This window comes from Diplotaxodon limnothrissa, linkage group LG11, assembly GCF_057381915.1.
Source record: "Diplotaxodon limnothrissa isolate DT_005_m linkage group LG11, D_limnothrissa_male_GT1.1, whole genome shotgun sequence".
In the NCBI taxonomy this organism is placed as follows: domain Eukaryota; kingdom Metazoa; phylum Chordata; class Actinopteri; order Cichliformes; family Cichlidae; genus Diplotaxodon; species Diplotaxodon limnothrissa.
Genome location: NC_140606.1, coordinates 14048503 through 14190123, shown reverse-complemented (window position 1 = coordinate 14190123; position 141621 = coordinate 14048503). Strand labels below are relative to the sequence as shown.

The 141621-nt window shown below is 41.1% G+C and overlaps 10 protein-coding genes, 1 non-coding gene and 1 pseudogene across 13 annotated transcripts in view; 7 read left to right on the top strand and 5 right to left on the bottom strand.

The window, feature by feature from the left end:
• LOC146622474 (basic helix-loop-helix transcription factor scleraxis-like) overlaps nt 1–6349 on the bottom strand; it is an 11517-nt gene extending 5168 nt beyond the window's left edge. Inside the window, exons 1-2 of the mRNA XM_085365162.1 lie at nt 5383–6349; nt 4895–5111 (exon numbers count right to left, since the gene is read on the bottom strand). Of these exons, the coding sequence (XP_085221288.1) occupies nt 4895–5111; nt 5383–5777 (612 nt within the window). The 5' untranslated portion in view covers nt 5778–6349. The remainder of the gene's footprint in view (nt 1–4894; nt 5112–5382) is intronic.
• A 20611-nt stretch (nt 6350–26960) lies between these two features.
• On the top strand, nt 26961–37414 carry LOC146622473 (sialic acid-binding Ig-like lectin 10). The gene is made up of 17 exons (XM_085365161.1): nt 26961–27009; nt 27712–27810; nt 27953–28064; nt 28171–28316; nt 28386–28506; nt 28910–29046; nt 31729–31851; nt 32105–32251; nt 32755–32860; nt 33434–33597; nt 33735–33884; nt 34035–34166; nt 35688–35769; nt 35986–36034; nt 36172–36258; nt 36380–36513; nt 37312–37414. Exons 1-17 carry the CDS (start codon nt 26961–26963, stop codon nt 37412–37414), a joined length of 1941 nt encoding a protein of 646 aa, XP_085221287.1.
• A 3052-nt stretch (nt 37415–40466) lies between these two features.
• LOC146622472 (B-cell receptor CD22-like) lies at nt 40467–45340 on the top strand. The gene is made up of 10 exons (XM_085365160.1): nt 40467–40506; nt 40621–40959; nt 41035–41259; nt 41866–42144; nt 43207–43497; nt 43677–43755; nt 44344–44374; nt 44538–44699; nt 44786–44895; nt 45218–45340. The coding sequence occupies exons 1-10, from the start codon at nt 40467–40469 to the stop codon at nt 45276–45278; spliced, it is 1617 nt and encodes a 538-aa protein (XP_085221286.1). The 3' UTR covers nt 45279–45340.
• A 285-nt stretch (nt 45341–45625) lies between these two features.
• hpn (hepsin) lies at nt 45626–68015 on the bottom strand. Of its 3 annotated transcripts, none has more exons than XM_085366227.1 (13): nt 67072–67613; nt 59075–65281; nt 56869–56976; nt 56647–56688; nt 56314–56443; nt 56108–56227; nt 55878–55918; nt 55426–55591; nt 54924–55114; nt 53976–54071; nt 53575–53717; nt 53227–53391; nt 45626–47433 (listed from the first exon to the last, which is right to left on the bottom strand). In XM_085366227.1, the coding sequence occupies exons 3-13, from the start codon at nt 56906–56908 to the stop codon at nt 47389–47391; spliced, it is 1179 nt and encodes a 392-aa protein (XP_085222353.1). In that variant the 5' UTR covers nt 56909–56976; nt 59075–65281; nt 67072–67613; the 3' UTR covers nt 45626–47388. The 3 variants fall into 3 exon arrangements, with proteins under 3 accessions (XP_085222353.1, XP_085222352.1, XP_085222351.1); XM_085366226.1 differs by lacking the exon at nt 67072–67613 and adding an exon at nt 67795–68015 and having other exon boundaries at nt 45627–47433; nt 65139–65281; XM_085366225.1 differs by having other exon boundaries at nt 45627–47433; nt 65139–65281.
• LOC146622471 (uncharacterized protein C14orf93-like) lies at nt 49171–50829 on the top strand. The gene is made up of 7 exons (XM_085366229.1): nt 49171–49365; nt 49560–49621; nt 49721–49818; nt 49900–50018; nt 50149–50466; nt 50573–50631; nt 50721–50829. The coding sequence occupies exons 1-7, from the start codon at nt 49282–49284 to the stop codon at nt 50827–50829; spliced, it is 849 nt and encodes a 282-aa protein (XP_085222355.1). The 5' UTR covers nt 49171–49281.
• Nucleotides 67738–72937, top strand: LOC146622469 (protein amalgam-like). Its single transcript, XM_085366228.1, has 9 exons — nt 67738–67977; nt 68082–68224; nt 68457–68539; nt 68638–68843; nt 70467–70727; nt 71144–71455; nt 71616–71715; nt 72508–72571; nt 72919–72937. Exons 1-8 carry the CDS (start codon nt 67923–67925, stop codon nt 72566–72568), a joined length of 1221 nt encoding a protein of 406 aa, XP_085222354.1. The 5' UTR covers nt 67738–67922; the 3' UTR covers nt 72569–72571; nt 72919–72937.
• Nucleotides 72938–76252: 3315 nt separating this feature from the next.
• Nucleotides 76253–79038, bottom strand: LOC146622468 (cell adhesion molecule CEACAM6-like). Its single transcript, XM_085365159.1, has 7 exons — nt 78999–79038; nt 77483–77833; nt 77165–77386; nt 76804–77076; nt 76535–76616; nt 76401–76434; nt 76253–76296 (listed from the first exon to the last, which is right to left on the bottom strand). Exons 1-7 carry the CDS (start codon nt 79036–79038, stop codon nt 76261–76263), a joined length of 1038 nt encoding a protein of 345 aa, XP_085221285.1. The 3' UTR covers nt 76253–76260.
• Nucleotides 79039–80442: 1404 nt separating this feature from the next.
• Nucleotides 80443–83283, top strand: LOC146622467 (uncharacterized). Its single transcript, XM_085365158.1, has 5 exons — nt 80443–80527; nt 80906–81132; nt 81621–81768; nt 82989–83111; nt 83201–83283. The coding sequence occupies exons 1-5, from the start codon at nt 80443–80445 to the stop codon at nt 83281–83283; spliced, it is 666 nt and encodes a 221-aa protein (XP_085221284.1).
• A 2924-nt stretch (nt 83284–86207) lies between these two features.
• On the bottom strand, nt 86208–86279 carry trnaa-ugc (transfer RNA alanine (anticodon UGC)). The gene has a single exon. It is a non-coding gene; the product is annotated as a tRNA-Ala (tRNA).
• Nucleotides 86280–100487: 14208 nt separating this feature from the next.
• fxyd3 (FXYD domain containing ion transport regulator 3) lies at nt 100488–111905 on the top strand. The gene is made up of 8 exons (XM_085366224.1): nt 100488–100627; nt 106610–106643; nt 108191–108223; nt 108408–108431; nt 108679–108753; nt 108864–108900; nt 109346–109389; nt 111138–111905. The coding sequence occupies exons 2-8, from the start codon at nt 106610–106612 to the stop codon at nt 111155–111157; spliced, it is 267 nt and encodes an 88-aa protein (XP_085222350.1). The 5' UTR covers nt 100488–100627; the 3' UTR covers nt 111158–111905.
• Nucleotides 111906–114304: 2399 nt separating this feature from the next.
• LOC146622464 (uncharacterized) lies at nt 114305–131999 on the top strand. The gene is made up of 4 exons (XM_085366223.1): nt 114305–114385; nt 114491–114626; nt 115085–115405; nt 128993–131999. The coding sequence occupies exons 2-4, from the start codon at nt 114501–114503 to the stop codon at nt 129149–129151; spliced, it is 606 nt and encodes a 201-aa protein (XP_085222349.1). The 5' UTR covers nt 114305–114385; nt 114491–114500; the 3' UTR covers nt 129152–131999.
• Nucleotides 132000–137508: 5509 nt separating this feature from the next.
• Nucleotides 137509–140213, bottom strand: LOC146622463 (uncharacterized; annotated as a pseudogene).
• Nucleotides 140214–141621: the final 1408 nt, after the last annotated feature.

Sequence of the window (141621 nt, the reverse complement as noted above, 5' to 3'; positions counted from 1 at the left end):
GTCTAGAAGTGGTGAACGGCTGTCTGGTTGGAAAGACTAGGAGGTAGGGTGAAATGCTTTTGATAAAAGTGTCTGAGTGCGGTGGTGTGCTGTGCGCCCACATGTGTGTGTATATATATGTGTGATTGGTGTGGGCGTGAGCGTAAGCAGGGAGGGCGTTTCACAGTGAGTGGTTTCCAGGCTCCTTTAACATCACCATCAAAGCCCAACGTCAATGTGTTTCTAATAGCAGCCGCTGAATTAAACACTGGCTGTATGGCCTCAGCAGAGGATAAATCATTTACAGAACAATTAGCTCATTTGTTGCTCCGCTCTGTGCTGCCAATGACTTCCAGACACAGAGAGCCAGCCAGTGTGTGTGTGTGTGTGTGTATCTGTCTGTGAGTGTGTTTGCAAGGTTGCTGCTTAAGACACATTAAAAAATTCACTCTAGATGTGTCACTCACATCCGTCTCATGCAAAAACAAATGCAAGTGGTCCTCGCCCTCACACCAGCAGAGAAGAGGTGTTTCCAGTTGCACAGTGAGATTTTAGTGCCCCCGTCTCTCCATCCACATACAAAAATCACCATGCGTAGTTGTGCTGCAGCCGAGATATAAATCAGAACCGTTTGCGATATCAAAGGCAGAATGCATTGTCTACTTACGTTTGCTTTTTGATTTCCAGAAATTCCAAATAAATGACCTCCGTTGAGTGCGAGTAAAACTCTGGGCCGTGCCTTAAAATGCTTGTAAACGCATCTAAATTTAACCATTTCAAAAGAAGCGCTGGTCTATTTACACCAACCACACCATAAGCACCAGAGCAGTTATATTTTCACCAAATTTTTCTTTCATTTTTTTAAAAATTTTGTTTCCGAACATAAGATGTTGCTTTTAATTAATCAGACGAGCTTCTTCGAAATTCAAATGATGGAAAACGCTTGGGCACGTCACATCCAGCTAGAAAGGAGAATGCAGTGTGATTGCTCTTATTGGCAGACGAACTGCTATTTCTATTTACTTTAGCCCTTTGAATTGAATTAACCCGCTCTCTGTTTCGGGCCAAAAGAAATAGGCCACAGTTGAACGCTGCGGACTAGAGACAGATAGATTAGCACATTTTAAAAGATGTTTGTTTTGAATCACGTTTTGCATAAATTCAGATTGTAAAATAACTGCAGCAGACAACCACCTCAGCACTTTCACCATCACTGAAGGTGACCTCTACCAGATATTGACTTAAGACAATAAAGAGCTGATGATTATAAAAGCTGCCACTGTGAGCTTCTCCTGTCACATGTTGAGTCCAGGCATCTGACAGTTGCACTGACAGCAAAGAGCCTTTGCACAGGATAGCTGCATCAATCAAGTAGACAGCACGGGGATTTGAGCCGTGCTCGGCTCACCTCAGTCGTCTGTCCTCAGTATTGTACATCTCATTTACAGATGTAGCCATCAAGCATGTCCCCCCCCTTTTTTAAATCCAAGTATCAAAGGCACCAGCATGCAAGAGCTGCTATCCACTTTGTCTTTGCCAAACTGCGTGGGCTCCACCCCTTACACATCAGATTTTTGCTGTGATATATATGAACATTCAAGGAGGTATTTGGCATCAAAACAAAAAAGATACTGAGAGTAAATTTCACAAAGTAGCTTTTCATGCTTCACCTGACACTTTAGGGCATCAAGAGAGAGATTTTGTTCTTTATGTTGGCATAAAAAATTAAAAATAGATACATTTTTTTTCCTGACAAGCCTCTACTAAACCTCTCGAATTTTTCAGACGACTTGAAGGTGGGTGAAAATTTTTAACCTAAAATCTGACAAAAAAAAAAAAAGACCCGTCATTCATCAAACGGCTGACATTTGACGACGCAGCGATATTGAGAGGGTTTTAATCATGTTCTGTATCATTTTCAGGAAACTCACCGTAAATGAGTGAAATTCATTTTAAAGCTCCTTAAGACATGTGTATAAAGAACCGACACATAATGAAATCCCATCACTATTCCTCCGACTCTGTAAGATGTAAAGCGTAGCACTCCGTGTGCAGTAGTCATTACTAACAACACTGTTTGTTTTGAAACAGTTATACAGTATTCACACACATAATAAGAGGAAATGAGCGTATACTTTTCTCACTTTCGCCCTCTTCGACGCTGGAAAGAAGTGAACCTCAATGACCATAAAAACATACAAAGAGAGCACTCAGGACACAAAGTCTCATTTTACCTTCACAATCGTTTCCTCTCTGTAATCACCAGCACCGACTCTGCTCTTTAGCCCAGTTAGACCCACTGTAGCCACTTTTCCAGAGAAAACGAAATGCTCTCAGGTTCTGCCAATCAGAGGAGGCCAAATGAACCTCATTTTTCTCCTAAAATATATTTTAGATAATTGCATCAATTTACACACACACACACACACACACACACACACACACACACACACACACACACACACACACACACACACACACCAGGCTGCTGCCCCCGCGACCCGGCCTCGGATAAAGCGGATGAAGATGGATGGATGGATGGATGGATGCATCAATTTAATTTGGAAATCGCACAATAAACATTCAGCGTGGATACATGAGCCTCTTTGCACTGCGTGTGCCGATATGATGGCGAGGAGGAGCACTGGAGCCTGGTGGAGTGATATTATTATGACTCCACCGGGCCTTTGTTGAAGGGTCCAGCTAACAAGTCCTGTTCTTGTATCCAAAGCCCAGCTCAGCTTATTCCTGTGTGCCAATACAGCTTAACTTTAAACATAGCCACACAGTGTATGCTGTACTTGTACCCACACAACATCCTGCTGCTAACCATCTAACTAACCAAGTGAAGATTAATCCACCACTGAAATTAGACCAAGAAAGTGCACCATTTAACATTTTTTACTGGTTGTATGCAGTAAAAGAAAATGCAATATAGAGTTAAAAAAAAAAAGATCTTCACATTGTGATACTGATAAGCTACTAAATTCACTTTAAGCAGAACTGCAAAGACATTATAGTTGTTTGTGTGTGATTCATAAAACTGTTTGCATAAACCAAAACTAAGCAACCATTTCTACACCCTTGTGCTAACTCATCTTCTGTCTTCTCGCTTGCGATTCTTCTGGATTCGTTTGGGGAAGTCAGCCAAGTACGCTTGATGCAACGTACACAGCACACAGGGGAGAATAATGAGACTTTTCATTGAGCTACCGGGAAACATCATAACGTGACTGACAGTGTGTAACACAGAGTAAGCTGAAGTGTCTGCGCTCGAGTGTTTTGACATGAGAAATAGTTTTCTACCCAGCATGCATTTACAGGTCAGTCATGCAACCACAGCAGCGAGCTGACAGCAGCAGATAGTATTACAAAGCTCCTACTGGCAGCTCTGACCTCCATCAGGTCGATCGATATGCACAAAGGTGGTGGTGGTGGTGTTTGAGGGGAGCCGGGGTGCACATGTTGAAGGTGAAGAAATGAAACAGAATGAGATGTTTGCGAGGACAAAGGAGGAAGTGAAGGAGGAAGTGAAGGAGTCAGCGAGGACAGACAGGTTAAAAAAGAAGGGACGGGGTACAGGTTTCAGGCGAGTTATCTGCGAGCTGAGGACGTCTGGGTTTGGACGCTCAGGACGTCTAGTTTTTCACTCGCAGAAGTTTGGAGGGGTGGGGGGGACACTAAGACTGCTGAGTCTCAGGTTATCCCCCAGCTAAAGGGTCTCTGGGTTGAGACACTGAGGAGGGTATTAGCTTTCACACACTGCTGGGGTAACGGCGGAGTCTGCCAGATGTCAGCCCCTTACCCATAAATCCTGCTAAATGGGCGGCAGCTATGGGCTGGGGGGGGGGGAAGTCAACTCTTTATCATCTTCTGTAGCATTTGTCAAAATCAGAACTGGGGTCATATATATTTAACTTCACTCAGCTGATCCCTCATTTTCTGTATTTTCTCATCAAGCTGATGATTTTCGTCTGCGAGAGTGGCTTTGATTATGTTAATTTCCCGCGATGACTCAATCAAATATGAGCAGAAACAGGTTCGCCCTAAGGTGTAGCTTATCCATTTTAATAGTTGTAGAGAAATGTAGATTTTTATCAAGATTATTGACAAAAGTGGAGAAGAAAAGTTGGTTGTTTTGGTTTTTTTGCTCTAAAATGTTATCGATTCTCCACCTACATTTTGTCCTGTGACTGTGACTTTCACTGGAACAAAGTAATTGCCAGTTACCAATTTGTATCTCTCAGGTCAATCTCGAGAAGTTATGATTAAAACCTTCTCGTATTCGGGCTGACGTCAATGCATTCTTGAAATTATACGCATGGTTTTGGACGGATTTCACGGGCTCCTGGTCATAAATCTCAGTCACTGCATAAATACCCTTGTAAACTCTAAATTCATATTTTTTAAAAAGAGAGCACAAACAACACCATAGATGGGTTTAGACACAACACTCGTACACATTTAGTCTGGAAAAAGCCTGCGTGCTGTTTGAACCCAGCTCTTGGAGAGAAAAACAACCACTGCTGTGGACTGTAATGCTCAGAGATTTTCAGAAACCACCTGCTTAATTAAAACTAACCCCCGATGATACAATAACACTGAGTCCTTTAAAAAGTGGTTTTGCTTTTACAGTCCCTCTGGGCCAATCTGGTTTATGGGCACATTCACTGATCTCAGGTCAGCTGTCCTAAACCACCACACAGTGTCTCTGACCGCACTGGTCTTCAGCTAAATCTCTATCATTTGTATTTTGGAAAATTTAACAAAGATAAATAAAGAAAACAAGACTTTTCTTTTTAACTTCCCGCCATTTAGTTTTAGAGGATTTTTAAGCAAAACGCACTTTTAACTTAATGTTTTCCCGGATTTCCCTCTTCTTCTTTAACTGACTGAGAGTTCGTTATCCGCTCACCATTTTCCTCTGGTTACTGAGGCAGAAGGTACAGATGTGCTTGGGCTGCGCTGATTGGTCGGATCCTCGGTTGGGGGAGGAGCTGACATGGAAAAACGGCGGTGAGGGAGCGTGGCAGGGCTGTCCGTCATGAAGCCCTTCGCCCAGGAGCAGCACGTTACCCAGATGGCTTATGTAGCTGCTGGCCAAACGCAGCGTCTCGATCTTTGACAACTTCCTGCAATCATGAAAACAGTTGTGGTGTTGACAGAGGAAAAAAAGAAATTTGGAGGGTAACGTAAAGATATCTGCCTCATAGGATATGTTCAAACCTGCAAGAGAATGATGCTAGATGCTAGAATTTTTCTTCCCTGTTCGAGTTTGGAGAGTTTCAGATTAAAGGCCTAAATATAAAACCATCATTTATTTGGCTCTCCAGGTGGAAATCATTCTGTCCCTGTCTTATTTGTGCATGATGTCACAAAACAGTAACTCATGCAGGTCTTTACCTGTCTGCAGGCTCGGTGGGGATGAGTGTGCGCAGCGCTGTAAATGCTGTGTTGACAGAATTGGTGCGATCTCTCTCCCGCGCGTTGGCCGCGTTCCTCTGGCGATATTCCTTAGGTGGAGATGAGTCCGGGGGGACCAGTCTCGCGGCCATGCCCCCTACTTCTATCCCTCCGCCTCCTCCCCCGCACAGCTTCCTCTTCCTGTTCACCTTGATGTGAAAGGCAGATGGGGAAGACGAGGACAAGCGAAAGGCGGCGTTGGAGGAATTGCTGGTACGCTCCTCGGAGCCCGAGCCCTCGCTGCCGTTCTCGTCATCGTCTTCGGAGAGAAGGGCGATGTCGCCGTACAGGAAGCGGCCCGCGGGGGGTGCCGTGCGCAGCATGGCGAATGTCATCTTGGGCGCAACAGCGTGACAGTTACCGGTCAGTCTTGTGGGGGCTTCCTCAAGGCAAGGTTGAGCTGATGAAGCTTGTTGGCTGAAGCTGGCTGAAGGTGTCCACCAGAGATATTTCCCCCAAAACTTCTCTTCTTCACAAAATAAATTAAGCCAGGAGAATCGGATGTTTCCCTTGCGAGTCTAATTTGCCTCAACTTGTAATCTCCCCTTATTGAAGTTGATCCTAAAGCAGGTTAAGAGGTCACGACAACTTGACCTCAGAGCACTCGGGTCATGGACAGCTGCAGGTTCCAAGTCCTTCTTGTTCTTTCTGGATCTATTCACATGCACTTCACATCCCAAAGATCTGTGTCTCCTGCAGCTATCACTTCAAAATAAGAATCAAAAAATCAGTTTATACTTGCATGTTGAAGCAAAAATTGGTCTCGTTTCTCATTGCTTCTCTGCGCGTCTTTCTTTGCCCTTCGTTTCTATATTTGCCCGTTTCAATTCCAGGAACGACTCTGCGCCAGCCGCCTCACTCTCTCGTGCTCTCTGTCCTTTCTCCCTCTCTGTGTGTCTCTGCTCCACATGTGCCTGCAGTCTGAGTGTTTCCGTCTGTCTCTGGTCTTAAAGCCAGTGGGAGGGCAAAAGGACTGCACTGCTCCTCCCTCTGAGCACTGAGGGTCCCTTGGCTGCTCTCTAGAAGCAGGCCGGAGAGACCGGAGGCAAGAGGCAAACCATCCGCAGGAGTTTGTTTTGGCTGCATGCTGATATGTTCCAGGGGAAATCCACCCTAAAACAGATCTTGCATCACCCACGGGGCCCTCTAAAATTTAAGAAATACGGTCGATGTGTTGGATAAAATGCTGTCATGTGGCATTAGTAATAAAGCTGTTATCTTGGACGGTACAATCAGATGTCAGGTTGATCTATTTCTCTATATTTATTTTCTTTTTTCCACAGAAATGTGTCCAGAATCAAATTTACCAAACTGTCTTTTGAATAACGACTGAATATCTTAAAAGAATTTCTGTTGTGTTAACTTGTTTTCAGTTTCTCACGTGATATGTTCTTCCTGGTTTCTGTCATTAGTCTGACAGGGCACGCTACCAGCAAGAGGTACAACTGGGTTTTGCGTTTGCAGGAAAAAAAAATCATGTTTCGTTCAACCACTTCCTCGACTGCAGTAAGCTGTGAAGACAGAGTGGCGAGTGTGAGTGTTTTTTCTTTCCCTCCGTCTACATCTCTGATTTCATCCCGGGACAGCTGGCCGGGAGGCATCGCTGAGCTCATGGATGACGCCAAAATGTAGGTTTATCCGACCGCAAGACTTTTATCTGTACGAGCTGTGGCACTAAAGAGCTTTGCAATGTATCTATCCTCATGGGACTCAGACATTTAACGTGAATTTAAGGTTCATGCGATTGGAGATTGTAGTAGGAGAGCTGCGACTTTAAACTGCCTTCATCTATCTGTCATCCTCTCTTCGAGAAGGAAGTTAATAGTTCAAAACGAGGTACAGCAAAGGAAGCAGAGACAGAGGCGAGAAGACAGACACAAGTGGGAGTAAATTAGCAAGAGACAAGGCAAGACAGGAGCGTCAAAGTCTAATTGTGTTTTCTGCTTAAACTCTTTGTGATATTATTAGTCATGATCGCGCAGCTTAACTCTTATTGCCAAGAGACTGTGTGACCTTTATGTGTTTCTTCCTACTTTAAATGTACAGCGGTTAAAGGTTGACAACCTATGTAAAGCTCAGCTATGAAGTCTGTAATCCTCAGCAGTACCTCAGTGAAAACTCTAAACCCAACTGCCATTACTGGTATGCCTCTTTTGTGTAGATTGGCAAGAGTAAGCTGCTGCTGAAAACTAATAGCACAATGAATAATCTGTCAGAGTTACACAATGTTACAGTCGGCATTCATCACTCTCGATTTCTCTGTCTTTTTCCCTCTTCTGCCCATATTTCTCCCTGACTCCCCTCCCCTCGGTGTCCATCCCTGCCCTTCAATCTTAGTCGTGGTGTTTATGCTGTGGTGTTGAGTGAATGAACCAAAGCCAACGCTGGTTGCAGCGGTTGATTGCAGTACATACAGGAAGCACAGAAAAGTGCAGCATAGGTGGGAATTAAACTCCAGTCGGACTACTATAATGAAAACAAAATGTGCTGCTCTTCCTACATACGAGTGCTTCACAGAAGCAGAGAAGCATTAAGTTTTGGCACTGATCGGTTCCTCCTGAAGGTGCAATCAAACAATGCGGTTCTGCTCCTACAGTTCACGTTACACCACCTTTGCAGAGTTCACACTGCTACCATGAATAAATCTCCTTAAGAAAAATAAATAAATAAATAAAAAATAATCTTCAGCTGCAGGACGTAATGGAAACAAGGAAGAAAGCAAGGGAAACACCCCCCAAGTGTAACAATTTTACATTTTGTTGGAAAAAACCTTTTCCACTTCCCTTCAACTCTTATTGAACACATCCGTTCATGAGATCAGGCCAACTTCCAATCAATGTTTTAGATTAAAAGAAAAAGAACCTTTAATGATGCTCTTGTAGCTATTTAAACTTTTCCTAATGCCGAAAAACTAAATAAAAGTGGACCAAAAATAACAAAATCCCTCAGTGAAAACAAACTTTGTCTTTCAGGAGCCAGCGCTGTATCCGACAGCTCATCGCTCTTGCGAGGGAGAAAACTAGGACAGTATGTGGTAAACAGTTGGGTTTGGGTTGGAGAACATTTTGGATCTCTTCTAAATATTATTGCTTTGGCATATATGCCTTTAATTGATAGCTGCGGCAGAGATGGACAGAAAATGTGGTATGTGTGTGTGTGTGAAGGAGGGGGGGCATGCAACAAAAGGTCAGGAGTTGCGGTAATGTGGCATGTTAGTATTGTCAATGCTTGAAGAATCCTGCGATGATTTACAGCCCTGGAGTTAGAGAGAGATGAAGACATGATCTTTGAAACGACTTGTTCTGCGCTGTGCTCTGCCTATCTGCATATTTTTGACTGACCGCTAAAATGTGGAGGTGTATTTCCAAACCAGCTGCGCTCTCTCTGCGGCCCATCATTACATTGCATTAGCATGATCTTCCCCTAGTTTGCATATCCCAGGAGCGTGTGGCTGGTCTAATACAGTATCCATTTCTCTCTGAATCACTGCCAGAACCCATTCGACTGGGTATATCCACTATTTATAATCACGTATGTTTGCCAAGTGAATGTTGCATAAGAAGAAAGGAGTCGCATTACAATTCAGTAATGGCAACATTTACATTTAAACTACATAAAAATATTGACCAATATTCCTCGATGCAGACTGTGCATTACACAGTGATGCTGAATGTTCCTGTGTCAGATATTATCGTTGTACTGAACTGCAGACCCAATTTGCAGTGTAACACTTACAGTTTTACACTTAAGTTGTACATGTATGATGCATGATTTGCATAGTGCAAATAATGAAAACGGTGACATTTGACATGCCGTGTTATATGACAGAGTCCTACCAGAATGTGGGAATTGCATCTTGTATAAACTTAGCATTAGGTTTTGAGGCTTTGCACCAACCAAGTGCCAAATGGCCATATCGTGCACTGGTGAACGCATACTTAAAAGCAAGTATATGTTCAGACTTGGAGCTTTTTCACTGGAAACAGCTGCGCGACGCAGCTCAAAGCGGAGCCAGAAGAAAAAGGCAGTTTCAAAAGTTCTTTTATTTGTGAATGAACAGGTAGCCACTCATGGTATTTTTAAGAGGTGTTGATTGTACCGAGGATGTAATTTCCCGAGCACACACCTTCTGGACCGTGGACTTATGGCATTTGTCAGGCTGAAGCAAGTGATTTAGTACGAGCTGGCAAAGAGAGTTTGGCAAATTCATTTTAGAGAATCCCATGAACCAACATCACAGAAAAAAAGGCCAATAGGATTGATTATTGAAAAATGAGCAGTGAACTTTATGTTCGACTTGCATCGCTCTTTCTTCTCACACTGGGACTTTGGAAGTTCTTTTTTTTAATGACAGTTTTAGATTTATTTATTTTTTGTGTGTGTTTTTTAATCACGCATTTTGAAATTGAGTGGTGTTCTCCTTTAAAGACACAGCAGCAGTAGTGGTGGCAGCAGCACAGTAGTAGAGCACCATCTGATAGTCATTACCCCTCCCCTCTCCTCCCCCATCCCTTCTCCTCCTCTTCTCCTCTCGCTTGATACTCTTTGCTCAGCTCAGACGTATTATTCATTAGTCTGATGAAAAACACCCACCATCTTAGTAGGGCCCAGCCTCGCGCGCACACACACACACACACACACACACACACACACACACACACACACACACACACACACACACACACACTCTCTCTCAGTCAGAATAAGTGAAGTGAACAACTCTGGCACAGGTCAGGGACCTGTCAAAACTCGGAAGCAGGTCTGGACTCGATACCGTACCAGAGAGCAGGCGTCTAGCAGGGGAAAGACACTCCAAGGAACTGAGCTATTTATTGTAGTCCTCGGATAATCGTTTCTATAGCCTCCACCGAAACTGATAGAAAGAGGGAAAAGGGGAAGATCTCTGTTATGATGCCACTAAGCAGACGTCTGGACTGGGTCATTACCAAAAGTAAGTGTGTGCTCTCCGCAGCAGGGAGCGCACAAATAATGACAATGGGAAGAAGAGTAGGGATAGAGAGAAAAGAAGGTGGGAAGGTGGAAAGCAGGACAAGGAAGAAAAGTAGGATGGAAAAGGGGGAAGTGAATGGGGGGGGGGGTGTCAAAGAAGACGAAGAGGAGAGAGCTGGTGGCAGCCTGCCAGCGCTCCGGACTGCAAAGTGTATTGTATGGGGAAAATGGTCGGAAGTGCTCGCCCCCCCAACTTGCAGCCCCCACCACCACTAGCCCCAATTTCAGCCTCATTCAGCCTCAGCGCCAGCCACACTCTACTGTGTTTCCCAAGAGAGCCAGACTCTACAGCTGGCCTTATTAAACTGAGAGAGGCAGAGAGACAGAAAAAAGACCGGGAAGGAAAGAGAGGTCACACAACTGGAAGACATCAGTCGAAACTGCGCTCGTTCTCTTAGTTTTTTCCGTTCATATCCCGTTTTATGATAGAGTTTCTCACAAACACGCTTGCGGTGCACTGGGTTCAAGCGTGTAGTAAAAAGCTATTGTTTGATTTGACATCCCTCAGAACGCTGTAAAACAATGAAAGAAATGCTGGGAAATTAAAGTCTGTGTGACTTTTATCTCGTTTGTCTGAGTGCGTCTGAAGGCTGTCGTCATACATCTGAGCCCTGCTGTATGAGCATGTCTCCTTTTAGTTTGTGAACACAGTGGGCCAATAAAAGAAACTTTGAGAGACGGAAATCTGCTTCTAATCCTTTATCTTGTGGTCGTTTTGAATTTGCTTCATTTCTACTGCATTCTGAGTTTCTGTTCCACCTTGACGGGGTTTTCATCAGATGCCTTTACTTTAAAATAAAGAAATTAGGTTAATTCACACATGCACTGTGTTTTTTCCACAAGCAGCTTCTGGTCACTGATCTACTCCTATGGGAAAACCGAGGATAAAGTCCACCTCCACTGCATAATGAGAGTCTGCAAAGGGATACACACTCCATTTATGTCTGCCTTTAAATGCTTGATCAGTGGAACACCTATATGTCAAGTATACACTGCTTTGTCTTTTGTGATATTGGTAATTGATCAGAGTATTAGTTGGATGAGCAATTAAAGGCTTTCATGCCTGCACCAATTACCTCCTGACACCAAGCACATAGCTGGGAACCATTTGGGATGCTATTTGTGGTGAGTTGGATGCAATAAATTTAAAAACTAAGCATCGTCTTTGAATAGAAAGTCTTTATTTTGGTTTTAAAGTATGAATTCATATGGGAACAATGGGTTCATTTAACATCATAACTCAAGAAAAGTGCAGAAAGGTCCAAATGTAATGCCCAGTTACTAGGGTAAAAACAAAAATTACCAGAATTTATCAATTTCAGTTTGTTTTGTTGGTTGGTTACTAAAAAAAAGAGAATTGTTGGAACAACTCAATGATATTATGTGAACTGGTAACACATTTAATTAAGTTATTTTAAAACAACTTATTTCAGCAAGTCAGAACCTTCCAACAGATTTAAGTTACAAGCAACAGATAATAAGTAAGACTTAACTTGCACGCTTCACTTAAGAGAAATTAAGGGAAGAAGTTGTGATTTCAAGTTGATAGAAACCCCCAAAATTTTCAATGGTAACTCAGCTGCAACACTTTTTACAGGTTTGGTTTGTATTTTTTAAGATTGCTTCCAAGGAGTCCTACTCTTACCTTTTGCCAGTGGTGTTCCATAAGGACAAGCAAGGCAAGCAGTGCTTTCCAGAAACCAGCGTGTGACGCGAGCTGGCGCTTTCACTGCTCTGAGATCAGTTAGATCCATGTCTTCTTATTGAAACACAGCTAGCATTAGCAAGCAAACTAGCTTCAGTGATTTATTATTGTAACAGTTCAGTTTCATCTTGCTAACGGTGTATGTCGAGAAGATGGAGTTTGAAAAACCTGTTAAAAACGTATTTAATAAGCTGGCAACGATGGAGAGAGGACAGTTCTCACCATGTCCGTTCTAATAAAACTGGTAAGCTAAGCAGGTGCAGGATCAGCAGCACTTTCAGATTAATTTATGATTATGTTTATGAGCTCATGAACAACTGAGATTCTCACAGGACAGCGACCACAAGCCCGATTTTCTATAATATAATGCTTGTCATTAAACAGAATATATTTACAATGATCTCAACCTTAAACACATGCAGCAGTAATCCATGTAACACTGATTTCTAGGATGGCAACTCTGCTTACCTCTTAGTAAAAGTCACTGCATTGGACTGCATTTTAACATTAAACTTCAATGGACAAGCCCAAAATCAACATGTCAGGAATCTAAGTGAGGGCGTGTTGTATGGTCACTTTTATTTATTTATTTATTTTAATTCATTATGGACTGTGAATTAATCCACAAAGGTCAGAGTGTCGAGCACAGCTGTTACATCCTGATGTGGGAAAGCGTTTGGCAGAAACACCCATTGCAGTGATGTGTGCCATTGTGCCAGATTTTTTTTGCCACATCAGCACAATTTCTTTCAACCTACGTACCAGATTTGGCGCCCCATGGCTCCATTTTCTTCCCCAAAGTCTGACATATGAGGAGATCCAGTACGCGTCACAGACACACAAGGGAAATGCTCAGACGGACTTCAAGGACTCATCACAGCAGAGCAGCTCCACTGAACGCGGTGTAGTCCTGCCAAGGAGACAATCAAAATCAAAGCTGGTGCATAGTCCAGGAGCCCAGAGACATAGTTACTGCATATCTTTGAGGAGCCTGTAACCAGACTGGCACGAGGTTAAAAGTTCTTATTGCCATATTGAGACTTGCACCCAAACAATCTTCTGGTTCTCCTCCACACAACAAAGGTTTCCCTAAAAGACAGCCAAATGGCACTTTAAAATGGCTTCCTGCCACTGCAAACTACAATCAGTGGAAATGAAAAGCACATGCAAGCAAAGAATGAGCGACACAACTGAAGTCACTTGTTACAGTGCACAACTGGCTCTGTAATAGGTGCTGGACATCTCTGATAAAGTTTAAAATCAAGTCAACACTTAAGTAGCCCTCCTTAAATAAATGAATAAAAACACAGGAGACTTAAACAGCCATGAAGGCTAACCTTTAATAAAAACCCAGCAGCAACCCAGAAAAGTGATGCTGGAAATAAAACTGAACTGGCAAAGCAGCCTTGGCTGCATAGAGAAGCCGACCCCACTCAGTATCAGGCAAACAAGACTGAACCATGTTGTTCCTCATCTTCAAAAGAAAGACCATGGAGTGGAGGTGGTCAACACATGACTTGTGTGTCAATTCCAAACAGGTCAATTCCAGGTGGGCGGAGCCAACATAACCCAGCTGGTTACACATTAACTTTAACCCACACATTTTGTTCCAGTGTAAATCAAAGTCCTGCTACATTTCAAGAACAGCCTTCTTCTGATTATCGGGCTTATATTTCTTGTTGAGTTAATGCTGTATGCAGAAAATGAGCACAATCACACACACAAACAAGTAGTGGGTTTGTTTCTGAATTGAAACCCAGTTTGGAAGCACTGCTGCTCACCTGTGAGATATTTGCTTTGTTGCTACATAAACGTCCTTGAAATCTCTCTATAGGCATTAATGTGAGCCAAATCCTCAGGAGAAACCGTTAAAGACTCTGCTTCAACTAAATCAGTTGAATACAGACAGCTGCAGCTGCTCTGCAGCGTATTCATGACGGGGAATAAATCTAACATTAAAAAATCAAATCTCAAAAAAAAAAAAAAAAAAGACGGCTTCACCAATCACGGTGGATCCTGCCTCCTTTTCTACTTTCTCTGAGTTATTGACGACATAAAAGTGGCTCCCCAGACTCTGCCGTTAAAGACTGGCCAGTAGCAGCTCTGTTAACAGAGGAGTGGCGGAGCAGTAGTAGCGGACCAAAAGAGGAATCAGCTGTGATGTCATCGCCACTAATGAGGTGGCAGGAACGATTTGACCACCTGACTCACTCACCACCTCAGCTCTCTCTCTCTGTATTTTTAACTTTCTCTAAATGTCTCTCAGTCACTTTCTCACCCACTTTTTCTTCCCCTCCCATGTGCCACCATCTCTGCCGTCCCCCCTCTTTTTTTTCTTTTTCCTGGGCTGTGTGTTTTCCCCCACTGGTTATATGAGCTTAGTCGGCTCTGCTGGTTCACTTCAATCATTTCCAGTGCCACACTTGAATGGAAGAGTTGGGCAGCTATCACTGGTATAAACTAAAACCTCGCTAAACCTTTGATCAAGTCTCTTATGAAACAAATCATTTATGCAAACAGGATTGTTTGTAATAAATGAGTGGTAACTAAAAGGTAATAATAAATAAAACATTACACATTGGTTTTCCAAACTCCTGAAGCTCTGGTTGGCTCCAATACGTTCCATGGTGTAATGACTGGCTGCCTCAAATGCCAGGGAGCTCACATCACTAAGAGAGCGAGAGAAAGGGGGGACAAAGAAAGGGCAGCTTGGAGCGCAACAGAGAGAAAGAGAGAAAGGGGTATGGACTATCTATAGCCTATCAGCAGCAACTTGCTACTGAGTGTGAAATCCATGAGTGAGCTTTGAGAGGTACTGGAAGAAACACAGACATAACACAGAAACATTTATTTAGCATTGTTTAAAATGAGAAACGGGATCTGCTTACTTGAGGTTTTGAGATTAATTTATTTTTGGCAGGTTTTGTAGTTTTTCAGAAAGAACAACAACCACCAAGAAAAATAAATTCAATTCATTTCAGTTTTATTTATATAGCACCAAATCACATCAGCAGTAGCCTGAAGGCACTTTATATTGTAAAGTAAAAACCCTACAATAATACAGCAAAAACCCCAATAATCAAGTACTTGGCGAGAGTGGGAGGGAAAAACTCCCATTTAACAGGAAGAACCGTCAGGGAGGGGCAACCAAACAGACAAAACATGCTGTGAAGTAGAGCCAGAGATTATTCATAACCAGTGATTAAATGCAGAGTGGTGTGTAAGCACATAAGACAAAAAAGGTGAACAAGAATAATTAACAAGTGCTTGAGAACACAATCAAGTTATAGCCTTAAACTTTAGCTCATTACACTTACCCTTTTTACAGAGCATATTCTAGGTGGCAGTTTGCAATTTTGTTTTTTTGTTGTTGTTTTTCCGTTTTTTGCTCTCCTTTATTTACATTCCAATACTGTGTGTCATTACCCTTTTGTCCTCTCTCCTGTCTGTCCTCTTTCTCCCTTTGCCTTCTCCCAGGCATCTCTGGTTCTGGAGCTCCAGTTACTGACCTTACTTGCCTTCCAGGTATTGTTATTTTGCACGTTGTCTCCCTGTGGTCTTGTTTTGTCTCTTTCTTGGGTGCTGTTGAGTTTCTTTTTATCTAAGGTCTTTACTTCACAACGTAAAGTGCCCTGTGATGACGGCTAATAAAACAGAGCTGAATAAAATATGTTGAAAAAACACACTAGAAGTATTTTTCACTATTGCACTGCAACAGAAATTTTTCATTGTGAGGTTTTTCTATATTCCTGCATAACTCCCATGATATGCTGGGAGTTCTTCCAGGGTGCACCCTGCTTCTCACACAGTCAGTACCAAGGCTCCAACCCCACCTTGCAAATCTATACTCTCACATCTTGGAAAATAGCCTTGTTTTGTGCAATAGACATGCAGGCGTACCATTATTTTCTGACTACATAAATGTACCCAGGACCACTTTGCAGACTCCTTCCAAAGTTCTGCTTTTGAAACGTTAATGCAGAGGTGTGATGAAAATAAATATAAAGTGCAAAGGGAGTTTTATGGCAGGTCAAGTACAAACATTTCATACTTCATACTACATTTTATGACAGTTCTACTGTGTTGCAGCAGTCAAGCAGCTTTCACCCATCAGACCTTGGAGAGTGAAAAATAATCCCTCTTTAAAAGTGACACTGAAATTATTGGGTGGCAGGGGTTGAAGAGAACCTTTCTGCACGTTGTGCTCCTGGCGGCTCAGAGATCATGGTCACCTCTGGTGCTACACCTATTGGTGTATAGCTCATATTTAAAGATATTTTAATGTTGCTCAAAAGCTCAAAAGCAGCAGCGCGTTGACAACTCTTGTTTAATTGCAGGTGATTATCATGTGAGTTATCCCATTATAAACAATAGGAAACTGCACTGCATACACAACATATTAAACAGAAAAAAGGGAACACATTCATATATATAATATGTATATTTATATTTCATGTCACAGGGCGAGTGTGAGAGAGAGAAGGTCAGCGGCATGTCAGGAATGGAAGAAATGAGAAGCGTTCATTTGATGAACTTGTTAAAGCAGGCTGACGGTGTAAGGGAAAGATGTGTGAAGTCGAGCCCTTGTGTTAAGTGTGTGTGTGTACGTGTGTGTGTTTGATGTTAGAGTCTTGTAAAGGAGCAGCTGGAGTGGGCTGTCCCCTGAGAACCACCACAGCCCTCTAGTAAACCACACACACATACACATACTGACACGCACAAACGCAGCCTTTAATAAAGCTATTGCTCGGTAAAACAGACCAGACTCGACCAATCCGAAGCTCTTTTAAGGCGAGAGTGACACGGTCACGCTCGCGTTCATATAGATTCAGGCAGTTAATGGGTCAGTACAGGACAGCCTTATTCCTCAGACCAGAAGGAGGGAAAAAAGAACACATAACCTAAAATGATGGTCTATTTTGAACATTGTGTTTTGTTTTGTTTTCTTTAGGTGATGTGCGCAATTATAAGTATTTTGCCTGCATATGGTTCTACCGTAAAGCCGTGAATGTACTGTAGAACTCCCTCATCCAGATGTGGGGTTAGTAATACAAGCCACAGCAGGGGGACACCCAGTGATTGCTATGAAGTCAGTAGTTCAGTGAAACTCATTAGAAAAGTGGAACACCTGGAAGAACCTGAGAAACAGCAGACTGAGGTGCTTTTTTTTCATGTGCACTGTATAAAGTCTTTAGTTTTTCACATGTATCAAATATACTGACAGTTCACATGGTTTGCATATTTTTTGTTTCGAATAATAAGGGACAGGTGCTCCGGTTAAAGCAACATGTTTTTCTGTTTATGGCACGTCTCTGTTTAGACAAACATCAGCTGCAGACAGAGCTCAAAATTAGTCTGCACCACAAAAATCTCCTTATTTAAGGAAACCACCGTTCTTTGCACATTCACATGTCATCAGATATCCCTTTTTTTCCTTGATTGTTTGAATTATATTGGATGACATCATGCTGCAGCTGACTGGGAGCAAACACTCCTATTTTAGAGCTGTGGACCGTTTCCAGGGCGATGATATAACTTGGTCCAGATGAGCCCCTCCAAGGATTGTCTCATTATCACAAACGCCGCAGCTGCACACGACCACTGTTTATAGGAGTGACTGCGTGCACACGCTGCATGCGTATGTGCCTGTGACCATTTAAACTCTACTTGCAGTCAATTACCAGAAAATGACTTGTGCGGACAGTTTTCCCTCCGAAAAGCTAATTATAGGGTTTAGGTTAAAGTTAGGATTGGGGTTGGGATTGAAGGAAAGTCCTGGACTGAGATTGTTCCATGTGGAAGATGTGAAACCAGGGGCGTAGCCAAAGGGCTGCCAGGGTGGGACTGAACATTGGACAAATCTGATGACTCCCCCTCTGGACTAACCCCAAACTATAGAGTCTATAGAATATACTTATTATTTTTTAGATTTATTGGTATCAAAATATTTGGTAGTGACATACAAACTGACAACAGCAAGAGAAAACTAAAATGTTCTAACAACAGTTTTTAACTTTCAAGTCATTTGCAGCATGCAAATGTATTATATGCATACACATTATAAAGACAAAGTTCCTGGCAGCATGCATAGCAGAGTTTTCCTGTCCAGTCTTCAATCAGGAGGAAGAGGAAGAGGAGGAGGTAATAGCAGAAGGAGTGTTTCCGACGGTAGCCCAGATCTGACAGGTTCCTTCACATCCGACTTCATTCAGCCTCATGCAGCGACTCTGCACATGGTAAAACTATCACAGACACACACATATGCACTCCCACACACTGCCTTGCTCTCACACACAGGAGACGTGCACGTTTCACTCAAGCTCAACCAGGAAATGGCTTTTATTTTTAATTCAAATAAAAAAAGTGCAGGGAGACAGACGGAGAGACGTTTGGCTCGCAGCAGAAAATTTGTGCCATTGCTGTCTCGGATCAAGATTCCCAGCTGGGAATATCTGGATAGTAGAAATGAACAAGGTGTGCCTTTCTCTTCCTCACACAGCGAACCCTGGATTTCCAGAACCACTTTAAGCTGCACAAAGTGTTTCCATCGAAACAGCCGAATGAATTTTCTGCGTTGCCTGGAACTGATTGGAACACACTGACCAGCCACATGAAAACAATTTGCAAAAACCTGAATTGTGTAATATGAATGTAAAAAGCTAACTACCTCTCTCATGGTATTGAGCTATGGTTAAAAATGGCTGCTGTGTTATCTTGGGAACTACAGTCAGCTGCCACTTTATTAGGTACACCTGTGCAGCTGTTCGTTAGCGCAAAATATCCAGTCAGCCAATCACTTGACCTGCTGAAGTTCAAACCAAGGTCCTGAATCATGTTGGAAGGGGATTTAAGTGACTTTGATGGTGGCATGGTTTTTGGTGCCAGACAGGCTGGTTTGAGTGGTTCAGAAACTGCCGATCTGCTGGGATTTTCCCACACAACCATCTCTATGGTTTACAGAGAAAGGTCTGAAAAATAGAAAATATCCAGTGTGCAGCAGTTCCCTGGGTAAAAATGTCAGGAGTCACAGACTCTTCGAGCTGATGAGAAGGCAGCAGCAAGTCAAATCAAAGTTTATTTCTATTGCACATCTAAACCGACTTCAGTTGACCAAAGTGCTGTACATGTTAAACAAAATGTACACTATACATGACAGTCACTACATTTACAATCAATATACACAAAAAAATCATTTAAAAAAAAGTAAATAAAACTGTGCTTGCATGATAACACACCCTGCTCAACTGAAAGCAATGGTTGTCTGTGTTAGTACAGCGACAGGCTCGCGACTTGTCCAAGGTGGACACCACCTCTCGTCCTATGGTAGCTGGGATAGGGTCCAGTCTCCCCGCCCCCCTGTACTAGAGAAACGGATGAGAATGAATGGATGGATTATCTATCTTATTATTATCTTAATTTTTATTATGAATGTATGGATGGTCAGAATTTGGTGTCCATAACATGAAAGCGTGGATTTCTTGGCACACATTGGCTCCTTACTACCAATTGAACAGCAGGATAATGGGCCATGTCACAAAACTCACATCGCCTTAAGCTGATTTCTTGACAATGTGTTCCCTGTTCTCAGATGGCCTCCACAGTCACCAGATCTCAGTACAACAAAGCATCTTTGGGATGTGGTGGAACAGAAGATTGTACAGCCGACAAATCTGCAGCACTTATGTGATGCTGTCACATGAAGCTGAGAAATATTTCCAGCTCCTTGTTGAGTCTGTGCCGTGAAGAATTAAGGCAGGCCTGAGGGTAAAAGGTGTGTCCAACCCAATATAATTACTTGCTTTCTTCCCGAGAGGTAGATGAAAAGATTTCGCTCTCACGTCCGTGTGGTATAAAGGAAGCTACAACCAACAACTAGCAGAGTTGGCAAAAGTACAGACATTCTGTAGAAGTACAGATACCAATCTCCAAAGGTTGATTCTGTTCATCTGACTGGGGAAACCTGCAGTCAGCTGAGACTGAAGAAGTCACTTGGATGAGTGATGAAATGTTTCTCCCACTGAAACAACTATGTCCAGATGAACAGAATCAACCTTTGGAGATTTACTTACCTGGATGATTGAGAATGCATCAAGATACAGATAGTAGTGTTAAAAATACTCCAGTAAAAGTTGACGTACTGATTCAGCTACCTTACTCAAGTAAAAGTTAAAAAGTAAAGGCTCTGAAATGTACTCAAAGTAAGAAAGTAAAAAGTAGCTGCTTGGAGGAATTAGTGCAAAGCTAACTGAGCCTCATGCTTTTAGAACATTAGTAGACAGGAATACAAACTTTATTTTAGTCTAAAGTTTAAATCTAATTGTACTCAGCTTGACTCAGAAGAAGAATATATCTCTGTTTTTTGTTGCCTACATTGCAGAGGGTAACTTTGCCTCTAAACAGGAAATGAATAGTTTAAAGAGGGATTCAGCACTTAGTGGGACCCTAAAATTTGTAGTAATTGCTCAGTGTGGGAAAAAGAATCACAACTCACAATTATTTCTAATCAGAGCTCCAATAGAGCGGATCTAAGCTACTGCTGCTCTGAGGTTTAAATATAACCTCTCTTCTTCCTCTCCTGTCTTTCTTATCTTTCTCCATCTCTGAGTGAAGTTAGCTCTTTCTTTTCTCTCTCTGTTAAGTACAGCAGCTGGACCTTTAGTCAGCAACAGACTTCACACAAACAGTTTGTGTGTTCGCTTATGTTTCCTGAGCTGATAGAAACACTGCGTTTGAAATTACCTGAAACAACATGCTATTTCCTTTATTCTCGCTCGTGTTCTGTACAGCTAGCTAGATGCTGAAGTGCCACCATCACCACTTACTGGCACCTGCAGTTGTTCCGGTGTTGTGACAGATACACAAAATGCCAGCCCACTTTAACTCCTGAGTGTGGCACACGTCATCTCTTTTTATGCAACATCCCCTGGTGATTAATACGTGAACAGGACTAACTTTCATTTGTTACGGTTTAGGTTTAAATCGATTTGATATTTAAAGGCTCGCAGTGACGAATTTACTCACTTTAAATGTGTTGAACCAAAAGTAACAAACCCGTTTTGAAAATGCAAGGAGTAGAAAGTACAAATATTTGTGTTAATATGTAGAGAATATAAGTAAAATATGTCATAAAAAAGCTACTCAAGTAAAATACAGATACCTCAAAATTCTACTTAAGTACAGTAACAAAGTATTTGTTCTTCATTACTTCCCAACTCTGGCAACTAGTTTGCTGAAAATGGGGAAACAGCAAGCTTGCAGCTCTCTCTCACTAATAAACACAAACAAGCAGCACATTGCAACATGTACCGTTTCCAAGGCATCATCAGTCTGGAAATACTCGTGCTGAAATTTCAAGGGCACAAGTGGTTCAGGCTTATTTCAGAGGCCGCAGGCCAAACACCAAAAAGTCATGTTTAATTTGTCTGAAATCTTCACAATAGGGACAGAGCTTCCTACTTCCATGATGTGTTAGCACATTTTGTGAAGCTCCAAAAGTTGATTCTGTTCATCTGGACGTAGCGTTTTCAGTGGGGGGAACGTTTCGTCATTCATCCAAGTGACTTCTTCAGTCTCAGCTGACTGCAGGTTTCCCCAATCTTATAAACAGTACATTTGCATAATGACTGAAACCAGCCCACTGGTTCAATCAGCTGGTTTCAGTCATTATGCAAATGTACTGTTTATAAGATTTACTTACCTGGATGATTGGGAATGCATCAAGACGTTTTTGTGAAGCTGTTATAGACAGTACAAACAGTGTGCCTGCTTTCAAGTTTTCAGTAACAAGTTTAAGTAACTGCTCCCCTTTGTTTGGGCCCCCAAAACATTCCAAAATGCTCACCATGATACTGATCACCACCTCTATTCAGCTTCAAATTTACTTTACCATCCTCGATCAGCTTTCTGCACACAATTCCCTCAACATGAAGTTAAAACAACAATTTATTCTTATGCCACTAACCAAAAATGTGCACTTAACTCATCTAGTCTGGTCAAATGAAAACCTGATCTTAGTCAGCTTGGTTGGACAAGGCTCAAAAGCAGATGTAATTTTGTCTGCTGCCACTAGACGGGGCGAGAGCCGGGACGGGGGGGGGGGGGGGAGCAAACGCCTGCCCATAATAACCACCAGACATGACTCATTCAGCGTGGAATACCACAGCAGCCACAGACAGGTCTCTGGCAGACATGGAACAGAAATCCGACCCCACAGCAGAGTTTGTGAATGGGACCGGAATGAGCAAAACCAGGGTAAATTTAATAGGCCTTCAATAAGTTTCAAAGATTTAGGAGTTTTAAGAAATCACCAAGTGTTTGGATTGGCTTTTTCCTTCTTTTTTTTGTTAAAAGTCAAGTGTGTGAACGAGTAAATTCTGTGTGTTTTATTGATAACATGAATGAGGTAGGCTAAGGAGAAAAGCTTTTCTGTTTCTCTTTTGTTCTTTTCTTTAATTCCCCATCGATTCAGTGATTCTCTTGGCTGAAATCCTGCTCATCAAGTCATCACTTAGAGCTCCTAAAAGACAGCGCAGGAACAACATATCACCTTGTCAGATATGATTGCAGCTCTGATCATCTTGCCCTGACTCCCCCTGCGGAGAGCACCACTCAATATGAAGACTAACACATGTTGGACAGTCGAATGATTATTTGCTTATGTGGAGTTCGTCCAAGGCTGGAGGGCCTGCAGAGCCAAGAGTCTAATCTGTGGGCATAAGGAAAAACATAGAAATAACATATTGGACAACTTAAAGTATGGCAGGGGAGCAAACTGTGAGCGGTCACATTACATGAACACAGCAGGCAGGAAGTGTTTTGCAACAGTGGAAAATCTTCAGGTCCAGTCTGACCACCAGACAGTCACACTTCATCTGGCCTGGAGGCTGCGGTCAGCGGATGGATATCTTCCCTACCGTCAGGGCAGGATACGCTGTCATGCATTTGTCTGTTGCTCCCGCTCACACTCTTTTCCATTTCTCTGACAAATGTAACACTTCTCTACTTTTCAGCCTCGTCCCCCCTTTTCTCTTTTATATTCTGCTCAGCTTTCTGGGCCTCTCTAAGCTCCATCTTCTGTATATCCTTTATTTCTTTCTCTTATGCCTTTGTCTTTATCCCCCCTTCCTCTGCTACCTTCCCTTCAAATTTTCTCATTCCTCCCTTTCTTGTCCTCTTTCTCTCTCTGTTTGTGGTCAGTCACACTTAATCTAGCTCCATCCATCTGTTTCTCTTCATTCATTTAGTCCCCTCTGTTTTCGATTAAGATTACATCAGGCTTTGACCTATTAGTGTGCCGTGATCCTTTTGAAGTCATTCTGTGGTTACAGGTTAAGCTCAAAGCCCACCAATCTTCTTACTCAACATAATACAGACAGTATTTGGAGGGGAGAGGAAAAAAATCAGTGTAGGTTCTAAAAACTTTTCAGCCAGCGACCAAAATGACTTTTTTACGCTGGGATCCAGGATCATTAAATCATACAAGACTTCTTGTCATGTGGAGGCTCAGTAGAGTGGGGTCCAACTCATAATCCAACCAAGCAATCTGTGAACTGGAGTAGATTGTTCGTTTAACCTCATATCCTGAAAACTTTCATTATGTTCTCAAGGTAACTTTCCCAACCAGAGACATTCTGTTCCTGATTAAAGCTGCTTTTTAAAGTTGAGCTTTCCCACTAAACTTAGTGCAGATCCCTTGAACAAAATTCTCTTCTTAGGAACCCAAACTGGGAGCATATGGAGTGTCATTAACCTAACACTCCACCAATATATTTGTATTAATAAATGACAACTATTCTCATTTTTCCCTGAAGCCCAACAAAAGCTAGACCTACAGATGCTGAAATCTTGCAGCGTATAAATTGGATATAATCGGACAGCATTCCCTTTGTCGCCCACCCGCCATCATTTTCATGATCAGCTGGCTAGAAAGCAAAATATCAAGCTTCATTTCCAGATGGTGATCAATATCATCTCTGAAACTTTGAACTCCCCCCCACACACTTTATTCTACTCTATGCCCATGAATGAAGATTGACTTATATGTTAAACTGTACATCATCATTACTCCTCGGTCAAAGCTGGAGTAAGTAGCCAATTGGCCGAGCCGTGACGCTAAACTGACATCTATTGGCCAAGCTGTGGCAGGCTAGGATGTTAAAGTCATTTAGACTCATCAGCCTAAGTGGACACAGTTGACTGAGAGGTCTCGTACCTCCCCACGTCTGGTTGTGGGTAGATTCAGTGCCAACAATTCTCAATTAGAGCAGTGGATGAGAGGACATCTGGGCTGCTGAGTCAATGTCTACTTGACTAATGTATATTAATGTACGCCAACAGGCCTGGTCTTGTTTCATAAATTAACCGTGCATGCGCATCAGTCAATCGGGATGGTCAGAGTTCCACCAGTCTGTGACAATGTCAGTGTCGTTTACACTGCAGTCAATTAGATCAGTAATTCTGCATTTCTGCAGGATTAACATGCTGCATTGATCTTATTTCAACAAACTGGTTAAATATGTATCCATGGAAGGTGTTGCTCATGCAGACAGCTCACACAGATTCATCACTATTCTTATTAGCGCTCCTTCTTCTTCTTTTCTCTAGAAATCTCTGATGAACTCACAGTAGATTACCTGCTCAACACAAAACATAAAGATGGCAAAACTTACCATAGAGGTAGATTGGTAGATACCAAGATAAAAACTGGAAATAGTCTCTACTCTGTTTTAATATTTTATTAATGAGCCGTTTGTTTCTGTACATTGCTTTGAAGTGCACTTGCCAGCAGGAACAGCAGGAACTGAGGTGAAGGCTGAGGTTATACTTCCTTGCTGACGCACATGGACAGCTGCAGATACCGCAGACGAGCTGTTCTTATTATACTGCTTTTTAGTCTGCTTGAAGGAAGTGTGTGCAGTTGGCCCTCACAGTGAAGTGGTCGCAACAAATTGGATAGTACATAGACAATTTATGTCATTTGGAACCAACTGGAGTCAACTCTTGGACCCAATCTCAGTTTTGTTCCCAGTGAAGAAAAAAGGCATAAAAAACGGTTCAGTAAAGCTTCTGGGTTAGAAGCCTGACTCTTCTAACCCAAAAGGACATAAGCATAGTTGTTTAAACATTGCAACATGCAAAAAGCATAGTAAACACTTATTAGACTTATTTTACCCATTTTACACTGTAATTGCAGTACCATGTGACAGTCTGGCTGGCCCTTTGGAAGCAAAATTTAAAAATAAAATTCAATTTCACAGACTGTTAATTTATAAAGTGATCTTGAGCAGTAGTTTTCCAGGCTATCTGAAGGACTTTCAAATTTTTTCTTTGAACACTGGCTGCTCAAGTTCAGTCCAGTCCTAACACCTGACCATTTTCAGAAGAATGGGGTTTTTTTTGGGTTTTTTTTTGAACCACTTAACACTGACCTGTGAATAAAGCATAAAAAGCACCTAATTCAAGAGATTAATCAGTGCCGTGTCGCCACATGACAGACAACTTAGCAAAGAACCAATTTTAAATTGGTAAATTGGTAAATTGCATTTTTAGGCATTTTGTTGCAACAGCAGATCATTTATTCCCATATCTTTGATTGAATCCATGAAAAATGTCAAATGCCTTAAAAAGTGGTGTTAGGCATCTTTTCAAAACTGATGGAATTATAAATACAGAAACATTGCTTCCCATTTCCACCCACTAGTACAGCATCTGATTGGAAAGGGCTTCATTCTTCAGTTTAACAATAATCCCAAATACACTGCCAGGGGAGTAAAAGCATACCTGGATAGAAAAAACACAGTGGGACACTATCATAGATTGGTCTCCCCAGAGTCCTAACCTCAACTTTACTGACAGACCAAAAGGAAGCCAACATCCAAAGAAGAGCTTTGGATGTCCTTCGTGAAGAGCTATCCCTGAAATAAAGGTGGTCATGGCAAATATTTGACTTTCAAGCTTATTAGTTTTACAAACCTCTTTTCTGCCTTGTATGCTGTATTTCCATGTATGATTGCATTTGTTTCACACAGTTCCCATTTGCCTTTTTAAAAATATTTGAAAAAAATGAGTGATAGCTCAAGACTTTTTCATAATGCTATAACTACAGAGAATTAAAAACAATTTAGAAAATCGAGGGAGACGTGTTACAGCAACAGCCTGCGACCAGATATGAAAAAATTAATGGTCAGTATGCCCCAATTTTGTGCGTATTTAAACCACTTTCAATCAAAGATCTTGGTAGTTCTTTATCACTTCTTTAGTTTGGCTATACTACGAACTGATTGACCACCTATTTGTACGTACCACCGGTCAATGACATTTAACCTGCAGTAAGAATAATTGCAACATTGCCAAGTGAGATGATCACAAGGATGTCACATTTTCACAGCCACACAAAATAGGAACTGTAAGTCACCAGAGGAGTGACCTTAAAAAAGCTATGGGAGTAAAAGTGAAAATGCTTCAAGATGAAGACAGAGGAGAAATCAGAGGTTACTTTTTTACTTATACTTCCTCTTCTTCTTCCTCCTCCTCCTGCCCCTTCCGCTCCTCCTGCCAGCCGATTCAGATCACCATGCAACTCTCACCACTATAAAAATCACCTCCATCACTATCAGGGGTAGCAAACATCCCACAACTCTGTTTGACTGGCCGAGGTGAAAGTAAACCCTCTGAGAGGTGAGTACTTCAGATCTAATTGACTCGATGACTTTTTTTAAAAATTTGACTGATGTGATCTTTAGCGCTCCGTCTGCCCGTGTTTTTCTCCGTCTCCGGTGACATTCCAGCGCTCGTGTCAGCGGAGATGTTGGCAGGTGCGTTAGTTCTGGGCACCATCCTTACAGCTTTACCAGGTAAGAGAAATCACAGAGAGATCAAAGTATGACATTTTTCTTTCCATTTTGTGCATCAAACAAGAAGCAAACTAAACCTTTGTGCATTCTTTGAGATTAATTACTAGATGTGTGGGTTGTTTGTTTTTTTTTAATCAAAGATTAAACTGATTTTTATTGAAAAGTATATCACATGCAAAAGGATTTACATGACAGGAGTAAAAAAAACAACAACAGTTTTTACAGATGTATTGTGCACCAAGGCTTCTGCAGCCAGGTGTCCTTGCCTTTACGCTCAGGTTATTTATAAGTATTGATTGCCTTTTGTGCAACGTAGTCAGCCGAGGCAGGCTGTTAGGCGCACAGGAAGTCACAATGGCTGCTCATCAAGCCTCATTTACACTGCTTCACTTTTATGTGTCCCTCTGAACGGAGCAGTGAGAGCTGTGGTTTGACAGCTTTCCCTCCGAGGAGTCACTCTAACTTGTGGGTTGTTGAGATTTATTCTTTTACTTCCCAAATATGTATTCATTGACCCTGGTGGAGCCTGTATTATAAGATGACGTGATGAGATGGTGAATCATACACATGTGGTTTTTGTAGGCTTTCTTTTAACTGTGTGTGTGTGTGTGTGTGTGTGTGTGTGTGTGTGTGTGTGTGTGTGTGTGTGTGTGCGTGTGTTCTTCAATATTTCTGTCTTATACCTGTTTGTGCCCCCTGCAGGCATCCAGAGCAGGTGGAGTGTCTCATTTTCTAGGAAGCAGATCTGTGTGTGGGCAGGAACGACCGTCACTCTGCCCTGTCGATATGACTACCCATCAGGTACAGAAGATGGGTATGGTAGATGGGTTCTGTACTATCAGATAAACACTGGATAGTAAGAAATAGTATAAAAATGTAAAGCGTTAAAGAAAGATGAAATTTGCAGTTTTTGTTTGTATGTTTGTTTTTATGATCTTCACAGGTCACACTGTAAAGCGGGTCATGTGGTTCCGTGTGTCTGCTGAGGGTCGCAGGGAGTTCACCCACCACACCGACCCAAACCAGATCAGCCTGTCATACCGCGGACGCACACGGTGGGACCACCCGCACATCACAGATGCATTAAAGTGAAAGTTTGGTTGTGAAAGTTCTTTTAACACTTCTAGAAATAATGTGTTTTAATATAAATCTATCTTCCAGTTATACTGGGGGTAGCTACTCCAGCTGTTCAGTCCAGATTCGCGGTGTAAAGCTGAGTGATGCAGGTCAGTATCACTTCAGATTTGAGACAGATCAGCCCCTGGGGAGATGGACCTCCCCGGACACCATCACTCTGGATGTAACAGGTAGGTTCACACTAATGAAAGTTGCTATGACTGCTATTATGTAATAAGGTCTTAACAGCTGTGCTTCAGACCTCCAGGTCCAGCTGCATCCAGCCAGGCCTGGCAACATGTTCGGCTTCGGAGACACTGTGTTTGTGGGCTGCCAGGCCAGAGGATGTGCTGCTCCAGGAAGGAGCCTTGCGCTCTACAGGTGCGTGAGTGTGCATGTACACAGTACACACCGTACATGTCTCTCAGCTGTTATTAGAGTAAAGTTAGAATTATGTTGTTTGTTGTTGGTGGCTGTAGCTCAGGAGGTAGAGGAGGTCATCAGCTAATGTGAAGGCTGGTTGTTTGATCTCTGGCTGCTCCAGCCTGCATGCCAAAGTATACTTGGGCAAGATACTGAGACCCTAGTTGCTCTCCAATGCATCCATCGGTGTGTGAATGCTAGACAGAAAGCACTTAAGCATAGAAAAGTGCTTGAGTGAATGGGTGTGAATGAGGCATGTTGTGTAAAATGCTTCGAGTGTTAGAAAAAAGAACCAGTCTGTTGAGCATTTATAAAAACAGTCCATGTTAAGTGTAGATTTTCTGTGCTGTTGTGCACGCAGGAATGGTCTAAACCTCGGCTCTTATGAGAAATGGATGATCATTAACCGCTTTGACCAGCAGCATGCCGGAGCATACACCTGTCGACCGATCCCACCCCAGAACGTACAGTCTCCATCACTCTCACTGGCACTGGGACGTAAGCAACCTCAGGCAACCAAACCTGAAAGCTTTTCATATCTTCTAGTTTATCTCTTCATGTCATGTTCACAGGCATGTAGGAGGATATTCCTGGAATAGCTGGAAAATGTAACTGCTGGAAAGATCAGCAATTAAATTTTCAGATTTTACTGAACTTCACACATATAGGGCATATATGCATGTTACTGGCCCTGATAAACGTTAAATTGTGTACAAACCCATTAGGATGCTGTGCACAATGTAAATCTACACATAACGATTTATTTAGAAATCAATTAAATTTTATATTTAATTCAAAATCATACAAAGACTACATAAGTATGTTACACTAATTTTTTTTAACCTCTGGGGGGTCCTAGAAAAATGCATACACTATCGGACCTAGAGCCACAAATCGACCACGCCCAAAAAAGTGCTATAAAAAATTTATATATTAATATTTTATTCCACTTTAAATTAGCCAATCTTTTAAAACTACTTCTCCCTGAACTATCCATGTAAAGTTTTAATTATATTTCGGGGGTTTTAACCCTTTTAATCGCAGTTTAATTACATGAGCGCACCGTTTTTTTTAGCCCCCCAAAACAAAACGAAATATTTTTAAAAAAAAAACATTTGAAGTAATATTTGATTGTTATTATAATTAGGCCTTTAGATGGACTAAAGATTGGCACCAACCTTCATTTCGATCGCCTTTTTTTTTTTTTTTCAGGACCAGAAAATGGTCTCCAGGCGGCAAATGCTCCTCCTCTAGGCCGAAATCAGTGCATCCTCCCGGGTTAACTCCCGACGATGACATATCACCTTCCCTATCCCTCCTAAAGGGAAAGAAGTCCAATTTAAAATCTTGAATAAAATTTACCCGACAAATAGACTCCTTAGTGATAGATTCAAAATAGAAACGGGTAATTGTGTATTTTGTGAAACAGAAGAGGAGGATTTGGACCATCTATTCTTTTTGTGCAATTTTATACAAATATTTTGGTTGGATTTTCATACCTGGCTTTATTCCAGTGGGATTCAAATTACCCCATTTACCTTAAATATGATAATGTTTGGAGTGTTTTTGAAAGAAAAGAAAGCTAATTATGGTGTTAATGTGTTATTAATCTTGTGTAAGTATTTTATACATAAATGTCGCTTTTTTAAGATTAAACCAACACTGGCTCACTGGAAAAACGACCTAAACCTGTTGGTTAAATCTTTGACTTTAGTTAAAAAGAAAAAGGCTGCTTTTTTTGTTTCCTTTGTAGAAGATTTTGATTTAGTGAGTTAATAATCTGTTAATTTATGTGACCCCATCTTTATATTTTATTTTCACTATATATGAAAGTTGCTAATATGTAAGAAATGTTTATTCTCTGAATCTGTAATATATGGTGCATTTTGTTTGTATGTTTATATTACTAATAAAAGAAAAAAAAAAAAAAAAAAAAAAAAAAAAAAACCTCCCGACGATGACCGGGGCATGTTGCGTCGGACCCCTTTTTCCAACACACACGTCCGGTACCACGTCACAACAAATACGTCATTTCCTGTTGATTAAAAAAAAAATGCACCCTCAAACGGTCCTAGGGGCCGAAAATGGTCCCGCCCGATCAGCGGGCGAAGCCGCTGCTGCACGCCGGAAATGAGGCTTCGTTTCCCGCAGGTCTGTTTAAGCAGCCCGCTGTTTTCCAGCCCGGGGTCAAATGTGGAGCAAGGGCGCCACCCGGTGGACAAATAAAAAAATTACAACTCTAAGGCCAGTACTGCAAACGGAAACGGAAACATAACCGATCACGATCGATTTGACCGTAATTTTTTTGCCGTGAAAAATAGCGTTTATAATGGGTTTCAATGGGGCACAAATCGACCACTAGGACCGATAGTGTAAGTTTGTCTGTAGCTTAGCCACTGAAGCTAATTTCCGGAAGTCATACTGAAATTTTAACAGTAAATGTGACCGAACTTTTTTTTGCAGACTTTCGCTATATTCCATTCAACACAGTGCAAATGGCGTATAAATGAACAATGAAAAATGGCACAAATCGACCCAAGACCACCCAGAGGTTAATCATGTCATAGCTAATGAGGTTACCAAGTAATGTGCAGAAAAAGGTCCTTTCAGAATAAAATATAGTGTGGCTAAACAGTTCAATAATTCCACAATGAAGTCTTCAGTATCCAGAGAAAATATCCGAACCTTCAGGGACAAGGTTGAAAACCAACACTGATTGCCCTCCAAAGAACATTTGCAAAAACTATCCTGAGGTCTGACCAACCAAATTAACTTTAATCGTCTTTCTTATTACAGTGAAACAATGCCAAACTACATTCTAAATGTACAGCATGGATTTGTAGAAAAATTGAAATAGAAACATTTTGAACTCCACAGAACAAAAATACAACAGAGTTGCCCCTAAACTGCTGTGCTTCTGCAATCCAAAATCAACCAATTCAAAAAAGCAACAACAACATCTGCTCTCCTCAGATCACAAACATAAAATATACTGCACACATGCTCTTGTTACCAAATTCGCAATGAGCATATTCAATAAAATTCGACTAGTTCAGCACTTGATATGTTGTCTGTACTGTTTTCTGTTAAATACAGGGTTTTCATTTTGTTATACTTACTCATCTTCTCAGATTTTTGGTAATGGGGTTGTCCCTCTTTGCTCTTTCTCATGCTCACCAGATGGTCCTCGCTTCACCTCCATCACAGTCTTTCCAGTAGGAGAGGTGTCAGAGGGCAGCTCCGTCACTCTGACCTGCAGCAGCGATGCAGCTCCGCCTGTCGAGAGCTTTGCTTGGTTCAAAGGTACCGGACTCACCTCTGTTCATTGTATTTAAATTATATGTGATACATCCACGTCCACCTGATTGAGATGGATGGACTAACTGGTTGATGACAGTTACACATAAGTAGACATAATAATGAATAATTTGTAGAAATAAAAAAATCTAAACTAACTGAAGTTTTGGAAACAGTGTACTATAGAAGAAAACATATTTCTTGGATTATGACCACACTTAAATTTTATGCCTGCACTAATCCTTTGTGTGTTTTCCAGACATGGAGAGTGGGAGCATCCCAGATAGTTTCAGGCCTCAGCTCCACCTGTCCAACCTCAAATACACAGACAGAGGAGAGTATTTCTGTGTAGCCCGTAACTCACTTGGAACGGATCGCTCCAAAGCGCTTCTACTCAATGTCACTTGTAAGTTTGTTGCATGTTTTTATTAATATCACAGAGACAATCTGCCCCCAATTAAACCAATCAAAATCATGTGTTTAGTAATAGATTGGTGTCATTTTCTGTAAATGGTTATTCTAGTCGGGGTTTTATTCTAGTTCTTATTGTGTAAATCTGTCAAAGGGCAGTCTGGGTTAAACTGATTAAGCAACGACTCTGTTTTAAGCGAGATATGAAGCGAGTACTCAAATAAATGTCATATGGATAAAGGAACAGGAAGTGATACAACCTCAGCTCAGACAGTTTTTTTTTCATACTGTTCCACACAGATTAAGTTTAATAATCAAATAAAAAAGCTCTTTTGGCTGCTCTCTTACCACAAGGGTTTGTCACAGTGTTTAGCTCTGTGTGTTTGATTTGGAAATTTATGCTGGACGTCCTTACTGACGCAACCTGACCAATTTGCATAATCATTATAAATAATAGCATCTTTTTTTTCTTTTTTGACTGTCTGTCCGCTTCTTTAGACTCTCCAAAGAACACTCATGTGCTGGTGAGTCCTCGAGGGGATATGAGAGAGGGCTCATTTGCAAACCTGAGCTGTGTCAGCCACGCAAACCCTCCTGCCAACAGGTATGAGGGTACAGCAACAACCAAGTTTAATTCTACTACGTATTTTTTCCTTGTCTTGGTGTTTTTCCTCGTCAGTATCATGATTCTCTCATGGCTTTTCACCACATTAAAATTATGTAAATTCAAACTTCAGTCTTGTTTCTCATTTAAAACTGGATATTTTGCAAGTCCTGAATTATTTTATTATTTCTTCACCGAAAACCCCCCAGCACTATCAGTCATTAAAAATATAAGTAAGTAAAGTTTATTTAGTTAGCACATTTTGTGGCCATAAAAGGCACAGAGTGCTGTACAGCAATTAAGACACTTTTATTAACATCAATAGAGAAACATCTTAAAACAGAATTTAAAAAAAAATACTTAAAGACAAATGAATGTCAACAGCAGGCCTGATTATACCTGTTAAAGGGTCTGGGTGCCACAGACTAAAAGCCCCTGTCCCCCCTAATCTTCAGTCTTCTACCAGGGAAAACTAACAAAAAATGATTGCTTCATGTTTGCCCAGTCCCATGAATCATTTTCACCCTAATCATCATCATCATCCCCACCCCCATAATCACCTCTCTGCTACAGGTATGCTTGGTATCGTATCATTGGTGACCAGGTGATTGCTAAAGGTGCCTTTCAGAACCTGACATTGTCGTCTGTGCGTGCTCACCATGCTGGTCAGTACTACTGCAGAGCTTCAAACGGATTAGGATACCAAACGTCACCTGTTGCTACTCTCACTGTGCTGTGTAAGTAATGAATGTGTTGGCTGGCTTCGTGTCGTTTAGCAGTTTTGTCTCAGTTTCTGCTCTGCTTGTACTCCTGTGGCTTTTCTTCATAGAGTAAAGTTTGAAGCTGTCTTAATTCTTTCTTATTCTCTCTCAAGATCCCCCTAAGAACACTTCAGTTCTGGCTCGTCCCTCCAGTGTTGTGGATGCTGGCAGACCTTTGACCTTGACCTGCAGCAGTCAGGCGAACCCAGCAGTGGACAACTTCACATGGCACCGATTAGCTCTGGATGGAGGGGCTGTGCAATGTCAGCATATAAAAACTAACTAATACATTTTAAAGCATTTATACAAAGGCAACATTTCCATCTGTAGGATCCTCCACAGGAAGTATGTTATATGAATTTGTGTTGTGGCATGCATAAGAAGAATCTCCTTTCCTGTGCTCTGACATGCAGCTTGGGTCACCAAGTCTGGTCCTGTCTTTACCATCTCTGAGGTTGGCCCGAGTGCAAGCGGTCAGTACTACTGTGAGGCCAGGAATCGAATTGGAGCCCACAGCTCTCCAGTCCTCACCGTAAGAGTCAGAGGTACAAACACATTCACATTTGTTACATGTCTGTCAACAGGATGTTATCAAGCAGTTTTTTTGTTAGTTTATAAAAATATGGCTGTAATTTTTAACCACAGTGCAACTTTAAAGAAGGACATGTTGTTTGGTCTGCCCGCCACTTTGGCTGAGACTGAAATATCTGAACAAAGATGAAATTACGTAGGGACATGAATATTCTTAAAGAGGATCCAAACACTGATTAACTAGCAACACCTACAGACTATAAAAATATATATATATAAAGATGTGCATGGTTTGAAGCCTCAAGTTTAGTGTATTTGTTGTTATATGCAGCCAAAACTGATTATGACAGAGTGGAGTGCTAAGTTACCAGCTAACGCCTCCTGCTGTGGTTAGCAAAGTGCTTCTGCAAACAGACACATATCCCTGCTAATTAGAGCTAACATGAAAATAAAATGATACTAGAATACTGTTCACCAAATGTGTGTGAAACAAGCTATAGTTAAAAAGCACAGTTAATAAGAAAAAATGAAGGATATTCATTATATAATTGCTTTAAAAATGCTACCACAGGCACAATTCCTTCTTATTCTTATTAGCTGAAGCAATACATAGCTAATAGCTAAAGCGCTATCAGAGAGCAGAAAAGCAGTTTAGCAGTTGGTTTTAGCCAAACCTTACCAGCATAGGTAGTTTTAGCTAGAAAAACTCCCCCCAAAAACATTAATAATAACATAAATATCCGCACAGTTTTCAATAAAGAGGTATGTTAGCACCATAGACCAAAGCTTTGTTGGTCTAATTCTGCCCAAGTTTAGATTGACTCACTTTTGGCACTAGCTAGCGCCAATGTCCAGTTTCAGAACTTCAGTTTTTGGTACTTTCCTCCCAGGATATTGCTCTTTGGAAGCAGCAAGAGATCATCAAAATGAAAGCTCAAAAATCATTGGAAAGTTTTTAAACTTTGTCCTCACATACACAATGTACACATTTCCTCCGGATAAACTGTAGTAATTTGGGGGATCTCTTCACTTTTTACACACTCACACTCAATCAGGCGCAGACTCAACAAGGCTTCGAGTATTTATCTGCAATTTTTTACCATAGGAGATGTTTGGATAGATTTTCCTTTGTCTGAATGGTGATGAAACCTTCCTGTCAGTATCGCAGGCTCTGGTCTTCATTGTATATGGTCTCATGATTTCTGACTGTTTTTGTATGAGTCATGGTGAGTCACTTAAAGCCCTCTCTCTACAAGGGGGGAGGAGGAGGTGATGAGGTGCTGTGGAAAACGACTCTGTGAGTCTAGACAGCCGAAGAAGTGGAGCTGGGTTTGGAAATCAGGACTGGAAACACAAGACTAAAGTCTAGACAGCGGCTAACTAATGCCGTGCTCTTTCCCTCTTTAGTCACATACACTTTCTATTTTTATTTCTGATCTTTTTTTAGCTTGCGGCACTTCTGTACTCCATCATTTCATCTCCTTTCTTCCCCCCTCTAGTCACACTGATAACCCTTGTAATCCTTCCATTGGCAGGTCGTTTAAAGGTCATTGCCTTGGCCTCAGCAGTGGGTGTTTCTGCTGGACTCATCACACTGACAGTGGCTGTTATGATCAGGTGACAGGAAGTACACTGCTATTTATCCATTACTACTCCTGGGCTATTTCTGTGATCTTACGCAGACATAAAAAAAGCACAATTTCTTCCTCTGTTTTAAGGAGGAACATATGACAGTTTTGTCAGTTGCTCGTTTTTCTTCCCTTTGGCTTATTTGTATTAGTGTTGTTAGAGGGGTTGTCACTTGCTAACAATCCCTTTTCTTTACCTTCCCAGTAAAAACATGCACAGAGTAGACACAGAGTCAGTAGACGTGACAAACAAGGTACAGTGATCTTTGTTTAATTGGTTTTGATCAGTTATGGAATTGCTCTATCTCTTCATTTCTTGCTGTAGTTTTGCTGTAAGTCTAATTCTCAGTTTTCTCTGCTGTGTGTGTGTTTTCGTGCGTTTCCCCCACAGTGTCCATCAGTGACAGCTGACACTATGTTTTATGAGTCAGCTGAACATATCTACCCAGTGAGGAAGGGCAAGATGTCCGACATACCGGTGAGAAAATATTTACGAGGCATTCATGGCTATGGATGAGAAATGCAGTTTTTGCATTTGTGTGTGTGTGTGTGTGTGTGTGTGTGTGTGTGTGTGTGTGTGTGTGTGTGTGTGTGTGCAGGAGGAGCCAGAGGATTTGAGTGACAGCTCCCATCCCTCCATTGTTCCTCTGAAGGATGCTCCACCAATCACAGAAGGTCAAAGTTGCAGCCTTGCCTCCAACTACATCACTGTGCACTACTCCAGGTTGTCCAGGTACGGCACACCTGCATATCTTTTTCCCATATTACGCAAACTACAAACCTTCCCCATCCCAAAGGTCCCACCCAATATATAAAAAAATTTTAATTTAAAAAACATACACTCAAAATTAGCCTAGTGCAATTGTGTTCAAGCAGTTAAAATAAATGATAAACAGCTGCCACATGTACAAGAACTTATTAGCATTCCCTCTGAGCCTGAATTAGTTTTTTCACAGTTTAAAAAAAAACATCTTTCAGCCAAAGTGATGTAGCTGGAGGGTGAGGACAGCAAAATTCTACATCAACACTGAAGTAAATGCAAAAACATCCATCAGCTTACGACTAAGGTTTAGAGTGGAATCCTCAGAGACCAAAAATGGAAACTAGTGGATGAGATTTCAGCGCAACGATCAAAACATGCGCAAGCACCTCAAAATAAAAAGTCCAGCATGACTGAGCTGGTAAAAAACATGCAAGTTAAATCACGGGCAGAGGTATTAAAAGGATGCCGGGATGTGTTTTAGATCGTCTTGATTTTTACAAATGCAATCTGTATACAGTCTTAACCTGAATAAGGGCGAGTCTTTTTCATGAGGGTGAGGAATTCTGCCAATTACTTTTCCCCAGTAATCGTCCCCAAATTTAAGACCCACTTCCTGTTTCACTGTCGATTTGTTTCTCCAACGTTTAGGTCCACAGTACTATTGTTACTTTTGCTGTTTTCTACTATTGCTTTATGTTGTGTTGACCTGTTACTTTTATGATATGATGTGAGATGAACTAATGTGGTTCCTGTTTGCTGTCCGTGCAGCACAGATCAGGTGCAGGTGCACAACCGGCCACTGGGTGCTGATAAAAAACCAAAGGATTCCTCCAAAGTTGTTTACACTTTACTGCCCCAGCCTCGTCACTAACCAGGAGGAAGCAGCTTCAGGTAAGTCACTTACAGCTGCTCGTGTCAAAAACAGCAACAGCACTGTGATGTAGGTTTGTTGTTGCTTTTCTTACCTGGACACGCTCCCTGTTTAAGTGCAGGTTTTATATTTTATTCTCTTCTCCTGTTTTCTTTCTTAGCTGAATGGCACATCAGCTTTCCTCATTTGAGCTAATCACTTTGCTTCTGTCCACTCAAGGGACAGGAAACTCACCCTGGTGACACCGTACACCGTTCTGGATCAGACACTCGGATTGTGTCACATTATGGATTCACTAAGAGAGAAGCATGTGTTCTTTCCTGGAGTCCAGCTCCTAACTTTGCTGTTTCTTTCTGTGCACCTGAACAGCAATAACACTGAATGCCTTTTTGCTTGCACTCCACGTTGCAGGTTGCCATATTTCTAGTGTTGCCTGTTTGTTGATACTTAACAGTGGAATTTTTGATGACCAATTATTAGCGGTTGCTACTTTATCATTTGCAGTGATGATTTGTATGAAAATAAGAGCTTGATATCTGAGGGAGAAATCGTGTAGAATCATTTTTGACATGCATAAAGGATATACAGCACTTCACATTGATGAGTTCCCGCACTGATTGATCTTCTCCACTAAATTTAGATGTTTGTGCAGTTGATAGAGCTTGTATTATATCCAATCAATGCAAATGAGCTGTCAATAAAATAAAATAAAATCAATCAGTTGTGCATGTCTGTTTTTCTTTGCTGCTGATTTTAAAATATCATCTAATTCATTTGTAATAAAATAATAAATATTTCAAACAATTAACTCTCACAAGAATCTTATGTATTTATCTATGACTGTGTACTTTGTGCACGGTTTTCACCGGACATTTGAGACTTTCCACAGTGACATGGATCGACTCAAGAACGTCTTGCTTCTTGTGGTGATCCACGTCTTGTTTTGCAACACTTTAGATTTTAAGCCTGAAAAGGAAAAATAAGCACATATTGGGTCTCATTCACTAACCTAAATGTTCTTATTGCGCAAAAAAAGAAAGAAAGTGAAACCTCAAACATGAACCAGTATTGTCCCAGTTATCACCGCGTTTGTTGGATTCACTCTCAACTACTCCTGACTGCTACCATAATCTCCATACCACACCCTCTTTTCTCTATATAAAGAAATCTCTTTATCTTGAAATTAATGGAAATAAATTCATAAATGAAGTCTGACTGAGGCTACTGAAACTATAGTCTCTGAAGAAAAAGTGCATTTTTACTCTAAAGTGATTGTTTCCCTTTTTTTAAGCAGAAAACACCAGGCTTGGGCTGGAATATATCTAAATTGATATTGGGGAAAAAAAGTTGAGGACAAGGATGTGTCAGCCTCAGATGAGAAACTGCACTGCAGTTATTGAAAAACATCCACTATCACGAGCAAAGCTGGGACAGTGTGGAGAAATGAAACTATACTCTTCATCTTCCATACTTGCTGGATGGAAATGAAGAATATTTTAAGATGAGATAAGATTAGACACCACAATGCCTTTGTTAGCTGTTATATGCTTATTAATAAAAAGGTTAAAAGTGTTCACATTTGTCACATATTTCATTCTAATTCTGAGCACTTTAAGCTTTTAGTGTTTTGGAAACCTTTGAATGATGAAGAAACTTATAATAACCAGTATTAGTAATAGAATTAGTAGTTGTAGTGTTCAGTTTAAAGATGTGTGACTAAATTTTCTAAGACATCCGGGCTTTTATCATTTGTTCATATGTTCTGAAGCGCTTCTACATTTGCTCGTAGAGTACGAACAAATTCAAGAAAGTATTGATGAGTCCCAGATTTGTACACAAATTTCTTTAGAGGCTCACTCACTCTTTCTGAAAGAGTCTACATATTTGACCTGATGCAGAACTTCATCCTATAGCTTCAAACTTTCAAAGTTTAGAAAATGTTTTTGCCTATAAATGTGTCACTAATGCGCTGTTTGTAACATTTCCTTTCTTTTGCAGCAATTGCAATATTTCGTGGGGCAATGTGTCCAGAAAAGACAACGTTAAGAAATCAGTCATGACAAATCATGATGTTACAATCATCCTGTTGGACGCACGATATAAAAGTACCTTAATAATGCCTTAGTTAAATACAGCGGAGAGGAGAGGAAATCACATGGTGATTGTTCCTTTGAGAACAGGCTCTTCCTGTTCATGGACACCAACCACAGTGCACAGCATAATTCACTTATGTTGGATACAAGAACCACAAACCTGAATGAGTCATGAAACATGCTCTTAAAATCCATTGCTTTTGATACTTAAACGCCTGCGAGATCCAAAACACAAAACAATCCATTGCCACAGCGTTAGAGTGACAGCTGCACACAGAGGTATCACATGAAAATACGTTAAGACGATCACAGCGCTGCACTTTGAGCAAAAAATATCTATGAAGACACCGGTGGGTTCTCCAGCTTCACTTAAATAGAGCGGTAGCCCCACCTGGTGGAAAAATATATTTCAGGTCGTCTACAAGCCCTTCCTACATCCTTGACTCCTTTCCTCGGCAAAAAAAAGGCGATGAGCTAGAACAGCGGGCATTCAACAAATGAGAAATCCTTAATTAAGAACAGTCATTTTAAAGTGATGTTAGTCGAAGTCAGAGTTGATCATCTTAAATAAATAAAACATCTTCATTAGATGTAAGCTGTATCAATTAGTTGTCTTTTTTTTAAATACAATTATTAGATAATGCTTGTTTAATAGAGTATGGAAACATTTTAATAGGTTAATTATAAATTGAAATATTTGTGTTGATATCCGTTTTTAAAAAAAATGAAACTATAACTTTTCATAATCATTCTGAAAGTGTGACATTAGAGGAAGCAACGAAAGGATGTGTGCCTACTTCTGCTTTTTGCACCACAAAAATGAAGAATGTGTAAAGCAATAAGCCACTTTGCTTCAGCCGGTGAGTACTTCTGATCACTAACTCATGGTTTCTTTATTTTTTGGGACAGCTGGTGTATATTGACCTGTGTCATGATTGTTGCAGGTAAAACTTCAAATAATGGAAAGCTGGAGCCTGATCATTCTGGTAATAACGCCAGGTGAGGAGATTTATTTTTTTAATCTAATAAACAGGATATGTGATGACTAAAATGGAACTGCAGCGCTAATTCTGGAAATACATTTTTCTTCATTTTCTGCATTTTTGTCCAAAGGTGTCTGGAGCAGAGACTGGAGTGTGACGTCTGAAAATCAGTGTGCTTTGAAAGGAACATCAGTGTTGATCAACTGCAAATATGACTACCCTGTAGGTCACTTTGTTACTTCTGTCAGCTGGTTTAAAAACTTGTATGCATCTGGCAGATGGGGACTTTTTCCTCTTCATAAACTTACTTCAAGTCTGGACCACTTTAAATATTTGGGAAACTTCCGCGGCGACTGCAGTCTGAAGGTCAATGATGTACAACACACTGATGAAGGAGCTTACTATTTTCGTTTTACCACAACATTCAACAGATGGATGAGCATAAAACCGATGTACTTGTCTGTGGGAGGTAACAACTAATTACGAGAACATTTCTGTTTCGATGAGTTTAGCAAACATTTATTGATTTATGTTTCTTTATCAGAGCTGACCACAGTCATCGAGCCGAGCACTGTGACAGAGGGAGGTCATGTCGCGCTGACCTGTATGTCAGGCTGTCCTGAGCCTAAAGACATTGTCTGGTTCAGAGATGGGCAACCTGTGTCAAATCCAGTCTTCCAGGCCAGGAGAGAGGATGCTGGGGACTACTATTGTGCAGTCCATGGACAGGAATCAGTCAGATCCGCACCTGTGGCTCTGAATGTTCAATGTGAGTAGAGGGTTAAGAAAGCATACCACAGAATTCAAGTTACAGGCCCCGCTCTATTCACATGCTACATGAATATATGATTAACTTTATTATATATGACTGTGTTTTTCTTTCTGTCTCCTGTGAGGAAGACCAATTGTTACAGGAGTACACTTGAATCTCATCATAATATTTCAATAACTTTGATCATGTGAATTATTAGAATCATTTTTGGACAATTGTGTCCAGAAATTGGCTCAAGTTGTACTTTTACATATCCTCACTTGGACATCACAATATATCACCTTTACTCTGGGAAATTAGGTTAAAGGCTGCTTGAAGTTTGATCTAAGTGTGAAATAAGGTCAGATAAGGTTATGTTTTATCCAGCATGAGCACCATTGTTGTGGCCCATGCCGATGAGATAAGAGACAGCAGGATGACAGAGGAGTTTTTTTGTGGCTTGTAAAAATTAGTTTTAAAAACAGAAAAGGGGAAGTAAAATACTGAAATTTTCCTTCATTGTATTTTATTTTTGTTGCATGTATTGACACTTTTAATGACTCCATCATTACGATCAGGATTTATCATCCATGTGGCTACACTTCCTTATCTCCTCTCAAGCAGACGCTCCCAGAGAAGTGACACTATCAGTGAGTCCATGGGGAGACATCCGCAGGGGAGGGACAGCGACTTTGACCTGCAGCAGCGATGCCAACCCTCCTGTGGCACACAGCGGATACAGCCTGTATAAGGATGGACAGCTTCTCAGTTCAGGGCAGAATTACATCATCTCTGACATCCTCCCCAGCGACAGAGGATGGTACTACTGCCAGGCATGGAATAACATCAGCTGGAGGGGCATCGACTTGATCAACTCGACAGAGGTTCACCTTGACGTTAGATGTGAGTGTGTCTGGTTACTTGGAAGCTATCTAGGAGGGCAAATAGACACATGGTCATGAGTACAGTGTCAGACATTTCAAAGGCAATCCTCAACTGACTGATATCACAACTTCCTGATGATTGCTACAGTCTGTCTGTTTGCTGTCACAATGTGTCAAAAAGTTCAGTCTGGAGGAAGTGATATTAAAATATCCATGCTGATGCATCATTTTTTAACTTTTTACAGTAAAGCACACATGTCGTCTAACTGGTTTCACCATCTACTTAAAAAGGAAATTTTCTAAGACCTGATTATTCACAAGTTAACAAGTTCTTTAGTGTTGTCCATAGGGAGAAGAGACTGATGAATGAAAGGACCAGAAACACATTTTTAAAAAATCTAATTGTTGCAGTCTAAGGTGACCCCCTTAGACTGTTTTTTAGTGTTTAGGTGGGTTTATGTGGGTTCTAAAAACTTTTATTTTAAACATTTATTTCCTAAATTGAGCTTCACGGAAAGAGTTAAATCTATAACAGTTTTTTAGGGCTCCATGGTCCAAATTAGTCCTACATGCCCACTTTAATTTAGAGATCACTTCTGGAAGACAAAGTCTGTCCTGTCCTAACAAATACGTGATGAAATTAGAGTTTAACTGATACTCTTAAGGTTTATTCATTCAAAGAATTAATCTTTAACAAGATTCCAACAAATGTAACATTTTCCACTGAAGTTAGGCATCAAAGTTAGATGCAAGATTACATGCAACCAAATTAATTAAAGTCAGCAGCTTTTGTGTGTGTGTGTGTGTGTGTGTGTGTGTGCCGGGGGGGGGGGGGGCGGGGTGTCATCCTTTTTTTTTAATTTACATTTTGGATCTTAAAGCTATTGAGAAGTGTATCTCTTCTGTTTTTATTAGGAAGACAAGAGAGCACATTTAAATGTAATTATTTTAGTTGTAATGTGTCTCTTCAGATTTTAGCACTCAAAGAAGAAGAGGTTGTGAACAGCTGATCACTTATCACCATTTTTCCTGTCTTTTTATAACAAATCTGTTAACAATCGTGATGTTTGGGCTTTTTCAGACCCTCCAACGAACATTTCCATTTCAGTGGATCCACAGCTGTTTGATGAGGGCAGCAGTGTCAATCTGACCTGCAGCGGTGTGGCTAACCCCGCAGCAGACAGCTACATATGGTACAAAATGGTTGACTCTGACGCCACCAGCTCCATGCTGCAGGTGGGCTCAGGACAGCTGCTCTCCCTTCCCTCTGTGGAAGAGTCCCACAGTGGAGTGTACCTCTGCAAGGTCAGGAACAGTCTCGGGGAGAGCAACTCAACTCAGGTGCTGCTGTCCATGCAGAGAAAGCAGGATGGTAGGAGCCAATACTTACAGATGCTCGTTGTATCCTCAAAAGGCAATCTGTGCCAAATACCACAACCTCTTAATCTGATATGAAAAATAAATCTTAAGTTGCCTCAATTCCTTTATTGAAATTTATTGAGCTAATTGACTATATGTTATTTCCAAGCTGAGTGTGTGCTTTCCCCTCAGAAGGGCAGTCCCTCCCAGTCTTGGCTGGAATTGGAGTTTCTCTTCTTGTGACACTAGTGGTGGCGCTTCTTCTGTTCCGGTGAGTCAGTAAGAGATGGAGAGTGAGGCTTTAGTGAGGCTGACTCATGTCATTTTTTGCACTTAAACACTTACTTAAATGTGCATATTTCTTATGTCACTGTATTTTTTTTCACGTGTTGCAGAACTTTTAAAAACGTGTCTTACCTAATGCTGTAATGAGTGTTAACATGCACCGTGTGTGTCATCTGAATTTCCATTCTGCTGCTGCCATTTTTAACACATCAGTCACCGCAGCATATTTCTACACTGACAGTCGGTATCTTGGCATTTAGTAGGGAGGGGAGCATTCATTGCTAGGGTCCATATCAGCACAGAAGGTCACTACTATACATAAAACGACTTTCATGGATTCTTTATAGATTGTGTCTGTACATTTAGTTAGTTTTGATATATTAAGAAACTCCTAGAAGGCAGTATTTTAGCATGTAAGCTGCCTGTGTTTGCTAGTATTACATAACAGCTTCCCTTAAACATTAGGAAACGTGACTGAGCAAAGAAGAACGTTCTGTCCTGGCTGAGTTGGCACAACTTTTGACATATTTAACTCTTGATTTATTTATCTTTTTAAATTTTGTTGTCATGGCAGGAAGAAACAGAAGACTAGCGCAGACAAGAAAGTGAGTACATGCAAAAAAATCTTTAAATAAGCCATATCTGTCAGTTACACACAGGTTTGGGAAGTATCCCGCTGAAGAGCATGCACACACACACACACACACACACAGATAGCAGACCAAATATTCTAGTGGAGTGATGATTTTGATGTGTCCACTCTGGCAGAGAGTGTTTGACTCCAGGCTCATCAGAACAAGATCAAGATCTTCAGCCGCCGAAGATCCACCTGACACCACTTATGCTAACATCCACCCGCTTCCATCCTCGACTCCCTCTGTCCCTCCTCAGGCCATTTCTACGGCTTCACAGAGGAGCTCACACCGGGATGTAAGTAATGATCCACAGTCGTAACTGTTCAGCATTTCTGCTAAACACAACACACTCATATTACATCAACTTCTTCTTTCTCTTAGGATACCACTTCTTATGAAGATGAGGTTACCTATTCCACAGTGACCATCAGGCCCAAAGACCCCAGTTTTCCACATCACCTGAACTCCAACAGACGGCCACAGCACTCCTGGTATGCTTCCTCTCCAAACTCTGACATGTTCACAGCACAGCATTGTAGGGTTTCCACACACGTCTCCAACTAAAGCAAAATAACTGAAATCATCACAGATAAAAAAATTAAGATTTATCTTTATAACAATGGCTAAAGCCTGCACATTTCTAGAAACGTTACTAAAGGAGACACAACCACACTCCATGATAACAAAACTGATCTTAAACTGCCTCAGTGTTGCTATCGGTGTGTCATCATAAAGGTTATCACAGAAGTGACACCTGACACAGCTTCAGACTGCGACCCAACCACATTGTTCATTCCACTGTTTTCTCCTCAGGTCCGAAGCAAGAGAAAACAACGACTCTGTGATCTACGCCTCTGTGTTTAAATCCAGCTGAGTCTCTGCATTTTGTCATGTGCCCTCTTCCTCTCAAGAAAATAAGCAAGTTTAAAGCTCAGTGTACCGTCATCTTAAGGCAAACCTGTTTTCAGGAGTGTTAAAACGTTTGAAAACTAAATGTTTTTTATTGAAATAATTTTAATTATTTATAGCAATCATGTTGTTGCACTGTTTATGTTGTAAAAACACAACTGATCAAATTAATAGCATGTGAAATTTAAAATATGTTTTAAAGGATGGCAGGGAGAAAAAATGACATTTCTGTCATTCCATCAGCTAAGAGGTAATGAGACTGGTTCAGCTTGTGAATTAATTTGTTAATGGGATTGATTAATATATTATAAACAGATATGAGTCACAATTTTAGCTGACAGGGAGGAGGAGATTGGCGCTTTAGGAATTTCTTCAAGAATAATATTTTACTATTTACAGACAGGACAAAGTGTGACTTTCTCAAGAAACATCACAAACGAATCCAGGTCTCGATATTCTTCCTGTGGGTGCAGGGGTGTACGCTGTGCAGTGGCAGAGTACTCGTGTTATTTCTGTTAAGTCTGGGTTACTGTAAAACTGCTCTGTACTGTTATTTTATTTAGCTGAATTTATTTATTTAGCTCGAATGAATGAACAATGAATATTGTTACAAGATGCCTGCGGCCAATTAAAGCTTTATTTCAATGCAACACTCAATGCAACAATTACATTTTACAATATTTATAGTATGCACATGATAAATCCTGTAAGTGTAAAACAATTTTATTCCACATGGTGGTCCGAAATAGTAACTATTAGACTGAACAGACTTGATTGAACTGCAGTACTTCCTGCTTGGCAAAATCTGTTTACAAGTCAATCTTACCACTGACGCCTACATCATAAAAAGATGTTGATGTTCTTGATGTAGAATATCGAATCATTTATTTGGGTCATGTATAAATTCAATTTTCAGCAGCCACTCTAATAAGTAAGAACAAAACCAAGATATACAGTAATGTGTGTGCGTATATGTGTGTAGGAGGAATAAAACCAGTTAATGTGATGGGACACCTTTAGCATTTGAAAGTTGAAAGTCACAAGTAGAAGTATAAAAGTCTGCAACGTACATATTTAATAAGAACATGATTATAGTCGGTATTGCACTGTTGGCTCTTCAGATCAGCAAGTCTTTTAGACATGTGTAAAATGTCACAAATAAACATCTACATAAACAAGACACTGACTAATATTTACAAGGCAACAACAAAAAACTGATTGATTTTAACTGTAATCTGTATGATTTATTATTATTTTTATTATAAAAAAGTAAAGCTACTGCATATAAAAAGATATGGCGTGTATCACACACGTACAGGTTGAACTGTAAATGACTGTTATGAGTTTTAAGTTTAAAAAACAGAAACTCCAGGATTTCTCTACATGTTAATTAGCACTAATCTCTAGTTTTCTGTTAAGACCAAAGTACTTTAAGTATTTAGTACTAATTGATGATGCAGGGTGCACTCACTGTGGCTTGCTGAGTAGAAGGCTGCAGGAAGACCAACACTGAAGAAAGTGACTTGTGTGGGGCGAACAAATAAAATCTCCACATAAAGAAGAATTTCATAAAATGAGGCTTGAAATTACATCATGAATTCTTCAAACAGACCTTATAAGTACGCAATTAACTGATGTTGTATTTATAGGTTTACTTCTGGTAACTTTTTTTTTTCCACAGAAATGCAAAGAAAATGGTGTCAGAAAAATAATGTAGTTTACAAACTGTAGTGAATCAGTAAGCTCATCACTTGAGATCCTCATGTCTGGGCTCTGTCTGTGTATCCCTGCAAAGACATAAGCCTCTGTTAACATTTGATAATATGTACGGTATGAAGGTGTGACTGTGTCACACCTTCATGTGTGTCCAGACTTTTCACTCTACAGTAAAGGCTCAGAGAGTTGTTAAAATCCTCAGAAAAATGCTTCAGTGAGAATGGAAGGCTTGACGAGAGGGGAACATCACAGCCTTGTTTCCCCCTGTCGTAGCACCTATGTAGTCACAGTATCACTTATGGGGACTGTCCATTTTGTCATCCAAGAGTGGAAAAAGCAGAAACATGAAAGCAGGAATCTCATGTCCGTGCCATTTTATGAACACCAGGTGAGTTTTGATAGTTCTGAGGAAAAACAAAAGCAGAATTGAACATGTTATAACAGGATGAAATTCTTAATTGTATCATTCTATTCATCTTAAAACATCAATATTCAGCAACCCATCCAAAACATTAACTTCAGGTCTTCTCATCAATTTCATGGGCACAGGTATATAACCAAGCACTAAGACATGCAGACTGCTTCGACAAACATTTGTGACAAAATGAGTCGCTCTCAGGTCTCAATGTAACACTAAATATTCCACAGTTAACTGTTAGTGGTATTATAACAAAGTATCCCTGACTGGGAAACAACTGCAACTCGGTTCGGTGAAGGGGGGATTATGGTGTTGGGTTGTTTTTCAGGAATTGGGCTCAGCCCCTTAGTTCCAGTGAAAGGAAACCTTAAACATAAAGAGACATTTTATAATGGACTGCATTTATATAGTGCTTTTCTAGGCACCCAAAGCGCTTTACATTCCACTATTCATTCACACACACTGGTGCAGGCAAACTACAGTTGTAGCCACAGCTGCCCTGGGACAGACTGACAGAAGCACATCGTGCCAACACCAGTACGGTAAAGTGTCTTGCCCAAGGACACAACGATCAGGACAGAGAGAGCTGGGGGATTGAACCAGCAACCTTCCGGTTACAGATGAGCTTCCCAACCCCCTGAACCACGGTCGCCCCGTGGCATTTTAGACAATTTTATGCTCCCAACATTGTGGAAACAGTTTGAGGATGATCCCTTCCTGTTTCAACATGACTATACACAAAGCAAGGTCCATAAAGACATGGATGAACGAGTTAAATGTGGAAGGCTGACCTCCACAACGTCCTGACCTTAATCTTACAAAACACCTCTGGCATGAATTGCTGCAGAGACTGCGAGCCAGGCCTTCTCATCCAACATCAGTGTCTGACCTCACAAATTGTGCAGGCTCATCAGGCCAGGCAGTGTTTTTCCAGTCTTCTGATGTCAAGTTTTGACGAGCCTGTGTAGTCTAATTTTTCCATTCTTTGCTGGCAGGAGTGACACCATCACTCCTGTGGCTGGTGTGCATTCAGAGATCTGCATACCTCTGTTGTAACAGGCCGTTGCCTTCCTATCAGTTTCTCCATTCTGATGTTTTCTTGAACTTCAGCAGGTTATGTTGCCCAACATATGTAAACACCACCATTGTGTTTCTGTTATTATTAGAAGATAATAAAATTCAAGTAATACAGTAAAACGCTAATAAGAACATCACCACATGAAAGTGGGGGTTTTGAAGTAAGCAGCACAGTGAATTGCAGCAGAGGTGCAGGTAGAGATCAGGAATTTGTAGGCAGCACATAAAATCAGGAACTGCTGGGAATCTATGTTGAACTTGAATTTCAGCTAGTTTTGCATGTCAGAGAAGCCTGGCACCACCCAGGTAAGGTGGAGGCTTTCACACGCAAATGAAAATGCTGTAAGTTATAAAAATGCAAATGAGGTTGGGGGCGGGGGGCGCCACACCGGCCGGGAGTACCTGTGACCTTAGCCTCGCATATAATTGGATGAGGTTTCCATGTGACCAGGATCTTGCAGGTGATTGGAGGAACCTCGCGAAGAGCGTCTCTTATTACCATATGAGCATGTTATTCTCCGCTTGGTGAGAAGTTGTCAGGCTGGGTAGATTTAGGACACCGTGTGTTGGCGGCTTGGATTTTCCGTGCAATGCCGGGAACTCCCCGCACAGACCGGGGCTGGCTGCTCCGGACAGCAGAGACCACAAACTGCTCACTGCTGTGAGAGGGCTGTCTCGTCAGCTGGCTCGGTTTGCTGCTGATGTGAATGACCAACTAACAGCGGTAAACGCAAAGCTGCACTCCATAGACGAGAGGATGACCGCTTTAGAAGAAGTAGTGAACTCCCGCGCTTGTGTGGAGGAGAAGAGGAAAAGACGGGCGCACAATCCCAAGATTGCGGTATGTATGTGTGCATGTATGCGGCGTGTGCGTTAAGGAGGCAGAGGAGAGCCGCACAAACACCCCGAGCAGGAGAGGCAGAGAGAAGCCACCGCTAACTGCTAAGCTCTAAACGACTAGCACATCTGACGAGCTGGGAACAGCTGGATGAGAGAGTTTGTTCATAAAGTCAATTATGGTGTTTTATTTTGTAGGAGGCGGTGCGTCGTTTTCATAACGCCAAGGGAAATCGCAAGCGCTATAATCCCGAAGAAGGGTGAGATATTATGTCGTGTAAGTTGTACAGGCTGTATAATACATATATACATATATATCGCAATGTGATCGCTGACGTGTAAACATCTGGATTTCGCAGACTGAGCTCGCCTCACAATGAGGCAGTCACGTCTCATTTGGTCCAAGCTCTGGCTGAAAGTCCGGATTTGCACAACCTGGCTAGAGATGCCATTCTATGTAAGCACTGTTTGTGCTTTACTCTTTTACTGTAGCTTTGTCTGTTTCCAGGTTTGTGACATGCTCTCTTAATGGTTCCAGCTGCCTGTAAAACATACTATGAGACCATACGCAGGAATTTCCGCTACAGCCAGCCGGACCTTGCAGCCCAGGCTGAAGCAATGAAGACTGCAGCCCGCAGCCGTCAGAGAAGGAAAAGGGTAAAGTTATCTGATGTGATTTAAACTCACTGACAGTACTGTTGCACTGTTTTTCAGTCACATTAGTGCACAAACTGTCACCACACAGAGGTTGCACATCCACAACTGTATGTACTGCTTCTGCTTACAGCTGCTGGAAGCCAGGCAGGGAGTCCTCAGTGCAGATGAACTGGACTTCTGGAGGGGTGTAACAATTGATATGATGTCCGAGGAGGAGGATGGTGCTGTTGAAGGGGTGGCTGGGTGGATTGTTAGGCCTCCTTCCTTTCGAAGCAAAGAACTCACCGATCTGTGTGCGACTCTTCAGGCTAGATTGGAAGCTAATCCAAAATACACATCTACACATCACAGACGTCTGCATATTGGACCGGATTCAGACAGAAATCCTCCAAACGCATACAATCCAGATGCAGCAAAGAAACATTTCAAAGAGCATCTTATCCCCCAGGTTGGGTGATGGTTTTATTAACAACTGCATAGCACTCAAGCTTCCTTATAAGAATATAGATGAAAAAGATTATAATCCAGTTTGTGTCTTGGTGTGTTTTTTATAGAGAGCTATGAATCATCACAACTTTGAGAACGACTGCACTAGTTACAAAACTGAAGAACTGTAAGTTTAAAAACAAAAGCATGAGACACATTTTTCTGTTTAAATACCTGCTGTATGTTTTATGATGTATTTGCTTTGTGTTTTGACAGACTGAGCTCGCCCGATGACACAGACTTGCCTCCTTTGGACGACGCTCTAGCTGAAAGTCCAGAACATCACCGCGTGGATAATGAGATCCTCCGTGTGACTGTGGCCTAATGAAATGAATTAAATCTCTGACTGAATGTCACCTCAAGTCAATCTCCACACTACCACTGACCTGTATACATGGGGGGGGGGGACTAGAACGGCAGAGCTGAAATTAAAAGGAAATGCTCTTTTGAACTGGTCCTGAGCCTCTCTATCACAGTATGACATGAAGCCGATGTACAACAGTCCATTCTTTCCTTTTAGTGTCTCAATTTTTCCTCTCAGGAGATCATCAAGCCTCTGAGATACAGCAGTTGTTTTATTTTTTTATCACACAATTATCCATCCATTTTCTTAATCATTGTCACAGTTGACATAGGATGACAAGCAAATCCATTACAAAGCTGCAGGAAATCACTCTCTTATCCAAACCTGCTGCCAGTTTGAAATTAACCCGACAAATATATTGTTGGGTTCTGGAAAATCGTGAAGAAGAAGCAACCAGCAGGATTTAACCAAGAACTTTGTGGCAATGTTCAGGCATCAACATGGTTCAATGGTGGTCACATCCTAGAGACCGCTCTGAGGACTGCTGTCTACATGTTGTAGCTGATTATGGTCATACATGACTGGCCTGTGGACTACTCTTGTTAGTGCTGTTATTGGTCGTTGCCAGCAGCAGAGAAGAGCAAAGTTAAAACACAGAAAGAGCAGAAGTGAAATAGTGTCCATTGTGTCTGTTCTTTTCATGCTTTATGTTTTTGATATGTCTCTCGCGCTTCTCTCGTTTGTGGTGAACACCACTGTTCCAGCCCACTTTTCAACCAGTTAATGTTCAACCACATTGAGGGTCCATGGAGGACGGCACATATTCATGTTTGCAATAGTTGCATACCCCTTTCCCTAGTCAAATACCTAAAAGCAATACCATAAAACAGGTTTTTAACTGCTGTGCCACTGTGTCACTCCATGAAACACTTTGTGAGATAAAGTGAGTGTTGTTTTAAGTTTTATGCTTGCCTATTTATTCAAGCTGACTTTGCTCTTTATTGTGTTTTTGCGCGTGTGTGTTTGTGTGTGTATGAGATCATGTTGATGGTGCTATAAAAATCTACTTTATTATTACTAACTGATCCAGTAGTTTCAGCTGTATTTGCATATTTGCACTTTCTGCTCACAGGAAACATAAATATATAGTCTTGGGTGTAACTGCAGATTTACAGGCCTGAGGATGTCAGAAGTAAACCCACCAGTTCGTAGGTCTGGGAACATTATTGCCAAAAGTACTTGCTTGTCTGCCTTCATATGCACAATAGCTTGAGGGACATCCCATTCTTAAGCCATAGGGTTTAATATGATGTTGGCCCACCCTTTGCAACTCTTCTGGGAAAGCTTTCCACAACGTCTAGGAGCGTGTTTATGGGAATTTTTGGCTATTCTTCCAGAAACACATTTGTGAGGTCAGACACTGATGTTGGACGAGAAGGCCTGGCTCACAGTCTCCGCTCTAATTCATCCCAGAGGTGTTCTGTCGGGTTGAGGTCAGGACTCTGTGCAGGCCAGTCAAGTTCTTCCACACTAAACTCGCTCATCCATGTCTTTATGGACCTCACTTTGTGCACTGGTGCAGATTCATATTGGAACAGGAAGGGGCCATCCCCAACTGTTCCCAGAAAGCTGGGAGCATGAAATTGTCCAAAATGTCTCGGTATGCTGAAGCATTAAGGTTTCCTTTCATTGGAACTAAGAAATTGAGCCCAATTCCTGAAAAACAACCCAATGCCATAATCTTCTTTCCCCCAAAGAGAGTTGCTGTTGTTTCCCAATCACTTCCATATTGTTACAATATCACTAACAGCTGACTGTGGAATATTTAATAGAGAGGAAATTTCACAGGTGGAACCCTATCACAATAAAACACTGGAATTCACTGAGCTCCTGAGAGCGACTCATTCTTTCACAAATGTTTGTAGAAGTCTGCATGCCTCGGGGCTTGGTTTACACACCTGTGGCCATAAAAGTAGAATCATTGACACCTGAAGTCAATGATTTCTATCAATGCAATATAGTGCAACTGCAATACAAATATAAATCAGGAATGTGTAGTCCAGAGGCTTCTGACAAGTCTCTTTTGACACAGACTTGTGATTATGAAGGTGTTTACCTAAGCCTGTATAACAGTGGATCAGTATTTATGACAAATCACAAGTGATATTTCTTGGTGGCTTCTTCCAGTGACAGAATGTGAGCGAATGTAGTCACTCCTTTTCAGATGCTAATTAGATGTGTTCAGACTTCCAACCCCATCCCCTGCAAGTGATTCATTCTTGCACAAGTGAACATCACATGTTGCAAACAATTAAGATCGAAAGTGCTGGGACTGAAGGAGATTTGGCTGAGTGGATGGGGCTGCACAGACAGTTTTTATGCAGTGTCCGATGAAATGAAAAATGGCAGGACTCTTACCCTCATGGCTGAGGATATCCAGGGCAGAAATCGGGACACTCTTGTGTAGACACCAGGTTTCTTGGACATGGCACAGCCAGTTCCCCAGCTCACTACTCCTAGCAGACGATATCGAGTGGTCTTGGACAAGCAGTCTTCAGCCACAAAGGGTCCACCACTATCTCCCTAAAACAACAGACACACACTCACATTTTAACTACCCATGGGAAAATATAAGAGAAAATCACATGCATGACACTGATATAACATCAAACCAGTACGCATGCCAATTTATATTCATGCCAGTAAAAGAAGGACTTATCAGACTAAACAAAAGTAGACAGAAATGCTGCATGAGCACAATCTGACCTGACAGGCATCAGTGCCTCCTTTCTCATAGCCAGCACAGAACATACTAGTAGTGATCTGGTTGTCGTAGTAGTCAGGAGCATTGCAGACGGCGTCACTGATGATGGGGACATTGGCTTCCTGTAGAACATCTGCTAGATGGCCTATAGTTTAGAATGATCAAAATTTAAATATGAGCAACTGTGTTTTTACCTGAATATAAACAGTCACGTATGAATAGTTGTTATCGTCACGCTACTGAAACCTTTCCCATTATATTTATGTTATTGTTATTTAGTGCACCGCAGTATTCATGCAAAATATGATAAGTTTAAATACAAAAACAACGACTGAATGCAAGAAGACGACGTTCTATAGAAATATTACCAAATTTATCAATAACTAATGTAACGTATACTCACCATAGTACCCTACATTTCCCCAGCCTGTCACTGTTCCCATCTGTCCATCTATCAGCCTTTGGCCATATGCAGGTAGGCAAACAGGCTGGATGTATTCTACACACAGAGACAAACATGAAACACAAACAAATATTTATTAACAAAACAAATGCATACATTTAATGAAAATAGCAGGCAGTTGATTTTGTCACATTTCATTAACTCATGTCACCCCCTGAAGAAAGCCAGCCATTCCTACCTTCCCTCTTACTTGATTCCCCCAAACCCCTCAGCTGTTCCCCTTTCATTCATGCTTGCTTGTTGACATCACCCAAAGTGTTTCCATCTTTTCTTTTCTTTTTTTGCAGTTCTAAATGTTGAACACTAGATGTCAGACATGATGTACTGGAATAACACTTGTAGTAGATGACAGCACAGAGATGTAACAGTATCTGACGCACTTCATCTCCTATCTGCAGTCTTTCTCAATTAGAGTAATTGAAGTAATTAGTTCAGTGCCTATAAGGTATCGTCACATTAGATTTTTAAAAACCTGTGATTAATTATTTCATATTTCAGAATTTTGAGTGAGTTGTTTGATACTTTTTCCAGTATTTTATTCAGTATAAATACTGTTTATGCTCTGATATTTATTTTCTCCCCCCCTAAAATCTTGTAACTAATTGATTGTAGTAATTCTAGTCTATCACATTACCAAGATGTGTGTGTGTGTGTGTGTATATATATATATATATATATATATATATATATATATATATATATATATGTTTTTAAAATATGTAAAATATTCTGCACACAGTGCTTGTTTAAGTTTTAGTGTCACCCTAAAGCATCAGGAACAACCAACAGTTGCAATTTTTTTTATCCTGAAACAATTATGTTGGATCAAATTTAGGAGGTAAGTTACTGAAACCAGGCAGATTTTGATGATGTGCAAATGCGTCCTACCATTGAAAGTGAGAGGCTGAGTGAGGGCCAGGACAGCGATGTCTCTGCTGTTGTCGTCAATGTTAGCATCTACAAAGGGCAGGTAGCTGCTGTGGTAAACAATGGTCTTAACCTCTGCTACGTTGGCATTGACAGGTTTATTGTAGATGGAGCCCAACAGCACACGCCAGCGATTAACAAAGCGATACCGCCTAGCATTAGAAAAGCAAAAATAGGAGAGCTGTGATGTGTTTTTTATGCACACAAACATCTAAATTTACATGCAAACACTACGTTAAACAAAACAGCAGGCAGAGCAGTCTGATGATTGTCCCTATGTGGCGAGGGCAAAATACACACACAGCTATGTTGAAAATGAACTTTTCATAGAAGTAAAATTACAGTTTCATTCAAACTGTCTGTACAAATTTATTAAACTTTCATGTATGCCTGGGATTTTCCAAAAAGCTACAATAATCCATCAAGCTGTTGTTTCTGTGTTAAATCTATCTGTTTCACTTACTCTGGGAAGCAATGAGCTGCAGAAACAATCCAGCGGTCTGAGATAATGGATCCTCCACACTGATGAACACCATCGTACTGCAAACTGACTTGCCAAGGCCAGCTGCCGTGCCTGGCGTCCACACCACCCACTATACGGTCTGCCGCAAAACTACGTCTGCCGCAGTCTGGTTTAAGATAGTAACAGTGAGGAAAAAGACCAGTTACTTTTTAAACTCTAGTTGAAAGACTGATATATTATGGACAAGAAATCAATGAGAATAGCTCCATTTAAAAAAGTAAACAAAGCAGACAATAGCTTAATAAATACATGTGAGATTAGTAGAAAGAAGACAAGAACAGACCGTGTCTGGGAGCTCTACACACCGGGGTGAAAACAGTGTTGGTGTTGGGTGTCGGTGTATAAAGTGGGCCAGTGTGTCAGACAGAATGAGTGGAGATCTGCGATCTTACCTTGGCACAACAGTGTGAGAACTTCCCGGCTTTCACAGTCACTGAAACAAAGACGGACAGAGTTAGTAACAACCTGACACAGAAAACATCCAAAAACTGAAGCCAGTGTTCGGCTGTCCTCTATGTTAACAGAGAAGACGAGTGAAAGAAGAGACAGGAAGAGCAACAGAGAGGACAGTGTAGTAGAAGGGCAGACCGCTGACAGACAGCCACTCAGGTGTATGCGTTACCATGGATACAATGAGTCTTTGATTTTCTTGCCATAGCTGAGCTCTTCCTGTCTGACGCAGAAGAAGTCTCCAGCATCGCCGCTGGCCTCTGACACGGCTGTGACTGAGTAATTCACCACGCTGAAACAAGCACGCGCACACATTAGTCCCGAGGATGACAGTGTGTCACACTGAAACAACGAGATACAACTGTGAAATTACCACACCTGACAAATCCCACTTCTTCACAGCTGATGCTAGCTAGCAGTTCATCAACTGGGGAGGAACACACCTGACGCCACCTCCTGTGAGTGGAGTCGAAGACTCTGAGATGCTGGTCAGGTGAATTTACCTGAACTGTGGGGAGTTGTAAGAGCAACTTTTAAAACTACTGGTCCAATAGCACATACTCCTGTAATGTAGTATATATATATATATATATATATGTGTGTGTGTGTGGGGGGGGGGGGGGTGGTGGAGGGGGTTCTGACGGTATCACTAATTAAAGAATGAAGAAAAAAGAAAGAAAGACATACATTCAAAGCTATCAGTAGACTCACCATCATACTGTTCTATGTCTTCCTCCATTGTGCAATATGTAACTACAAAGTTTAATAAAAACAGCACATCAGTCTGTTACAGCAAACAATGAAAGCATTTGCATCATCAGACAGAGCACAGAGCACAGAATATCAACTGCTTGAAATATCAACAATAACAGATTATGTTCGTCAACACTTTTGAACCAAATGTGTGTAGGTGTGCAAGAACTGCAGTCTGACCTACGGCCCAAACGGCTGCTCCAATGGCTCCCAAGGTCATCAGCGTTACACACACTCCAATTACCCGACAGGGGGTCAGTACACAGGTCAGAGAGATGCCCCTGCTCCCTGCACACACACATTTGAGGACACACAAACAAGCATACATAAAATAGCAGAGGATAATATAAAAGCATCTTTGCACAGCAACACACTGACAAGCACAAAAGCTCGCATGCTAACATGCTTGTGCAGCACTCCAGCTTTTAACGTTACATAACACACCAACAAATACACTTTGCTGAAAAGGTGATGAAATCTAAAAGAGTAAATAGTGAGCTATACTAGCTGCGTAGCTGCTGTGTAGTTCATGTTTTTACTTTCCAGCTGCCCTTCAAACCCTCACAGAGATGGCTCAAGCCCCAGTGAGAGCAGACATACAGCACATTCCCTGGCACAAACTGAAAAGTACAAGTGACACTTACTGATCAATAGTCTAAAGTCTAGGATTTCTCCACCAAGCAAGAACAAACTCTTCAACTATGATATAGTGCCAAAGCTGTCCTGAGTGCACGTACTGTCTGTTTGTGTTGCACCTGCACTGGGGTGTCGCTCTCAGTGTTTCCCCTCCTGTCTGCTTTTCTCTGCTGTGAGAACAGCTTGTCAACTTGACCTTGAGTAATTACTCATTTTTCATTGCACACATGTGATGGACTGAAAACCTAACAGTATTACAGCATTTTAGTATGCCAGTCTCAAGTTCCTGGTATTGTGTCGGGTTGCTCACTGTCATGATCTACAACCATTTGGTCTGCAGTTTGTTGTAACAGTTTCATAAGTCCTGTTCTTGCTTTGACAAGTTTGTTAAACTTCACTCAAATAATAATAAAGAAACTCGTTACGATAACTGTCAGTCTGCCATGCAATCCCTTATAGTGAATTATATGTCTCCCCGTGTCTCTTCCCACTACCAACCATTTACACAAACCCACTGTCGTTACAATCTTCATCAAGGTTATAACTACAGCACATCTAAAATCAGATGACTTGCAGCTTCAAATCTTTACTACTGTACTTCCACTTCTCCTCCTCCTTCATGTCCTTGGCATCCACAGTGATACAAGTATAAATAAAATACCCAACCACACTGACTATATCAACTTATATTTCACTTATGATATACTTAAGCACACCAGCATTAGTATAGTTATTAACTGGCCATGATGAAACTTATGGAAATACTAAACTGTAATATGTCAAGTGGCTACTTGAGTACACAAGTGCTTCACAATTTGACAAGTCATTTACTGTACTGTAGCATCTTTACCCTATAGTGTAAAGAACCTTAAAATGTACTCCTGAATTTAATAATAAGAACACCGCATTCTAGCCTCAGCTATGTGAACAAGTGTTTAAAAGTATTGCTGGTCATTTCACGTTCAAGTCGTTTAATAAAGACAGGAATACAGAGATCTAAGCTCGTTTTAGATCATGGGGACAGATGCAAAGATACCTACATCTTGTGGTCAGAAGTTTACAAACACTCATCATGGGCATTGTGATTTGAGGCTTTCCATTAATTTCCTTGATCACTGTACGTATGCTGTACAGTCAGTGGAATGACTGTACAGCATACGTCTTTAAAGTATCTAAAAAACAAGAATTTGAACGATTTCTTTTGGATTTTCTCAAATCCACACAGCATCAGGAGCTGAATATGTACACTAATATTAGTTAAGTTTGAGGTCAGGGCTTTGAAAAAGCCATTTCAGAAGCTTAACATTACTATACTTTGTACATTCCTAAAACTTTTGATGTGTGCCTGGATCCTTGTGCTGTTGGACTATTCAGCTGTGTCATAGGTTCAACCATCTAGCTAATAATTTGAGGTGAAGAACCTGGAGGCAGTCCATCTTCGTTCTTTCATCACTTTGTCCAATGTATCAGTACCACTGGCAGCAGAACAGCAATGATGCTACCACCACCATACTTGACAGCTCATACATTTTTCTTAGGTTTGAAAACCTCACATTTTCACCCTCAAACATATTTATTGCCATTTTAGCCAAATAGTTCAATCTTTGTCTCGTCTGATCATAACATGTTTGTCCAGAAAGCATTTGGCTACAAGTTTCGAGCTTGAAGATGTCAATTTTAGAAAAGGAACTTCCTTCTTGCTCAGCACCGACTGACAAAGTGATGACATATCAGAATAACTTGTACTTACATGCAATTGCTTAAACTGAAGATCCTGTACTCCGCAGTAGTTGAGAAATGGCCCATTACGTGTCTGGAATGAACTTCCAGATCTTAATCCTATTGAAAATCTGTGTTCTGTGTTTAAAGGCCAGTTCAATGTCAGGAAACCAACCAACTCTTCTGCTGTGAAGAGTGGTCACATGTCCAGCCAGAATTATGCCAAAGCTTGTTTATGATTGTAAAAAGCATCTGGTCAAGGTGCACGCTGCTAATAGACATTTAATCAATATTAGTGGGAGTCTGTGTAACTCCAAAATAAATACAAACTTGTGCACTCAATTATTGTTTTTTAAGTCATTAAAGATGCATGCTGTACAATCGTTCCACTTTTAAAAGAGAACAGTTCATAACAAAGCCCAGAAATTACCATGACATTCCCTAAACATGATAACCATTTCAAGATGTCTGAGTAATGAGTGCACTTTCAACAATATGTCTCATTTTTCTGCATATTTTTAGTCTTTACATGTCACCCTGGCTCCTTTGCTTGACTACCTTACTTTGATGTAGTATGGCAGATGATGGATAAACCTAATGATACTTCAGAACACTAGTTTGGATAAATTAACAGTTTAGACAATCTGTCTTATGATGTGACTCATTCTTAATAACAGTGAACAGTATGAAAATTATGCCTGTGTCCTCTGCAATTTTTAAACTGCAAATCCATCAAAGGACCCTTTGGTGGGCGGTTCTGACCTCCAGAGTTCATGCCTGACATCTGTGGCTCAGACACATTGAGTTGGCCTACACATGTCACTGAAACAAACATGATCAGGTCATTTTAAAGGGTTCTTAAATGGTTTTCTTATTAGATCTACTCCCCATCAGCCCTCCTGCCCCACAGGTACTGACTTTATGTGGATTTTTCTGTCCAGTATGTGATCAGCAGAAGTGTAACAGCAAAATTTTAAAAAATCTTAAAAATTGCATTAAACTGCATTAAAAAGAAAATATAGTGAGACTGTTCAATTCCACAGTTGCTGAATTTTTATGTTGTTATCAAGAAACGTGATAGTTGTGTAGACTTGCTGATCCAGGGACCTTAACCTTCTACTCTGCTAACTCCTCACACTGCACAACATAACCTCTCCCTGACAGTGGCGGTCCTAGCCTGTTTGGCGCCCTGGGCGAACACTCCCTTGTCCATCTTCCATTGGTTTTAATTTTGCACTCCAGTATGAACACCCATCCCCCAACTCGAGGATCACCACAACATAACCTAATAGACCTACACCTTAGTTCACAGATATGCTTTGTCTAGGGTTTATTTCTTGGATTTCGCACAACCCGGGATTCAAATCATGAATACATAATAATACATTATGGGCTTGGATTTACAACATTATGAATGAAATGTGCTCTATTTGGAAAGAGCTTTTGACCCTTTCGAAGGGTTGTGTGTAAGACTTTAAATCTTCAAACTGTAAATTATAAATTTTAAATTGTCATTGATCCCTTTCCTAATGTATATGTTTATTTTCTTACTCTTCTTATATTTATTGTTTGTTTACTTGCACTGCTGTAACTGGAGCCTCGTCGTCTCGTGTCTCTATATACTGGACTGTAAGTAGCGGAGACGACAGTATAGTTTACTTTGACTTCAGCAGCGAGCAGGTGCACCGAGGGCTCTCGCGCTCACTTTTCGTGTATAGAATTTCGAAAAAACATCGGTGCAAATTATAAGTCTGTATCATGATGTCTGGTGTTTTCGTGTTTGTTGTTTTGTTTTTATTTTGTTTTATTTTGCGAGTTGGTTATTAGACGCCGCTCCAGCCAGCCAGCCAGAGAATCCCCCGCCGCCCCGCCCTCTCCTCCCTGTGCCGCAAGCAGCAGGCGCACCTCGCAAACGGAGGGCGCCCTTACTCCCAGCAAATGGGCGATAGAAAACCGATCGGTGCCTATGCCATTCCCAATATGCGCTGGCATGACGTCGAGGCAGCATGAGTACGAGCAATTTTATTTATTTTTTGGTCGATGCCCGTGATGCCGTCCCCCACCATGATGCCACCCCGGGCAACCGCCCGTGTCGCCGGTATCAAAAACCGATACTGCTCCCTGACTAACTCTACCTGTACACAGATGCTTGAAAACTCCCTACGTCTTTCTTGCCTCCTCCCTCTCTTCTCTTTGTACCTTTTTCCTTCTCCTCCTCCCATTCCATACCTGTCCTCTCCTCCACCTCTCCTGTCCTCAGGCTTCCCATCCAGCTAAACAATGGTGTTATTGTTCTTTGAAACTGTGAGTAACAGCTGTGACCCAAAGGTCAGAAGGAGATGGTGAAGATAGAAACAGAGGTATAGAGATGTATGATTAAGCTTAACGACCCATGTTTGCTCTTTCACATTTTCTTTCCACCATACCTCAGCTCTAACAAAAACATGCCAAAAAGCTATTTTTGGCTGTTCTCTTTTCACAAAGAAATGTTGTTGGTTTTTACATTAGATGTCCTTCTTGGCACAACCCCACAGGGATTTCTGGATAGAGCCACTACACTACTGCTGCTTTAATACACTGCAGCCCTGAACATTGATAGACATCCAACAGAGACGTGAGACCAAAAAATGTCTAACTCAGTCAGGTCAGACATTAAAGGAGGTATACCCCTCCATCTTCCTATTACAAACTCCATGTGATGGCCAGCTGAGCCCACTCAAGAGACAAGAGTAACTGTCTAGAGAATTCACACTAGTGGGCATAGTGTTTCCTGCCACCTGCACACTCCAGCCATCAACACCCACACATAAATCTAATGTGTTTGAAGAAATGACAAAGCATCATATAGACTTGTTGTTTAGCTACATGTAATCATATTCTACATGTGAATAAAGGTCACTTTCTAACTGTTTCTCTCTCCAGTATACCCAGTTTACATGTGAAACATCTCTAGACTGGTGCCACTCACCCTTCTTGTTCCTCATATTGGCCGTTCCTTCTTTTTTCCAGCTATACTTCCCCACATGCCATTTTCCTAATCACAAAGCAGGTCAGAACAAGCTCTCCATTGTATCTACCTCTACCTGAGACCCACTTTTCTCTTGTGTGTGTGGGTATACATGTCAATGTGTGTATTATGAGGCAGGGCTTTCTGAAATCGCTGTGGTCTTATAGTCGATGATTGGATTAAAATAGTTAATGTTCCTATAAAGCACTGAGTGTAGTCCATATGAATGATATTAGGAATATATGCTACCCTGAAAGAACGCACTAGCAAATCCTGTTCATTTATCTTGACAGCTAACCCAAACATAAAAGCTACTAACAAAAGTTTTTACAAGATACAAAGTCTGAGCCCTGAGCTCTTGCTAACAACAAGCTTAGTCAACAAAAACATTTTAGTTAGTGTGTATTAGCAACATCACTGTTTTGGTGTAATTTTACCATGAATTCCAAATTTAGAGCTGCTACGAAGTGTGTCTGGATAGATTGTTGCCATGGTTTGTTGTCTTTATGGCAAATAAGGGTAAGAATGAATCATAATATAGTACATGACCAATCCACAGAGACGTGCAGATCATCCACAAACTCTTTTATAGTTTCCAATGTCTGTTCTCAATCATGAGTCACATGTTAGTCATTCTGTGGGATGTTAGACGTTATACTTTTAACATCGCATGTAGCATCTGACTGCTGGTTAAAAAGCAACAGCTATGCACCAGATGACAGGTTAAGCCTCCCTAAACCAAGTTAAAAAACACAAAAACACCACACCACATGACTACTGTCATGTTACCACAGTGCATTTTATGATACGCTATACTGCCAAAAGTATTCACTCATCTGCCTTCACATGCACATGAATTTAAGAGACATCCCATTCTTAATCAATAATGAAGAATTTAATTGAATATGTCAGCCCACCCTTTGCAGCTATAACAGCTTCAGCTTGTCTCAGAAGGCTTTCCACAAGGTTTATAAGTGTATTTATTGGACCATTCTTCCAGAAATACATTTCTGAGGTGAGACACTGATGTTGGACGAGACGGTCTGGCTCACAGTCTCTGCTCTAATCCCAAAGGTGTTCTGTCGGGTTGAGGTCAGGACTCTGTGCAGGCCAGTCAAGTTCTTCCACACTAAACTCGCTCATCCATGTCTTTATGGACCTTGCTTACAGAAAAAAATCTGATAATTAATTTCTTTATTTTGCTGTGAACCTATTGTAAAAAAAAAATGTGGGTGGGACTTTTATCAGTAGGAAAAACTATAAAAACCTATTTAAACTACAGTTAAAGTAAAAATATCTGCCCTCCGTCACATTTTTAAAAGCTGTTCAGTGGGCCGGATCGCAGTCTGTCCAGTTTCAGCCCCCCTGCCTTATGTTTCACACCCCTGTGCTATGCTAATGTTTATTAGGTCTGCTGACCCTCTCCATTCCTTACTGCATTGTCAGCATCTAATGTATCATCCTTTATCCTCTAAGCAGTGACATTTGGACATGGGGAAACCAGGAAGATCAGATATTTATGTAACTGGTTCATCAAAACAGGTCTGATCTTGCTTCAACAAACACATCCCCTGCAATATAAATAGGAAAAAGGTTTAAGGGGTTCGCAAAACGAACAGAGGAATGTCCATCATCAAGTAAGCCTAGGTGTGGTACAGTAGGAGTGGGATAATAACAGTACAGGAGCAGAAAGAGACCTCACACACAGCTAAAGTTACAACACGAGCTATGAGTCATACATGTAGCGGCCATTATCACACAAGACTAAAATTAAACACGAACACAGGAAATATTAATCTAATAAGACAGACACACTATCCTATGAGAAGAGTGTGCTTACACGCATGTGCATATTTCCTTTTCTTTACTTATTCACACTTACGTGGTATATAATCATGTAGAGGTTGAGACAAACACAGATTGCCTCTGAAAGCTGATGACGTACCACCTAATCTTAGCTCAGACAAAAACAAAATTAGCCACAACATATGTGACACACCTAAGATGAAGTGTGTTTTCCATATAATTACACACATTAAAGACGCAGCCTGTGTTTGGGTGGACGCCTTTTCTGTGAGGCATTAGTGGTTCGCAAACCCATGCTGAAACACAGAAAGTAAATTACAGCAAAGCCTTGCCGAAGGAGAAGAACCGAGGAAGATGTGGAAATCATTTTAAGGAAAACTTCATTTCCTGGGAGACTATCGGCTTCAATGCTGGAAAGCTGTGCCTCGTGTAAGGTAAGGAAAGCAACTTATAAGTAGCACATTTAAAAGAGATAAAAACAGTGTTAAAGTACTGTTTTAGGATTAAAATGATAAGAGCTCTTGAAAGGTCACATATTTATGTAGACATCACAAACAGAATGTCACAGTTCATACTGACACAAGTGCCTTTCAGCAATAACATGGCAAATAATCTTATCTTTCCTTCCATAAATTACAGTCAAGTCATTTGCAGCTGTAAAACTTGCGTATAAAACTCTGCCACATCACATTTTAGCTAATACCAAAAGACAGGAGGACATGTGGAGTCTCTGGTTTCTTTTTAATGTTGGTTTTCCCTGATGCTGTTGGAATAAAACAAGAGAACTAAGGTTATAGTAAGTAGTTAGTTTACGATTGCCAAGGGATGATGTTGTTATTGCAGTTAGTATATTGTGTTACAGTTTACCGTGCTAGTGTGCAAAGGACTTTGACATATCAGATTTCTACTTGGGTTGGGTGCTTATTCTTGTTGTAAGAGAAAAACATCAGCCAGTTCAAGTATATGTTTTTCACCCTAAAAGAACCTCAAAAATAACTCCAGTGACTATCATAGAGACAGCCAGCTTTGCAAAAAGCAGTTAATGGTTAACTGTCATGTGGACTGATGTCTCTTCCCAGACACAGAAAGTAGGCAGCATGGGCTGCAGCATGACCAGCGCAGCATTTCAATCTTCAGATATGTATGCATGTATGTGTGTGTGTGTGTGTGTGTGTGTGTGTGTGTGTGTGTGTGTGTGTGTGTGTGTGTGTGTGTGTGTGTGTGTGTGTGAAAGGCAGGAGATAAGACTGCAAAGACTTGTATATTTCACATGCGCACTCACCCATCTTTCCTTCAGTCACAAATTTTTCAGCATACATTTGTGCACAACAGGAAGCAACAGTCGACAGCGGCAGTTTCTTCCTTTCTCTTCCTCTCCTTGACTCCTTGAGGCAGATGGTCCAAGTCCTTGGTGCTCCCTTTTGTCTGGCAGCATGACATTGATAGGATTGTGTAAAAAAGATAAAAAATCGATAAAGCGGGTAGTATAATATTGTACTATAGTCTATCTTTGGGCAGAAACAATTCACTCAAAACCTGCTTTGATAAATTTTATGATCTCTAAAACATCTGATCTTTATATTTTCAATTAATTCCTGAAACTCTGAGATGTTACAGCAGCTGTTAGTCACTGACTTTGTTTAATTCGGAGGATGTATGTCTATCCTCTATACCCAAGACCCACACCCATCCAGGCTTTCCAACAAGTTCCTGTTACATTGGGCTCGACTATGAATTACACCCTCACTTGCCACTTTATTAGGTACACCTTGCTAGTACCAGATTAAATCCACTTTTGCCTTCACTACTGCCTTAATTTTTCATGTCATAGATTCAACAATTTGTTGGAAACATTTGGTCCATATCCACTCGACAGCATCACACAGTTGCTGCAGACTTGATGGCTGCTAGGAATCTCCTGTTTCATCACATCCCAAAAAGGCACTCTGTTGGATTGAGATCTGGTGACTGTGGAGGCCATCTGAGTACCATGAACTCATTGCAGTGCTCAAGAAACCAGGCTGAGATGATCTGAACTTTGCAACATGGTTCATTATTATAATATTCATTATTAAGATAATCCACATCATTATACCACCACCATCGACCAGAACATATAAAACAAGGCAGCGTGGATCCACGCAACACCAAATTCTGACCCTATCAGCAGAAATCAAGACTCATCAATCCAGATAATGTTTTTTCAGTCTCCTATTATCCAGCTTTAGATTACAACACACAGGATAAGCCTGTGTGAATTGAAATCTCGACTTCCTGTTATTAACCAATCTGCTTCGAGGTTTGACAAGTTTGGAGATTCTCTTCTGCATACCTTCGTTGTAATGTGTGGTTATCTGAGTTGCTGTTTCCTTTCTATCAGTTCAAAGCAGTCTGGTCATTCTCCTCTGACCTCTGACATGAACACGGTATTTTCTCTCACAGAACTGTCACTCACTGGACATTTTCTACTTTTCTGACAATTCCCAGCAAACCCTGGAGATAGTTGAGTTGGAAAAATCCCAGCAGATCGGCAGTTTCTGAAATACTCAAATCAGTCCATCTGGCATCAACAACAATCTACGTTCAAAGTCACTTAAATCCTTCCTCTTCTCTAATCTGATGCTTGGTTTGAACTTCAGCAGGTTGTGTTAACCATGTCTGCCTGCCTAAATGCATCGGTTTGCTGCCAAGGACCTAAAAATGTGGCTAGTGAGTGTAATTACATGTGCGTAATAACAGATAAGTGGATGATGGTCATTTAAAAATTAGTTACAATTTTTGCTGCTTTTGAAAAAGCACAACATACATACAACATACAAATGAGATCGCTGAGATCTGAAGATCTCATTTAAAGTAATGTATCCTGGCTGTATAAAAGTCTATCCCATTGCCATTCTATACATCACAATGTAAAACCTGTGCTGTGACGTTTGAAAAGTGTTTGTTTGTAGGCTAATATTGGCAGTGAGTATTGGAGACTAATTTAAACCGCTGAGTGTCACTGATTAAACAGGTTAAACAGACCCAAGGGCATTTTAAGAAGCTCGCCATATAAACTTTAAATAATTAAAATATCACTGCCAACTTTAGTTTAGACTATTTCAAATAACTTGAGCAAGGTTAACTCCTTAAGGAGAAAACGAAATGAGCGTGACTGCTAATAACCAACAAGGCTTAAAGACACCATTCAAATCGCCTTCCAGACAATGACTCACCTGTCTGTTTTCCTCAGCTACAGGTGGAGCCTTTCGCTTTAAAAAGATGTACAAATCAAAAGAAGGCCCATAAAACCTCTAATAGGAAGAAATTGGATAGCAATTTTAAACGCCAACACGGATAAATCCAAAACTTTCCGAGCTTTTGCCAAGTAAATCCTTCCCCCCCTTTTTTTGCTCTCTCCACAGGTTACTGACCCCAACAAAGAAGACGAAGAAAAAACAGTAAATAGCCGTTTTCTACGACAGCTCTTCCTGTCAACCAAAACCACCAGAGCTCGCTTCTAACTGGAGAGAGAGGAACATTTGGACGAATTAAAACAAACTTTTAGTTTCGTCGCTCTGTGTGTGCGTGTGCTGTGGTCGTCCTGCGAGCGGTCATCTGCGCACAAGAGAGGGGCACGAGTGACGTCAGCACACGTTTCTGAGTGGACAAACCGCGCGCGAGGGCTCTCTCGGGACCCCTACAGACCTGCCGCAGCTCAATGCACCGACATATAAACACAAGCTCACTGAGACAAACACTGTCAGCTGTTATTTTGTATATTATATTGAACTTGTTGACCTCAATCTGAGTCAGCAGATGCATGCAGTATCCACCAGCCGGCACCCTCTCTCTCACACAAACACACACCAAGTTCTCTTTACTGACATGAGAGCCTAGTCACGGTCCTAGTTCCTCGTTGGCAGATAGTATAAAAGGGAATTTGACATTTGACTTACACATACAACTGCACTGAATTACCCAAAGACTAGAAGAGGACGCCTTGTTAGACAGGGTGAGAGTGAAGCCAAAGAAGGTTGGGAGGATCAGAGCACCACAGCTAAACAGACAGCAAAGAAGGCAAAAGATGCATGGAGGCATGGCTCAGAACTGCTGGCTCTTGGTCACACTCTCTCTTAAAGGTAGGTACATATATAAAAGCGCTGCAGCAGTCATGCTGGGATCCGAGCTTCACGCAAAGACAGTGATGGTTAGAATTTAGGGGTTTTTTTTGTTGGTATTACAGGTATTCTTGCTGGTGATTGGTCAGTTCATCTCCCATCTGGTCCCATCTGTGCTGTGATTGGTTCTTCCATAGAAATCCCGTGTTCCTATGACTACCCGCAGACCTCCAATGAAACCAGGGAAGAGGGGTGGCCCTCTGCTCAGGTATTTCAATAAAGAAGGCATTGTTAGCAGTTATACTGTGCATTAAGAGCTAAAAACTGCAGTCAGAATAAAAACAAGTGTCAGTTCTTTGATAAAAACTAGCCAAAATTAGTTTTTATGCTAAGCTTACAGGTGATGTTTTGGGTGTGGTTTGAACAGATACAGTCAAGTTAATCTAGAATTTTCCACTTTACAGTATCCACTGATTTAAAAAGCTCTGTGTATCTGTTAGGGTGGAGGAGGTGAAGGAGGACAAAAGTACATGGTTTTGTCTGAGATGTGGTGCCTTGAAGACAGCCGGTGTATTACGGCAAGGTAACAATGATGTGTTGAAGTCACAGAAACACACACGAGGGTGGAAGTAAAGAGCATAGGTGTCTAAGTCTGTCTGCTTGTCCCTCTGTCTGTGTTAGATACGTGTACCACAGCGATCACATCTTCCCAGATCTATCCTACCAGAACAGGGTGCAGTACCTGGGAGAACCAGGAAGCAAGGTCTGCTCTCTGAGGATTACTGATCTAAGGCAGTCAGACAGCGGGACCTACGTGTTTTACCTCATCACCAACCACTCCACAGAGAAGATGCCAGAGCAGGCCGGCGTACAGCTCCTGGTGGCAGGTGTGAACCTTAAATGAGTAAAAATATCATTCTCATCGTTAACAATGATGGTGTGCAATCAGCAAACGCATCGTCCCCCCATCATTCAAAAGCTTTTATAGATTTGCAAAGTACGCAAGAAAAGATACCTTATTTTATATCTATTTTTATGAGTTTCCTCCTGTTGTCGTGATCATTTTATACCCTGGATGAGTCACATCAGTATGACCTGGCAAACCATTAAAGACAAACCACACATCCCTTCTTATTATTTTCTATGTGCATTGTGGTTTTGTCTGTCTTTCTCTTTCTTTTGCTATGTATTGGTCAACTTCTCTGTAAGTAAGATAAAAAAAAAACTTCTCTGTAAGTTGCTCAACTTCCTTGTCACAGAATATATCTCTGTTTGCTCTGTTTCTTATTTTGTTTTCTTGATGAATGGATCTGAGTGTGATTCCCTGTTGTCAGAAACACAGCGCAGTCAGAGACCAGCATTTACTGTCCAATAACCTAAAGCTAGCAGCGTTTACAGTTTACCTTACTGTGTTTCTTAAATGACTGCTTAGCAAAGCTCGTTGCTTTTTCTAGCACCATTGCAATATTCAGTAACAGTTTCCTTTGTGCAACCCTTTGTCTGACATTTTGTGCTATTTATGAGAAGCTGAAGTGAAACCGACGACTTGTTGGGTTTAAGTAATCTTGATGTAAGACTCTGTTTCATAACCTTTGATGCTTTTGAGGTTGTAGTCAAATTACTCTTAGAGCTAAACATTAAAGACGGGTTAGTATTTGCAGAGCTTGGGAGAAAAAGATATTATAACCTGTTGAGAGGCAATCGAGTTGAGTTTGTCTGTCTTACATAAAGCTGGTGTGAGAAATGACAGCAAATAGCTATATGATTATGTTAAGACACTGTGGAATAATAGTGTTTAGCATTAAATTAAAACACATTCCCTGTGTGTGTGCTTTAATATGAGCCTCTCAGCTCTATGTCTTGGTATAGCTTGTCTGGTTCTGCATGCATATGAGAGCATCAGAGTCCTGTCCTTTAAAACTGGTGGTCTTCTGTGGATCTATAAAGAAATTAAATAGTACATACATACTATCACATGTAATAGTGATATGGCCCAAAAAACAATGGAATAGAAAGCATTCATAGTGGTTTCCTCCTACCTTTAAATAGAAAATAGGCATGTACAAATGGTATATAAATCACTCCACCCATTGGCTTACCAACCACTTTTTTTAGACTCAAATGTGGTATTTTGGTTGTTGCATTGTTGGACGGGTACCTAAAGACTACAGACACCAGGCTGTAAGTGTACTTCCTTCTGCTCTATTTGCGCATTTTTACATGTGCACCTATGGAGGCTGACTCACTTTTAGAGTCAGCCTCCAGTTACCGTTAGAGGAACTGTTTTGTTGTTGTTTTTTTTACTTTGGCTTTGTTTTTCAGCTGCAGAGCTTGTTCCTTGAATACTGTCCTCATTAACAAAAATGAACTAGTTAACTATTAGGATAGTGTTTTAAAAGTTGTTGACTTTTAGCTTTTTGTAATTCATGATTGTTTTTTCCATTTGAATATATGAAATAATAATCTCACCACATATGTGCTTTGTCTGTTTCTGTTTTTTTTCCCTTCAGACTCCCCCAGTGCAGTCACTGCCTTAGCAAATCCATCCAGGGGCATCACAGAGGGTGCAACCTTACGTTTGGCCTGCTGCAGCCCTGCAGAGTCACAGGCCAATGTGACTTGGCACAAGAGCACAAGTAACAGCGTAACACACACTGGACAGGTGTGGAATATTACTGAAGTTAAATCAGATGACTCTGGCAGCTACTACTGTCAGATGCAAACTGGAGCCAAAGTGCATAACTCAACCATACTACCAGTTGATGTGCAGTGTAAGTCAAGCTTTTGTTATAAATGTAAAAATCAGATCAACATTTATATACAAGGTCATTCATCTGTTTATTTATTAAGCTTGTTTTGACACACAGAACTCCAAAGAGCAGAAAGAAAATTTTCAAGCTTAAAATATGTGCTGCTGACGAAGCATTTTAACTCTTTCTAGAGAAATTCTAAAAGTAAGAAACTTCCGCATTAAGCCTGGGTTAACCTTTTGTAACAGGGATACAAGCAGTGCTCTTACAGAGTTTTTATTTCCTCTGTTTCCTCAGTATTATTGTAGGGCTTTTACTTTACAATATAAAGTGCCTTGAAGAACTGTTATTGTGATTTGGTGTTATATAAATAAAACTGATTTGAATTGAATCAAACTCACTTGAAGATTTAACTTATCTCTAATGCCTCCTTCTAGATGCTCCTCGAAACACAACCGTCTCAGTGTCACCTGCTGGACAGCTAGATTACGAGCTCCCCATGACTCTGACCTGCAGCAGTGATGCTAACCCGCCCGTGCACACATACATCTGGTACCAGGGTGCAGCATGTCTCAGTGACGCAGACAAAAGCTTTCATCAAGGCAGACGAACTGTAGCTAAAACCACAGGAAGCAGCCAGACATCCAGCAGTGCCAACATCACCACTGAGGAATCTGGGCAGCACTGCTGTGTGGCACGAAACAGACATGGATCTCAGACTTTCAGTATAACGCCCAGAGCCTCCAGAGGTAGGTGTATGAAGAGGCAGGTCTTAATATAATATTAAGACCTTTCCCTGCCTACAGTGTCAAACATCACATAAAGCCAAACTTTACCACCACAATATCATTATATCCATTTTTTTCAAACATTAAGTGTTACTAATGTGTATTTTGTTGTCAACTGCAGCTGTGATCCCACCCCTCTCTGGAAAAAGAAAAGGGGTGATTGCTGGAGTGTTCATTGGAATCCTTCTGGTTATTGTTGTCATAGCCATCTGTGTCATAAGGTGGGCCTTTGTTTGTTTACAACCAGTAACTTTCATCATAATTCACTTCACAGTCCCTGTAGCTGGGCTCGTGCACAATATGTGTGAAATAATTTCATTAAAATCAAATGAGAGTGGTCATTGCTTAAGTCAGAGTCATTGGTTACTGGCATGGATCATTTAAGCAAATGAGTTATTACTTAAAGGTTAGGTTTAAATATGACCAAAAAGATAAATCAATCAATTATCTTGGGTCATTCTATCTCAAATCAACACGAGATTTCTGCTCGACCATCTCAGATTTGGATAAAAATTTTATGATAGGAAGTTTGAATTTATATAATGAGTCCTGTGAAATTTTAATTCCATATATCAGAGCGTTTCTACATAGTACTGTAACTATAACACTGAACATGATGTAGTTAAATATGTGCACATTTTCATTTTCAAGACTTGGGTCTCTCTTATATAATCATATATTTTTAAAAAATATTGTCTGCTGAGTCATCACCGATGCATAAAAATGTTATGGCCCGAAGTTTGAATATACAGTATATAATGATTGCTGTTAATTTTAATTTCATATATCAAATACCTTTTTAGAAGTCTAGTTGAGTCTAATTAAATCTCTGAGGTAGATTGATTGGTTACTAACTTTGATCATTTAAGGAACCAAAATAGTTAAACAGTAGGTTTAAATATGACTGAAAGGATGAATTAATGAATTTAGTTCATTATATAACATGAAAAGTGACTTTAGATTGCAGTGACAATGTCTTTATTCTTAAAATGTTTTGTTCTTTTTGCTTTCAGGAGACAGAAGTCATCCAGACGTCAGTCATATGTGCTCACTGCAACTGCGTCAGAGCCTTAAAGAGTCAGTGAAATCAGGCTTTATTCTACCTAGAATCTTACCCACAGTGCAGCACATGCACCAACAACAGATCTGTACATTTCTCTAACACACACACACAGAGCAAATATTTTTCTTCAGCTCCTCCTGTGTGGTTACTAACATCACTTTCCCCAAAGTAAGACCACATCACATTAACTTTAAATGATTATTACACTATGGCTGAAGTCTAAGGTGGTAATCAAATTTTGGCACCAGTTCTCACCAGCTGTGAGCGTGTGCAGCTCATGTGATAAACATCAATGTTCATTCAAGCAAGCAGGATGCGACAGATTTCAAAGCACTGACCTGAGCTTTCGTTTCCTTTTCAGAAAGAAGCGAACAATGGAGCACCGTCAGAATGTATTTCACCCGCTTGTTTTCCATTAGTTTAAATGCATTTCTTCTTTAGGATTAAGCCTAGTACTGAGTCGAGGATGAAGTGATGCATCTCTAAGAAAAGGTTTTATTCCAAAAGAAAGAAGCTAGGAAACAAATGTTACCCCTTCATATGACCTCAAATTTATTTATTACTGTTTTTAAGTTTATTTTATTTGTATTTTATTTTATTATTTTATGTTATTCGCTTCAGTTTGTTGGAGTGTTGCCGTAACAGATTTGAATTTAAATATCCTCCACGGTTCATTGCATAACACGACTACAGGCGACATCCGGAGATCTCGCTAACACTTCCTGACACAGGGTTGTAACCACACAGCACAAAGTGCACCGGGTAATGTACAAGCAATGTCCAGAAAGAGAAAACATTGAAGAAGTTATTACTGAAGGCCTGCCAGTGATGATGACTGCGAAGATGATAACCCAATTAAGTGCTGCTGGCAAGTCCAACTGGATCCTGTTTGTGTGGCTTTGAGTAAACTCCTGAGAGCGATAAGCCTCCAGCAGATACTGAGCAGAGCGTGAGGAGAAGTGGGAGAGGATGAAAACCAAGAGGACAGTGACTCTAACACCCAGACATCTAAAAACTGCACTATTTTAGGATTTTGCTTTTGTTTGATTTGCCATATTAAAGTGAGGTGTGACGTGCAAAGTTGTTTTAATAAACAATAAAGTGTTTCATTAACAACTATCCAAAGAGACAGTTTTGCACATGTGACTCTTAGCTGTAACAAGTTGCATTTAATACACATTTTTGCAGCCATTTGATGTTTTCATGTGATCTGTAGAGCATGTATTGTGCTGTCAGTGCCAACTTATAATTTCATTAAATGCTCACGAGCTGAAATTTATACTGAAAAGCATCCAGCAAACTGCAGTGGGACCAAAACTTACAAAACTCAGACTTCGGACCGTTTTCAAAGTCAAACTGAACTTGGAAATTAAAAAAAAATAGTTAAAAAAAGAAGAGCCGGAAGCAGATCAAAAGGCAACAAGTTTTACACAATAATCTTTATACAGTTATATGGCAGCAAATATTTATCCAAGCTTCTGTTACAATTAACATTGAACATTTTAAAACATTAACCACAGTTCTAGCAACAGAAAAGACTATGAGAGCGATGGCGTCATGTGACCTGTGAGCAGAAGAGAATGCACATGCTTATTGTAAACTCAAGGGGGAGCAGAAAGTGTTGTAACCAATGAAAGCCATATGTCCACACATCAGCAATGTGGCTAACATAACACACTGGTGTGAAGGAAGACTTAAAGAGATCACATGTCCTCTCAGTTTCACCCAGGAGAATTCCTATTCACACTAAGGCTTGTGGGCCTCAATTGTTGAATTAAACATTTATATTTTCTCCCTCCCTGCGCCGTGAAATTGAACAATGACCCAGTATTAACGAAGGCAACCTTGCAGCTCAGCTTTTTCTTCTTCTTCTTTCTTTCTGCATAAACCTGTTATGTTTTCTGTGCTTGTCATTCTGTCTGTCAGCTAAAAATCTGAATTGATTCCGATAAAACTTTGTAGGAACATAGAGTGAGGTCACGTTAACGATCCATTAAAATTTGGCTTACATCCACCAAGGTCGTCTAGGTCAAGTTAATCATTTATTGGACAAAGATAAAAATCCTTATAACTTAGAGACTATAAGACCATCAAGTGTGGTGCGTATTGGCAACGTATAGAAAGCACTGTATGAAGATTTTAAATTTCATGTCACATGACCGCTGACCTCTCCTCCAAGGTAAAAGTAACTAATGCTATATAGAGCTATTTACAACTACATTTATATTACCATTGTTTTTATTAACAACATTTGGGCATATAAGGACTGATTCAGCAGGTAAAATAAGTATTTATCATGTCACCAATTTTCTAAGTAAATGTGTTTCTAAAGGTGCTATTGACATGAAATTCTCACCAGATGTCAGTAATAACCCATCCAATCCACACATGCAAGGGAAATAAACCACAGATGTCCACAAATTAGGTGTAATAATGGGAAATGACACAGGGAAAAAGTATTGAACCCAGGAAAAAAGGGAGACGCAAAAAGATGTGGAAAGTCATGGCACCAGAGGAAATCTATCAGTAATTAGAAAGCAATGCCAAGGCCAAAATTGAAAAACTCTTTAGATGCCAAAAAACACACCATGTTTAAAAGGCACTACATATATCTCCCCAACAACACCATGCCAACATGTTTAATATAACTGAAGGAAGGATGAATGAAAAAATGTATCTGCTGCCAGGATAATGAAGATGAAGGTGGACGTTTCAGCAAGACAATGATCCCGAACACACAGCAAAGGAAACTCTCAGTTGGTTTCAGAGGAAGAAAATAAAGCTGCTAAAATGATCCAGCCAATCAGCTGACCTGAACCCAAGTGAAAATCTATGGAAAGAACTAAAGGTCAGAGTTCACAGAAAGGGTCCACTGAACCATCAGGACTGTTTGTGTGGAAGAATCACGACTGAGCAATGCATGCAAATAATTTCTCTTTAAATAGGAGGCATTTTGAAGCTGTAGTCACCAACAAAGGATTTTGCACAAAATATTGCATAATGTGTGGATTTGATCAGTTTAGCACCTTTGGAAGTATATTTACTTGTTGACGTAGTCAATGCTTAAATATTATATTATCCATCCATTCGCTTCTGCTTATCCTTTCCAGGGTCGCTGGAGCCTATCCCAGCTGTCATGGGGCGAGAGGCGGGGTACACACTGGACAGGTCGCCAGTCTGTCGCAGGGCTAACACATAGAAACACAGACAACCATTCGCACTCAGATTCACGCCTATGGGCAATTTAGATTAATCAATTAACCTATCCCGACTAACAGCGTGTCTTTGGACTGCGGGAGGAAGCCGGAGTACCCGGGGAGAACCCACGCAAACACGGAGAGAACATGCAAACTCTACACAGAAAGACTGATGGTGGAATTGAACTCAGTACCTTCTTGCTGTGCAGCAACAGTGCTAACCACCGTGCCCCTATTATATTATATTATATTATATCATATTATATTATATTATATTATATTATATTATATTATATACAAGTTTTACCTGCTGTATATGGATATTCTAAATATCATGTTACTTTAGACCTCTGATCTCTTCTTCAAGGTTGAATAAGGTCAAACTTTCATAAAATGTTTCCTATCTCTAAAACTTGCTTTAAAGCCTGCTGCTTTTGTACTGACAACATTTAGCAAATGATAATAGTATGTGTGGATTCTTGTTTTCTGGGTTATTTTTACCCATTTCACATTGTCATATTTTCATAATCATTGCTGTCCATCTGAAACATAAAAGGACAGCATTAGACATTTTGTGAGAGACGGTTATAATCAGTTTGAATCAATATTTCAAACAGACCCGAGTCCAACGTGTCATCCTTCTCACCTTACTGTCCCCAGCAGGATTACACCACCCCTTCCTTTAACAAGGAAACGAGAGACGTTTGCAAACACAGCACAAAAACATTCAAAATCATCCAACTGCTACTAAATTAGGAGTAGTTGGTATGATTCACTTACCGAACCCAGATAATAATCAGTGTAAGGAAAAGCATCAAAACCACTTTGACTCCAATACCAAAAAGGAGGATAACACGATCAACTGTTAAGAAAAGTAGGAGAAAATGACAAATGACCAAGCCTGCATAGTTTCCTCTGCAAAAATGTAAAAATAAATGCACATTTTTTTTGAGCCACTAGATTGGATTTCTTAACAATTTTATGAAATATCTACTAATAATTTGCATCATTTGAACAATAGGTTATGCCCACTCGCCTGACAGACTCACTCTTTGTTTCTTCCACTTCCAGCAGGACCGCCGTCGAGTTGCTTTCTCCGAGACTGTTCCCGGCCTGGCAGAGATAGACTCCACTGTGGGACACCTCCAAAGAGGGAAGAGACAGCACCCGGCCCGAGGCCACCTGAAGCCTGGAGCTGGAGCTGTACCAGGTGTAACTATCTGCTTCAGGGTTAGCAGCGCTGTTGCAGGTAAGATTCACATTGCTGCCCACTGACAGGAGGCCAGCCTGACTCACCTCAGCAGACACGTTCAGTGGAGAATCTGCATTAAACAAAGTCACTGGTTGCACTTTGTGTTGTATGAGTAAAAACTCAGCTTGCAAGAATCAATATTATCTTCATCTACTTACACTGAACATCCAGAGCAGCAGGGTGTGATTGCACTGACTCATACCCCTTGACAGTACATGAATATTTCCCAGTGTCTTCTGCCTGCGCCCACAACAATGTTTTTGTCATTGGATGTCCATCTTTGAACCAGAGTGTGCTTCCAAGTTGGCACGATGTCACACATTCAAGAGTCACCTTTTCTCCAGCTCTCACTCTCTCCGGCTGCACTGTGGCTCTCATCTCTGGATGTGGGTCAGTTAAATATTTTTTTTTTTAAAAAGAACAAGAGGCTGGAAACATTAAGTCTGGAGAGCAGGTTTAATGTAAAATCACTTTACCTGAGACGGTCAGATGCACAGAAGTTTTGCTACGCATTCCTATCGTATCCGTGCCAAAGTGGAAGTAGTAATATCCAGTGTCATTAACCTGCAGGTCATGAACTTTCAGGCTGCAGTTGTGCTGCTGGTCGCCAAGATATTCATAACGATGGCGATACGACAGAAGGTCGACTGAAAGCTCAACTCGTTTCCAGACACCATTTTCCAAACGTCCCTTGTACCATCCAGTCGTTCTAACAGTTTCCCCAGCTGTGTAGTTGTATACGCACCTAAAAGTCACAGATGATCCCTTTATAGCACAAAGATCTGGGTTTTCAAATGTCACTGACCGAGCAGCACTCACAGTTCCTGCTGACAGGTGATGAAACACGACAGAACATATTTTGTTAGTTTCTTTTATTATTATGGAGAATTCAAAGACAAGACGTAAAGGGGAAATTGAAGTAAACCGCTGAACAGTGTGTTTTTTACTTCTTACAAAAAAATGAGGAAGTGAAGTTGTCAAAACAAGGCAACAACAAGAAGGTGAAGATCACTCTGCTGTTCACTCTTATTCGGCCTCCACTAACTGCAGCTTTTTGTTGTCATCATTTTGGTTTGGCTTTTCAGACTGAAACAAATAACCAAACATTGACCTGACAGATACTAAAACAGTCAGTTAATCAGGGGAAATTACCTGATTACATGATTGCCAGCAGTGCGTGTAATGCAAATACTTTCAAATGTGCATGTGAACTGCCACAGTGAAAACTGGGTACGTGTTTTGGGTACAGAATAGGAAAGTAAGTAGGTTCCTTTAAGAGAGCAAGTAGAGGTTGGGTGTGTTTCTTTTTTGTGACGTGACTGTCTAATTGCTATCAGATAATATTCTTCTGGCAGCTCTCTACCAAGCTTTTCATATTTGATGGATTACAATCGGTTCCGATAAAATTTAAGGAGAATAATATTGCTGTTCTCATCCTCATCAATGTTTTTTCTTGCTCATTTGTTGCCTTTTAACTTTCAAAGAGGAAAATCCCACTGAGTACTTTTTTGTATTTGAGTGTCTGCAGTCGCTGAAAATCACACATCCTGAAACAGTTAAACAGCATTTTAACTGTTTCAGCATTTAAGTCTTCCACTGCTACACATTAGCAACTGAAAGTCCAAAACATCAAAGTGAAACTTTGAAGAAAAAAAGATGGTTGGTTGTAAAAATTTGAATCTTGGAAAGTACCTGCTTTCAGAATAATATAATCCCTCTACTCATTGTCTCATCTTTTTATTTATTCCTGTTTGATGCATCATTGCTTCAGCAGGTACAGTCATCTTAACAACTGTGTTATTTTCTATCCTCATGTTCCACATTCACTCTTTGGCTCTTACAAAGTAAAAGCAGCCCCATGCAGTGTAGACATAACAGATAATTACTAAGTATACTTAAAAAAAAAAGTCTAGAATTGCAATCAAAAGAAGTTTTATTCCATTCCAAGCTTTTATGTTATCTTAAAACTCAATTGATAAATAATCTTCTTACCTGACTTCACAGTCAGGAGCAGCAGCACTGCGATCATCATCTCCACATCAATGCGCAATATTTCCACACAGCTTTGAAGTCTTGGCGTCTACTGTAGCTGATACAGTAGACGCCAGCTACACATTTCTGCATTCTGCTCTGTAGAGTTGCATTGAGACTTCTGCATGAACTTGAGATTCAGACAGTGGGAGGGCTCAGCGGTCTCTCACCCATCCTCCATTATGACTCATTGCCAAAAATGTGACAATTTAAAGTCAGGTGAAAAAACAACAAAACAGAAGACAGAATGGTTTTATTTTAGCCTTAAACTAATTTAATAACATTTGTGAAACCCATTCATAAATAAATTACAGCAAATATTCATTTATTTGTAACTTATTATTCACTTTTTTCAAGATTTTTTTTATAAGCTGGCAGATGGGGAACTTGTGTTTCACTAGTTCAACTTCCATTTCTGTTATTACTCTCACTTCGTAATGAAAATATGACAACTTTGAAAACAAATGCCCCTCGATTATTTTTTCCATCCAGCCAAACACCAAAATGTAAAAATGAAGAAAACCCTCTAACAGAAGGAAGGCATTTCTGGCAGGTCACGATCATTTACCATGAACTTTGTCCCTTGTGCCTTTTTTAAACCATTCAAAGAGAAGCATCACTGATTGAAGGGTGAACAAAGAAGACAGGTTTAAGACATTTGTTTGTGTGTGTGTGTGCGCGTGCGCGAACCTGACGTCTGACCCAGCTATAATCGGTTCAGGCTGGGCCTGCATAACCTGTTTGTTACTTGTTTTCATCAATCCAGCTTGCACATAAGGAAGTTCTCCACATTCCTAAAAGCGCCCTGTTGTCCTGAACTTCTGAAGCGAGCGGATGGAGATAGGCAGAAAGAAGTGAAGCAGCGAAGGGTAAGAAGTGTGAGGACAGTGACACTGTTATGGACAGTGGGCGCAGATGTTCGTCACAGCGGCCGGTCTCCACCACATCTGTGCAATAAATAGGATTTTCTTTTTAAAGAGGCACCGTCAAACAATCTTCAAATAAGGAAGCTTTCTGTAGAGCTGGTTGGGAAATTCCAGTTCGTTTTGTGCTCAGTGTATGTAATTTCATTTGAAATTCATATGTTTTCTAAAATGAAAAAAGTAAGTCATTTGCTCAGGTGACATAGAGCAGCATGTTAGATTGCATGTATGTTTAATTTATAGTATTTTTAAAACTATGTTGTTGTCAATACTCTCAGTTTGCTATATCTAATTCTAGAACAGTGTTCATCTACTGCTGCACTACACCCATGAAAAGAATGGTTGCATAAATAACTGGTTATCTACACACTCCCGCACACAGGCACCCGTATAACCTGGTTTTGCATTCACTGAACTTCTTTTATGGTTTATGAAGTTTTTGTTGTTTGCAGGTTACTAACTGGAACTATAGTGAAGAAAATATGGACGGAGAAATGAGGAGCAGAAGGGCGCTTCCTCTGATGTGCTTGTTTCTGACTGTGCTCCAGATCAGCACACCTTCCTCAGGTAAACCAACCACATCCATGACTTCCAAAATATACTTTGCAGTCACTGAGACATTCCTCTCTCACGCTTCCTCATTCCATCGTCGCAAATCTTTCCATCCATTTCATTCCAGTCATTAGGCTAGATATACATTTAGGAGAGGAGGTGTGACTCTGTATTTGGATATTTGTTTTGTATTTATTTTGTGAAATAACTTTGATGTTATTTACTTTCTATAAGAATTTTTTTACTCTTTAGTTTTACCAAATATAAATTGCTGATATATTTGGGTTAGCAGTGCATTTGTTAAATTGCAACTTTTTACTTTTTACCTGATCATTTTTCTTCCTTCTCTCTCTCTCTCACGCGCATGCATTGATCACCCAATCACTGCTCCAGCTCAAAACACAACTTTGAGTACTGCTAGCACCACCACCAAAGCTCCAAGCACCGGTGCTCTCAAGTACAGCACACAGCCATCTAACATCTCAGTGGGTGTGGGAGAGCCTGCAGTGTTTCACTGTGGCGTGCCCGAAGCGCATCCGAACCTCACGTTTACCTTGTATGGGAGTAATCACAACTACAGCCTCACCTGCCCCGGTGGCCACGTGGAAGACATCCCCCAGGTGAGGGAGGGGAGGGGGGAGTGACCATGTGACTGTTGTTTTCTGACAGGAAACAGCTGCTATTAGATTACAGGGAGTCTTTCTGAAGAAGCAGAAACAGGATGTGCACATTGAGGAACAAATATGACAAAGCTTTTCTAGGAAACCAAAGTAGAACCAAGTCACATTTACAATAAGGTTACAGCAGCCCTCACTGTGCCGTGGATTTATATATTCTAAGCGTGTCTGCATATTCATTTTTTTCATTGTAAGTGGTCATTATAAGGACATTCAATCATGAGTTTAACATGTTTGCACTATGGTGCATTTTCAACTCATCCCCATCAAACGACCCAGGATCATTTTATAGTATCATCGTCTTACGTGTGTTAAGATTGTGTTGACATTGTAAATTGACCACCATCAATCACCCTATGAAAACGTCTTCTTTTGAAGCACTTTTGAATCCCTTATTCAGTCTCCTTTCTCTCCTCTTTCTCCATCCTCAGGCTGTCTATGGACGTTGTGAAATGAAGAATGGAGAGTCGCTGGCTACGTGGACCCTCCTGGGAACTGCCTTGCCCCACAACGGCACAAGAGTAGTTTGTCAGCAGCTGAGCAACCCGAGAGCGCTCTCTGCCGTCCTGCATGTTTATGGTGAAGTATTGAAATACAGTAAAACTAAGTGCATTGCCTAACGTTGCATGTCTTCAGTTTAATTCAATCCAGTAGTCTCTTGGGTTCAGGTCCAAGTCGCTTTATTTGTACCTTTCAGTAGTTGCAGTTTAATCAGATGGTTGCCCCACTTTGAGCGTTTCCCGTAGTTTCTTACCATTAAAAGGGGGTTAAAAGGAGAAATAACATCATCTCCTAGTTCTTTCTCAGAGGGGATCATCTGACTTTTGGGTTTTCTCTCTTAATTGTAGGACCTCAACATTACACACTAAGACCTGTCAATTCTCTGTGGGGGACACTAAGTCTGAGATCACTGTTCCCAACAAAATGTTTGCAGTCTATGGAGTCCTGCTGTACTGTCAAGAGGACACCCTGAGCTTAATGACTTTCCACAGACAATGGGCATTGCAGCTTTTACATCTTATGGCAACAAGTTTAAGTGATCATTTTTTTGCAGATAAACCACTAAAACTCAAATTGTTTCTTCAATATGAGATTCTTAACTTCAATTTGGCAGCATTTCATTAATGTGCAGTCATTTTAACCCTTTAGCTTTTTATTGAGTGGTTTGTTTGTTTTTTGTCAGTGTTCATTTTCAATCTCTCCAGGAAGTAGAGGACTGAGTGAGGCAGAAAAGAGGAGATAGAGAGCATATAGTTTTACCTACCTCGAAGCAGGACGCACCTTATGACAAACTGAAAGTGTAATAAGCAATGCGTCTTTTCAGCCTTTTCAGTTACACACACACACACAGTACATAATCAGGTGCAAGTCTAATTTCTAATGTATTTACTTTGCCGAGACTAGGGCTGCTCTGGTTACATCATCCAGCTCATCCATATATGGGCATTGAGATTTTTGGACATTTCTAAGCACACAAACTACAGGGAGGTGCTCATCTCTGAGGAATGCCTTAAAACTGAAAGCCTTCTTCATCATATCTGTTCATGGCATGACTTGGATACATAGGATCCAGATACAGTTATAATCTTAGATATAGTGATCTTTTTCTCCTCTGATAAGGAGAAAAAGAATGATACCCTCTGAAAGGTGAGACCTCTCTTAAACACGATGCAACAAGGCTGGCTCAATCTGCAGAGACCACGAAAAGCCTGTGTAGTTGAGACAGCATGTAAAGTTTCCTTTACATGGCGGTGTCCTGTTTTGCACTCATGTTGTTTTTATTTTTACTTTATGCCTAGATACTGGTGCAACCAATGTCCTTCTCATTGGCTGTATTCTTGGAGGATTCTTTGGCGTCCTGTTAGTGGCAGCTTTGTTATACACCTTCCTGGTCAAATCTGAGTCCTTCCAGGAATGCTTCGGTGAGTGATGGATAAATTTATTAGCACAAGAAATGACTGAGAAGAATAAATAGACTGACAATTAATATACAATGTGTCTGTGCTTTTAGGTGGGGAAGAAACCGAAGATGATATGATCACTATTGTATCAACGGAACAAAAGAAGAAATCAAGTCAGGATGTGACAGACTGAAAATAGATACACAAACTGTTTTTATTTTGTTACCAGGCTAGCTAAAGTGAGAGCTGGACTGAGCCAAGGTCTGGAGATAATGCTGTTGCAAATGTTTAAAATCAATACTTTTACTGAAAGTGCTCATAGATATGACGAGACAATCTGTTCCTACACTTTGATCTGTTCAATTTAGATGCTTTGAATAATTTCTTCTCACGCTTTAAATTATTCGTGACCACAAGCCAAATAAATCTTGCTTACTTACTTAAAATTAGTGTATGTATGTGTGTAGAGAAAAGAAAAATCAGGCAGACAAAGAGCAATGAGCTCATTTACATCTAAATAAGTCGTTCTCTTAGCTTGAAAAACAACACTGGTATTTTATAGCTGTTTTATTTTGGAAATATTATAATTCCACATTTATGCAGTGCAACGACGCAAAAATCACCTGTACCAATTCTGATTACTTATTGAAAGGACGATGTGATTTAGGCCACTTAAACTTGAAATTGTGATTACAAGTAATTTAGTATCACTTGATGATTTTGAATCTGTAAACATGTTTTCATCTCAGCTCCAGGTGGAAGGAAAAGGAAAGAAATGACGGTGCATTGTAGCCAGTCGGTGCCATGTTTTACTACATGGCACTGACATTTTTCTCTCTCTGCTCCATTTATGCCTGCTTTTGAAGGCTTTCAGCCTGACAATGGGCTGCTCACTAATGCAGGAACTACATGTGCTTTTAACAGTAGGTCAGTTTGTCCACTTGAGGGAAGCACTTACTCTGAGGAAAAGCTGATCATCAAAGAATGACTGTGAATAAAAACTCTTAGTCAACATAATTTGCATATGCTAATAAATTAAAAGTACACTGTAGATGTTGATGTACTGGAGTTTATTGAATGAAGTGAGCATCTATATTTATATGTTGCTTTTTCCATAAAGACAGCACAGAGAAGAGTTGCTTTAAGTTTTTACAGCTCAGGGTGTATCACTCTTTATTCTTTGTGTGTATGTGGTTATTTGCCGTCTATGCATTCTACTTTAATTTTTTCATATATTAAATATATTTGTATGTTTCTTTACATATATCTTGCTGCAGCTGCTCACACTTTTCATGAGACACACTGATGTTAAAAATAAAAGCTGAGTGCACTTTAATCCAGCCCTTACTGATTTTTTTTCTCCATATTGAGCTGTTTGATTCGCTCTGTGGGTCACTATGTAATCTTGGGTCATTAGTTATTAGAGGAGCAGGTTAGGTGCTCTAACTCCTAATCAATATATCAAAAAATCATTCTATGACCATGTTTTTTGTAGAATCCAGGCCCAGAAAAGCCTAAGAAGATAAGTTAGATAAAAAACTACGTTTGATACGGCCTTTCGTTGTGTTTAATGAGATATCTGGATGTCTATGTCTATGACATTTGTTGTAGATGTAGGCTTGATTTTCTTCTGTAGTCTGTAGGAAGTTTACCATCAGATTTTTTTTCCTTCTATAATGTTGTGCTGGTCAGACCTTCTTGTATTCACTTTAGAACAAGACACCCGGATGAATTGTCCCTGCAACCACAAGTCAGTAATGCGATTAGACATCACAATATCCGGCGCAACATCTGCTCCCATTTCTTTAGTTGAATCTATGAAAAATTCCACATTTTTATACAACAAATACAAATTGTTGTATAAAATCTGATTTTTCTACCTATAACTGCACATCACTTTCATTTGCAGTCTTGGTTCTAGTTAAAGTGAACTTTTATATCAATCCGGCTTCAACAATGCAGATGGTTTTAGAGTATTAGACTGTACTCTCTTCTCTTCTCTGTTTATATTCAAAATTAAGAAAGGCAGTCCACAGCTAATCCACATTATGAATTATGAAGCTTTATGATGATAACTGATGGATTTTCCCTTCACATGTTTGGCTCATTATCCTGAGTCAGTTAAATATTTCAGAACGGCCGACCATACCAAAGGTTTTATTTTAACAGATCCAGTTTGAAAGTCCTTTGCTCTTTTGCCTTCTGCTGATATCTTCTTTTATCATTTCATCATCTTCTTCTGCACTTCAGTCATTTGGACCAATAACTAAGACTCGTGAAAGAGACAGAGGTCAGTAGCCTGTCATATTGAATAAGATTCAAATTCAGACATTTACCTAACCTTAATTTGCCAACTAAGCCCAGAGACTGGCTGGATTTGAATGTAGAAAATCTCTTTGGGGCTTTAAAACACAGAGCATCAGAGCCTTTTACTCCACCACACATGGCTGCATTTGGGTCCATTTGCTTACTTAAAATTTGTTTTTTTACGATTCCCATTTTCTTACATAAGGAGCAAATGAGATCAGGCCACTTTTACTGTCATGGTTTTTCTAGTAGAAAGAAACGTCTGATCCTTTGTTAGACACACCTACATTTTATGAAAACTTTAGGGAAAGATTGATGTGGAGGCAGAAAAGAAAGAAAATAAAAATCCTTCTCACATCCACAAATAAGTCCAATGTAGAATCTCACTCACTCAGCAGTCTTTCCAGGTACATCTCTTGTCATCCCCAGCGTGTCTTATCTTTTTTAGATGGAGTGTATTTGTCAGGTTGAGTGGGCAGTCTATTTATTATCTATTTATTTATTGCCTGCTAAAAGACAATATGACAGAAAACGTTTCTGAAAGTCTCAGAAACACCATAAGTGAGCAAAAAAAAGGTTCTGGTCTAAACAGTTTCTTAGTGACCGCATACATTGGGGTACATATCTCAGCCAAAAAAAGCTGGATTTTGTGGGATAGTCAAAAACTCTGGACACATTTCGATACATATTATACAGCAACTCGGAGTAGATTACATTAGATGAAACTTTATTAATCCCTCGGGTGGATTCCTCCAGGAAATTCAGTAGAAGTTTTGAGCTGTAGCTCAGAAGCTTGATGGTATAAAAACCTGGAGATGCTGGGGATTGAACCCAGGACCTCAGACATGCAAAGCATGTGCTTTACCACTGAGCTACATCCCCTGACAATATAATGAAGCCTGGGAATGAATTTAAACTGAATGAGACAATGGAAAGCGTTCTTGTATGTTTTCAAGGCAGTTCTCCCAAATGTCGTCTGGAATACATTCTCCAAAGTAATTTTCCCGCTTAGCAGAAGAGGAGGCGCCTGCAGACAAGAGAGCGTCAGGTGGGATTTTAACATATTTTTCTACATGCTACTCTCTATTATAGTCTCAAAATTAATTTATACCTGACGTTACCTGCAGGTAGCAGGGATAAGATGTTACTTTGCAATCCCTATTTCCTTTGTAACTGCTTGAAAGAAGCAAAGACCCCCATTCATGCAAATATCGTATAAATATATACCAGATTTGGTGGGGGTTTTAGCAGTGGGTAATGCTAGGGATACAGGGTTAAGATTGAACTAAGATTAACTCTGTTTCAAGCTCCATACAAGACTGAATATGATTGAGCTGTTGTTAAAACCTCACTTATTAGTAGTAGTGGGAGTTAACTGGATTGCACACTTATTAAGAAAGAAATTAGACATTCTCAAACAGATGCAATTAGTTTCCCAATTAGAGAGAAAGGAAGAGTTTTCCCAAACTATTTCAACAAATATAAAATAAAACATGTAGTGTCACAGTAGAGTAGGAGAGCATCTTTAAGAACAAAGTCAAAGGTGACAACAGGAGAGTACAACAACAGGGCCATTTGAAATGTATTTGAAATTGTGCAGAGTTCCTATTGGTAAGCTGGATGTTGAGGTGTGTGTAGGTGGCACTGATCACATAGCTGGTTGCTATAAAAGCAGGGTGATTGCTGTTCAGCAGCCACGGATCACATCATAAACTGACTGACAGCAAATACAATCTCTGAAAACTGATCTGTGTGGCTTGTTGTCCAAACAGGAGCAGATATGGGGAAAAGCAACTTTGAACTGGCACTTTGCCTCGTACTCATTGCTGCCTGTGGCTTACAAGGAAACATTGAACGTGACACACAAATTTTTATTGGGAAAAGGAACTGGACACAAGCAAGACTATTCTGCCAGACACATTATGTTGACTTGGCTACTTTGGAGATGATAAATATGAAAGTTATTATACCATTTTTGGTCCAAAGGAATATCCCAAACACTTGGATTGGTCTGCTCAGAGATCCTGAAGATGACTCATTCTGGAAGTCTATAAATCTAAGGTCAGTGTCAATTTTGAAATGACCTTTATGTCAATATCCATGTCTGTTTATGCTGATTTTGAGATGATTGTTGTGTTGATTTCAGAACAGGTGAAGGTGTCTCAGGTGATGACCTCTCACATACCAGCAAATGGGCCTCTGCACAGCAGGACTACTGTGCAGTTGTAGGAGATGACCTCATGTGGTACAGTGCACAATGTTCAAGTATCAATAATGTCTACTGTTCCCGAGGTGATGTAATCCAGTATCACACTGTTATGCTCAGTTGGTATGATGCTGTAAAGTTCTGTATGGAAAACTATGGTTACCTAGCCACTGTCACCCAGGTAAACTCAGGTGATGTTGACAAACGGGGCTGGATTGGACTGTATCGAGTGGGAGGCAAGACCTGGAACTGGACGGGTAGTTTAGCATCTAGCTACAGAAACTGGGCACCAGGACAGCCACTCACTGCAGACTGTGGCTCTTTGCATGCTTTTATCGGAGGCTGGGTAGGCTATGCTTGCTCTGAAAAGTTTAACCCTTTTTGTTTTGTTGACAACCTGGTGGTGGTGAATGAGAACAAGACATGGGAGGACGCCTTGATTCACTGCAGAGAGATGAAAGCATCATGTGCTGGTTGTACGTACGACCTCCTGAGCCTGACCGATGTCTCTCAGTACAACTATGTCAGAGACAGGATCTACAGAGCAACCACTGATGAGGTTTGAGTTTATTAGTTTTGAATTATAGATGTTCTTCTAAATGCATCACTTGTTCATAGATTCTGCATTAAACACCAGAGGAGTTCACGTTCAAGTGGCTTTACTCTTTCTACTAGTTCAGTGCTTTAAGGCAGGCTGTGCTGTGGAGATGTCCTTTCATGTCCAATGTGTTTAAAATCTATACTGTACAAAACAACTGCATGGGGGGGGAAGGAGGGGGTGGGGGTAAATTAAAAAAAGGATCAATATTCATTTCAGGAAAGGCTTCACTAAAGCCTCGGTAATGAGTATTTGTGTCCGGCTTAATTTGCAAATAGAAATCTCTTATATCAACACTTCCACAGCCAGGAGTGACTCTCCCAGTTTTGTCCTGTGTTTCTCAGGCTTGGATTGGCTTGCGCTTCCTGGGAGGAAAATGGTTTTGGTTAAATGGAGACAAACCAGGTCCCAAAGATATGCTGCCGGACTGTCCGTCCAACTGGGAACACTGTGGGACTTTGTCCAAGTTTGACACAAACAGCACGTGGATGATCAGGGACTGCGCAGACAGAAGAAACTTTGTCTGCATTGAAGTGACCCCATAGTGAATGAAACTGGCAGCTTAACATCAAATGCGATAGTAATGGTTGTTCTATCTGTACGTTAGAGTTATGCACTAATCAAATCTATGCTAAGTGTGATGCTAATATTATTTATTAATCCTTTCATTGTAACACACATTATACCATATACATATGTTATGATCTCTGAAAACAACGGTGTACTCTGAGGTTGTAGATACTTTAAAACGAGAAGTGCAGATCAGGCAAGATCAGTTGCATCATTAAAACACGAAATCATTACATGGCTTTGAGCTACAGTGACAAAGGCTCCTTTAATGACAGATATATTATTCAAGGACCTTAAATGACTTTAGATGACTTCTTGAAAACCCATCTGTTCTCTGATTGGATTGTTACATTTGTGATTGACATGACATTGACCAATCAGATGAAAGGAAGAAAAACAGGGTCAAAATTCGTACTTGTAACTTGCAGGGTTTTTTTCTGGCTAAGTCCACACACAAATCTTTTTTACGCACACACAAATCTTTTTACACATACAAAAAATTTTACACACACACAAATTCTTTTTACACATACAAATCCTGATTTACAAGTACAAAACTGACTTACAAGTACAAAATATTTATGACCACATGTTGAGCCCATAGCAAAGCTCTTCAATCTGCAAAAGCTTTCACCTTCAATCCTCCAAATGATAACACCACAAGAACAATGGACACCTGAACCAAGACGAGCAAATCATGCCTGTCAAAGCTATGTCAGTGTCGAGGACCACTGAAAGGCATCCAGAGATGATTCCCCACATCTGTTTAACATGGCAGAGGTTTATCGATGATGCAAATGTGAAAAAAAACAGAAAAAAGCTCCTGGCCTCTCAGCTTGCCCAGTTCAAGCCATTGTTAACAGGAGATGGATACACCATACAGATGGCAATAATGTAACGGATGGATGTAAACAGGCAAGGAGCTTTATGACAGCACTGTCTGAAATGAAAGGAGAGAGATCCCTTTTTTCGGTATTATTTAATTAATGTCTATTTCTAAATGTGATAGTAAGGCAAGCGTTACTTGCCTTACTTTTCCTGATGGAACTCCACTGCGTAATGTCTGCATTAGTCTTACACATGCCACATTTTATACACAAATTTGAGTTACAGTATGCTTAACTATCTACTCTCAGAGTGACTTAGTAGCATATAACAGTAGGCAGTTGATACCAGAGAAAACTGTTGAGCCATGAAATGAAGCCAGAGGTGGCCTCATACATGCATACTACTACTACTACTAATGATGATGATGATAATAATAAATAAATAAATAAATAAATAAATAAACCACCCTTCTCAGTTTTGTTATGAATGGTGAAACCATGCAAAGGCCTTTTTACAGTGAGTAAATATGCTTTTGAATCCTCTAAAATTTGACTTTTTATCACAAGAGTCTGTGTTGAACTGCAGTTTTTGCCACTTCAGCATGGACTTACAGTTTTTTCTGATTGCTTAAGCACATTTTTTGTAACTATTGGCTAATTTTGCAAAACTCTTCACACAGATAAGAAAACCTGTCACCCAATAATCAAAACATTGTAGTTCTCTTGCAAAAGCAAACACAGCTAGATTAACTCTTCACACCTTCGTGTAAAAATGGTGTTTCCGTATCAAACAGTACACACAAGCCATCATCTACTAAGCACACAATGCGCCAACTGCACACTGATGGTATGAATACAAAACACATCTGGCTTTTGCTTTCTCTGTGCACAAGGTAGGCTATGTCAGTTTGAGCTCATACTTCTGTCATAGATCCATAAGCATAGAGGGATCCAAACATCAAGTACTGGTGTTTATTCAAACACATCAAAACAAACACAAGTGTTTATTTCCAAGTATAGGATTATTTGCAATCGCCATAATGACTATATGGGTTACTTGGTCTGCAGTGAACATGCTTCCTCTGCCCCCAGCATCTGGTCATCTAGCAATTCTGTAAAGTAACAATTTCAGTATTTTTACATCAATGGTATTGGTGTGTTTCTCATTGGCATATGGCAGTGCTACAGATCTTTGTGCGAAGTGACTGTATTAACCGATTCTCATTTCAAGATGTCCCTATGGTACTTGCTACAGTGTAGCGGCTCGAGTTAGGCTGGACCCGTTGGCCAGCTACCCTCAGGGTCATTCCACGGTTGATTACATGGTCCACTATTGTAGCTCTGATGTCATCAGCAATTCTATTTCTTACTCTTCCTACCCTTCCTCTCCCCCCTCCTCATCTTCCTCTCCCTCCTCCTCGTCTTCCTCTTGCTCCTCCTTGTCCTTGTCGTCCTCTTCATCCTACTTCTTCACCTCCACGTCCTCTTCCTCGGCCTCCTCTACTTCTCACTCTTTCTGCTCCCTCCATTGTACTCCGCACACACAGCTTACCTGTATTATAGTGCTTAGGCTGATTGCAAAGTGAACTAATTATCTAAAAAAGTTTTCACATGTGAAAGTGTGCCAGACAGTTGGCAAATTAGTGTTAATGATAGCCATACATGTGTATACTTTTGCTAGGAGTGTGTTGGAAATTTGGTAATTGAGTGTTGTGCAGTGAATTGTGCCTACAGTTGTGCAAAGTGTGTGTTACAAAATTGCAAACTGAGTGCAAAGCAGTTTTTGTGCTTTTAGTTTTGCAAACTCAGTGAGTGGTTTTGCTATAAGTCTGAATAGTTTTAGAGATTGTGCTACAGGAATCACAGTTAGGGTTTAAGCATTCAGAAAAAACTGTAATTCCCTGTTGATATGAAGTAAATCTCTTTTAGCGACCTCTTGTGTTTTGCTTCCCCCTGGTGGTGATTACAGTTTGTCTCAGGACCAGCTACTACCTACTTGTATTTGCTTTTTTTTTAACTTTCCACCCTCATGTCAGTCTAAGCAAGCTGCTCATAACATTTCCAATAAACTAACCATTTATTTCTAAACTTAATGTTGCTAAAGTTCTCTCCAACTTCACTAAAACATTGCTACTCATAAAACGTGCCACGTCTGGGTGCATAAAACAGGGACCAAGTCTCTCATTAGTAATACAGCGCTTACCCTGCCATTTGATTGCCTTTGACTGGGATCCTCACTCACTCTGCTGTGTGTTGTGACACCTGACTGACGAGCCCAGCAAAACACACACACAGACAGAGAGGGAGAGAGAAAGAAAGAGAGAGAGAGAGTGAGATCAGCAGGAGAGAATTCTCCCTCAACTTTTAGTTGATACAGTGAGGTAGTTTGGAGCAAAGTGTTGATTCAGCTGCTCATCTGCACCTCGGTCCGCACCACGATAGGTTTCTGTCATATTCTAGTGTCTCATCTTAGCCCGTAGTGTTAGCATGGCTAAAAGATGAATGAGGAAAATGATGGATATGTGTTTAGGAGCCAGTCAGGTTATGTTCCTCACTTTTTATTTCTTACTCTGGCTGGGATTAAATCTAACTGTCTAAACACACAGGACTCTCACATGGCCACCAACTAGTAAATCTGAATGACTTTCTGTTTGCGTATAAACCATGTTGTGACTTTATTTTGAAGGGCTTTATCATTTTTATTGTTATTGTTGGGCTTTTATTGTTATTGTTATGATATCATTATAATGATATCATTGTAAGGATAATTATGTGCAAGGATTATTATTATACACATTTCTAGGTCTGACTTCTAACTATTACGTAAGCTTACCTGTCCTCACACCTTTCTTTCTCCTGTTTATGGAAAAACACCCTCAAATACCACCATAACAGAGACGCACGTGTGTGTCCACTGTTCAGTGTGTCTTCTCAAGATGACCTTTGTCAAATACAATGAAACTATTTAACTTGTTCCATTATATCGAAAGAAATGACTAGTAGTAGACTAGTAATAACTAGTAGCACTGGCCGAGTTGAGTTAGTTGTGGGGCAGTTGATCAGTTTTATAGCTTTTACAACTTTTAGATACAGCCTCTATTTTTTTGTGCTTTTAAGGAGGATTTGTTCGCCTTCGGAGAGCTCCTGAGAGATTTGAAATTTAAATTTTGCTCTCCAAAAATCAACACATAACATAAATATTTTATAAACATTTTGGTTTATGCCATGCTTTAAAACATTATGTCTCCAAAACAAGTAGTTGACATTATTTATTTAACCTTTATTTATTAGGTAGTCCCACTGAGACTCAATGTCTCAAATACAAGAGAGACAACATATTAAAATTACAACAATAAAAAAAACAAAAAACATAAAAAGAGCAAAGAATTGTCTAATGTTTACACAGTCATGTCAAAAACAGGAACTAGTTCCCAGTGATGATTTCACAAGGTCATTTGTATGTCTTTTAAAGTCTGCAAGTGAAATCGATCATCAAGAGAGCTTCTATAATCTAGTCCTTGAAGACGGGGCAGAAAATGCCTTCTTTCTTAGTTCTGTACGAACTGTAATGATGTCCTGCGACTGTAAATGTTATTTTTGAGAGCTTGTTTTACTTTTACAACCTGTATTTAAAGAAAAGAACCAGACTTTCAACAGCTTCACTGTCAAAGAACAATAGTATGCTATATTGACCTGGGGTAGTTTCAGAGTAGTTTCATACCTGTTCGAGGATAAACTTTACTGTGGTTTCTTATTGCTGTTAAAATGTTCTTTAATATAGATAGGAGGCCAGAGAAGAAGAAAACAGCGCCTGCAGATAGAAACCTCTTACCTTCACAAAAAGAAATGCATGAGTGTCCTTTACATATTGTACAGGACACATCCTGTAATTCTATCAGTGACATGCCAATGTCATGGAAGAAAATGACCTTTATTTAACCTCACTTATGACAAGCAAGTGGTGCTTTATGCAGACAGACACCACACACACAGCTGTTATTGAGTGCCTCATTCTTTCACCCCTGTATGCTTAATAATGTGATTTAATTGTATAAAAAATTACTTCAAACCATTGATGAATTATAAATTAGTTAAGCTAAGCATAAGCATAGCATTGGGATGTAAAAAAAAAATGTTGGATTTTAGTTTTTCCACTCCCCCATTTTCCTTTCTTGTCATCAGCTTTGCCACTATCATGTGTCAAAGTATTTTACTCTCCCATAGACCAAAACCTCAGCACACATACTTTACATTCTTGTGTCTGTGTCATTGTCTCTCTTTTCTAACCTTGCAGGTATCAGACGGATACAGTCTACCTCGGCTTTTTTCTGCTGTGTGACAGAACAAGGAATGGCACCACTATACGGCATGATAAAATGTAACACCAAAGAAAATCTACGCGGATAACTAACCAGCATACTTGTACACAAACACCTTATTAAACAAAAACAAACACATCGCAATTTGAAAACTGTGTTTTTGTTTATGCTATCTTTTAACCAAGGAGAAAGCTGAAAGTTTTCTTCTCAGAACGACCTCTATATCCTGCCCAGGACAAATAAACGGAAAATGCCCAGCAACCATCAGACCAAAACAGTGCAACATATTCCACAGAAAGATGAGCACCGGGGATACCTGGAAACTTAGCAGATCTTCAAATGGCAGAAACAGGACAATATGTGTGTGTGTGTGTGGGGGGGGGGGGGGGGGGGGGGCATGACCAAAAAAGGAGAAGGAGAAGGAAATGAAAAATAACATGTATGACAAAGGCTCACACAAGCATGTCTTTATTTAAGGCTACATTTAGAGGTAAGCCTTAATAATTCAGGCAAAATTTTACTTTCAAACATAAAAACTGATAAATATATAACACTATACAAAAAATGAATAGAGTAGAAAATAGGAAAACATTCTTACTTGATATCTGAATTTGTAAGTTTTGCCACTTCCAAAGGAATGAACAGTTTCTACTTTTTATGGTATTTTAATTTTTTAATGAAAAGAGATAGCATATAAAACAAAAATCCAGAAACACACATTACATAGAAGTTATAAAACGGTTTGCATGTCACTGACTGAAATAAGTATTTGATCTCGAATAACAGCCAGAATTCTGGTTCCCACAGCTTGGCTGTGTGCCCATGTGACCCACTGATCAATCAATCCTGATCGCAACTCATTATATGTGCAAAGCACACCTGTCCGCAGAAACAATTTCTTCCATCCCATGCAAAAGGATGTAAGGGACAAGATTATATACACACACAATGGACTGAGCAACATGGCCATCACCAAGAAGCTTGCCGAGAAGGTGACAAGTGTTGCTGTGATTATTCAGGAATGGAAGAAATATAAAAAAGACCATCAATCGCCCTCAGTATGAATCTCCAAGCAAGGTCTTGCCTCACTGGTTGTGGATTACCATAAGAACTTATTTCCCTCAGCCAGAACAAATTGTACATGTACAATGACAATAAAGAGCTATTCTGTTATATTTTAGTAGATGGGTCTCATGATATAACAGTGACCCAAAACATACTGCCAAGGCAAGAAAGGGCTAAAGAAGAAGCACATTAAGATCATGGAGGGGCTTAGCCAATCCGTAGCAAATCCATAGAAAAACCTGTGCAGGGAGCTGAAGCTTCAACTTGATTTAGTGTTTCTGTAAATACGCTAGAAAATCCAACCTGGGACAAAAACTCAATGCATTTAGGCATGTAGACATGGTCAAGATGACCCCCTGAAATTCAAACCAGCATCAGAATAAGAACGAAAGGTGATGTAAGTGACTTTGAAGGAGACATGACCGGACAGTCTGAGTAATTCAGAAACTGCTGATCTTTCGGAAATTAAAGAACTGAAGGCAAAAGGGACCTAACCTGTTGCTAGCAAGGTGGTCTATATGCTACTGTCAGGGAGTTGGTGTGTGTATTTTCCTGACTTCTATCCACTCTGAAAGCAGCAGGGACAGCAAATGAGTCTATTTAAAGGATTCATCGACTCACCGTTATGTCAAAGCATCCTTTGCAGTTCAAAGCAGTGCTTAGCTTAGAGCATGATAATAATGTCTATCAACATATATAACAGAGTTTCTCAACTACGTTTAAGAATGTCCTCTCTGAGGGACATTATGACAGGCTTTGTTCCTGCTATCCCCATACACACGCAGATGTTTATGTAGCAACAGTGACTTTGGTCTCTGATACATGTGTAAATGCGTCAACACAGCAGCCAATCTCACATCCACACCGGACACGTGTACACACAATTGTTTATATCCCAAATAAAGAGGAGGAGGAGGAGGAGGAGGGAGCACTTAGTCAGGTAAAATAAGAAAGACGCTTTTAACAAGACAGTGTCTTAGAACATTGTCACCGCACACACCACTGCCACTGAACCATCAGCTCAGGTAAGCACAGGTATGGTGCAGCGAGGTACAATGGGAATTAGGACTTAGGAATCAGGCGCCAAGGTTATGATTCTTTGTAGTTGCTGTTCGGTGATGGTGTAGGTGTGCTGAGCTTGCTTTAAGAGAGTGCTTAGCAAATCTTTTTTGTTTTGTAGACTTGTTAAGGGCATCTAGGATATTTGGTTTATTTATGCACCGAGTCTTCCAATGTCATTTAGAACTCGGGGATGACGCTGAGGCTAATTTCCTCGGACCCCATACATTTTAAAAGACTGCAAAACTTTATCTTTTTCCATATTTAGGATGTTTTTTGTCTTGGTGTCTTCTTTGCATATTCAGAATTGAAAAGTCAATTCTGGATAGATCAAATCAATGATCTTGTAAAAACGAAACATGTTGCTGCTCTGTTTTCTGATGGGCAAATTATGGTTCAGCCATTCTAGTGCACTGGCGATGCATTGGCAGTCTGAATGTAGCTTCAAACAAGCGGTCTACCTACCTCGTACTACTTGTGTTTTTGCTGACATTGGTCCATCGGTGAGCCATAGAGAACTACAAACTTATAGCTTACAAAGAGCTGAAGTGAAACTGAGAAAGGTGTCCACTGCAACCACGGTCTGTTTGTTTTGGGGTTGTTGTTGTTTTTTTCATTTTTGATGGGTTTTTTCAGAAATTCTCCCATTCCTGGTAAACTCCGTTATCACTCTGTGCAGTTGTGATTTTGGATCAATGCATGGTGAAAAAAAATCAGACGGCATATTTATGCATCAAGGTGTTTTTTGATCTTCTTGACAGGCAAATCTGATGTGTTTTAAAAGCACGAGGTGTCTTTTATCTTGCTGGGTTTTGTGCGTGGTTTGAAAAGAGGCATGGCTGTTAAAAATCCAAACAGTGATGGAAAATCACTTTTAGCAAGAGAGAGAAGAGCCAATAAGAGAAAAGGTGCTAAATTTCTAGAATGCCTTGACTCTTGCCAGCCCAGGGGTCTTCCAAGGTCATTCAGAACTCGGGGATGACGCTGAGGTTAATTTCCTCAGACACCATACATTTTAAAAGACTGCAAAACTTTTCTTTCTTTTTTTTTCCACTGAGCATGTTACTTCCAAAACAAACGATACTGGAAAGCACATGACAGCATTCATCCAGTTGCAATGAACATTTGCAGAGCTGAGCGTAGGCTGAGGGAAAGGACCCGCTGGGTTCCTCCCCAAAACAAAAAGCGATCCGCTGTTTACTCTCCAAACACTCGGAGTGCATCCCTGCTGACGAGACACCGACCTCTCACACGGCAAGGGCAATCTTCCCGAGGAGAGGGCAGAGCGTGCGCTGTTTGGCTCTCTTATGTATGCATGTGAGAAAAAGTGATGTCTCGCAATCGTGTCTCACCATTTCTCTCCATCTGTCTCATTCAGTTGTGTTGAAGATGGGCCATCTCACTCTTGTGGCTTTTCTCACAGGTAAACAAAACAGAAATGCAGAAAATGACATTAAAGACAAAGTCCACATAAAATCCATAGAATTCATATTTTATCACCCTTGCTTCTCTTGCAGTGCTGTTCGGCCTTTTTGTGGAAGCCGAAGCAAGTAAGGTCAAAACTACGTGCACCTAACCTTGAGAATGGGTTTGTCGCAGTCCTGGTTTATAAACAAGCCATCCACAAATGTATTTCTCCCTACAATCAAAGTCATTCTTCTGCAGCCCTGACTAATATTTTTAGAGTCAAACTGTTTGCAGAAGGTCATCGCAGAGCAGATAAATCAGTTTGCTTAGTTCTAATAATAGCTACTCAACTGATAATTCACAGAATGTCATTACTACACCATATTTATTTATTTCCATTTGCTTTACATTCTCTCTTTCCTCTGGTTCAAGGAAACCAAATGCTGTCACACTTCACGACTACTTCAAATTTGTCACTAACTTCTTTTTCCCTCTCTTATATCGCCTCCTTCATGTGTCTGAAGATTCATTTGTTTACAGTAAGTGTACATGCTCTTATTTCTTTTATCATATACAATTTGAAATCTACCACATCAATAATATGTGCTCATTAAAAAGTTATAAAAGAACAGAGTATGACAATGTGTATTCTGTTCAGTTTAATCCATATCATAAATGAAAATGTGCTGGTTCTCTGCTTGATTTGCGGATGTGTTTGCTTTGCATCAAACAGACTATGAAAGCCTACGGATTGGAGGACTGGTCTTTGCCATCTTGTTGATCAGTGCAGGAATCGGTTTTTTGCTTTGTAAGTACTGTAATCGCAACAAAAACACACACATGGACAAAAATGTGCCTCTGAACCTCTGTAGAAAAAAAAGGTCACTGTAATTGAGTTGGGACTGACTACATCATGGTTTCTCTCCACAGATGGCAAATGCAAGAAGAGAGGGTAAGCTGTTCTTTTTGTGTCTTTTTTAAGCCTCACTTTGTAAAATAAATTGAGTGTAGGGCTGCCACGATTAGTCGACTAGTCACGATTACGTCGACTATCAAAATCGTCGACGACTAATTTAATAGTCGACGCGTTGTTTGAAGCTTTGTAAGATCCCAAAAGACGCAGGAATAAGTGGCAGGATTTAAGAGTGTAATAACGGACTGAAACAGAAGATGGCAGCACTGCATGTACAAGGATGCCAACTGCCGTTAAACCCCGGAGAAGAAGAAACTGTGTCCCAGAATTCATAGTGCAGCCCAGCTCAGTTTCCAACAATGGCGGCAGCTACTTAGTTTTAATGTTACTCTTATTATTCTTTCTGGTCACAAAATAAACGTTTAACATATTTTATGTTAATGTAGCTGTGTAAACTTGAAATATCTGCTCAGTTTATCAAGACACCACATATTTTCAAAAGTGCTCTGAAGTTTTCAGAGACATCTGTTACCCACTAGCTCGATAGTTAGCTGGGGGCTAGGCTAACTAGAGCCCGTGAGAACACCGGACCGGCAAATCGTTTTCAAACCCACCGCCGTCTTTCGCTACTCAGGTTAAACATGTAATATAAGTCACTTAGATAACTTAAAAATGTTAGTGTTTGGCTTTTTTCAGTATTTGTTCCTGAGTAAATCGGTTTGGCTGAGATTAAAGTTATAGTTTATACACAGCTGAATAAACGTCAAGCAGACAGCTGATTATCAGAAGTGTGAGATGCTTGAGAATATACTCCGGTGTCCTGTTATATTTTAGATAGCAAGGAGTTTATTAAACTTCACCGAAACAATCTGCAAATTTCATTTAAATTTAATAAACTATCTTGTCTTTATTTTTAGTTAGCACATACTTTAAACACTTAAAGCTGTAAGCTAATGATAGTTATATAAGAGCAGATGCATGCTGGTGCAATAAGCTGTACGTTTTACGTTCAATGGATGCATGATCTGATTAGTCGACTAATCGCAAAAATAATCGGTGACTAGTCGACTATCAAAATAATCGTTTGGGACAGCCCTAATTGAGTGACTCTTATTTATTGTCTCCATCTCCGTCTTTCTGTTGAAACTTCACTAATTACTTCCTCTCGCTCCTCTGTCACTTTGTAGAAAACATACTGACAACAGCAGTGAAATCTGATCTGATGCTTGACAAACTGGTTTTGGCCTTGAAAGAAGAGCTGGCAGGAGATGGGGCGGAGAGATTGACTGCCTCCTGAGAGCAGGGGGGTTCAGAGGAGGCTCACCTGCTCAGATACCTGTGTGAAGACACATCCTATTTTTTTTTTTTAATCAAGTACTGCTCAAATTTGACATCACTTCCTTCCGGTCTGCTAGAAGGAGATGCAAAGAGAAAAAGTAAATGTCCACTTCTGTGCTGATACGTTGATGTTTATTTTTGTAAATACACACTCATCCATGCATCATATCCAGTCTGCCATATGGTGCTTCTTTAGTTATTAATATTGTGTAAAGCTGATTAAGTAATACACAGTTAGCATTTTAGCATTACTACCTGCTGTTTTGATCAGTTGTCCATACTGATGCTGTCAAACTCTAAACTATTGGAATAATCATGAAAAGTGTATTCTGTCAAATATCCTGAGTCAATTCGAAATTAAAGTCAAAATAAATGTCGGTGTCAATAACCAAGAGTCTCATTTTCATAACTTCCCTACAGCAAATTAGCAAACTTTCATTTCCAGCAGTAAAATAAGACGTTATTTCATATTCAACTGTAATGGTGACAAATGCTATTATTACAGTACTTATAAAATTATTACTGCCCGTTTTTGTAAACATACATCACAGAGCGGAGGAAAAGCCAACCCCGACCCCACAAACCTCGTCTCCTTCTCCACAAGCAAACATTCCCCTCCTCTCCAACTATGCGCCTACAACTGACTCTGGATCAGCTTCCACACCCAGCTCTTCTCCAGCCGCCAACCCTTCTGCTGACAAACGTAACCCCCAAAAACTGACCTGGGATCAGGATACGGCAACAAAGCTCCAGCAGTTTAAACTCTGCCCCCTTTTCCCTAAAACCCAGCCAACCTGTAGAGTGTCACGGAGTGCTGAAGGCAGGGTGTTGGCGCAGCGCGTGGAGAGAAGTCGCAGTTTCAGTGTCACGTATCCGTCCGCTCGTGAGAAATTTCCTCGTGATTTGCTTGTCGCTGCTAAACACAAAGGTAAGTGCCGAAACAAATAAATTAGCTCACATTTCACACAGCAGTGACGCCCTCGTCTATCCTTAGTTGCGGAAATTTGTTGATGAAGTTACGTTTTTTTTCGTCAGTTGAAAGCGTTAATCTCATTCCGGGCTAATTGTAGGGTCACGTCACATTTAGGTAGTCATCTTAGAAAAGAAGAACTTTTGGGGGGAAAAACTTTGTTATTGTGTTTTTCTACACTTAAAGGTTCAAATAAGACGAGTAAATACAACGTAGGCGGAAAAGCAGAGCGTCAGGCGCCTATAACGTCTATTTGGCCGTTTCCATCGAGCCCACCAGTGCCAGGACAACGGGACTGCACGCGCTTATTTGCGTGCGTGTGTCCATCACCTTCTTTGCTATTTTTTTAAGTGCTCAACAGGCTTAATGTACACCAGCTTTTTGTAGATAGGTCCTTGTTTAAATTCATCAGATAAGAGGAAAAACTCAAAGGAATATTTGCGGCATATTTTATCGCACCAATAAGGAGTTGGATTTTTAAAAAGCGCACATTATTTTTCCGTTTTCGGTTGTAAGCTTTCCTACTTTAGACTTTTCTAACGTGCTCATACTGTAGGCTGTATACACGGTCTTTTTTTTAACAGGACTGCAAAATGGTATGTGTGACCAGCTGATAAGAGCAGAAGTGACTGTGTGCCACCAGGACAGAGTGGGACAAGGACACAGGCAGTCAGATTATGTTGCACAGGACATGCATAGCATGCTGCTAATTTATCAAAGCAATCATTTGATCGTCATGGTTTCAGATACAGACTGTGCATGTGCAAAGAAGACTCTGCAAGAGCACAAGGAATTCAGATATGGAGCAAATAAGTTAACTTTCCACCAAAATAAAGCCCCCACAGAACCAAATAACCACAGTGAGGCTGTGAAATGTGTTGTGCAAAGACGTGATGGGAGTGCTGCAGAGCAAATGTACTCTGTGGAAAATGATGATCAACTCTCTCCCAACAGTTCTTCCCTGTTTTTCCAGTGATATAAGCTAGGGGGCAAACATTAGGATAATAGGCTGGTGATATAATAGAAGAGATGGTAAGAAGACAGGACAGAAGCTAAATAAGATGATTTTGTGATGATAATAACTTCACTTATATAGTCAAAGTATTTGCAATGGCGTTTTCTTTCCTTTCTTAGCTGAGACAGACTTGTCTGGACGTCCTCTCCTCCTCATGTAAATTACAAAAGCCTAAAAAGAAAACGGGACCAGCAGTGGAGAGAAAAGGGAGGACGAGGAAGCGCTCTTAGGTGGCACACTTGCTGCTCACCTTTCCTAATTGCATCAGTTCAGTGGCTGACAAACACAAATTTAGAAACTGCAACAAGAAGACATTGATTTTAGATCAGCCATGTGACTGTGACCTTCAGAGCATTTCCTTTCCTTCTCTGGGATAATGTTGGAAGAGAAACAGATGATAGAGGTCTTCCAAAAAATTTTGTTTTGAGCAGCTGCTAGTCAGCACTTGGGAGATTGATGGGTGTAAGAGGAGGTTAAATTATGGAAATGTACGGTCTTTGTTGATCTGCTGAGTATGACTCTACAACATAAAGACTGTTTCTAGCCGCTCACTGTGGTTTCCATGAGTGATTCATGGCTTTAGTATGCTCCACTCCCTCTCTGTGTCCCTCCTCTTCCCCTCTCTTACCCAACCGCACTCTCCCTCATCTTCCTCTCTCCCACTCACTGTCAGCTTAAATCCTACTTCAAAACTTTATGTCATGTGATGTATTTCTTTCCCTTTTTTTTCCAGTTTTGTCACTCTTTCATTTTCTTTGCCAGTGCTGATCTCCTCCACCTCATGCCTCTTCCTTCCTTTCTCTGTTGCTTGTTTCTCTTTACTTGTCAATGGAGTCCACACAGTTTTGCAACAACAGAGCCCATTTTGTGGTTGCTGTTTTCAGCTTGCATTTGTGATCACACATTTCGTTTCCAGCCTTTCGTTTCTGGAAAATCATCAAACGCCGGAGTCACAAAGTGAAGGGAGGTTCTGCTCTGTCTTGGGCAAGTAGAGGAAAAGTATTGGTTAAAGCAGGTTCACACTGTGTGCAGTGTGTTTCTTCGAGGACAAAGACTTCCCTGTGGGTGTGTGACTCGTACAGGATGTTTTGCATACTGGAATTCACTGCTTCTAATTTAGGAATAAAAAAATGCCTCTGAAAATAGGCAGCTGGCTTTGTAGTGCATTACATGACCCCAAGCACACCAGTGTCCAGCATTCAAACAGGTGGACGGGGGGTGGGGGGATTGTTAGAAGACAGAAACCAAGTCATACATGCTGTAAACACACACACAGTAGAGGAAGCTCTGATATTAAGACTTAGAGTGTAGTTATAACGTACTGCATGCGTGTGTTTTTCATACACGCGTACTTGTATCACTGATTCATTTTGTACTTTACCCTCATGGCTCAAAACATAGTTAAGCAGCTTAAGCATGATCTGGTGGAACTGGCAGTTGGCTCACATTCAAAGCCGAGGTGCTCACATGTTTGTGTGCTTTGCTCATTTCATTCCCCAAAGATCATCTTCTTGACACTGAATGGTAGCCGAGGAGCGCTCCTTGTGTATTTTGGATCCCTACGATCTTTCCTGCAGTAGCACCAACACAAGGAAAAAATTCTGATCACAAAATGTTCACGTTACTTAAAAATCAGTTTGCAGAAGCTTTACTTGTTAGCAGAAGTCGAAGTGGAACGTAGCTGAAGTTTATTGCGTAACCTCACTTGTAGAAAAGGGAGGAGAAGGAGTGTTGGGCGGAAAAGGGAAGCTCACCATGGGCTCGAGTGTATAGAGTAGAGAGCCTATCTTCAAGGGAATTTGTAAGGGAAGGGATAAACGAGAGAATGCTGGGGAAAGTGCAAGGACGTGACGAAGCGTGTCCAGGAACTGAAGAGTGTAGAGAATAAAGGAGAGGTCTAAACTGACTGGAGGGCACTGGAAGGGTAACAGGAGCTTAAAAAACAGAAGAGCTGTATGAAACAGCAGTGTTTAAACAAACATGCGATTGCTGAACACTTTCTGATGAGGACAGAGAAGATGAAGTGAAAGAAGCAATGGGTGAAAGGACGCAGCAAGAGAGCATGAGACGGAGTGTAAAGCACTCCCGAGGTCAGGAGGGAGAGGGATGCTCCGAGAGCTGACAACAAAACGCGAGGGATAGTCGGAGACAGGCGGGGAGAGCCAGAACAGAAAGCTCTTTATCCTTGGAGCAGAAGAAGCTCCACGGGGAGTTGGTGCCCGCAGTTGTGAATATAGGTTTTTAGTGGTTCTCTGGAAACATTTGTAATTTCCAAGTGGCCTGAAACCATAACTAAATTAGGTCAGAAACAACAGGATGATTAGCCAGTGACTCTTGTAGGTTTTTAAACAAAAATACAATATAGATTGATGTTTCCAGCATTTACAATTTGAAGATCTGCAGCTTTTCTTGTTCTTTTTATACATGAAAAATCTAGTAGTTGTGTAAATGTGAGTTATTCATGAACAATCCGCATATTCTGGCCAAGTTTGAACACTTTACTTACACACCAGGTGGTTTGTTCTTATGTTTCTGCAAGTCATGAACACAATGATTGGGATACACACCTTCATCACTTACTGCCTCGCCCCACCCTACACTAACATTTGCGTTAGAATATGATCTTTCAGTAGGAGCTGGGAGGCGCCACCTTTCTCTCCCCTGCCTGACCTTTCAGCTGCCCTTCTTTTTTTCCATCTTTGTTCTCTCTTACTGTCTTTCTGTCTGCTTTTGCCTTTGTTTCTCCCACCTTTCTCTCTCCCCCGGTGCCTTTCTAACTAGGTAAACCATTCTCCAGTGGTTGTTGGCCTATTTCCAGCAACTGTGCATTCCCCCTGGCTTGCCTTGGGTTGCTGTGGGGAGGCACTGTGATGGAGGCGCTCGTCCTGATCTTCTTTTTCTCCTCTTTGCTGCCAAACTCCGAAATACCACCAGCTGAACAGGGAGACACATTGTTCTTGCTTACATTCTTTATAGTGACCACCATGTCTCCCTTTCACACAAGCAAAAATGCTAGAAGATACCAGATTAATTGACCAATTTAATAATTTTGTATATAAAATGACACGTGAAAAATACAGATTTTCTCACAGACCCATCAGATCATTGGCAGGTGTCTGTTTTTGTCTGTCAGTCCAAAATCCAAAGATAGTCTTTCCCATATCAAGTATGGTGGAGAAAATCAATAATTTCTCATGTTTCTCATGAAATTACAGGAAATAGTAGTTTCATGAAAAACAGAGGGGGGTAAGTGGTAAGCTGTTACTGGTTTCAGGACAGTTTAGACAAGCTAAGTGGGGCATCAAATTTGACAAGTAACTAGGGGTGCACTCAGATCTCCTCTTATGGCAGCCTTTCAGTTCACAGACAAATGCTGCAGGGCATACATGACAGTTTTGCTAAATTTGTGTCCCCCATCTGGTTTGTTTGGTGTAAGGTGGCCGCAAAGCTCAGTCGGAGCCCTCTCTCTTTAATGTTATCTTAACTTTTGTGTCTGGCCTCATGCAAACAACATTCAATCCAAGGCAGTCGTTACTAAACGCTGCTTCTGTTTCTCCCCCATGGATCAACAGCTTTTCTTCTTGTAAATTTCCACCAGGAGCATGATGGAGAATAATCCCAAAAAGAATCTCGTTGCAGTCTTGGGGGGAAAAAAACTAATCCTGTCAAGATCCCAGATCTTTGCAAAAGTCTTATAGTCTATGACTGAAAACTCAGACCAACCCATTGTCTCAGGATGTCAGGGGATGCCAGACTTTTTAAAGGTTTCCAATGTGTGAATGTTTATGCCAAGTGGAAAATCGCTGCCCTGGTTTTTTTCTTTCAGGGGCAGGGGGTTAAGGCGTGTCCTTTCTGAGAGCACATGATACCCCTGCTCCGATATTCCACCTCACACAGCACAAATACCTCAGATAGTGTGTTTAATATGGGTGCCCTTCTCTGGAAATACATTTCTCTATAAACAGTGACACAAGTTTATAGATGTATCTAGGTCGTCTTAGTCTAAGGAGCTTGGAAAGAAAAGCATCTGGACTTCTCCAAGTTTCTTGAAGACATTTCACCTCTCATCTGAGAATCTTCTTCACTTCTAAGGGAACACCATTGCTCCTAGACCTGAGGAAGCTTCTGGGATGACAGGAGAAACGTCTTCAAGAAACTTAAAGAAGTCCAGATGCTTTTCTTCCAAGCTCCTCAGGCAACAGTAGAAATAGCTCAATTGGCCAATGCACAGTTCACCTTTAAAAAAAGTTGAATTCAGTTGTTTTGTTCTTGTTTTTTCAGACAGAAATAGCTGTGAAGTTTGAGTGCACTTACCATATTCTTGTGGATTTATCCTGTTTATCTGCAAGTGAAAGCTAATTTACAAAGAAGACTTAAAAAAAACTGACAGGAAACTTCAAACACCTGGACAGTCACCATAGCTGTGGCCACACAATATATAATGCATGATGACATTAGAATGTGGTCTATATTCAGGCTATAGAACATTAATGCTTCGGTGCTTTAAGATGGCAGCAGTGCAATGCAGTATGCACCAGAGATGTAATTCTCCTGTTGAGGCTCCATTAGAGCACTTTGTGTCCATCAACATCAGCTCAAGTTTCTGTGTGTGAAAATAAAGCAGGAGGGGCCACTTTGTATCCATTTGAATTTGATCATTTGACTTTGTGTGTGCTTCAAAGGGGACAGATGCATGTCCTGTAAGCGTATCTCTGTGTGTTTAGTCCTTTTACTGCCCCTCAGAAAATACTGTGAGGCTAAATGTTGCATCATGTCTGTTGACTTTGTTGGCTGGTACTAGCCAGAGCCTTGTACTGACTAGAAGTTAATGGTTTCAGTCAACATGCATGCACAAGTGAAACATGAAGTTCTGGATGTTTCAACTAACTAGAGCTTGTGTTTCTGTCCTTATGTAAATCCTGAAGATGTTGAAGATCTGTGTTTTGGTGTTAATGACAAGTAAGTAAAACTCAAGTCTTTTAATATAGTGTGGGGGAAAAAATTGTATCACGTTTTTTTTTTTTTTTCTTTTTCTTTTTCTAAAATGAGAAACTTAAGTTATTTTCATTCATTTGTTAAATCGGAAAGCATGACCAGTTAGCTTCACTTCCTTCTAACAGAGCTTGCAAGTCTCTCTCCTGTCAGCACATTGTACAAATATTTGAGGACTCCTGATAACGTGGTGGGGGGAGAAAATAAACAGCAGAGTTCATGAGTGGCTACAGATATCATCTGGTCACCATTTCAGTCTTGGTTTAATTAGGTTTACAGTAATGCAGTACTGTGTAAAAGTATATGCTTCTTTCTGATTTTCCTTTTTCTTGCACATCAAATTGAAAAACTAGACAAAGACTACCTGGGTAAATACAAAATGCACTTTTTAAATGATGATGTAATTTATTAAGGGAAAAGGGTATTCAAACCTACCTGTGTGAAAAAGTAATTGCCTCAATTATTAAATCATAAATTAAAAAATACTTGATGATTGGAGAAATCATGCAGGAAGTCACAAAAGAAATCAGAACAACAACTAAAGAACTGCAGGCCTCACTTAGTCTTAGTTAAGGTCAGAGTTCATGATTAAACAACAAGAAAAAGATCGAGCAAAAATGGCATCTATTGGAGAGTTCTAAGGAGAAAACCACCGCTGACCAGAAAGAACCCAAAGGTTCTTCTCACATTTACCAAAAAAACTTGATGACCCCCAAAACTTTGCAGAAAATATTCTAAACACTGACGAGATTCTAACAGTCAAACATGGTGGCAGTAGTGTGATGGTCTGGGCTGCTTTCTGCTCTCTACCAGAAAGTCCTGAAGGAGAATGTCCATCCATCAGTTCATGTCCTAAAGCTCAAGAACACTTCAGTTAGATATACCACGTGTCCACCTGTGAATGGCTCAAAATACAACCCCCCCCCCCCCCACACACACACCCACCCACCCAAAAAAAAACAATCTTGAGTGAAAACTGATCGAGATATTTTATTGTGACCTCAAACCAAACTCTTTCACACAGGGTCAAATAGGTCTGGGTAACTTTTCTCCCATGATAAATAAAATCCTTTTTTTTTTTTTTTTTTTTTTAAATTGCATTTTAGTATTCACTTTGATTATATTTGTCTAAAAATAAAATGTTTTATCAGAAACATTTAAGTGTCATTAATATGTTACATAAAAAAAAAAAAAAACAATAAATGAGGAAGTGGGGGGAAATACATTTTCACAGCACCGTATGTGGAACTAATTTCTGACAGTGTAGTTTCCATTGGTAATGAAGCGAGGCTTCATCAAGTGGAAACTAGAGATGATATTTGGTGAAACGGAGCTTTATTTATAATTTTAAATACGAAAGCTTTAAGGAGTATTTATGAATTGCCACTGAGAGAATTTCATTGCCTTTCTTTGAATGCTGCATGAAATAGTTTAACATCAGCTTCCACTTTCAAGATCTCTTATCAGCAGCACGAGATTGGCTCTGTTTCACTGTTGTGTCTGATCCCTTGCAGTTGTGTCCCTGGTGTTCGCAGAAGAACAGAACGGTAAGTACAGTCCTGGACGTCAGATTCAATAGAGCCTAATGTTTGAAACCTGTCCTCCTGACACTTAGGCATGCCACGATTTAGTAACTCTGATAATACCACTGATGATAACACTACTTAGATGTTTCTGAATGTTTCCCGTGTGTCTGCTTTTAACTGATCCTCTTTATTTCTGTTCCTACAGCGGAAGATGACCCCTTCACCTTTGGTAATTATCTGTAAATTTATTACTGTCTTATGTCAGTTGATTAAAGTAAGAAGATGATGCCTTATATTGATTGTTGCACCCTTATATAAAAGAAGAATGCAATATAAATATTGTTGGGTAAATGTCTATAATATTTATTTACTTGTTGGTGCATCGATTTCAGTCTCGACCTTTTGTCTGACTATTTTTTTTTTTTTACTTCAAGTTGTTGTTGTTGTCTAATGGCTAACATGATGTGTTCGTGCAGACTATCACAGACTGCGTGTCGGAGGCCTCATCCTAGCTGCCGTTCTCTGTCTCATTGGCATCACCATCCTTCTCAGTAAGTGGCAAAATACTCACAGATACATGCATTATACAAATATATGCACAGCTATAAATAGACTCCATCAAAGGCACGCAGTCATCTTTGCTTCTTTTCTCTCACTTCAGGCGGCCACTGCAGGTGCAAGTTCAACCAGAATAAGAGGTGATCTGTCATCGAAATATTTAAAAAACATCTGTGTAACAGGAGTAAACTAACGCTGCGGCCACACCGGAAATGTTTTGCAGCAATGTGCCCACCAGAGACCACAGAAAGTGATCACATTTGACTACAAGTGACTACAGGTTAAATAACCGCTGGCAACATGAAGCGGCCAGGACCTGAGATAAACTTTTCTCACATTTTGTGTGGCACTTCCAGCTAAGCGATTGAAGCAACTGCCAATGAGAGCACAGGATACTCCTGACAACTGGAGCCTCGAATATCTGCAACCAGCCCTCAGTTTCAAAGCAATGCACAAGAAACAAAGCACTTCCAGTGTGGACGGACCTTAATGGCACCGCATATCAAATATTATCTTGCAAGTCATGTTAGGCTTTTGTTTTGTTTTTTTCAACCCCAATTCTTGAATTCTTGCTTCTCTTTGCAGGCGGAGGACAGGAAGCAATGCTCAGCAGATGCTTACCGATCAAGGTAATGCATACATCCTGATTAATAATAATAATAATAATGGATTGGATTTATATAGTGCTTTTCAAGGCACCCAAAGCGCTTTACAATACCACTATTCATTCACTCTCGCATTCATACACTGGTGGAGGCAAGCTATGGTTGTAGCCACAGCTGCCCTGGGGCAGACTGACAGAAGCGAGGCTGCCATTTCGCGCCATCGGCCCCTCTGGCCAACACCAGTAGGCGGTAGGGTAAAGTGTCTTGCCCAAGGACACAACGACCAGGACAGAGAGCCCAGGGATCGAACCGGCGACCTTCCGGTTACAGATACGCTTCCCAACCCCCTGAGCCACGGTCGCCCCATTGACAACACTCTTTACCTTATTAACTGGTTCACAAACTAAAGGTGCACCAGTCGACCGGCCAGAGACTGTTGTCCAGCATTCTCACCCTGAATCAGTGACTGACTGGTCAGCCTCACGTGTGTCCGATTACAGGCCAGTCCATTTAATGTCCCATTCGGCACAGTGTGCAGGCTCCTCTCAGAGAGCAAAGATAAAGTTCTTCTAAGTGGGGGAACAACCACATAAATGTTTATAACAAAAACACTCATTAGACAGTTAAACTGAGTGAAAAAGAGGAAAAAAGTTTGATGTTCTGTCATGTGATGAAGTTATAAATATTGGAAATGGAATATTTTGTTCCTGTATAGGACACTCTATTTCAGCTTTTTAATGCATACCTATGAGTTGTGTGAAGCCGGATAAACAACTTCTTCTCTTATCAACATATTCACAATTTTATCACCCACTTGGCATCCTGCCTAGATCTCAAGTTATATATACTCTGTTCATCTGCTTCACTGTAGACATCCCCATGTGTCTCTCACACGCACGCACACACTGACACAGAATGGAAAACGCTCATAGTGCTGGACTGAGATGGCACAGACCTCGCTGTTCAACAGGTGCAGGGACTCTGGGAGTCTGGCAGGCAGAGAAGGGAAGGAGAGAGGAAGGCAAAAAGTACTGCTGTTTCATTTAACTTTGCATTTTTTAGCGTTTTTTGTTTTTTTTTTAACACAGAAATATTGTTAATTTGTATACTCTGTGTTGGAGCTGTTGATACTGAGGCCAAGCTGTTTTGATTTTAGCAGCTTTAATATAGGACAAACACACAGGTGGCCCATATGGAAAAAAACACTGGGTGTGTATACAGGCAACTCAGCAGGATCCCACAGGGACATACTGCACTGTTAGGCAGTTTCCACTCACAGGCCCACACACTCTTCCTCTTTCTGACGTTCATTCTCAGATGATGAGCAGCATATAACAAAGAGTGGATTTTCTACAAAGAGCCACAAACATTCATCATTTTACATAAAATTATGATTGCTACGTTGTTACGGCCTCACTTGCCATGATGGGGTTGAGCTGGGGGGTGTTTTTTATTTGTTTGTTTTTGAAGTATTTTGCTTCTTCTTTCCTTTTTTTAATGCCTAATAAAAAAAAGTCACACTTTTCAGTAGTTACTTCTCTAAATATGTTTACTGCTGTCACAAGATCCCAGTTAAATCTGCAATGTTTTGTCACAGTGTTCTCTAAAGTCTAGAGGTTTAATTTTTTTTAAAAAAATGCAGTTTGAGTTATATTGCAGATTAAAGCAAAGTCATGCAGACCCTACTAAAGGACCCCGTTTGTGCCTCATGTTGGCGATCATATTTTCAGGAAGAAAGTCAACCATGCTTTCCTTTGTGTGTGTCTCTGTAGGTCGTGCCTGCGACTGCTAGATGTCAGCCAGAACACACCGACTTCCCAAATCTGCAAGCAACAGACACCGCAGAGGATGAGCACTGGGACTCGTGACAACCCACAACACCCTACTGTTGTTTATTTAGAGAGATAAACAAAGAGTAGTCTGTGTGCACCTGATCTGAGGTGTGGCGCTTTCTACCTGAGCTACTGATCTTCAATCCGCCCCTCAACCCATACACCCACGTTCAAAAACATTTTTATATATATATATATATATATATATATATATATATACGGTTTTGCCACTTTCATTTCAATCAGTTTACCTTTTGTGATACTGCACACTGTGTAAAAATAAAAAATAAAAAAGAATAAATCGATATTAACCAGCTGTGATACCCAGCTGCTCACGACAGAAATTGGTCATTGACACACAGGTCTTTTTTTATGTTAGTAGTTTTGAATGTATCTAAGTAAAATAGTAGCACAAACCTATTCCCAAATAAATGTCTCACATTACTCCTCATACCTGTACTGTATGTCTGAGTCAAACATTGATGTAGATGTTAGTCACTTACTGTGGCCGGCCTAACCCTGTGTGCTTTTGTGTGAATTATATGAAATCCATGTATTCATGAGTAATTAGGGTGCTGCTGGGAATTCATCAAAATCTGTTCGTTTCCATGTTTTGCCTTTTGAAAGAGTGTAGTGGATTGCACTGTTCAGAGAGTCATGTTTCTATAAAAGAAATGCTGAAACACCTATGTGCTCTTTACTTCTTACTTTTTTACAAAGGGGCTTTTTATGAAGTTTCAAATTAAGGCCTGCTGTACAATACCAGTATACCGAAGGCAGTAATACAGAGACAAAAATGATGTAGTTGTTGAGAGTGAGCTGTGTTGTTTCCAACAATTGAATGAGGCTTAACTGGATACGCTTCTCATTGTACGCTGTGTGTCTGATTTTCTGAAAGATGTTTTAAGGAGTAAAGAATTGGAAAGATTCACCTCATGGGTGTAACAATCTGCAAGCAGTAGGTGTAGTGAAGGTAGATGAATTTAAATACCTTGGGTCAACGTTCTGACGCAACGGACAGTTTACAACACAGGTGGGGAATACAGTGCAGGCAGGGTGAAGTGGGTGGAGATGAGTGTCAGAGGTGGTTTGTGACAGAAAGTGGTAGCGAGACCTGCTATGATGTTTGGATGAAGGCAGGAGGTCGGTCTGGAAGTAGTAGAAGAATGAAGATTTTCACTGAAAAGGATTAGCAAGATAGAAATGATCATATCAGAGCAATTTGGAGAGGAATAGCTGGAAATGTGTAAACGAGGCATAGGGCTGTTGAATATGGAGCGGTCGGGGGGCAGAAATACCACAAAGATTCATGGATGTAGTGTAGGAGGACATACATGTGACCAGAGGATGCTAGGGACAGGGTGAGATGGGAGCAGATCCCTGTGGCGACCCCTAAAGGGAGCACCCGAGAGAAGAAGTCGACCACTTTTTAAAAGGCTGTGTACCATGTTATGTATCAACTGCTGATTTCCTCATCTGTTGGAAAAATGTAGAAAAGAATTTGAGGTTTAAGTCGCTGTATACAAGGGTGAAAAAGACAACAAAAAAGTATACAATGAACAAAAAATAAATAAAAATGTGTCACTCTGTGTCGTGGGATAAAAAACAGACAACCTTAAAGTGGAAATCCTCACATTACCTATGTTCAGTGAACACAGGGTGCCACTGCATCCACAAAAACAATCCAGAAACTTCCGTAGCTTCTGTCTTTTAAGATGACTTGAGGGGACGTAAAAGCTGGTTACAAAGTGCTGTCTTTTCACTTTTATTGTTTGAAAATAGTTGTGCTGGTTTTTATATCAAAAAGGGAGCTCACATAAAGCATCTTGTGTAAGCGTTAAAGGGGTTTTCAAAGTAAGTAAATGAATAGAAGTATAATGAGTGGCCTTCATAGCCATGTTCTTTCTTCTTTATTAGACATGCTCTGTCGCCATCTAGTGGACAATCTGTTTCCCCCTGCCTGATTAAGGTAGTGAGACCGCATAATGAGCCTTCCAATCATGCGGTGCCCTCGTGTTTACCCGTGAGATACAGACTTAAATACTTGAGTAACAAAACTACATGGTGTGTAAATCTACAGAGAAGAACTCGACATGAGTCGTTCTTTTAATTAACTGTATGACAACTTCAAACCATAAGACCATAATATTTCTCAGTTATTGACATAAAGGGCTGTTTTCCAGTTAACTCGCAGTTTTTGTGAGAGACCGTCACCCCTGATTATGCCCACCGAGCCGACCCATACTATAGGCTCTATAGGTCCTGATTTACATATGTCCAGCCAGCTATTGAGACCGGAAATTAAGCATATTTGCATTCACAAAATAAAAGCGTACTGCGTTGAAGACCGTAAAGAAACAAGACGGAGACACCATTTTGGATGTGGAAATTATACGTGTTTTTGTAGCTATAGATAGGTATTTTCCGGGTTTTATTGTTGATATGTGTTTCGTGTGACCCATATAATCATAAGATTGGTTTGGTTAAATTGTACATGTGTCTGTGGAGGCTGAGGGTAAAAATAAGCTTGTTTTCATTCTATATTGTCTCTTCACCTGTTTCCAGAGCCTACATAGAAAGGCAGGCATCATCTCGTTTCCTAACAACCACCAACTAACGGACTAAAAATTACAAATTTTAAACATGTATGAACCCAAGACTTATCTTAAAGCATCACGTCACTTTAACTCCAACCATAATCCCTACCATGACAAGTCATGACGCACCCACTTTGCCTGGCAACCACCTAACGACGGACTAAAATTACATTACAGCAGGACCTGAGCATCGCAGGGGGACCTTTTGAAGCACATTGTCCTATGCATTTTTCCTAGGTGCGTGTAAATTACATTTATATGTTAACTATAAGACATTTAATTTTGAAAACCATAATCAAATTCAAGTTGTGAAATCGAGTACAGACCCAGCTGTTTTTGTTTGTTTGTTTGTTTTACTTTTGTATTTTCAGTTTTCTCATTATGACCAATATTGATCAAGACCAAAAATACCGCGGCATGAGCAGGTACAAGATAAAATAAAACCGCGAATATGCTCCGCAGCTCTTTTAATTTGAAAGCGGAAGTGTGATATGCAATGCTCGACGAGAGGCTACGCTGACTGTCAAGCGTTTGGAATAGGACTACAACGTGTAGCGGACCGTGTTCAGCTGTAAAATTCAAAAGGGCTTGGTAAGAAAAAGGAAAAAAAATATTAAATATTTTAGAGAAGTAAGCTATACGCGAACCCGGCGCCAAAAAAACAAGGCTGACTTTCTTTTTTGTGTGAAAACCTAGAAGTTGCATTATGGATTCGGGGAAACACCCATGCGCTCCACCAGCGGGATGGTCCAGTGAGAAGTCCTCCATGGGCCAAGCGCCCCCTCCACCCTACCAGGACGACAGTAACCCTGGCCCTGGATATCCACTGCAGGTAACCAGCACATTTAAAGACACATTTTTTAAGACAATCTAAAAAAGAGAGAGAGAGAGAGAGGTATTTAATCCAATAAAAACGTTAGTTATATTTTCTCTATTTACCTATAGACTGCTAAACAATGTTATCATGTAATCATGACTTTTCCCATCGGTTCGTTCGGTTGTGTTATTATGATATTCATCCTGCTGAGTTGGTTAGCTGCATATATATATATATATATATATATATATATATATATATATATATATATATATATATATATATATATATATAATATGGAGAGAGAGAGAGATCTAAAGACGAGGTAAGATGTACTCCTTCTATATTTAACCTCTATCAACAACAGTCTCGTTTTTCCATAAATCACTTATCCAACCGGTTTTCCCACTTCAACCACCTGTTTCGTTTGCAGTGGAAATGAGTTGGTCTTATTTCACCTCTGTGTCCTGCAGGGTTATCCCGGGCAGCCTGCAGGAGTAGGATATGGACAGCCTGCAGGAGTAGGTTATGGACAGCCTGCAGGAGTAGGTTATGGACAGCCTGCAGGGGCAGGATATGGACAGCCTGCAGGGGCAGGATATGGACAGCCAGCTCATCCCATGGGTGGACAGTACCCTGCACCTCAGCAGGGTACTGTCGTGGTCCAGCCCACAGTGTATGTGGCTCAGGGTCCTCTAACTAACCCCGTCAATGACTACTTGGGCTACTCCATCTTCACCATGTTGTGCTGTTGCCTGCCACTTGGAATTGCTGCCCTTATCTTCTCCATCTTGGTGAGTCTCAAAAAAGAAAGTTTTTCATTCTTCATGGACTGTTGCACTGCAATAAATACACATCATAAAGCTGTTTGTTTAAGGAGATGAGATGATACCTAAAGAATTCCAAGAGTTCTAAAATGAAATGAAATAATAAATTAAATTTGTCATTAAGTAATTAAATTTGGGAATAAATAATAATTCTACTAATAATCAAAATAATAAACTCAAAGATTACTAATAGTTCTGGTGGCTTTCTTCCACCACTGATGCTTGTGGTTTCATTTATAATGTATTTTGGGAGACCTGGCTACATCAAGTCCACACCAGCACCAATTCAGTTGACTGTAACACTGCATCAACTCAGTACCTTGGATAATCTGTGTTGACTTGCTGTTAGATGTTGGGGTCTGTTGAAAAGCCACAGCAAGAATTTACATTTTAAAATAATTTTATGGTGCACTCCAGGACAGGAACCATGAAGTAATTGATTAAAAAGTGGAATATTTAAAGATATGTTTAATTAAACAAATTGAAATGTTAATTAATTAATGATAAATTTAATGTATTCATTTATTATTTACACAGTTTTTTTTATTTAGCCCACATTTAGCACATTTAGCCCTCCATAGTTTTAAAACATTCAGTATAAAGTTCATTGAGGTATTAAAGTAAACCATGCTGTTCAGAACAACATCTAACACCCACATGTTACTGCGTGGGAACCAGATTAGAGAACATGCTTAGGTTACCAGAAGGTGTAAAAATTTGTGCAGAGAAAAGGAGAAGTGAAAGATGCAAAGATGTGCAATAACTGTGTGACAAGAATTCACATGGAAATCAAAAAGACTAGGGGAATAAGTAAAGATGCCATATCCAATGTGGCACGAGAGATGAGAGCGAGATGTTTAAAAACAAAACAAAAAATATTGTACCCACAGTCTTGAGGAGGGGAGGATGGGTATTGCTTTTTACTTCCATCTGGAACGAATGGCTTTTTAAATGGTTGGTTTTGGACTTGATTGACCTGAATGTCTTTGCAGAGGGCAGGGAGAAGAGTAAGTAGTGGCTGCATTGGGTGTGGCCATCATAAAACAGCTGGCTGTCTTTTCGAGTCAGCAGGTGTGACTTTCACAGAGACAGAGAGAGAGTAGAGTAGATAACCATTGTGGGAAAACTCAGCAGTAAGAACACGCTGGTGGTGAAACGCTCTGCAGTGCAAGGGTTTCACTTGCATTTGAAAGAAGGCAGCTGTAATTACCGGCGTAATTGAATATAGACCCACATAATTTCCTCTGAGGCACACAGTGAGCAGCAAAGAGGCGTTGTCCTGTAAAAGAGATCATCAGCAACAACCATCCCAGTTATTCAGGGACTAAATCCACCACAATAAGTGAATGCAATATTTACAGGCACGTCCTGCTGTAATCGTTGTTGCTGCTGACGTTGGGCTCTTTGTATTCTGGTAGAGTCGAGATTCTGGCTCCAAGACATAACTGTAGATTTGAAAAATTGTCATTTGCAATTAAGAGCAATTAAAAGAAAGTAGGTCTTTACTGAGGGGCTTTAAAGGGACAGAAAAAAGAATTTCCGTAGGCTGCAAATAAAAGGGGTCTCAAAGTGAATCCAATGTGGAAGTTGCATTCTTTATACCAGCCAGCAGGGGGCAATTCTTATGTTTGTGGTAACAAATATTGTTAAACAGGAATATATGGGGAAAACAGTCTACGGCTCCCTTTATCCATGGTCTCAGTAAAGCCTTTTCTGATGAGTTTATGGTCCCTGGTTTTAAGTGGTATTGAAAACAATATGATGATTATTTTGTAAAATATGGTCATTATTAGTGTCAAGAAGGGCTATAAAGCAGGATGTGCTTAAAGCCATTGCTTTATAGCTGTACTAGAACAAATCTTAGTTTTAGTAACTGTTCAAAGTTACAACAATTAGTCCAGGAATACAAATATGGAGGTGAAAATGAGCAGAACAGCCCTCTTTAATGCCTTTTTTAACACGGTCTCATTAGAGTGCTACTGCATGCACGTTGTCTCTGGAAGTTGTGGTAGTTGATTCTTACAGGATGGAAAAGACACCCTTGCTTCCTCCATGTTTGTAGTTAAAGGCCAAAAATAACCTTACATTTTACTGCATTCGCAGAGACTCCTGCAGAGTATCACTTTTAAATAAAGGTGACTTCTGAAGCTTTAATGTAAATGTTTTTGCCATAGTGACTTGCAATGCACTTCTATGTGACTGTGCACAATGTTTTATATTATGTTTATTTTTTCATCAGTATTCAGAAGCCTACAGAAACACAAAGCGTGCATATTGCCCTGCATTTTCTGTTGTTTTTTTTTTAGCCTTTCTTGAGACAAAGAAAATGACAGATGAAAAAACAGAGTCATTAAGCTTTTAAGCTTTTCTAAATTTCCTGTGCTAGGTTTTGTTAAAGTTATGGCTGAGACTACACATGTCATGCTGTGCTAATTATAACTCGCGACACATACCTTCCAAAGCAGCAGATGCTTCCGAGCTGTTATTTTTAAAATGTTACACATGTATCTTTCAGTATTTACATTGTGGTTGTCCACAGTTTCCCACAGTTGCTGTTGTGAACCTAATTAGAATAAAACTAAAACATATTTTTTACCATTACATAACATTGTAGGATTATTGCTTAAAAATAAATAAATACAATTTTTAAAAAGGCATCTATATTGACCAGTGCGGATTAAATATGAAAAAAATTAGCATCAAATGCTGGGATACGACAAAGGCACGATAAGATCAACAAACTCTATTCACTAAGTTTATGCTTTAAGGCAGAAGATTTAAAATTAATCACTCAAGGCTTATTTCGGCCTCTTTTAGCATTTAATAATAATAATAATGGGTTGCATTTCTATAGCGCTTTTCGGGACCCCTCAAAGCGCTTTACAATACCACTATTCATTCACTCTCACATTCATAAAGGGCACTTATGTAAGGTTGATGATTTGTTGCTCTCCCGAATCATGCATAGACACACTTTCAGTTCGTGCTGGAAGAACATGAACTCCTCGATGTCTCCCTCTCTGTCTTCCTCGTCTCTCCTGCAGGTTCACGCATCCTGGCCCTTGTTTTGTCTGTGCCTACACAAAGTTGGCATTATAGCAGCCCCACCTCTTTCCATTACTATATCACAGCCGCTGGGTCTAACACTTTGTCTGGTGTTGTCTTGTAGAAACAGTATCTCTGTGTTGGGGCTGGTCATTTTGGTCTAGATTAGACATAATAATGCAGTTCTTCTCATAGACACTGGCTCTTTTGTCAAGCTGAGGAATTTCAGATTGTTGGTGATCACGCGGTCATGAGGATCTCATCATTTTGGCAATATGGAGAATGCCCACTGATTTATTTTTGTTTTTAATCTGCCTCTGTGTAATCTGTGAATCTCTTAGCTTCAGTACTGACAAATCATTGAAACAGCAGTAAAACCAATTTTATGGCATTTACAGCAGCATGTGCCTGAAGACATGGTACACTTACAGTGGGGCAAAAAAGTATTTAGTCAGCCACCGATTGTGCAAGTTCCCCCACCTAAAATGATGACAGAGGTTAGTAATTTGCACCAGAGGTACACTTCAACTGTGAGAGACAGAATGTGAAAAAAAAATCCATGAATCCACATGGTAGGATTTGTAAAGAATTTATTCGTAAATCAGGGTGGAAAATAAGTATTTGGTCAATAACAAAAATACAACTCAATACTTTGTAACATAACCTTTGTTGGCAATAACAGAGGTCAAACGTTTACTATAGGTCTTTACCAGGTTTGCACACACAGTAGCTGGTATTTTGGCCCATTCCTCCATGCAGATCTTCTCGAGAGCAGTGATGTTTTGGGGCTGTCGCCGAGCAACACGGACTTTCAACTCCCGCCACAGATTTTCTATGGGGTTGAGGTCTGGAGACTGGCTAGGCCACTCCAGGACTTTCAAATGCTTCTTACGGAGCCACTCCTTTGTTGCCCGGGCGGTGTGTTTTGGATCATTGTCATGTTGGAAGACCCAGCCTCGTTTCATCTTCAAAGTTCTCACTGATGGAAGGAGGTTTTGGCTCAAAATCTCACGATACATGGCCCCATTCATTCTGTCCTTAACACGGATCAGTCGTCCTGTCCCCTTGGCAGAAAAACAGCCCCATAGCATGATGTTTCCACCCCCATGCTTCACAGTAGGTATGGTGTTCTTGGGATGCAACTCAGTATTCTTCTTCCTCCAAACACGACGAGTTGAGTTTATACCAAAAAGTTCTACTTTGGTTTCATCTGACCACATGACATTCTCCCAATCCTCTGCTGTATCATCCATGTGCTCTCTGGCAAACTTCAGACGGGCCTGGACATGCACTGGCTTCAGCAGCGGAACACGTCTGGCACTGCGGGATTTGATTCCCTGCCGTTGTAGTGTGTTACTGATGGTGACCTTTGTTACTTTGGTCCCAGCTCTCTGCAGGTCATTCACCAGGTCCCCCCGTGTGGTTCTGGGATCTTTGCTCACCGTTCTCATGATCATTTTGACCCCACGGGATGAGATCTTGCGTGGAGCCCCAGATCGAGGGAGATTATCAGTGGTCTTGTATGTCTTCCATTTTCTAATGATTGCTCCCACAGTTGATTTTTTCACACCAAGCTGCTTGCCTATTGTAGATTCACTCTTCCCAGTCTGGTGCAGGTCTACAATACTTTTCCTGGTGTCCTTCGAAAGCTCTTTGGTCTTGGCCATGGCGGCGTTTGGAGTCTGACTGTTTGAGGCTGTGGACAGGTGTCTTTTATACAGATGATGAGTTCAAACAGGTGCCATTCATACAGGTAACGAGTGGGGGACAGAAAAGCTTCTTACAGAAGACATTACAGGTCTGTGAGAGCCAGAGATTTTCCTTGTTTGAGGTGACCAAATACTTATTTTCCACCCTGATTTACGAATAAATTCTTTACAAATCCTACCATGTGGATTCATGGATTTTTTTTTCACATTCTGTCTCTCACAGTTGAAGTGTACCTCTGGTGCAAATTACTGACCTCTGTCATCATTTTAAGTGGGGGAACTTGCACAATCGGTGGCTGACTAAATACTTTTTTGCCCCACTGTATGTCTTCAACCTGGCACCACCTGCCACACCACATGTGTGAGGTGACAGACACTGAGAGGTGCACAACCAGCGGAATAAAGACCAAAGGTTTTGGTGCACGCTGCTGTTTGTGAAAGCAACAACGCCAGTTGCAACAGGGGCTTAACAGCTTGTGGCTTGTTGTTATGAACAATTTGAGGTAACGGTGATTCGTGTTTGTTTCCATTCTTTCTAATGGAAAAGTTCCGGGTTTTTCTTCCTTTTCTGTGAGCTTTTCTGAATTAATTGCTTTATGACAAAATACTGTGGAGCTTTCAGTAGCACTACATGCCCCCGGGCTTTCCAAAAATCCCCACTTTTGTCGCAATCAGGCTCGAGCAGTCAGTTACCTCAGCTCAAGGGCATTGCCTGCTTTTGTGAAGGCATCACCAAACAGCTCTTTGTTTCCCTGTCAGAGATTTACAGTTAACAAACAGTCAGGTGAATAAACAACACTGAGACACTTAAGATTGACAACGTGCGGCACGGGTGAAAAGCTCAGAGCAAATCACACCGAACTGCAGTATTCGTTTATTTTTATAGGTTACATCGTCAATATGCAAATATAATCACATTTCCTGTTACGCAGGTCCTGATGCTGTCTGTGTGTGTGTGTGTGTGTGTGTGTGTGTGTGTGTGTGTGTGTGTGTGTGTGTGTGTGTGTGTGTGTGTCACAAAGTATGTGTGTTGCAAGTCAATTTCTAAGAATAATATAATGCAAGTCAACTTCTGCAGATGTGTATTTCTGTACTGATCTCTTGTCAGTGTCACAGGGTCAGCTTCCTGTTTCAACAGAAAGCTGTGTCTGGTGAAATATGTGTAACATAACTTTTGAAGCATAAGCAAGTAAAACAATAAAAACTCCCTAACATTCCCCAAATGCCAGCATTTTCTTCAGAAGCCCTTATTTACAATGAGTGAACATTCAGATGAGCTAATTCTTCTGCAGAGGGGTGATGTATTTTAACTGGAATTTAAGGTTATTTCCTCTTGCTGACCTTAAAATGTGGCATACATTTTAGTTTGTGTCACATTAAAATGTGATACAAATTTATTTTTGGTCTAACATGGCATTTCTTGTTACTGAACTGTCATGTTACGTATTGAAATCAAAGTGGAGACAGTTTTGTGTTTAACCACGGAGCTACAGAGAGCAACATAAAGGCAAACACTGGTCATTGGCTGTAATGTCAGGTGCTCTGTAGCATCTGATTGAGGTAAATTTAAATATTAAAGTGTAAAATGTTTGATCAACACTAAAGAAAATTAGATTTGATTCTGTAAAAGGATCTTCATGTAAAACTGTCTGTAGTCACCAAAACCGATAAAGCCAAAGTAAATATTTGTTCCGACAGGACTTTACTCAGATCAGTGTGACCAACTACAGTGGGGCAAAAAAGTATTTAGTCAGCCACCGATTGTGCAAGTTCCCCCACTTAAAATGATGACAGAGGTCAGTAATTTGCACCAGAGGTACACTTCAACTGTGAGAGACAGAATGTGAAAAAAAAATCCATGAATTCACATGGTAGGATTTGTAAAGAATTTATTCGTAAATCAGGGTGGAAAATAAGTATTTGGTCACCTCAAACAAGGAAAATCTCTGGCTCTCACAGACCTGTAACGTCTTCTGTAAGAAGCTTTTCTGTCCCCCACTCGTTACCTGTATGAATGGCACCTGTTTGAACTCATCATCTGTATAAAAGACACCTGTCCACAGCCTCAAACAGTCAGACTCCAAACTCCGCCATGGCCAAGACCAAAGAGCTTTGGAAGGACACCAGGAAAAGTATTGTAGACCTGCACCAGACTGGGAAGAGTGAATCTACAACAGGCAAGCAGCTTGGTGTGAAAAAATCAACTGTGGGAGCAATCATCAGAAAATGGAAGACATACAAGACCACTGATAATCTCCCTCGATCTGGGGCTCCATGCAAGATCTCATCCCGTGGGGTCAAAATGATCATGAGAACGGTGAGCAAAGATCCCAGAACCACACGGGGGGACCTGGTGAATGACCTGCAGAGAGCTGGGACCAAAGTAACAAAGGTCACCATCAGTAACACACTACAACGGCAGGGAATCAAATCCCGCAGTGCCAGACGTGTTCCGCTGCTGAAGCCAGTGCATGTCCAGGCCCGTCTGAAGTTTGCCAGAGAGCACATGGATGATACAGCAGAGGATTGGGAGAATGTCATGTGGTCAGATGAAACCAAAGTAGAACTTTTTGGTATAAACTCAACTCGTCGTGTTTGGAGGAAGAAGAATACTGAGTTGCATCCCAAGAACACCATACCTACTGTGAAGCATGGGGGTGGAAACATCATGCTATGGGGCTGTTTTTCTGCCAAGGGGACAGGACGACTGATCCGTGTTAAGGACAGAATGAATGGGGCCATGTATCGTGAGATTTTGAGCCAAAACCTCCTTCCATCAGTGAGAACTTTGAAGATGAAACGAGGCTGGGTCTTCCAACATGACAATGATCCAAAACACACCGCCCGGGCAACAAAGGAGTGGCTCCGTAAGAAGCATTTGAAAGTCCTGGAGTGGCCTAGCCAGTCTCCAGACCTTAACCCCATAGAAAATCTGTGGCGGGAGTTGAAAGTCCGTGTTGCTCGGCGACAGCCCCAAAACATCACTGCTCTCGAGAAGATCTGCATGGAGGAATGGGCCAAAATACCAGCTACTGTGTGTGCAAACCTGGTAAAGACCTATAGTAAACGTTTGACCTCTGTTATTGCCAACAAAGGTTATGTTACAAAGTATTGAGTTGTATTTTTGTTATTGACCAAATACTTATTTTCCACCCTGATTTACGAATAAATTCTTTACAAATCCTACCATGTGGATTCATGGATTTTTTTTTTTCACATTCTGTCTCTCACAGTTGAAGTGTACCTCTGGTGCAAATTACTGACCTCTGTCATCATTTTAGGTGGGGGAACTTGCACAATCGGTGGCTGACTAAATACTTTTTTGCCCCACTGTACCTGATAGCAACAAGAAGCTGTTTTTTTTGTTTGGTTGTTTTGTTTTTTTACATTATATTTTTTTTCTAAAGAGAAATAACCACTTTTCTATCTGAACATTACATTAAACTTACTTGAAAATGTTATTTGACAGATGTGAATGGCGTCTTTTCTACGTTCACTCGGTTAAATGAAATAACAGTTGATGACAGGAGAACTGTAGAAAGATGTGAAAAAGATCTAATGAGAGATTATTTTGTTTTCACCATGATAAGTGGTTAGCAAGACATTGATTAGAGCTGTGCAGTGAGGTAAGAATTCATCACTGAGTGTACTGAATCCGGTTTTAACCCTTTCCTTTCTGATGTCTAAAACTTTTGGCATATTTGACTGTAAAAAGTTTATTTATTTAAAGTCATCGCTAACAAATCTAAAAGCAGGGCAACAGAGCAGTGCGAAAAGCACATACAATTGTCACTTAAGTAGACGCACAGGTATTTGTGTAGCACCTATTTTTGTGCAGTGTTATCTGAACCTTCACCTGCCACTTAGTTATAATAATAAAATAATTATGATAATGCAGGTAAATACAATCTTTATTTCAAGTTAAATTGCAAATGTAATGAAGAAAAAAACAATTGGGTTTTTAAAAGTTCAATTTGAGATTTTGTCGTGGTCCTGAGTTGACTCACTGGTTTTGAATACTGTTATCTTATGTTTTAGATTAATTCTTAAGATTTTCTTGTTCTTAGGGTTTGATTTCTGTTTTGTATTTTTAGCTCCTGTTCTGTGTCTCTGTGCCTGTCCTGGTCCCACATCTGTGTTCCCTCCCTGTTGCTGTGTCTGATGTCTTTGTGTTAAGTTTTCGTGTCTTGCGTTTGGTCTGCGTTGCTTCCTGTGTCTTGTTAGCTCTGATTTATTCCTGCTGTGTTATCACCTGTTCCCTATCCTCTCGTTGTCAGTCTGTGTATTTAAGCCTTGCGATTCTCTCTGTCTGTGTCACATCTTTAACGTCATCCACACCTTCTCCGTGTTGTGTCTCATCCCTCTGTGTTCTGGTGAAGTTCTGGTTCCCAGTTCCACTCTCCTAGTCTATGCTTCCTAGTTTTAGTTTCCTGAGTCTAGTTAGTTCATGTTTGAGGTTCTTGTTTTGTTTTTGTAAAGTTTACTTCTTACAAAGAGTGTTTTAGCAAATAACGCAACTGTTAGCTTCCTGTTTCTGAGTACATTTAGGTCCACATCCTGCCCGCAGACAGATTTGTGATTTGGCAGATAATGAAAAACCCCAAGTTCTACTGTGGCGGCGTAGTGTGGGAAACAGAATCACTTTAGAGCTATGCCCAAATGCTATAGCTACAAAACAAGCCCAAATCATCACTCCACACCTCTGTGCTTGACAGTTGGTATGAGCTGTTTGTGTTGATATGCCACGTTTGGTTTTCCCCAAACATGGCACTGTGCATTATGACCGTAACAACCATCTCTACTTTGTGCTTGTCCATCCAAAAGACATTTTTCCAGGAGTCTTGTGAAAATTCCAAACCTAAGCTTTGTTGCTATCTTATTTTTAGAGAGGAAAGACTCTTTTTGGCAACCCTTCCATACAAGCTGTGCTTCTTCTAATTGTACTGTCATTGGCTCTTGAATTTTCTTATTATTATTATTATTATTATTGTTGTTGTTGTTGTTGTTGTTGTTGTTGTTGTTGTATTATTAGTTTTTAATTTCTTTGAGTATTGAACAGTCTGACCTTTGGCCAAAAGGCTGTGAAAACGTTTTTTCCCATGACTCCATATATATCACAAGTATGTACGTGTTGGTACGTGTTTAACATAGAAATATGCTTCTGAGTTTCAACCACAAATACATAAAACTGTTAAAGAGTAAAATGCCACTCAACCCCCCTGCTGTTAGCCTTACCACAAGATTCGGATGGCTCACAGAGGTGAGTGACATTTTGTGTGGTTAAGATGTGTTGAGGATGTTGTACATGTTCCAGGAAATCTCTAAACTGTTGGTAAACTGTAGGTTGAAAAGACAGAGACAGAACAAGAACATCTGAACAATATTAACTCACTGAATAAGCTAGCTAAACTACTCTTTGCCCGTCACTTTGCTTTCATTTCATTGTGGCAAAACTATGCAGACTTTTTTATCAGCTGCGTTCAGCTGTGCTTGCTGCAATGTTACCAAATCCCATGCAGAAAGAAGACGAAGAAGCAGCACGGGCAGACACACTGATAACCCTCCATTGAGACGGCACACAGATTATACTGTCTAACCTACAACAAGGCAAGCTAGTCAGAAGGAAAGGAGAGCCGTGCTTTCAAAGAGCACTTTCTCGATTTTGGGACACTAGTGCATTAGTCTAGTGCACTAGTGCATTAGTGCATTAGTGCATTAGTCTGTAGAAAGGCTGCCCTTTCTACAAACCAGTTTGGGCTGTGTTTTTATCAGATTAGTTTGTTTCCCTTGGGCCTGCTGTTCTGTTGAATGGACTGTCTAATCCTGTTAGCCAAGCTCCTTCCTACAAATAATTCAGCTGTAATATCACCATAAGAATATATTTTAATGTTTTATTCCTTGGCTTTTGTAGGAATTCCCCCCCCCCCCCCCCCCCTAATTGGCAGCAGAGATGACTCTGTGGTTCTTAAATGTTTGTAGGAAAACAGCCCTTTGCTTTCTTGTGTACAACCTCACTTGATGAGGTTGTGCTCGATTGCTAGTTGTAAGAGTCACTGAATGCAATGTGATGTTGTTTTTGTATGTTGTGGCCCCTATTAGTCTTCAAGGCTTCAAGGTACTTTTTAAACTAATGGATTAGACAAACATTAAGCAGATGTCTCCTCAGCATTTTTAGTGGGAGCTCAAAATAAAGATGGAGGATAGGTGTGGTCCAGTCTAAGTACTGAATAAAGTATGCTAACAACAGCTGGTCTGTTGTTTCCTATTTTATTAAAAGTCCTGTGGTTTCCCACGTTGTCCCAACATGTCAGTTTAAGTTTTCATGTGGCCTAAAAGGTTTTTTTTTTTTTAATGGAGTAAATATTGGATTAAAACTCTTGGTAAACTTCTATTTAAGAGATAAAACGATGGGAGTGCTTCATATTGCCTCAGTAAATATTCTGCAGTGTGGCTCTTAAACAGCAATTGCTCGCAAATTACAGTTTACCCATAAGTAGTAATCATCACATAGAGTTCCTTCTCAGTGTGTGCATATCACCGTCATGGGCCATTTGTTCCACAGTCTCAACAGTCAGCTTGTTTTCCGTAAGTTAAACGTTCTTGCCACACCTCTAACAACATAACAGTTGGTACAGTAATTTAGAGTGTTCTGTGCCATGATTGTGTTTGTGAAGAGTTACTGCTAAGCTTTTGTGTTTCTGAAAGTGCATGCATCAGTTCCTCAATACTCCGTTTTCAAATTTTCCAAAGTGAAAAATAATCTTTGTTTACATCATCATTAAGAGGGAACAGGATGCAGGATGAGATGAGATGGCTGATGAGAAAAAATGAACTTGATGCATGTCCACTACAGAGTAATGCAGAGTGCAGAATCATAGGATGCCAACAATACTTGACAAAAGGGTTTGTACTAAACTGGAGAACCCAAAAATCCAACAAAGGATGTAACTAGAAACGTACATATGAGACACAATTTCTTTAGGCAAGGTAAATCTGAGGCACATTAGGAGGAGCAACGGGCAATTTGAAAGGAGGAAGAGGAAGGTGGGACTCACAGGAAACCAATGGGGAATGAGATATGGGAAAACATCACGACGGTTAGAAGAGACAATTGACTGTGAAAGTAAAACAGGAACCAAGCAAGCAATGCCACACAGCAATAGAAATCCCCACAGTAAACATGATGATAGAGGCAGGGGCACACGCACTAACACAAATCCAAATTAGGGAACACAGAGGGACACAACCAGTTCTTACCAGGATACTAAAGCCAAAATGTAACCAAAAACTCCAAATAGGGAAATGAAAACCTGAACCAGAACTCAGAACAGCAATACACATCCTTTCCTATCAGCCTACCTCTCTGACATGTCTTCCCAATGTGTTGTTTGTGTAAGTTTGGTCAGAAGGTTCCTTTGTAAGTGTGCATGCGCCATTAGCGTGCTGCCTGCTGTAACCTATAATTTCCTTCGGGATTAATAAAGTATTCTGATTCTGATAATCAAGCAGGAAAACTTGGTTTGGAATTCTTACTGAGATAATGTAAAACGTCCTGGCTTGCGTGGCTATGCTACTTCTCATTCTTTTTATTATGTAATTTAATAATTTTCTTTACATTATGAATGTTGACGGTTGTAGAATGTCTCAATGTTCAAACTGCTGGAAAACATTACATCTTCCACACGTTTCCATTTTCAGAAGATCAGAGTACCGTAAATGTCGGGCTATAAGCCGCTACTTTTTGCACAAGCTTTGAACCCTGCGGCTTTTAGTCAGGTGCGGCTTTTCTATGGATTGTCCGTGATTTTTGTCATATCGTAAGACGATTTGTTTTGTGTGTTCCGCTGTTGTACGGCACTACGTTGCCTGGCGGAAGGATCGGGGTTCAAGAGTGGTATGTTAGTCACATGTCCGTCCGCCAGGCAACGTAGTGCCGTACGAAGTAGCGCGAAAAACAAACTTCAAAGTAGCGCTACGCGTTCAGCGGGAGGCGTGGATGATGAGCGGCGATAAACTTGCAAGTTATGCCCAAAAAGCAAGTTATGCCCAACTCCACCGGTGGATTCTGACAGCGTGGAAAAGTGTGAAAACATCCACGATCACCAACGGATTTTGAAGGGCTGGACTGCTGCATGATGGAGAGGAGGACACCGCCACGGCCCTTCTGAGGGTGTTCGACTCTGACACTGACAACGAGGATTTCTTTGGTTTTGAAAGTGATAACGAAGGAGAGAAGAAGAGTGGATGACGAAGCCATCCTGAGCCTGTTTGTATCCGACACTGGAGAAGAGGACTTTGGTGGTTTTAGTGCGCAGGAAGAAGAGAAAGATGGTGGTGAATGACTGACTTTTCTTCTTGTTAAAGCTGTGTCACTGCACCTGAGCCTAAAAGGTAGGCCGAATCTATTTTTCTGGTGTGCTGTAGGCTACTGTTATGTACTACATGTGCAAATATGTACCCATAACTTGTTTTTCAAAATATTAATAAAAGTGATGTCTCCAAACAGCCATCTCTTTCCTGACAATTCCCTTTGTGCATATTCTCTTACATATGATAAGTCAACATTGAAACACCTGCGGCTTTTGGTCAGGTGCGGCTAATGTATGTACAAAACAGGATTTTCCCCTGATTTTAGCTTGTGCGGCTAATATTTAGGTGCGCTTTGTAGTCCGGGAAATACGGTATATGCTTTCTGGGTTTTTAAGCTCTAAACAAGTATCATCCTGTGTAGTGGAGGTCCAACAACCAAGAGCAGCAACAACAACCAAATTGCTTTGTTTTTCTTCCTTATCACTTTCAGACTCGGGAATCCAACCACGTTGGCGATCGGATGTCAGCGGAGCGGAGCAGCAGGACAGCCAGGACACTGAACCATGTGGCTTTGGGACTCGGTATTGCTGGCCTGATCCTCACAATTGTTTATGTGGCAGTTGTGATAAATGCCGTTGGCAAATACTGATTTAACATTTTTTCTATATTGCCTCTGCATGCTCAGAAACAGGTTATGTGATCATATCAGGAACATTATTGGCTTTCAGGATGACGTTTTATTGGAAACTTTTTAAATTTGTGGCCCCTAATGTGCTGAAAAATCTTTGACGTTAACCCTATAATGGCATTTGTATCATATTTGCCCTCTTTCTCATCAACATAATCAATACCTTCCATCAGAGGTGGGACCAAGTCATTGTTTTGCAAGTCTCAAGTAAGTCTCAAGTCTTTATCCTCAAGTCTCAAGTCAAGTCTCAAGTAATGTCAGGCAAGTCAGAGTCGAGTCTCAAGTCACTGGTGTAAAAGTCCGAGTCAAGTCACAAGTCTGAAACTTTGAATTTCAAGTCCTTTCGAGTCTTTAAAAAAAAAAAAATGAAAAAATAATGTTGCAGTTATGCTAAATGTAAATATTAGACCATGTAATTTTAAAATCTGTGTTTTTCTCAACACATGACAAAATAGTGAACTTAGAAAATATACACAAATTGTGAAATTGCACCTCTTTAAAATGCAGCTCAATTAAACCTAGCTCCAAGAATAATTTTCACCGACAGTTCTGAGATAAGCTGCATGTTATTCTTGGATGCGGTTGTAGGACCGGCTTTAAAATCGCATGACAAAAATATCATACACATTAAAAAAAACTGCATCACCAACGTAGCCTGGACAACATTTGCTAGTTGGATGAAGTCAGCTATCTCATCTTAGCATATTTATATGCATATTTATAATTATACGGTTCTTGGAGTGAGTGCATACACTCATGAAGTTTAGTAACTTCAGGTCACTGCAACAAGCCCAGGTACAGTTTACCGACGGATGGGTGCAGGACCTTGAAATGCACCGTGTAGAACGAAAGACCATCGTACGTATCATAAGTTTACCAGTCTCACAAATTGTCGTCATAAATACACATTCGTTAACCGTTTATTAATATAACCTTTGAGCTCAACGGTAATTAATTAGTAGTGGAAATAATTTCTGGTAGCATCACAGAAATGTAGCAGTGACAATAATATTGTATGCTGTAATCGTACTGGACAATTAGTGATACAAAAAACCTGTTTTATCCTGTGAATAAAAGTATATGTTTTTGTCAATGTACCATAATAACAGAAGCGAAACGCAATATTGTGTCAGGACAATTTACTATTTATGCACAATAAATAAAGGAGCATAGCGCGACAATTTCTGTTCAGCGCCAGACTTGCTTGTAACCTATATCACCAATTATGTTATGAAAAATGACGTATTAACTACTAAAAAACACTGACCTTCGTGTAAATGCTTGGAGCAGACTAACCTGTGAGCTGGAGTGTTCTGGGACGTTATATTTGGTCTTTGAATGGCTGCAATCCAGTCGCCTCTTTGTTACTTCGGAAACATGGCTCGAACAATTTCTCTTCAACGACGTAATCCGATAACAACCGATCTCTTTACCCGTCGGCTTCCCGTGGCTGTCATGCGACCGGCTATTGCAGTTAATAATACAACGGCTTCTTGTGTTTCTTTTTATCGCTGTATAACTGATTTTAATTGAAAGCCTGCGTGCGCTAGTACCGCTTGCCACGAGTTCCCAGAATCCTTTGCGGTTCTACCCGTGAATGACGTCACATTTTCAATCTCTATATAATATGCATGTTAAATTTTATATTTGGGGTAAAATATCAAGTCTTTTCAAGTAAACCGGTTCAAGTCCAATTCAAGTCCCAAGTCATTGGTGTAAAAGTCCAAGTCAAGTCACAAGTCTTAGAACATTTTTTCAAGTCAAGTCTAAAGTCATAAAATTAATGACTCGAGTCTGACTCGAGTCCAAGTCATGTGACTCGAGTCCACACCTCTGCCTTCCATAATTTTAAAATGTTATGGACAAAACTCTTTTTTAAAAGAGTCTAAATTTAACATTGTTGTTAACAAAAAATTGTCAAAAACGCCCAATGTATCAAATGTGATACAAAGAAAATATCTCATAAATATCTCATAAACAACATAATATAGCACAGAAAATGTGGATTTGGTTATAAGGGTTATTAAACATCTCAGTTCCAAAACAATTTGAATTTTTTCTGGTTATTTTTTGATGGGTTGGGTCTTACAGAGTTAATCAAATTATTATCAACAGTGATTGGCAATTTATTGTTATGATCTTGCTGAATACATCCAAATCACTGCAACCCATTACTCTTCAGCAGTGTGAAGACTAGCATCTATTGCCAAAGATTCATATTTACTAATCAGTTATTTTGCTTATGATTTGCTTTTGTATGTTATCACGCATCTATCGTCACATTTTTGACATGTATGGGGTTTTGTTTCTCAATTTTGATGCCTTATGAATGAGAGTTTATTGTGCTGTCATTACACAAGCAGAATTCATGCCATACAAAGTTTATGTTTCATGATTAAATGGCAAATGATTATCACAACTTTAGGTTGTGAGATTAAAGTTTGACTTTGAGTTTTGTGAAAGTATTAAAAGGCTAAAATGTTTACGAACATTAAAATTCCTCACTGATGGAGACATGTGTTTTGTCCATGCTGAAAAACAGTGGAAGACTGAAGTCTGTTGATCATCAGTTTTGCAATCTTAAACAGGATGTCATAGACTGTTTAGAGGAGTGCAAAGCTTCTCACGAAATCAGCAGTAAAGTAGAAACAGCTGAGGCATTATGAGGAGCAGTTCAGTCGGGCTCCAATTCGCTCTGTATTCAAACTTGTGTAGGTATCGCTGGTGTTCTGTTGCGCTCTGTGTTTTCTTTGTAGCCAATGCTTAAGACTGTATACCAAATTTCTTTATAAATAAAGTTGAAGTATGTCATGAGAAAAATGTTTGTGTTGTTTAATTGGATGAGTTTTATCAGACCAGTTTCAGAGCCTTCCCATAGAAACCTTGGGAACACAACTGTGGAATAAGTGAGTTTGCAGCTTAACTGTTGAATACATTATTTTACAGGTGTACAGGTGCATTTTAAAGAAAACTGTTTCTGTTAATACACAACTACAAAATTATTCCATTAAAAAAACAAAATGATTTGAGTGGATATTATTAGCTCCCCCACCCCCCTAGAAACCATAACACAAACCAGCGATGGGTTTTATTTTCCAATGTACACACGGTATAAAAACCTCAAGGGTCTGAGTGTCATTTGAGAAAGCATCGTGCCAAAACAACAAGTTTAGACTTGAGCGGGGCCTGCACTTCCACAGGTCCCACTGGTTTAGACTTATTTCTGTTAACAAAGCAAGACAGAGCAGCTCAACCGGTTTTCACATGCTAGCAAGGGAAGGATCTCAGAGCAGCCCTTCTGCCCTTGGTGTCAGACCACTTCGAAGAACCAGCTTCCACTGCAGCCTTTTATTTCTGTGACACGCAGTTTCAAATTCAAATTCAAATTTTATTTGTCACAGTCATACACAGTACGATATGCAGTGAAATGCTTAGACAACTGCTCGTGACCTAAAGAAAAAAAAAAGGAAAAGGCTATGAATAAGATAGGAAATAAATATAAAAAATTAAAAAGTGTAAATTTAACTAGGAAGGAATAAAATATAAAAATTAAGGTTAAAAATGAAATAACTGTACAACACAAATTAGAATGAAGGGTAAATTTAACTGGGAAAGAATAAGATAAAATATATAAATTAAAGTTGAAAATAAAATAACTGTACAACAAAATAAACAGTATAGAACTATATAAGAATGTATGAAGAAATATAAATAAATAAATATATATATACAGGGAGTGCAGAATTATTAGGCAAGTTGTATTTTTGAGGAATAATTTTATTATTGAACAACAACCATGTTCTCAATGAACCCAAAACACTCATTAATATCAAAGCTGAATGTTTTTGGAAGTAGTTTTTAGTTTGTTTTTAGTTTTAGCTATTTTAGGGGGATATCTGTGTGTGCAGGTGACTATTACTGTGCATAATTATTAGGCAACTTAACAAAAAACAAATATATACCCATTTCAATTATTTATTTTTACCAGTGAAACCAATATAACATCTCCACATTCACAAATATACATTTCTGACATTCAAAAACAAAACAAAAACAAATCAGCGACCAATATAGCCACCTTTCTTTGCAAGGACACTCAAAAGCCTGCCATCCATGGATTCTGTCAGTGTTTTGATCTGTTCACCATCAACATTGCGTGCAGCAGCAACCACAGCCTCCCAGACACTGTTCAGAGAGGTGTACTGTTTTCCCTCCTTGTAAATCTCACATTTGATGATGGACCACAGGTTCTCAATGGGGTTCAGATCAGGTGAACAAGGTGGCCATGTCATTAGTTTTTCTTCTTTTATACCCTTTCTTGCCAGCCACGCTGTGGAGTACTTGGACGCGTGTGATGGAGCATTGTCCTGCATGAAAATCATGTTTTTCTTGAAGGATGCAGACTTCTTCCTGTACCACTGCTTGAAGAAGGTGTCTTCCAGAAACTGGCAGTAGGACTGGGAGTTGAGCTTGACTCCATCCTCAACCCGAAAAGGCCCCACAAGCTCATCTTTGATGATACCAGCCCAAACCAGTACTCCACCTCCACCTTGCTGGCGTCTGAGTCGGACTGGAGCTCTCTGCCCTTTACCAATCCAGCCACGGGCCCATCCATCTGGCCCATTAAGACTCACTCTCATTTCATCAGTCCATAAAACCTTAGAAAAACCAGTCTTGAGATATTTCTTGGCCCAGTCTTGACGTTTCAGCTTGTGTGTCTTGTTCAGTGGTGGTCGTCTTTCAGCCTTTCTTACCTTGGTCATGTCTCGGAGTATTGCACACCTTGTGCTTTTGGGCACTCCAGTGATGTTGCAGCTCTGAAATATGGCCAAACTGATGGCAAGTGGCATCTTGGCAGCTGCACGCTTGACTTTTCTCAGTTCATGGGCAGTTATTTTGCGCCTTGGTTTTTCCACACGCTTCTTGCGACCCTGTTGACTATTTTGAATGAAACGCTTGATTGTTCGATGATCACGCTTCAGAAGCTTTGCAATTTTGAGACTGCTGCATCCCTCTGCAAGATATCTCACTATTTTTGACTTTTCTGAGCCTGTCAAGTCCTTCTTTTGACCCATTTTGCCAAAGGAAAGGATGTTGCCTAATAATTATGCACACCTGATATAGGGTGTTGATGTCATTAGACCACACCCCTTCTCATTACAGAGATGCACGTCACCTAATATGCTTAATTGGTAGTAGGCTTTCCAGCCTATACAGCTTGGAGTAAGACAACATGCATGAAGAGGATGATGTGGACAAAATACTCATTTGCCTAATAATTCTGCACTCCCTGTACTCACAATAACAGCAGCTGTACAAGTATTAACTGGAAATGAAGAATATAGTAACCAGTGTTGTGCAATCCACATTATGTCTTGTGCAGTGCAAATATGCTTAAAGTGATTTAAGTGATGAAGTGAAAACAATGTCCAGAATGTCCAGTGTGTGTGTAAGAACTATATGTGTGGGTCAGTACTGTGTGGTGGTGTGATTGAGAGACCGTATCGCCTGCGGGAAGAAGCTCCTCCTCAGTCTCTCTGTGTTGGTCTTCAGGGAGCGGAATCGCTTTCCTGACCTCAACAGAGAGAACAGTCTGTTGTTGGGGTGGCTGAGGTCCTTCACGATCTTCCTGGCCTTGGTCCAGCACCGCCTGCTGTAGATTGAGTGCAGGTCAGGGAGCTCGGAGCGGATGGTGCGCTCAGCTGACCGCACAACCCTCTGTAGAGCTCGTCTGTCCTGCATGGTGCTGTTCCCGAACCAGGTTAAGATATTTCCCGTCAGGATGCTCTCTATGGTGCACGAGTAAAAGTTCCTGAGCACCTTGGAGGGCAGTTGGAAGTCTCTCAAGCGTCTGAGGTGATAGAGACGCTGACGGGCCTTTTTCACCACGGTGTTGATGTGACAGGACCATGACAGGTCCTGCGTGATGTGAACTCCGAGGTATTTGAAGCTGTCCACTCTCTCCACTGGGCACTCGTTGATGACGGGGGTCTGGTAGTTCCTCTCCTGCTTAGTGCTGAAGTCCACTATCAGCTCCTTTGTCTTACTGACGTTTAGAAGGAGGTTGTTCCTCTGGCACCAGTTCTCCAGATTCCTAATCTCCTTCAGGTAGGCCGTCTCGTTGTTATCAGAGATCAGGCCCACCACGACGGTGTCGTCAGCAAACTTGATGATGGTGGTGGAGCTGGTAGTGGCCACACAGTCATATGTGTACAGAGAGTACAGCAGGGGGCTCAGAACACACCCCTGGGGGGCTCCAGTGCTGAGAGTGGTGGAGGCTGAGACATGTCCGCCCATCCTTACTGCCTGTGGTCTGCCAGTTAGGAAGTTGGAGATCCACTGACACATAGATGAGCTGAGTCCCAGATGCTCCAGCTTGGTGGTGAGTGTGGAGGGAATTATGGTGTTAAATGCAGAGCTGTAGTCTATGAAGAGCATTTTAACATAATTCCCCCTTCTAGTGTCCAAGTGAGTGAGTGATGTGTGGAGGAGATGAGAGATGGCATCGTCTGTGGAACGATTTGGACGGTAAGCAAACTGTAGTGGGTCCAGTGTGTCTGGTAGTGAAGAAATGATGAAGTCTCTGACCAGGCGTTCAAAGCACTTCATCACTACTGAGGTGAGGGCTACAGGGCGATAGTCATTGAGAGAAGCAGGGTGGGGTTTCTTCGGGACAGGAACAATGATGGACTCTTTGAAGCATGTGGGGATCACCGACTGAGATAAAGAGATGTTGAATATCTCAGTGAACACAGGAGCTAGCTGGTATGCGCAGTCTCTGAGGATACGACCTGGGATGCCGTCTGGTCCTGCTGCTTTCCTGGTGTTCACTCTCTTGACGGCTCTCCTTACTTCATGCTCGGAGATGATGAGAACGTTTCCGGTGCTGGCAGTATCTTCCTGTCTGCAGCCGTTAGCGCCGCTAGCACTAGCATTGTTGGAGTCCTTAGCTACAGCCTCGAAGCGAGCATAGAAAGTGTTCAGCTCGTCTGCCAGAGTCACGGCCGCGTTCGTCATACCGGTTGTTGGTGCTTTATAGTCCGTTATTGTCCTTAGTCCCCGCCACAGGCTCCTAGAGTCACTCTGTTGGAGTTGTGACTCTAGTTTCCTCCCGTAGCGCTGCTTCGCCTCTTTCACCGCCCTCCGCACGTTATATGACGCGGCTTTGTACGGGTCCATGTCCCCCGTCGTGAGTCCCGTGTTGTAGGCAGCGGTGCGGGATCTCAGAGCGTCGCGGATGGTTTTATCCACCCACGGCTTCTGGTTGGGAAACGTTGTGATAGTCTTTGTCTCCACGGTATCATCCACTAGTTTCCCGATGAATCCCACAACTGCTTCCGTAAACACGTTGACATCATCATCGGAGCTGTTTCTGAACATGCCCCAGTCTGCGTCATCGAGTGCGTCCTTTAACGCGGCCACCGATTGATCTTCCTCTGAACCGGAACTTCCTGTTTCAGCCTTTGTTTGTATTTTGGCATGAGGAAGATGGCGGGGTGATCGGATTTGCCAAACGGAGGGCGGGATTGTGCCTTGTAGCCGTCCTTGACCGTAGTGTAGCAGTGGTCTAGTGTCCTTTCACCTCTGGTGGGGCAGGTGATGTGTTGATAAAAGTTCGGCGCTGCGCGTTTGAGGTTGGCACTATTAAAGTCCCCCGTCACAATAAGCGCAGCGTCCCGGTGTTGTGTCTGGTGCTGTGTGAGTGCCTCATGCAGCTCGCATAAGGCGGTGACCGTGTCCGCTTGTGGTGGAATATAAACGGCACTTACAATGACCGATGTAAATTCCCGAGGTAGATATAAAGGACGACACATGATGGACAGTAGTTCCAGATTTGGTGTGCAGGAGCGTGTGAGAGGAACCACGTTCGCACTGTTGCACCAGTTGTTGTTCACCAGTTTCCACAAACACCCATTGTAAAACGAATAGTTATGTCTATAACCTCTGTTCCCTGAAGGAGAGGAACGAGGTACAACACATAAGTATGGGATATCACGCCCTCGCGTGTCCTGGCTGAAGAAACCTTTAATCACGCCTTTAAGGCAGATGACGTGTGATGACACGCGCATGGCCCCGCCTGCACATATAGCCGCTGTCATCACAGTCATCCCTCAGTTCGATAGCCGCTCTTCACCAAGCCAAACTGCTCAGTGGGGCCACCTTGTGTTGTACCTCGTTCCTCTCCTTCAGGGAACAGAAGTTATAGACATAACTATTCGTTCCCTTTCAGTCGATTTACTCGGTACAACACATAAGTATGGGACATATATACACGCCCCACAGAGCAGCCACCGAACTGGAATCGGACCACCACATCCTTAGTGAATGGTAGACCCAGCAGAAAGGACAGCATGAGCCATCGAAGGGGCTGTAACGTCCAACCGATAAAACCGCACAAAAGTGTGCGGTGATGCCCAACTAGCTGCCGCACAAATATCAGCTACAGGCACCCCTTTAAAAAGAGCCCATGAGGTTGCCATCCCCCTGGTGGAATGAGCTCTCACCCCGTGGGGCAAAGCAAGACCAAGCCGTATGCCAGTGAGATAGCTTCTATAATCCAGTGGGACAGCCTCTGTTTCGACAGAGCTCTACCTCTATTTGGATTAGCGAAGCAGACAAACAGCTGGTCACATAAACGCACATTCTGAGTGCGCTCAATGTAGGTGCGTAGCACACGCACTGGACAAAGAGAATGCATCCTCCTCTGCTCCTCAGATGCAAAAGGAGGGGAGCAAAAGCTCAGCAACTCAAACTCCATTGAGCTAGAAGATGCAGGCATGATCTTGGGAAAATAGGCAGCATTTGGACGCAATACGACCTTGTGGCCATCAGAAGAGAACTGTGTGCAGGAGGGATGCACAGAGAGCGCATGAAGGTCACCCACTCGCTTTGCCGAAGCCAAAGCGAGAAGTAATGCAGTCTTTTATGAAAGAAATTTCATATCCACAGACTCAATGGGTTCAAACGGGGGGCTACAAAGGGCCTCCAGCACCAAAGACAAGTCCCAAGCAGGGACACTGGACTTAAGCACGGGCCTCAGCTGGCGAACTCCTTTCAGAAAACGTATGGCGAGGGGATGTGCACCTGGTGTCACCCCGTCAAAGCCAATATGACAAGCAGATATAGCTGCCAAATAAACCTTAATTGTCGAAAATGAAAGGCCCTTATCCAGCAGCTCCTGCAGGAATGTCAAAACATCCACAATAGAGCACTGAAATGGGAGAATGTGGCGGTCCTGGCACCATTGCTCGAAGGCTCGCCATTTGTAAGCATACAAGCCTCTAGTAGATGAGGCCCTAGCGCTCTGAATTGTCGCTATCACACTAGGTGGCAAACCCTTAGCAATCAAGTTTAACCTCTCAGCAGGTAAGCATGAAGGCGCCACAGATCTGGGTGCGGATCAAACACTTTTCCTCCCGCCTGAGAGAGGAGATCCCTGCAGAGAGGAAGCTGCCAAGGACTCGCTGCTAGCAGGCTGATTATCTCTGCATACCACGACCTTGTGGGCCACCAAGGGGCCACTAGAATCAGAGAGAGGGAATGCCAACGCACTCTCTCTAGAACTGGAGATATCATTTCCACTGGGGGAAATGCATACAGGAGCACGTCTGGCCATTGGTGCGCTAGCGCGTCCAAGCCCAAGGGTGCATCGTGGTCGATTATGGAGAAGAACAGGGGGCAGTGAGTATTTACCCTGGAAGCAAAAAGATCTATTTGCGCCTTGCCTAATAGGTCCCAAATCTGAGCCACTATTAAAGGGTGTAACCTCCATTCTCTCACCAGAGGACCCCCCCGTTGAGAGAAGGTCGGGCCCCAGGTTCAGGTGGCCCGGGACATGGGTGGCTCTTAGAGAGAGAAAATGAACACTGCACCATAACAGCAGAGAGCGAGACAGGAGCAGCCCGGGCTCCCTCCAAGGACTGAGAGCTAGCATGCAAGACGCGGTTACCGGCAGCCTCCTCCAGAGGTGACGCGATGCACACAAACGGTGAGAGAGAGTCCAGCGCTGAAACGCTCTCATTTTTAACAGTCCAAGTGGCACTACGGCGATCAAAGATGCCATCATGCCCAACAAGCTTAATATCGTCTGGAAACGCAGTCTGCGTCCCAAATGAAACTGAGCGAGGCAGCGATGAAACGCGGCCACTCTGTGCTCCGACAAACGCGCGCGGCTGGAAAGCGAGCATATTTCCAAACCGAGAAAAGTAATCTGCTGACTCGGGATTAGCGAGCTCTTTTGAAAGTTCACAGAGAACCCCAGTGTCTGAATGTGTGACAGAACCAGCAACAGCTGTGTCTCTACCTGCTCTCTGGAGCAAGCTACGAGAGCCCAGTCGTCTAGGTAGGCTAAGATGCGGATTCCTCTCTCTCTGAGGGGCGCTAGTGCTGCCTCGGCACATTTCGTAAAGGTGCGAGGAGCAAGCGACAGCCCGAACGGCAGCACTAGGTATCCGTAGGCTACGCCCTCGAATGCAAACCTCAGAAACTGCTTGTGTTTCGGGTGTATAGCCACATGAAAATAAGCATCTGTTAGATCGATTGTTGCAAACCAATCTCCCGAGCCGACCGCATTCAAGAGCTGTCTGAGTGTTAGCATCTTGAACCTGTACGTTCGTAGATACGTGTTCAAGACTCGCAGGTCGAGGATGGGACGAAGCCCTCCCCCTTTTTTCGGAACAACAAAATAACGGCTGTACCAACCTTTGTCTGTCTCCGAAGCGGGGACCACTCGTATTGCTCTTTTCTGCAATAGCGCCTTTATTTCCTCTCTGAGTATCATGGCCGCCTCGGTGTTGACAGTCGTGTTTACGACTCTTTGGAAACGAGGCGGCTTGACCCGGAACTGCAACCGGTAACCCATGGCAACAGTTCGCAGCACCCATGGAGAGGGGGCGCAAGCGCAGCACTGAGGGAAGTCAGCAGCCAGCCGGCTGACCGTCGGCGGGGCGTTGTTGCCCCCCAGTGTGTCGTCACCCCCCAGTGTGTCTGCAGGGGACTGCATCACCTGCCTGACCTGGCACATTCTGCCTGCAGGCTGAGCATTTGTGATTGTTTGAGAATAAACAACCCTCTTTATTGATTTTAACATGGAAACATGTACATTTATACATTTTGTTGGAGGCACCTTTTCTAAGGCACAACAATGAAAAATAGCGGGAACACTCGATGTGGTCACCTGAACATTTAACACACCTGAACAGGGAGTTACCTGAGGCATTTTGTGTGCAGGGGTTTTGTGCTTGGGAGACAGTGTTAGGAAAGTGCAGCGCCTTTTGGGGCTGACAACCTGAACAGAACTTAAGCGGCACCTCTTGTGCGGCAACAGAGGGGTAAAAACAGCGTCTCCCTGCTGCTGGACCCCCTCTCCACTCGAAACCACAGCTAGGAGGGCTGAGGCTTCTTCCTCCTGGGCGTCGGGTCCCGCCGGGGGCCCGAGGGTGGGCCTTTGCTCCAGGCCGACTGGCGTGGAGCTCGGGCCGGAGGATGTGCTCTCGCTGGCGGCACACCCATTTCAGCAGTGGGCGCCGGTCTCTTGCCAGTCGGCAGAGGAGCGGCGGGCCTGTGAGAGCTAGCTGCGGGCTTGGGTTTCGGCTGACGTCTGGGGATGATGTCGCACAGAGCTTCCGTCTGCTTCTTCCTCAGATCGAATCTAGCCTGAATGGCTTCAAGTGAATGTCCGAATAACCCAGCCGCAGACACTGGTGCGTCCAGATATACAGCCCTGACCCTATCCGGGACGTCAGAGAGGGTCAGCCACAGGTGCCTCTGCGCCACTACTGTCGAAGCCATCCCTCTGCCCAGGGAGAGCGCTGCACAGCGAGACGCACGGAGGATGTAATCTGTGGCGACTCTGACCTCGTTAAGAAGAGGTGCCAGCGGGCTGTCATCAGGAACCAGCGATCCGAGCTCCGCCAGGCACATTGCCTGGTACGTCTGGAGCATGGTGACAGAGCTCATGGCGCAAGCAGTGCCGGCCTGAGCTCGATAAATCTTCTCCAGCTGCGAAGCAGAGAATCTGCAGTGCTTGGACGGCAGAGTTGCGGGGCCGCCGACACCATGGTTATGGGACGGGGCCAGATGAGCAGCCAGAGACGGCTCTATAGGGGGTGGGTTAGTTAAGCCAGCCCCCTCAGCGCCGTCCAATTCCATGTACTGTCCATAGCCGGGCACAGTGACGCGGGTAGACAGAGGTTTGTCCCATGATGCTGTTAGCTCGCAGAGAAAGTCTGGGAACATGGGAAGGCAGTTTTTGGCCGTTGCGGGCTCCGGTGGGAGGAAAAACCCCGCGAACCGCGACGGCTTCTGAGCTGGCGGAGGAGAGGGCCAGTCCACCTGCAGCTTCTCAGCAGCACGGCGAAACAGGGAGAAAAGAGAGGTGTCATCGTGGCCGACCGGCGCAGCAGCGGCAGTACATTGGGCCGACAATGAGC

Excerpts from the sequence above, each read along its gene's own strand:
- LOC146622468 (XM_085365159.1), bottom strand. The coding sequence starts at position 79,038 with ATGATGATCGCAGTGCTGCTGCTCCTGACTGTGAAGTCAG. Across the intron at positions 76,617-76,803 it reads GGAAGTGGAAGAAACAAAGA|TTGATCGTGTTATCCTCCTT; the intron begins GTGAGTCTGTCA and ends TTTTCTTAACAG. Across the intron at positions 76,435-76,534 it reads CTGATTATTATCTGGGTTCG|GAAGGGGTGGTGTAATCCTG; the intron begins GTAAGTGAATCA and ends TCCTTGTTAAAG.
- fxyd3 (XM_085366224.1), top strand. The coding sequence starts at position 106,610 with ATGTTGAAGATCTGTGTTTTGGTGTTAATGACAA. Across the intron at positions 108,432-108,678 it reads AGATGACCCCTTCACCTTTG|ACTATCACAGACTGCGTGTC; the intron begins GTAATTATCTGT and ends GTGTTCGTGCAG. Across the intron at positions 108,754-108,863 it reads TGGCATCACCATCCTTCTCA|GCGGCCACTGCAGGTGCAAG; the intron begins GTAAGTGGCAAA and ends CTCTCACTTCAG.
- LOC146622471 (XM_085366229.1), top strand. The coding sequence starts at position 49,282 with ATGACCGCTTTAGAAGAAGTAGTGAACTCCCGCGCTTGTGTGGAGGAG. Across the intron at positions 50,019-50,148 it reads GCCGTCAGAGAAGGAAAAGG|CTGCTGGAAGCCAGGCAGGG; the intron begins GTAAAGTTATCT and ends TTCTGCTTACAG. Across the intron at positions 50,467-50,572 it reads AAGAGCATCTTATCCCCCAG|AGAGCTATGAATCATCACAA; the intron begins GTTGGGTGATGG and ends TGTTTTTTATAG.
- LOC146622473 (XM_085365161.1), top strand. The coding sequence starts at position 26,961 with ATGTTGGCAGGTGCGTTAGTTCTGGGCACCATCCTTACAGCTTTACCA. Across the intron at positions 33,598-33,734 it reads TGCTACTCTCACTGTGCTGT|ATCCCCCTAAGAACACTTCA; the intron begins GTAAGTAATGAA and ends TTCTCTCTCAAG. Across the intron at positions 36,514-37,311 it reads CACTACTCCAGGTTGTCCAG|CACAGATCAGGTGCAGGTGC; the intron begins GTACGGCACACC and ends CTGTCCGTGCAG.
- LOC146622467 (XM_085365158.1), top strand. The coding sequence starts at position 80,443 with ATGGACGGAGAAATGAGGAGCAGAAGGGCGCTTCCTCTGATGTGCTTG. Across the intron at positions 80,528-80,905 it reads GATCAGCACACCTTCCTCAG|CTCAAAACACAACTTTGAGT; the intron begins GTAAACCAACCA and ends TCACTGCTCCAG. Across the intron at positions 83,112-83,200 it reads GTCCTTCCAGGAATGCTTCG|GTGGGGAAGAAACCGAAGAT; the intron begins GTGAGTGATGGA and ends CTGTGCTTTTAG.
- hpn (XM_085366226.1), bottom strand. The coding sequence starts at position 65,175 with ATGTATGCTGAAAAATTTGTGACTGAAGGAAAGATGG. Across the intron at positions 56,228-56,313 it reads GAAGAAGTGGGATTTGTCAG|CGTGGTGAATTACTCAGTCA; the intron begins GTGTGGTAATTT and ends TGCTTGTTTCAG. Across the intron at positions 47,434-53,226 it reads GGATATCCTCAGCCATGAGG|AACTATCAAAACTCACCTGG; the intron begins GTAAGAGTCCTG and ends GTTTTTCCTCAG.
- LOC146622472 (XM_085365160.1), top strand. The coding sequence starts at position 40,467 with ATGGAAAGCTGGAGCCTGATCATTCTGGTAATAACGCCAG. Across the intron at positions 41,260-41,865 it reads TGTGGCTCTGAATGTTCAAT|ACGCTCCCAGAGAAGTGACA; the intron begins GTGAGTAGAGGG and ends CCTCTCAAGCAG. Across the intron at positions 44,700-44,785 it reads AGAGGAGCTCACACCGGGAT|GATACCACTTCTTATGAAGA; the intron begins GTAAGTAATGAT and ends TCTTTCTCTTAG.
- LOC146622464 (XM_085366223.1), top strand. The coding sequence starts at position 114,501 with ATGGATTCGGGGAAACACCCATGCGCTCCACCAGCGGGATGGTCCAGT. Across the intron at positions 114,627-115,084 it reads GCCCTGGATATCCACTGCAG|GGTTATCCCGGGCAGCCTGC; the intron begins GTAACCAGCACA and ends TGTGTCCTGCAG. Across the intron at positions 115,406-128,992 it reads CCCTTATCTTCTCCATCTTG|ACTCGGGAATCCAACCACGT; the intron begins GTGAGTCTCAAA and ends TATCACTTTCAG.
- LOC146622469 (XM_085366228.1), top strand. The coding sequence starts at position 67,923 with ATGCATGGAGGCATGGCTCAGAACTGCTGGCTCTTGGTCACACTCTCT. Across the intron at positions 68,844-70,466 it reads CGTACAGCTCCTGGTGGCAG|ACTCCCCCAGTGCAGTCACT; the intron begins GTGTGAACCTTA and ends TTTTCCCTTCAG. Across the intron at positions 71,456-71,615 it reads AACGCCCAGAGCCTCCAGAG|CTGTGATCCCACCCCTCTCT; the intron begins GTAGGTGTATGA and ends TGTCAACTGCAG.